Raw genomic sequence first — 137,254 nt, 5'->3', positions numbered from 1 at the left:
TGCAATGTAATTTTATTTTCTGCCTCTGGAAGTGCCCCTGCCTGTGCTGAGGGCTGGCAGAGATCAGCTCCCTGTTGTGCCTGTAGCACATAAATACCTGTTTTTCTGTCCCAGAAACAAGGTTTACAGCATGTCCTGGGTGTGAACCCGGTGGTATCCAATTGGGTTTGAAGGGCTGAATGGGGAAAGAGCTCACCATCTCCAGGTCATGATCCACCTCAACCTCCCCAGCAGCTCAGCAGCAATTCCTGCAGGAGTTTTTGGGCTGTTGTCACTCTGCTTTTGTCGCTCTCTTCTCCACTCCAGCCCAAGGCTGCAGTGAGCAGCCCCTGAGGACCATTCCCAGCCCCGGTGATGAGAAGGATGAGTTCAGAGTGTGCCCTGAGCAGCTCTATTTCCTTTTCTCTGCTTCCTTCCTGCATGGAATTACTCATTTCCTTGGCAGGAAAACTCATTACAGAAGGTGCTTTTCTGAGTTCAGCTGAGGTTATTATCTGCCCACTGACAGGGGTTACGAGGCACCCGTGGAGCTTCCTCTCCCCAGTGAGTTGTTCTCCTGTGCCACAGCTTGGAATAGGAAGAATAAAGACTGGTTGTTTGACACACCTTTTTATCCCTTTTTGGTTAAAAAAAAAAAATCCTTTGCTGCAAGCATCAAAGCCCGGGGAAGGCACAGACAGCCTCTCCACAGAACAAAAGGCAAGCAGCTGTGGGTGACACTTTCCTGCCTTGGAGGTCAATCCCAGTCCTGCCTGCCTCCACAAGGAGCTGCCTCTGATTCCCTTGATGGCAGGGCAATCATTTCCCCAAAATGCTCTGCTGGTTCTCCTGCCTATCACTAAAATCCAAAGCTGCTTTTCTGTGGGGAAGGAGGAGAGCACCTCCAAGGTCTAAATCAGAAGAGAATCAGGCACCAAGGCAGGGAATTGATCCCACAGCACAAGGAGAGTGCAGGGCTCTGCACAAGGTAGCATTTGGTTCTGCACATACGTTTGGTTCAATTCAAGAGGTTTTTCCTTGCTCTCAACACCTCAGAAGTAGTTCCCAGTTAAATGTTTCCCCAGCTGGACGTGGCTGCAGGGCTTAGGGAGTGACACAGCAGCTGCCTTCTGTGTCAGACAGAATCTGGAGGGAAATAGGGAATGTGGGGCCCACAGGGATAAAGCTGCCTCTGTCTTCTGCAACAACAGCATAAAATCATCTCATAGGCTGATATTTGCACATCCCCATCATGTGCAAACCTGAATACATCTCACAGCTTCCCCCACAGCTGGGGAGGACAAGCTCCCGTGCCTGTCTGGCAGGAAATTGCACTGGAAGAGAGCAGGAATCCAGCCACGGAATCCCAAAGCCTCAAGTTCTGGGTCTCCACTCCAGACCTGACCAGTGCCACCTCTTCCCTTGTGGCTGTGTGCCCCCTCCTCCGGGCTGACACTACAGAATCACCACCCTGAGCCCAGCTCACCCTCTGCATACAGGAGGGAGCTGCAGAGATCCCAAACCTCTCACAGGGGCAGCTCCAACTCAGCCAGTCTCAAAATAACAAACCCAGCTCCTGACAAACCTTCTCAAAGGAGTTTCCAGAGCTTCTGCCAGTGGCACAATTGGAAACATCAATTTGGCCTTGATTTTAAACATTTTGCAGCATTTGACAAGTGGATGAATGGCTGGGACACTGAATGTAGAAATTCTCCAGAAATGGAAAGCACTGCACGGTGCTTCCCAGGAAGCCAGAGCAGCATCCTTCTGATGCAAGGGAATAATAATAATAATAATAATAATAATAATAATAATAATAATAGTAGTAGTAGTAGTAGTAGTAACAGTAATAATAGTAATAATGTTATTATTATTATTACTGTTGGTATTTTATTTTTTATTTTTATTATTATTACACCAGGGCAAAAACCTAATAAAAACCCATGACAGTTATTTTTAAGCAGATTTTTAAAGCCACTTAAAGACATTTTTAGAGCATTTTCAGCAGGCACAGGACTTGAAATGAGCCAAAACCAAGGAAGTTGAGCCGAGTAGAGCAATACTTACTGTGCAGGCAGCCAGCATCCCCTGGGAGCTGGGACCATCCTGGGCAGCACCTGTAGGTGGTCTGGGACCTCAGCTGGTACACCTGCCTGTAGCCCGTGTAATACACAACCCTGAAACACAAAACCACAGCCAAAGTCAGCTCCTACAGGGCAGGGAAACCGGGCAGAACAGAATTAGTAGCCATGGGTGCAAATAAAATGAGGAATTGGGTTTGCAAACGTGCTGCCGTTGTTTTCCGCACAGCCTGTCAGTGATCGCTGATGCTAAGAAAATATTCCTAATTTACTCTAATTAGGAACACAAGAGACAACACCCAGGACTTCATAACACCCCAGATTATTTTTTTCTCCTTTTCTAGACTATTTACAGCTCTGAGCTCCTCCCTTACACTACTTGCTCACAAAGGAAATGTAAATTTTAAGAAAAAGGTATTTCTGCCTTAGTGAGCAGGAGCAGGTGTCTCTAAGGGGCTGGTGAGCTAAAAAATCAACATAATCCTGATGGCAACACCAAACTACTCCAAGAGTTGTATTGGGCACAGCAAGGCTCCACAGCTTGGCAGGGAACACTGAGGGTCCCTTTAACTACTCCCAGTAGCTCCCTCCAGGGTGGGAGCTGGGGGAGTAAAGCAGGGACTGATCTGAAGCGTAAATAAATAAAAGCGACACATTTTTTCCCCGGAAATTTGGTGTTGTGTGTTTGTGAGAATTGAAACACAGATAATACTTCTGAAGCCGATTTTCAAAAAGCTCTATTGGCAGGACATGAAACTGCTCCACCAAAGCAAATCAGGCAAACAACAACAAATATTTGGCACGGCAGATGTGTTGTGCATGTCCACTGAAAATATTTATCCTAACTCAGTCGACTTGTTTGATTTTGTCTGGATGTTCCTACAAAAAAAACCCCAAATAACAGAGAACCGTTAATCCCCGGGAAGGAAACCTTCAGCGACTCCTGCGTGCCAACCAGCACGTGGAAGCACAGCTGAGAAAAATAAAAGCAGATAGCAATTTTTTTTGTTGTTGTTTTCTATGAGCTGTTAACAAATTATGATGGAAATTGTTGTGTTCCAGAAGCAGCTGAGAAAGCGATTCACAGGCACCAGGCTCCAGCCCACCAGAACCCTCTTGGTACCAGGAGCACTCTCCAGCCCAGCCCAGAAGGAAGGAAAAGGGGAGATGGTGGATGCAGGGTGGTGTGAACGTGACAAAGAAGCTCAGGGATGGGGAGGAAAAGCTTGAAATAGTGATGTAGGACAGCTCAGGGCTCCTTGTGCCCAACAGTGCCCTGAGCAGCCTCAGTCCCACCCTCCTGGGCAGCTCTGTTGGACACTCCAGACCCTTCAGGAAGCTCTCAAGGACAGCCTCAGTGCCTCTGGGTATCTGGGTGCTGCAGACGAGAAAGAGCCACACAGGAGATACTTCATCTTCAGTGTTTCACTTTTCTTTTGTGTTTTAAGGAAACCCTGGCACAGAAAATGGGGAATGAGCCAGAACTAATGGAACCCAGGGAATCCTGCTGTGTCCTACTGCTGGAAAATCCCCTTCCAGCCCCTCTGGGACAGCACTGTGATTCCTTCAAGCTTGGTTATGGGGGGCTGAGCGAAGCTACCTGCTGTCATTACTCACTGGGAAGCTGCACAAACTCATCCCTTCACCAGGAGCCCAGAGCAGCGCAGCCTGAGGATGCTCCAGCTGAGCAGATGCTGCTTTTCCCAGTCACCTCCAGGAACTCAAAGGCACCGAGGCCAATTGCAGGTCAGATCCTGGAGCTGTGAATACACTTCCTGAGCCCCACACTGCCAGAGCCAGGTCCAACTGGAGCAGCTCCAGCATCCCTGCGAGTGCCGACACCGTGCGCTCCACTGCCTCGGCTGCCCGGCACAAGGGAACTTGGCAGGAGAGCTCCCAGCTCTTGGAAAAGCTTGCTGCAATGGGAACTCCCGGAAGTTTAGAGAGAGGAGATCTGGGACAAAACCTTGCCCAAGGAATGTTCTGCTGACAGTCCTTTCCCTGTCTGAATTTCACAACTTCTGGGGTGAAATCCCTCAGTGGCTTCCCCTCTGTGCTTCCATCGGGATCAGTTTTAGCACTGGGTTGTTCTGATATTTGTAATTAAGCAGAACAGAAAGTTATTTCATTTCAGTCCCTTGATTTGTGATGCCAAACCCATCCTTTAAGGAGCTGAAGGGACTGATGGGGCTGAAGAACTACCAGCCTTTGAAGTGGAAGCAGACAGGGCATCCAGCCTTTCAAAGTCTTCCCTGAAAACACAGCCAAGAGTCAGACTCTGTTTGCTCCTTTGTTACCAGGACAAAGATCTCATCACCAGGGTAATTACTGGCAATTACAGGTTAGGAGGAATTCCTAAAGTCAGGACTTAAAAGCTGTCCTGAGTCCAAGACGTTTCTTTGAAACGACAACTATCATTTTTATTCTGCAAAGGCTTGTAACTCCCTAATGAGGCCGGAAGAGCAGGTGGAGGGTGGAAGCAGCTTGGGCACATTGTACTTTGGCTGCTGCATAGGTAAGAAAAGTTAATTTTTGGTGCTGTACCACGTGTTCAGAGCCCTCCTTCCACAGGGCCTCCTGCCCGAGCTCCCATCTCTGGCCAGCTGGGAACTCAAGGGATGCTGTGATTAGGGGGACAAGCACTCAGGGTATGTTCCAACTCCGTGCTCACCTGTGCAAGCCCAACTCAAGCTCTTCTGACGTGGCCCTGAGCATGGTCCAGCTCAGGGAGTGAAAGGAGCATGGTCACCCTGCAGCGAATCCTGCTGACCACCACCCCAGCAGTTCCTGCCCTCACAGGTGGTCCTGCACCACCCAACCCCTGCACCACGGCCACATTTACTGTTATTTTAGCCAATAACCATGACTTGGGCCCAGCTCCTGCCATCAGCTCTGTCAGACGAGAGGCACTGAGGGGCTTTGAGGAGGAGACATCTAAAGATACAGGAATAGTGCACATGATGAGAATAAGTCATTCCATCAACATAGCTGGATCATAGGAAACAGATGTCATACATTGTCTGAAGATGGGAAACAGCCCACCACAAGGACAAAGCTTCTTCACAATGAGAACAATGGACAGACCTTCTCTTTGGGAATTCCTTCCCAGCTTAAAAACTCTGAGTGTCACAGAAATACCAAGCTGAGCAAGAAGCCCCTCCAGCAAAATGCCCAAAGGGTTTGCCAAGCTCTTGTGGTCTCCTGCTTCTAGCCAAGAAAAATATCCTGTGAAGTAGTTCTACTCCTTACTGGCAGTTTGTGGGGTCAGGGCCACATCTCTGCTCATGGGACGGTTCAGATCAACCTGTAAAAGAACTGCTCTGTCCCCTAATCACAAAATCATGGAATCATAGAGCCACAGAATCACAGAACAGTTTGTGTTGGAAGGCACCTTAAAGATCATCTAGCTTCAACCTCCTCCCACTAGCCAGGTAAATGCCAGGCACCAAGGCTTTCCTCCAAGGTGTTTTCTCCTCTTTCCCTTGAGAGCTGTGGTACATCCACATGAGCCCCAGCCATGCTGTCTCATCACTGAGACTCCTTGGAGGGCACCAAGGCGTCCCCCTGGCTGTTTCCCATTCCAGAGGAAAGCCAGGGGAGAAGGATGGGTGCACAGGTGGCTGTCCCCATCCCAAACTCACTTCCCAGCTGCTGAGGAGGAGTGGGAATCACTTTTCCTCCTATATTATTATTGCTGCTTTAATTGAAGGGATGGGACCACAGTCGAGCTAAGAATGATTTATTGCTCAGATAAACATCAGTCTCAGAGACCATGAGATTTCAAAGGAGCAAGCAGTCAGCCATAGCTCAAAGTAGTCACAAGTTCTTCCTTACAAGACAATATAGAACTTTTTAATCTAATGGACAGTTGCCACTAAGTTTATTTTGCTTTTTTAACTTATTTTTACTTATCTTATCTTACTTTATCTTATCTTTAGCTTATCTTTACTTACTTCTACTGCACTCTGGACACTTTTATCCAACGGGTTACTATTACACATACACACAGATGCTTCTATTATAACATCTAAACTCTCAGCTTACTCTATACAGTTACACCCCTACGTTATAAACCCTTCACCATCTTATCAATACAGTTTCTCTCTTACTTAAGGCATATTCTTACTTACAACTATAGAAACATAAGTTTATGATTCTTCTACCTAATGTCTGTGTACTTTATTTTTGCATCAATCCATGCTTCTTCCAAGGCTGCAAATCAAACTCTCCTGCATCTGTGGAAGTGTCTATCTTTTCTTTTCTCACAGAGATACTTTCTATAAAAGAAATACATATCACAGAGATACTTTCTATTAAAAAAAGTTAAAATTACTCATTTGGATGTGGTGAAGCTTAGAGGTCACAGCAGGCATCCGACTTCTCCAGGCTGCTCAATTCCAGCCCTGGCATGCTGAACTTTAGTAATGACACTGTTCTGAGTTTGTTCTATTTCTTTTTGAGTTGGTGTTGTAATGAGTAAGTTATCTATGTAGTGGAAAATTTTTGACTGTGGGTGTTTTTGCTGGGCTGGAGACAAAGCTCTGGTTATAAAATATTGACAAATAGTAGGTGAGTTTTTTATCTCTTGTGGTAAAATGGTTTAGTGATACCTTTGTAGTGGTTTTCGTGTATTGATGGTTGGAACTCAAAAAGGTAAATTGAGGACCCCCTTCTGGATGTAGTGGAATGTTGAAAAAACAATTTTTTAAGTTGATGATAATAAGAGGTTAATGCATTGGAATCATTCCCTCTTTCTTCACAGTGTTAAGAAAAAAAAATACAACTTTATAGTCTCATATTTCAGAAAGACTCTTCTAAGAAAAATCATTAATGTTTTGCAAATGTCTGTGGAAGTTTCCACCCTTCCATTTCTCACAAGGAGCAGCCCAAGGTGGAGGGAAGAGCACCTACCTGCGCTCGTAGCCCGTGCACCAGCGGCGGCCCCCGCAGTCCTGCTTCCACACCTTGGCAGCACGGGTCAGCGCCTGCACACACGGCTGCCGCAGTCCCACCACCCCCAGCTCCTGCTCGGCGCACACGTTGGGCCTGGAACAGAGAAATGCAGGGATTGAGGGAGCCAGGGGATCCAGAGGGATGCGGGGTGTGTCTCAGGTTTAGCTGGGTGTGTATTCCATTTCCATCTGTTAAAGGTGGGGCAGTTATCTTCTGTTCATTGGGCAGTTTTCTTTATCTCTTCCTCAACCAATCCCTCCAGATCTCTTCTGTTAATGGGCCATTAATTATTAATTAGCTTCTGTTCATGGGCCAGTGAGTGTTCCTGCATGGCTGAGAAAATTCCATCATCCCATGGGGAGATGCTCCGCCCAGGGGGAGGAGCCAAGCATTCTACCTGGATACAATCTGAGGCCTGGAGCACCACAGCAGCATTTCCCCACTGCATTCCCAGAGGAGCAGCTTTCTTCTCCACTGCATTCCCAGAGGAGCAGCTTTCTTCTCCACTGCATTCCCAGAGGAGCAGCTTTCTTCCCCACTGCATTCCCAGAGGAGCAGCTTTCTTCCCCACTGCATTCCCAGAGGAGCAGCTTTCTTCCCCACTGGATTCCCAGAGGAGCAGCTTTCTTCCCCACTGCATTCCCAGGGGAAGACCAGACCCATCTACACCAGCCCTGGAACTTCACAGGAAAACTCCCCCCTTGTCCAGGATCCCTGCCCCAGCAGAAGCACAGCTGGCACTGCAGGAGGGCTGAGCCACCATGGGATGGGACTGCTGCCACCACCCTGACCCACAGGCTGCCAGGGCATGTTCTGACTCTCAGTAGATTTTTTTCTTTGTTTGTACTACTGCAAACTAATTTTCCTAGTAAAGAACTGTTATTCCTGCTCCCATATCTTTGCCTGAGAGCCTTTTAATTTCAAAATTATAATAATTCAGAGGGAATGGGTTTACAATTTTCCATTTCAAGGAAGGCTCCTGCCTTCCTTAGCAGACACCTGTCTTTTCAAACCAAGACAGAGGGTCACAGCTGCGAGGGGTGCAGCACTCCCACTGCCTGGATTTCCTGCTGGCAGGGCAGGGAGGGCTTGGGCAACTCCCTGCATCCACCTCCTCAATGACTTAAATCACTGCAGGGAAAAGAAACGGTGCCAGGCCGACCAGCCACAGGGGCAGTTTCATGCTCATTCAGAGCTAAGAGCTGTGAAGCTAATTCCAATAAATCAAAGAAATGTACTTTGTTTCTTTTCTAATCCTAACTCTTTCTCCACGCACAAGTCAGTGGGTTTAACTAAGGATGAAGAGTGAAATATTTGTCCCTGACTCCATGAGCCACTTGGTATTTGGGGCTGCTTCTGCTGCTTCCAACAGGACCCAGAGTTTTCTTAGAGATACTTTCTATAAAAAAGGGGAAATAACTCATTTGGATGTGGTGAAGCTTAGAGGGCACAGCTGGCATCCGACTTTTCAATGCTGCTCAATTCCAACCCCAGCGTGCTGGCACAGGGCTCTGCTCCAGTGCCCCGTCCAAGAAGTCCTGAAAGTAACTGTCAGGGCAGGAACACAAAACCCTGACGTGGGGAGAAAAAGCCGCTTCTTCCAAAACCTTTATCTTCTAAAGGACATGCTTTTTTTAAAAGAATAAAACCCCTCGGGGAGGGCGGCTTGGAGTCTGCACCCCACACCACACCAGCTCCATGGACAAAGGGAATTACAGTGATCCCCTGGCTCTGAGAGACCATCTTCTGGCAGGAAGCCAAATTTGCAAGGAAGTTTTCCAGAGCAGCCAAATGATTAACACCAAACTGTAACTGTAAAATGTAATTAAAAAGAGCAGCCTACGTGCTGCAGGAGTAACAGCAGCGGGCGGGGAGGAACGTGGAATAAGAAAGATTCCTGAAGTGAAATAAAAGCAGCAGGTCTTGGAAGAAAGGGCAAAGTATTCACACAGGAATCATCTCTCCCATTCAGACAACAGTTTCAGCTAAACCAAGGAGTTCCCTCCTACAAGAAAAGACTATCCACATTTTCAATTTTCTATTCCCCTTTCTGCACATCTAATAGTAAATAAAGAAACCCACAACAGTTTGCTCCCCACTGCCCCTTCACTCTCTGCTCTTCGCTTCACCCTTGATTTGAAAACACTGCTTTTGGCTCCTGCTTTTCCATTCCCTGCCTGACAAAACCCCTCCGGAACTCTTTCTTCCTACTCACATGTGGGGCTGCAGTTTGCTCCCAGCAGCCAGCGGAGACATTCGCAGCGCCACGATGAGTGACAGTGCCACGGCAGGAAACTCCATCGCAGCCGCTCCTCTCCCTCCAGGTGCTTCCAGCGGTTATCCCGGGAATCCCACAGCCTCCTCCAGCACAGCTCCACTGTTCCTCCTCCCCACAGGCTCCTGCTGCCTCCTGCTCCCAACTTGCCAGTGTCTCTCCTTGCAGAGGATAAAGCTAGCGGAGCACAGGGGAGTCCTCACAGGGGGAGAGCGGATTTATCGTTCCTGGATGCTTCCTCCCTCTCTGGTTCCGCTCAGCGAGTTTCTTCACTCCACTGAAAATTAGAGTGCAGGTTGCAGCTGGATTTTTCCCCAAACCAAACCTGGCTTTTCATGCTCGTTTGCTCGAAGTGAAATGCACTGAAGTGACTTTTCCTTCTGGGATTTGCTTGCTGACAAAGCTCGAGGACCTGGGGGCTCACAAGACCTGGGTTATGCCCAGCAGCACAGCCCCATGTGGGCTGAGCTGCTCCGGAGCTGCCATCCCCTTCCCAAGGCACTTTGAAATCCAGCCCTTGGCAAGGGGAAGGAGAAGGAGGAAGGAGGGGTGTTCTTCTGGCAGGAGAATCTCACTTCCCAGGGGCTCTTCCCGAAGCAGGCAGGGTGATCCTTCACTCCATCCACAGAGGTGCAGGCATCCTCCTGCCGCAGCTCCGCACCTTCCTCCGGAGCGGGGCAAGAGGAACTCCGGCACACCCGCGCACCGGAGCAGCTTCCCTGCGGTTCAGGGGAGTAACAAAACTTCCTCCTGCCTTTCCCAGGTCCAGCTCCTTTCCCTCACATGCTCTCTTGCCTCTTTCCTCGCTGTCAGTCAGAAATCCCTCCCACGAGCTGTGCCCAGCCCCGAGCAGAGGAGGGGGAGGCCCTGCTCGCAGGGATGGGGCAGCGGTGCTTCGGGGCTGGTTCTCCACAGGCAGCTCTTCTGCACTGCCCAAGGCCAGCTGCAGACACACCACCCCAAATCCCTTTCCCAGAAGCTCGAAAAACATCCCACAGAGATTCAATCTTCCCCATGCACTCCAACAGATAACAAAATGGATTGCTTCCCAAGGAAATTCTGCTGGCAGGGACACCTCCAACTGCACACAGCAGCTGGCACAGTGGGATGGGGAGGAGGAGAGGAGGGATGCTGCACTAAACATCTCAAGCACCTGCCAGCAAACCCTTCCCAAGGGTCAGGAGGAAGCTGAGCAGCAGCTGGGCACCTCTGAGCTCCCCGGGGCCCTCCAGAGCTCACTTGGCCTGGGGCAGGTGCTGATTTCCATCAGAGAAGCAGGATAAGAAGGAGGAAGGCTGGGATAGTTTCATGGACATATTTTGTGGCTGAAGGACAACCATTAATCAAGACTAAAGTCCGCAAGGGCCATGCCCAAAAGCTGCTGGCTCTTGGAAAAAAACTGAAGCAGCTGCTCTTTACACCAGAACCCTCCCAAGGTCACAGCAGTGCCATAAATCCTCAAGTAAGAGAAAAGAGCAGGTGAGGGGGTTAATGCTTCCACTTAGCAGTAAAATATCAGCCAAGCCTAACGGATGGGAAGAAAACATCATTCATTCTTCCTTGATAAGAAAGGCAGCTACATAAAGATGTTCTATAACAACAGAGAGAGCTCCAGGATACAATAAATCCAAGTCTTTTTCTATCTGGGATTAAAAAGTTAGAACTTTTTACAGTAGGAAACAGGCTGCTCTCAGTTAGGCTTCCAGGGATTCCTCCCAGTGAGCAGGGACTGGGCAGAGCCGGGAGTCGGGCTCCCTCTCCAGGACACGGCTCGAGGCCAAGGATGGGGATTGATCGGTCCAGCCACAGCTCCCACGCTGCCTCAGGTGACAATCCTGGCTGTCACACAGGTGGGACACAACTCGCTGCAGGGTCCTGGCTGGCCTGGCCACTCTCCCAGCCACAGCCACCCCGGCCAGGCTGCCTGCAGGGAGAAGGGGAAGGTCCGATGGGAAAAGCTGCGCTTTGAGGAGTGACCCAGCACAGACTCAGCTCTGCAGTCCTTTTAAAGTCCCTTTAAAGCCAGTAGTGAGGTTTCCCACCTAAAAAGGCCCATGTGAGCAAGGGCTGTGGAGAGTGGGGGATTCATGGGACACACGTGAAAGACAGATATCTGAAACCCTACCCTGTCTGTGAAGTCAATTTAGTATGTTTTCAATTTTATATAATTTCCCAGCACAGCCACCCGCCGAGGATGTCATCCTCTGGCTCCATGAAAAACAGCCCTGAAAGTGGTCCAAGGTATGATACAGTTCTATAAATACTGATGATAATATCTGCAGTCATGCCAGAGACCACAGAAACTGAAACATTAACGTGCCATTCATTCCCCAGCATTATTTAATCTTCGCTATCAAGTGTGCTGGATGTGATATGGGCTCCAGGGCTCTCCATGCACAATCCTGTCCCTATCCCACACTCCTCTGGTACCTTCCTGAGCTCTGTCCTCATGATATTTAAGGATCTTGCACATCTGACCCAGATCTGCTTCACAGCAGCTCTGCCTGGCCTCTGTAGACCCACACAATCTTGTTCTTTTGTGGGTATATGAGTCTTGCCCAGACCACCTGGGCAGAGCAGAGCATCATTTTGGCTGAGCTCAGGGCCTCGCACTGTATATTGTATGATGTGTGTGGGTTCTTGTCTTGAAAATCCACAGCAGGGCTGAGACAGGGCCATACACTTCTGAGTGTGCAATGATGTTGGCACCTGGGACCTCATACAGCCCCGGGTGTGTGACAGCAATGACACCTGGTACCTGATATAGCTCAGGGCAGGGAATGGTGACAGCACCCACCAGCAGGTACAGCCCCAGGTTTGTGGTGGTGACAGTGCCACAAACCACCACCACTTGTGGGATCCAGTGGTGACTGTACCTGGTGCAGCCCCAGTGTGTGACAGTGATGGCATCTGGTACTAACACAGCTCTGAGCAGGCAATAGCGACAGCACCCAGCACCTGCTATAGCCCTGCTGTGTGATGGTGACCGCGACTGACACCTTGTACAACCCAGGTGTCCGATGGTCACAGCACCTGACACAGCCCTGGCCACTTCACAGTGATGGCACCTGGTACCTAATGAGCTGTGAGCAAGCGATGGTGACAGCACCCACCGCTTTGTACAGCCCCGGGTGTGCGATGGTGACAGCCCCAGGTGTGCGACGACGACAACACGCGATACCAGGGCCAGCGGAGCGGGAGCGCTGCCGTGTCCCTCATCCCGTATCTCGCCGGGTACCTGCCGAGCATCCCGGGCGGGGCTGCAGTGCCGCCTCCCGGCCCGGCGCCGAGCGAGAGGCGGCCCCGGCCGCTCCGCCCGCCCCGCTCCGCCCCGGAAGGCTCCGAGCGCCCGCCCGGCGCCGCCGCGATGCTGCAGCTGCGGGACGCGGACGAGTCCGGCCCGGCCGGCGGCCCCGGCAGCCCCGGCAGCCCCGGGGCCGCCACGCTGGTGCCGGGGGGGACCGGGCCGCCCTTCGAGCCGGCCGCGCCGCCGCCCCGGCAGACGCTGCGGCCGCTCAGTGTCCGCACCGCGGGCCGCGCCGGCCGCCTGCGCCAGTACTTCGTGTTCCGGGTGCGCGCCGGGAGGGGCGCGGGGGCGGCCGCGGCCCCCGCCCGCACGCCCTGACCTCTGCCTTCTCCCCCGCAGCCCGGCACCATCGAGCAGGCGGTGAGCGAGATCCGCGTGGTCGTGCTGCCCGCCGAGGACGGGGAGGTGCAGAGCGTGTGGCTGCTCACCGAGTGAGTTCCGCGGCGGGATGGGACGGGCGCTCCGGGCGAGGGAGGTGAGAGCCAGGGCAGCCTCGGCCCCGCGTTGTTGGATCAGAGCTGCACAGCCCACAGCGCTGTTCTGTGTTAAACCTGGTGAATATTATTTCGTGTACAAGGCCCGGAATTGCCTAGGCTGGCTGCAGCCATTATTGTTTCATTATTTCGTTATAAGCAGACCAACGCTCCCGAGTTAACCCCTTAGGAAATCCAGTCCCACAGAGAACCCACTCCTGCAGTAAAGCGTGGGCATAGCTTTAACAAACTGTCCCAAAGCCCCGTGTGTGCAGCTGGGCACAGACCCTCAGCCCCGCTGATACAAAGCAAAGTAACAGAAAATACAGCGTCGCCAAGACTCCAGATTTGTTCTCCTCAGCAGTTCTTTCTGCCAAGCTCTTGAGTGTTTCTAGCCAGGAGACAGAACCACTTAAAGCTCAGTCGTGATCTCTCCCCAGAATCGATCACTGGAACAACGAGAAGGAGCGCCTTGTCCTCATCACGGACTGGTCCCTCCTGGTCTGCAAGTACAACTTCATCAGTCTGCAGTGCCAGCATGTGACCAGGATCGCCCTCAGTGCCGTGGACACCATCTCTGTGGGGGAGTTTGTGTTCCCACCCAAATCTCTCAACAAGTAAGCAGCCACAGGCACCTGTTACTGGGAACAGATTGAGCTGTCAGCCTGACCACTGGAATGGTCTGAGAATTCTTCCTTTTGTTTGCTTAACTTTGCAAACAGTTCCCGAAGCTTTACTAGAAGACCTCAGGGTAGCTGCTGGTAGCTGGGGTGGTGAGTAGTTGTACAAACAGCAGGTTGCTCAAGGACTTTCAAGATAAGATGAGTAGATCTGGGAGCAGAAACTCATCACCATTACATAATGCAGTAAGTAGTAGTAACACCACCTTAGCATGAGTAGAAAGCTGTGAGTGGCATGTCCCCTGTACACAGGAGCTGTCACAGACTGAAGGATGGCCAGGGTGTCCCAGGTGCTTCACCTTCTTGCTCTTAGCTCATAAGAATGTCCCTTTGCACGTTCCAGGGGCTGAATTTCTTGCCTTCAGTAAAATTTACTATCACTTGTATTTCAAGTTAGCTTCTGGTTCCAAGTAGGTCTTTTCCAGACAGAACATTTTTAGTTAACCTTGCTCAGAGACAAGTTTTACCCTGTTCATTCTGCACTATCAGGAGAGAAGGTGTCGGTATCCGCATCCAGTGGGACAAGCAAAGCCGAGCCTCCTTCATCAACAGGTGGAACCCCTGGTCCACCAACATCCCCTACGTGACCTTCACCGAGCACCCCATGGCAGACGCTGACGAGAAGGTCTCGTCCCTGTGCCGGGTAAGGAGCTGCTCCAGGCAGCTCATTGAGCTCGTAGGGTTGACACAGCTTGGATTATTTTTAAGCAATACATCAATAATCAAACAAAATCAGTTACATCAGAGGTAGAACTTGGAGCTCCATCTCCCCAGTCTCCAAATTTTGACTTGCAAGGTGGCCCTACTGCCCACTTTTGCCAGCCACCCATAACTGGCTGAAACACAGAGGAAGCTAAAACTTCCAAAGGTGCACAGTCCTGTAAAACCCAAAACCAAATGGATCTTGGGCTGTTTCTGCTCTTACTTACCTGACAGGCTGATGGACTTTTCATCTAGGACTGCCAGCTAATTAACAGATGGTTTACTTGCTCACTGAAAACCTTCACCAAGGTGGTTCTCAGTTCTTTCTGTAACAGCTGCTTCCCTCTGAAGGTTTGCCTAAAATTAGAACACTATTAAGCATAACACATCAGTGAGCAGGGCAGAACCACAGTCAGAAATAAACACCTGGTCACTGATAAATCTTTCCCCTGTTTAAGTCACACATCAGCAGTGTCCTGTGTGAAATTAACTGAATCGCTGAGGTTAAATATCAGACTGTGACTATCAAAGCCCACAGAGCTGTGACAACTACAGCTTTAATGCTAATCCTTCACCATTCCCTATCAGCAGCTGCTTAACAGTTTGCAAAACAATGCAAAAGCAAGGTGATTTCTTTTCTTCCAGCTGGAAAACTTTCAAACACAGCTGATCCAGGCTGTGAAGAAAGCCCACAAGGAGGGCCCAGTGCCAGGAAGCACTAATGGGGTGTTGGTGCTGGAGCGGCCCATCCTCATCGAGACCTACCTGGGACTGATGTCCTTCATCAACAACGAGGCCAAGCTGGGCTACTCCATGACAAGAGGCAAAATTGGATTTTAAACCCCCCTGTGTATCAGCTATTGAAGGGCAAGTGAGTTGCTGGTGGTGCCCTGGGAGAGGGTGCTGAGGGCAGAGCACGTGATAAAGCAAAGTTGCCAGGGGAAGGAAAGGGAGGGGGGACGTTGTAGGACAGTTCCCAGGTTGTTTGGGGAACGCACAGGTTGGATTTGAAGCAGGGTGGTGTCAGTCTTGTATTTTGTACCTGATTTACAGCCCTCACTGGTCCTTATGCAGGCTGAATGAGCTGTGGTGTGTTCTGTGTCCCAGTGCCTGCTTTTCCCAGTCCATGAAGTGCCATTGGAACCTGCTGAAACCCCCAGTGCACAGCAGAACCTTTGTGCCACGGCCCTGCTGTGTCCCTGTGTACGGTGTCAAATCCTGCTGTGTGCTTGGGACTGCTTTGTGTTGCTTAAGAGGAATTGCTGTTCCAATCACCATGATTTCAGTGCTCTGATTAATGCCCGTTAGGAATTTTCAAAGCTGTCAGTCAGTCTTTAACAGTATTTGCTAGCTTTTGCTAAAGCTGCACTGTTCCACCTGCTCAGCAGCAGTTTGTGAACTCAATATGCATTTCTGAGCTTCTTGTAAAATCCCGCTAAGAACCTACTGGAACTTCCTCTCTACTTCTGTTTCTTTGCTGCAGCCACAGAATAAAGACTGTTATGAGAGAACGTTGCCAAAAGCCTCACAAACACATTTGCCTTCAAAGCTGTTCTTTGTAGAACTGAAAAGGAATTCTATTTTGGTTAGATTGATACTCTTAGCCATTTTTCTTAAATCCACTCTAGTTTGGGCCAGGACTTTTTAATGGAGACAGAGAAAACTTTCAGCACTGTGTGTCAGCCTTGCTTCATACATTCCTGCACTGAACCTCTCATCCAGGGATGAAATTCAGAAGCAACCCAAGAGATTACAGCTGTAATTGCTCAGGAGGTGACTCTAACAAGCTTCTTCCTTGTGCATGACCTTCTCTCCGTGCCCTTTCATCAGAGCATTTATCTGCTGGATGAACACTGTGCTGCAGTGGTGGGGTTTTTTGACCTTAAGGCTGGTGGGGTGTTTGTGAAACTCCTATTGCAGCTGGTTCTGACTCCAGCTTTCCAAGCTTCTCCATGCATTTTCTCAGTTCCCTGTTCAATTTTCATTAACCTTGCAGTAAAGTTAAAATTTCAACTCTTACTTGGTATTCGTTCTTCATTTTCTGGAGACTGAGGCTGTGAAATTAGGTAATAAAAGAAAAAACATCCAGGAAATTCCTAAACAAGAGGTTCCCTCCTTGGAAGGGCAGGGGAAAGGATATCCAACTGCTCCTTCCCTGCCAAGCCATCCACTCCTATTTGGCACCAGAGTTGGGACAAAAATTCCCATTTCAGTTACCTGTAATTCAGCATCTTGAAGTGTCAAATTGTGATCCCTCTGGCAAAGATTCCATGTAATAAATCCACAGTGGCCCAGGCACAGTTACTGTCGCCCAAAATTATTTGTGTGCAAGTAACAGTTTCCTTGTGCTGGGATAAATCAGTACATCATCACATCTGACTGATCACACTGAAACAGACTTGCAAGTGCAGAGGTGCAGCTCTATAGTTTGTAACTATCAAAATATTTATTGGAAATAGAAAATTTAAATAATAGCTATACATTATATATACACAGAGCTACAGTTTTAGAAAATAAGGGTTCAGAGTTGAAAAATATCAACTCCCTCAAGATTCAGGTTTTCTTGCAATAGACACTCATTCCTTACATTTCACTTGCTACATCACTTCATTCAACTGCAGTCACAGTATTTCACACACTGAGCTTGGAGCTCCTTCAAATAAATAACTTATAAATACAAACACTTCAGAGTGGGCAACGGGTTTTCACTCCTTTCCTCTTTCTTCCTCAGACCTGGGAGCAGTTTTAATGCATTTTAGTTACTTTATTTTACTTCTTCTCTTTCCAAGTAACACACACAGAAGTTGTCCTTACTCAGGAGCAGCATGGAGTCCCCACTGGAATGCCAGGAGAGAGACATGATCTGGAAGTCACCTGCAGGAAGAGATCAGAGTGTGTCAGCAAGGAGCTGGCAGCCCATCTTCCTGCGGGAGGAAAAGGCAGCTGGAGTCAGACACACAAATCCCTGCTGGCCTCGTGCTGTCCCTGAGACATTTCCTGTGTCTCACTATGAACTCCTCTTTTCCTGAGGGAGAAAACACCCGTTTTAAAGCAGCTCCAAGAACACACCTGAGCTACACTCGGATCAATTTATAAATGGAATAATATTTTTCACCGAGTCCGTATTCTTTGCTTCTTTTCTGTCAGGGTTGGGATTAAATCGTGAGATGGTATTTCTTGTTGGGACTCAGAGGTTTATTAGTTCTTATCTCTGTTACAGTCTCACAAACCCTGAGTTCTACAGCACTTCATTCTAACAAACTAAAAATGGAGCTGTATCTCTCTCTCCAGGGCCTTTTAAGGATAAACTGTCCAATTAAGCAATGACACCTAAATTATTTTTACCTTTAACCCACTAACCAACCACCCATGCCTGCAGTGTGGACTTTTTTATCAAATTACACAATACCACCCAAACCCATGGAGAAGAAAGAAAGAAAAGGAGAAGATGAGAAGGACCAGCCTCCACCCTAAAACTATCTTGTTTTATATATATTCCTATATTCTAAACCCTTAAACTCTATGTTTTCCACCCTGTGATAGCACACACTTCTATTCAAACTCCACAGCCACAATCCCAGTTCTATCATTCCATTTTGGAAGCCTTCTCCACGGCCTCACGTCAATGCAGTGTTCTCCTGGGGGTCAGTGCCTGGCAGCACAGAAAGTCTAAATTCCCAGCAACCAGGGTTCCAACAACTGAGCAGTTGCTGAGAGGTTGTGGCAGCTGCTGCTCACCTTCCCCAGGCACCTGCACGACGACAGAGCCAGCTGGGGACCACAGGTAAACTCTGCTGCTGCCCGTGCACACAGCCAGGCGGGGCTGGCAAGGGTCCCACTGGAAACACTGGATGGTGCACAGCTGCTCCAACACCACTGCCAGCTTCAGCTTCCTGATGTCCCAGATCCACACAGCATTGGGAATGTTATCTGCAGAGGAAGGAGCAGTTGTGTGATAGCTGGAGGATAAAAGGATCACGCGTGGTTTTTCTAAATGCACAGGAACAAGCAAATTCGTACGACACAAATCTTTAGGTACACCCCAGGGTTAGCACCACTTAAGTTTTGCCAAGCAGAGCCTTCAGGAAATAATGCAAAAAAAGGTAAAAGTGATCTAGTCCATCTCCCAGTCCTTCCCTGGCTTTTATCACATTAGTCTGTCTGATGGGTTTTGCACCTGACCCAGAGCTTTGGCATTCAGGCACAAACAGCCCCTCAGGACCAAAGGGAAAAATGGAACATTAATTCCATGACTTTCACTATTCAGGGAGTCAGATTTCCTCCTGCTGTAGATTGTGCAGAGATCTGCCTTTTAAGAGACCCAGGCTGTAAGTGGGAAGATTTGTTTCATTTTCAATACAGTGAGCTCACGCAAACTTGAAGAAATATAAAACCCCCCTATTTTCATTAAATACAGAGCCAAGGCTGAGTTCATGCCCTGATCAGCAGTTCTGGCAGCTCACAACAGTTAACACACACTAGAAGACAGGCTGGGATTCCTCTGTAGTTACATACCTCACAACAGAGCTGATTCTACAGGGCCATGACTCTTTTTATAGTACAAAGGATCATTTCTGCTAAGGAAAGCCCCCACATGCCCCACATGGTTTCCCCTCTAAGGCAGGGCAGTCGGAACTTACCATTTTTGGTTGCCAGGAAACAGTTATCTGCACTGAAGGCCAACATCCCAACTCCCACTTTGGGATTTGCCCTGTCAGCAACTGGTTTGATGTACTGCAAAGAAACTGGTACCTGGGAAATGTCATCTGGAATGGGAAATAAAAGCATTTCACTAAGTGAGCCTGGATGGACAATGCATTCACATCCAACCATTAAAATCCCTCATCTCTGAAGTGATAGGACCATATTTTACTCTTCTCCAAGATGTTCTAATCAAAATTTCAATTGCTTTAAGATACTACATCTTCACACAGCCACCCTACTCCTATTCCTGCCCTCCTACAGAAAAGGAAAGGCTAGAAATTCAGGCAAGACTGAGATGAAATCACGAAAATTAGGAGGGATTAATTTTTCTACCTTTTTTACCTTTTAACTAGTATTTCAAATACTGTCAACCAAAGTGATTTACAGTGCCACTGAGACTGATTTTTACTGCCCTACAGAACATCCAGAGGATCTGTTCCACCGTCCAGGGGGCAGAGTTCACCTACAATGTTTATTTAAAGACTTCCCAAGGCAAACTCAAGTGTCTGGTTTGAGTAAACTTTGGCTTACATTTACTCTGTGTGCTGAAGAGAGAACTAGCCAATGCTCTTGTTGGAGGGAAAGAAAGTCTCTCTGTGCCAACAGTTGGGGATTTCTCCACTTCTTTATACACAATCTACAAAGAAACAAGTGAGAGCTCTACAGAAGGGCCTTGGAGAGTTTGAACATGGGCTGTTACCAAATACCCACATCCCACTGGCTCATTGCACATTTAGTACATCTCAGTATCCCCTGGTTCATCAGCAGAGGAAAGGGCAGTAGGCAGATCTGGAATCCAGTATTCCCCGTGAATCATGGGCCATTTGGAACCATGATCAGGAAAAACACTCTGAAGAATAAGCTTGAGGAAGTGCACCTCTTTCATTATTTCTGACAGCAAATTAAGTCATCCCCATTACAGTGGGAACATGAATCTCCTTTTTACAACCAAAAACCTTTAATCTGATTCTGTCACAAACAAAGTGCAGTGCTACAGAAGGAAAATAGCAAAAATATTTTAGTGTGCCTGCAACATGCTCCCAAACACAAGCACCAGGATAAAACACAGCAACTGCAATTCCTGTCTGTGTAGTGGAGATTAACAGAGCTATTTCCATTTGTTTTCCATGACATATTTTACACCTAACTGGAAGTCAAGGCATTTTTCAGCCGTGAGAAGCTTTGCTGAGGTGCTTTAATGGCTCGTGCCTGGCTTCTGGTTAAGAGGCAGAGTCATGTGAATATTGTAGGCTTATAATCCACACACAAACTCTTCCAGGAAGTCTGTTCAGTCCCTCTGCAATGGCAAACAGCACCACACACTGTTCTTGTTAGCTCCAGGGATGAGATCAGCTCAGGATTTGGGAACAGCAGCTCTGCACCTGCTGCCAACAGCCCAGAATCTGTCAGACCTTGCAGGTACAGGTATAAAGGATAAAAATCAATGCTGACAGATGTTCCAGGAAATGCCCTTTAGGTGAGCTGGATGAGCCTGTCCACACAGGATGGAAAATCTGAACACAATCCAGTTCCAGCACTGTTTAAAGTTAGGAATTGTATAAAGCTGAGACAAATCTCTCCTGCTCAGTTTTCCAGTTCGCCATCGGCTGTACACCCAGTCTGTAAAGCAGCCACCACCTACACCCAAAATACATTGGCACATAAAAGGAGCATCTGAAAATCTATTACTGCTCAAGAGAGATGATCACAGACACATATTTCATCAAATTTGAAAGGATTCCCACATTTTTGTTACATTCCCAGGCTGCAATTTCCCAAGCCCTGGCAGAAAAAAAAAGAAAAATTCTCCAGAATGGAATGGATTCATCAGCATATTACAGATACAAACAGCAGCACCCAAGCTCTGCTAAGGTCTCCATGGATTTGGAATCCACACTTACAGTCTTTTTGCTGGCAATGGTTGCTGGATGCTCAAGCTCTGTGATCTTCTTCCACGTCACATGGTTCAGGATACGCACCTGGCAAGGGGGAGACTGTTAGGGCAAAGTTCTTGAAATGATTTAGATAAAAGAGGCAGGAAACACTTCTCACCTTTTCATCAAAGCTGCCAATGGCCAGGAACTGGCTGCTGGGACTCCAGGCGATTGATTTGATGCCCAGGGGCCACTCATAGGCGCGGTAGGAGGAGAGCAGCCTCCCATCGAGGGAGTACAGCAGCACCTTGTACTGAAACACAGCAGAGCCACTCTAATCCAGAAATGCTGCTAAAAACCACAGGCAGGCAAATCATCCTGCCAAACTCTGCCTGCTTAACATGCAGCAAGTTAAATACAAAGCCACAAATGGTCTCTTATCTATGAGTTAAGAGGCTTTGTTGCTGCATTTTTGGATGAGTACTTTCAGTAACTGCAAAATCACTGCGCAGTGCAATGTCAGTAAAGCTGTAGAAGACTCCTACACACTTCCATTATTCTTTCATTATTTCAATAGCAGCTTCTGCAATGTTTCTTTTTTTTTTTTTTGCAAGATAAATTAAAAATAATTTGCTATCATTGAAGATTTAAAGAACAGCGACATCCACTTGCAAGGACACCCATCCCCAATACAAGTGTCATATTTAACAAAAGCTGGACTCACACCCTTTTATGTTCAAAGGAAACATTTCAAACACTAATTATTTTAGTCACTGCTTTATAAATGATGGCCAAAGACCAGCTTGAGCTCTTCAAGAAAACAATCTGCTTTTCCTCTTACCTCCAGGCACGTGTCCCATGCTGCCAGCACACAGCCATTGGGAGCCCATTCAATCCCAAACAGATCCTGGGTTTCAGTGTCAAAATGCTGCCCACAAAAAAGAAACCACAAAGCCATTTGAAATATGTCAACAAATCCAGTTGCATCTAAGCTGACAGAATGTTCAGTTTTAACCTTTCAAGGGCTACCAGAAACACAAAAGAGCTTTTTGTACGCCAGAGTAGAAACAAAAATATATCCTCTTGTAAAACATGCTGCATTCAGTGGATCTTTAATCCCCTCCACCGAAAAGCTAAAAGTTTCTATACCTTCAAACGAACAGCATTTCATAAGAAAATTAAATTAGTTACACTGAATCAGTCAAAAATCCAAGAAGCCTAATTTCTTGTCTTAAAGCCCATTACAGGATCTGTACTGGGATCCCTTCCAGTAAGGATGGGACCTTACAGCTCATCTTATCCTATGGGCAGGGACACCTTCCACTATCCCAGATTGCTCCAAGCTCCATCCAACCTGGCCTTGGACACTTCCAGGAATGGGACAGCCACAGCTTCCACTACAAGGTTCATTAGGGAAGAGCTCAGGAACACGACAAACATTTAGGAATATTTCCAAAATTTTCTCTCAGCTTCTGGTGAGGCTCAGAATTCCCAAATTAGAGGTGGCACAAGATACTGACAAGTTCTTAGTGAGGTTTCATTGCTCAGATCCAGCCCGTGGCCAATACCACCCTCAATGGACTGATCCCATGTGTGAACAGTTTATATCACATGTCCCAGGTACTTGCTACTCTCACTGTTTCTGATGGAGTAGTGTGCATTATGTGCAGGTAACCTCCAGAGCAGAGTGGGAGCAGAGGCAGAGCTTACCCTGAGGAGCTGCCAGTTTCTGCACACGAAGATGCTGATGAAATCCTTGCAGTCGCGTCGCTCCGCCACGGCCATGTAGCGCCCATCCTTTGTGAAAGCCACCCCTGCCACGGGACAGATTAATTAAAACTGGCTTAAATAGAAATCAGCTCTTCTGCCTTGCTGTCTGATGAGTCTTCAGCGAGGCATAGTTACTCCCAATTCAAAGCAGAACTAAAAGAGGAGACAGAATCTTCTCACAGAAGGTCACATTAATCAAGGCAAAGCACAGTGAAGTTACTGATTCACTGTGTCAGCAATTTTTAATCTCAGAATGTACAATTTCTCAGGATGCAGAGCTCCAGCATGCTTCAAAACACATCTAACCACTGACAGTTGTTACATAAACCCAACAGATTTCAAATAACCACTTCATTTAGCCTGGCTAAATGGATCAGTTATGCAACCATCAGGTCTCCACCAACTCCCAGGCATTGCTCCCTATCCTCCTGGATTTTACATGGAATACATAATTGTCTTTGTCATCTCTGGGATACAAGCCTTGGGCAGGAAACTGCTTACCACAGCCATGTGGTCTGACAGCCCTGACACAAGCTTCCCTTTCCAGCCTTTCCACATGCAGAAGATGACAAATGTCACTTTGGATTAATGTTTTTCATCACGAGCACATCCAGCATAATTTAATGTCTTAAAGGATCCCTCAGAGGCAAACACAACACAGATGCACATGTGAAGAGCAAGCACATGGATCAGCTGGAATCCTTCACTCAGACACCACAACCTGGCTGCAGGTGCTGCTCAGAAGGGATGGGACCAGACCCTGTTCCCAAAAATGGGATTTGTGGTCACATTAAAGTCATTTTCCCTTTCTGCCACATTAAAGGACCATTCCCAGCTCGGTGTGTGACACTTACCTTGCTGGCATGCTTTGGGGTACTTGATGTAAGACACAGACTTGGTGCACAAGGACCACACCGTGATTCGCAGCTGGCACAGAGACAGGGAGCAGTTTTGGTTATTAAAAAAAAGAATTAATAGGAAAACATCAACCTAATTCAGCAACATAAAATGGATCAATGAACCTTCTGTGATTAATTAATTCTGCAGCTATTTTGTATAACACGATGACCTGGGAAGCAGCTATGAGGAATTCTTTCCCAATTTCTGGCAGCTAGCAGGGAATTTACCCCAAGCTTACATGAGTACTCTAGATGGGGATACAAAATTCACACCACTGATATGGAGAAAACCTCTTCACAAACACTGAAGTTCCTGACATTAGCACAAACATCTTCCAAATCCATTGCCCAGAGTCACTTTGCAGTTGGAAAAACAGATTCATCACAGAATCTGGAGGAGAGATGGGGAGTTTCCTGCCTTTATGAATGGATGATAAGTTACAGCCCCTTCAGAACACTGTATCCCTTGGGGAAAGCCTATCAAGTATGAACATTGAGCTGTATTTTACAACATTTAGAAACCCTCAGCTTTGATGGCTGGTTTGTGTTTTGCTCTTCCCTCCTCAGGCACACACAGGGAGGCACCCTTACAGAATTACCAAAAAATTCAGACACCCAAAACCTGCTATGCAAAGCAAGCTTTACACTGGTGTTTGGGGGATTTCTGGAGAACTGTGCCTCCACAAGCACCAAGGCAGACCCAGCCTCCCCACAGCTCCCCAAGGTCACAGCTGCACTCCAGGCTCTGCCTTGCCATCTGCACATTACCCAATTAAAAACAAATACTCCCTCTCCCTTAGCAACGGCAGCCCCAGACACATGGGCATTCACCGGGATGGCACGTGAACCTTTGCATTTAGAGCTGGAGCAAGGAATGTTTCCAGGGTCAAGTTTTTAACTTGTGTTTTCCTGCATTTTACTGCACCAAGGAAGAGCTACAGGTAGGACTTTTGCCAGTGAAGCACCTCTATCACAAAGGTGCCTTTCCCTGAACTACTGAACACCAAAATTAATTCTGATCCGTTATGTAATACACCGACATTGTGCCCATTTCCTCCTCCTCCTCCCACACCTCACACAGCCCAGCAGCACCCCAGCAGTCTCAGGAGGAAGGTTCTCCTACACCTTTTTGCAGGTTTGTCTTCAACACACCTTTTCCTTCTCTGAAGGACCTGGCACTGCTCAATGGTGACAAAGGATGCTGAGGGAGCAGCCTATGGATCTGCTTCACTGGTAATCTGCAGGATCTGTGTTGCAACAGAAGCTGGAGGTTTTTCCCTTGCTGACATGATCAGTTTTGGTGAGAAGCAGAATTCAAGGGATTTACAGGGTTCAAACCAAGCTTCAGAATCCCAATAAACACTGCCTCCCCATCAGAGATCCATGGAATCCCAAACAGACCCTTCTGCCTTACACATCAGGAAACTTCTGAGATTTGAAGAAGTAACACAGAAATCTTTTTCCATGGAATCACAGAATGATTTGGGCTGGAAGAGACCTTAAAGCTCATCTTGTTCCAGCCCCTGCCATAGACACAGACACATTCCAGTAGACCAACTTGCTCCAAGCCCTGTCCAACCTCACAGGGAAGGATTTCTTCCCAGTATCTCACCTAACCCTGCCCTCTGTCAGTGGCAAGCCATTCCCTCCTGTCCTGTCACTCCAGGCTCTTGGAAATTGTCTCTCTCCATCTTTCCTGTGAGTTCCCTTCAGGCACTGGAAGGCCACAATGAGGTCACACCCTCCTCTCCAGGTGAACAATCCCAACTCTCCCAGCCTTTTGTCCCAGCAGGGCTCCTCCATCCCTCTGATCATCCTGGGACCCCCTCTGGACTCTCTGCAGGAGCTCCAGGTCCTTCCTATGCTGGGACCCCAGGGCTGGAGGCAGCTCTGCAGGTGAGGCCTCACCTGGGCAGGGCAGAGGGGCAGAACCTCCTCCTCTAAATTCAGCAGCTCCTGGAGGAATCCATGAGATGAACATTAATCAACTTTTATCCCGGGGGCCTCTCACTTCCGGCCACCCAAAGCCAGCGCTGTCAGTCTGCTCCTCAGGCAAGATTTACTTTAAAAATACCAACACAATGCCTCCACACATTCCTCTGCAGCAACTGCAGCACTGAAATGCTGCTGGGGACTATTAATTGCAGCCCTAAATGCACTGGCTGCCCTGCCTCCCCTGAGCTAAACACACAGCACACATTCTCCGGCCACTTAATACAAGCTTAGCAGCTGCAGGCTTCGAATGCTGAGGGCTGGATCATCATTTTTCCTGACAAAGGCATCTGAGTGCTGCTACTCAGCCTCATGAACAGCTCCCCTGGCCCGCTGGGCATCAAACACACTTCCATCCTGGACCACACTGGCTGCTCCAAGCCTCAGGAGGCAACACCTTGCTGCTCGTGTTGAGCTCAAAAGCACACTAATCTCTGGAGATGGGACACAGCACATCCCGTGCCGAGTTCCCACTGTCACCCCTGCCCTGCCTGAGGCCCAGCCAGAGAAAAGGCAAGGCCATTTTTGTTCCAAAATATTTCTGCATCCATCTGTGCTCCATCATGGAGGCACAGAATAATTTAGGATGGAAAAGCCCCCAAAGACCACTGAGTCCAACTATTTCCTCAGCATTGACAAGGCCACCATTAGACCACGTCCCCAGGTGCCACATCTAAATGTCTTTTAAATCCCTCAAGGGATGGTGACTCCACCTGTCCCTAGAGGGGCCTGTCCCATTGCTTGACAACCTTTTCCATGAAGAAATTTTTCCTAATATCCAACTTAAACCTCCATGTGCTGTAAAAACAGCAGCTTTTGCAAGAGGGTCAAGCTTTGTAACTCCTCAAGGAGGACAGTAATTGTTTTCCAGTTCTTCACTGCTCAGCACGTGCTCCTGGCACTGGATCACAGTGCCATCACACCCTGATACTGCTGAGGGGGCACTGCCCTGCCCTGTGTGCCCCAAAACATGGACAGCAAATTGCCCCAGTGCCTCTGCAGCACTGGGGAGAGCCCACAGGGCACAGCCAGCACACATTTCATGGCACAGTCACACACACAAAAATACACCTGCAAAAACACAGACTACAACTAAATAAGATGTCTCTAAGCAAAAGCAAATAAGCAAAGCCCTTATCTTCACTCCATCTATCAGCCACAACACACCTTTAACATCTAACAAGATCATAGAATCACAGATCATCTTAAAGATCATCTTGTTTCAAATCCTCTATTCACAGATTCATTGAGGTTGGAAAGGATCATCAAGTCCAATCCAACCTGTGCCTGATCCCTACCTTGTCACCCAGCCCAGAGCACCAAGTGCCACCTCCAGGGATGGGGATTCCACCACCCATCTCCCTGGGCAGCACCTTCCAATGCCTGACCACCTTTTCCATGAAGAAATTCCTCCTGACCCTTCCCTAGCAGAGTTTGAGGCTGTGTCCTCTCATCCTGTTGTTCTTTGTCTGTTCAACTTCACTCTCCCCTGCAAAGGCTGCAGGCTCAGAGGGAAGCATACAGATATATCCTATAATTCCATTGTAACTTCTCATCCAACTCACACAACTGGATGGTTTGGTCTAGTGCTAGGAACATTCAAAACCAAATCATTTTGATTCTTGAAAGTAGGATCCTTTTCTGTTGTTCCATTTGTGCCCACTCAGACATTCCTACAGAGAAACTCACATTATGTGCTTAATGTATGGATTTCACACCCCCTTCCCTTTTACACTGTGTTTACAACTGAATTGTGACTGAAAGGGAAAACCTTCATATTCCCACCTGGAACATTCCACAATCTCATTTAAGTTGCCAACATAAATGAGATGAAGAAGATTAGAAGGATTATGTCACAGCTTGCAGACAGGATCAGGAGCAACAGAAACACCAAACACGGAGGGTGAGAAAAGAAACCAAACGCTTCAAAAATGACAGGAAATTTCCATTGCTGCCCGTTGCCTTTCTCAGGGAATCCATGGAGAAGAGACAATTGTTTTTATAGAAGGAGAAGAGCCCATGGTTATTTAAGTCTACAGCAAGCCCTTCTCCACTGCCCCTTTTGGGGGATACTTTCTCTTCAGCATAGATGACTCGATTGAGAGGAGTTGTCAAACTCAAATCCTCACGATAATGGTGTCTGAGAAGTTTTCAGCTGTTGTTTTGCAGTGGAAAAACAAACCAAAAGCAGAAGCATTTTTAAAATAGCCTAAAAACAGCTGAGAAATAAAAAGTATTTAGATGGTAACGTGATAAACAGTCTCCAGCACCAGGCCCAGGACCACGGCCCGATGTTGACAGCTCCAGGCAGGTGGAGGACTGGTGATTTTCAGCAGACAAAAACACACTTTTAAACAACCTACAGCTCAAATGACTGTCAACTCTTGTCCCAGACTTGACTGGGTCACTCGGCCCCCTTACATAGCAGTGTCTGTCAGCACCGGATTTCAGAAGATTATTCGGAGCACATTCCTCGCCAGGAAGCATTTTTCAGCCAATGCAGCCACGCACAGTTACTAAGGATCAGCTGGGATACACACAGAAACACACACTTTTCCCTGCTGCTGGAGTTCCAAAGAAGCTCCTAAATGCTTAAGGACTTGACATGGAATGAGACAAAGTACAAAGTATGTAGTTTATAAGCACAGCTCTTCAGAGAAACACTCCAGAACATCTTCACACTATTTATCCCAAAACATGAGCGCCATGAGGAAACAGAGAATCACGGAATCCCAGGATGGCTTGGGTTGGAAGGGACCTTAAAGCTCATCTTATCCCACCCCCTGCCATGGGCAGGGACACCTTCCACTAGACCAGGCTGCTCCAAGTCCTGCCCAACCTGGCTTTGAGCACTTTCAGAAATGTGAAGAGGATCCATTTGCTTTCCTTCAGATCCGTCACCTGCAGCTGTTGGTTAACCTGTGCCTGTAAATTCTGGTGGAACAATGGCACTGGAAGGAGTCACATGGGGTTCAACACCTTCCACAGGACACACTGATAATGTGCAACTGCCTCCCAGAGTGGATTTCAGTTGAGGAGGAATACTGACCACAAAGAAACCCTACAATTTAGCTGATGAATTCCAAGTGTCAAAGGATGGTGCCAGACTCCCTTTTTAGGTGCCAGTGATAGGATAAGGAGTAATGGCCATAAACAAAAACACAACAAGTTCCACCTCAGCATGAGGAAGAATTTCTTTCCATGGAGGGCGGCAGAGCACTGGAACATCTTCCCAGGGAGGGTATGGAATCTCCATTCCAAACCCACCTGGATTAATTTCTGTGTCACCTGCTCCAGATGACCCTGCCTTGGCAGGGGGGTTGGACTGGATGATCTCCAGAGGGCCCTCCCAACTCCAGCCATTCTGGGATTCTGTAATGATTTTTCTGAGGCACTGGTAAGTACAGGATGCTAGAAAGAAATTAGCACAACCATAACCTTTAAAAAACTCAGGGAATACGAAACTTCTTTGGGAGCTCTCAGTGGAGTCCACACATTGACTTGAGGAATAATGAGTGGTTACTTGGTGCTGTTTGGAAGTGACCAAAGCCCAGCTGAGCTCGCTGACAGGGAACCCCCAAACCCTCCAGGCAATCACTGGATTTGGTAACACACTGATATTAAATATCCTGAGCACTGCCCACGTCCATCCCCTCAGACTGTGGATTTAGCAGGGAGGGAGTAAACACAGCTCCAACCACGGCCTGGCCCTGGCAGCTGTCTGACAACAGCTAATTTAGCAACCTGTTTACAGCTGGAAAGGAAACTTATCCCAACACAGATGCCAACTTGGCAAAGCCTTAATGAAATCCTCTAAGGTCAAACCGAGTTCTGTTGGGAGGCAATAAATCCTCGCTGGTCCACCCCCACATGCACGTGCCACAAGATCTTCTCTGGGAGCCTCACACAGCCCCAGCCGGCAGTTCTGCCTCCTCTGCTGCTGTCTGACCAGCAGGGATGGCTGCACTGCCTCCAGGCTGGAATTCTGGGCTTGTTTTTAAGTTTTATTGCTGCTATCAGGGCAATTCACACCTGGGAAAACCAAGGCCTAAACTTATCACTCCTATCTAGAGGGATGGGGCAGTGGGTCTGTATACACACAGGCAGAGTCCACAGCCATATCCCACTAACACTGGGATTTGCCCAAAAAAGGGGGGGAATCTTGCACTGCAGCATGTAAATTTTGTGCTAACCAGTGTTACGATGACAAGATGCTGACATCTAAAACCTTTCCACAGGTTTGGAAAGAGTAAATACAAAAAGAAAGTGTCTCACATGCAGTTCTTGGCTATTTTCTAACCATTCATTGCTGTACTCAATAACAGGAATCATCAACTCTAATCCAAAAGGTGTAAAAGTCAGAATCCACAAGCCTTCCAACAAACCAACCAGCCACAAACCAATTTGGATTCTACATTAGTAGCATTCCCCAATATAGGTCTTAACAAGCATTAAAGGTGTTATAATTTTAATTTCACAAGTGGTTCCACCAGCAGTCTGGTTCCTGTGTGTCAAATCAAACAACCGGGAAAATATTTCCAGGATCTGGATCTAAATCTCATCTCACAGGTCAATAAGCCTATAAGTTTTAACTTTAAATCACTCTGAAACGTTTATAGTTTATGGTTTGGGCTTTTTTTTTTAAACTAGAAATCCTGAGCTTTTCTCACCATGCAAGCAACACACTGGATTTCTAAGACTGCTGTGATGAATGCTATCGAAATCAAAACCATCAGGATATGTTCCAAACCACACAACTTTACCTTCAAATTTAAGTGTCCATTTTCTACCTTATCACCAGAAGCAAGAGGACAAAATGTTAGTGGAACAACAAACGCCTAACCTGGAATTAACACGAGTTACACACAGGAGTACAGAGCTGCACCCGTGCTCTCCACCACCGCTGCAGCTTTAAGGGGCTTTGGGTTATTTTAGGAGGCAAAGGGCAGACAGCAACATCTGACACCGAGGGGAGCAACCCTGCCTCCACACTCACATGGAACTCGGTGGTGTTGAGGATGTGACGCCCGTCCGGACTCCAGCATGAAGCCACCAATCCCGCGGAGCCCTCGTCGATCTTACAGCGCCAGTCCGGCTGCTCCAGGGACCAGACCTGGGGCAGGGAGCAACCAGACAGAGCAGGAAGCATCAGCTCATCCACACCTCTGCTCAGGAGGACTCCCTGCAGCTGACAACAGGCTCCTGCAGCCCAGCTCAGGGAGCTCAGGAACACCCAACCACCCGCAGCCATGAAGGACTGGCGCTGGATCCCGCTGCAAAAGTGAGTCCCATACCTCTGGGTGGTCATGGAAATGGCAAAGGATGTGAGCTTTGGGTTTTTTTCTGTGACAAATACATTGAATATCCAACATTTAAACGAGTTTAGTCCATTTAACAAGCTTGCATGTTATTTATTTCCTACTGCATTAAGAAACTGGTGAGATAATCTCCAATTCTAATCTGTTTTGCTAGATATTTTTTATCCTAAATATTCTTTTTCAAACTAAGATGTTTGTCTTGGCTTTCAAAATCCTGGCATGCTGAGCTATCCTCAAACTGTGTTATCAATAACATCAGGTGCCTCAGCAAAGCCTCAGACTAGTGCTGGCTGTTAAGCTCTCACTCACATCACACCCAAATCCCAGCAGGAAACTGGGAAAGCCCTGTCCTGCTTTCATCCTCACCTGGACAATGCCCCGCTTGTACATGGCACACAGGATGAACAGAGAGTCTGAGGACCACTCAAGGTACTGGATCTGATCCAGGCAGGTGTAGAGCTGGAGGATCTGCAGGGAGCTCGCATCCCGAACCACCAAACGGTGCTGCACACACGAGGCCTGGGGGGGACAGGGACAGGGCTGAGCTGGGGCAGGATCCTGGATGGAGCACTGGGGCTGTCCCTGCCAGGCTCGCTGTGATGCCAGGTTTAGCTCAGAGAGGGTCAATGTTGTGTTTAAATTTAAAAAAAAAAAAAAAATCCTCCCTGTGGGTGTGGTGAGCCACTGCACAGGTTACCCAGAGAAGCTGTGGCTGCCCCATCCCTGGAATTGTCCAAAGTCAGGCTGGACAGGGCTTGGAGCAACCTGGGATAGTGGAAGGTGTCCCTGAGTGTGGCAGGGGCTTTGAACTAGATGAGCTTTAAAGTTCCTTACACTCCAAACCAGTCTAGGATTCTGTAATTCTATTCTACATGCACTGAGCTCCGCTGTGAACTGCACTGAGAACTAACCAGGGGAAAGGGGGTTTTAGAGTAGTAAATAGAATTCTCGATTCCACCACTGCTGGGTAAGTAACTCCAGTTTTTAAAATATTACTTTCTGCCTTCTAACTTTTTTTTTCATAGAATCCCTTAATGTTTGGATCGGGAGGGACCTTAAAGTTCATTCAGTTCCACCCTGCCATGGGCATGGACACCTTCCACTACCCCAGGCTGCTCCAAGCCCTGTCCTTGGGCACTTCCAGGGATCCAGGGGCAGCCACAGCTGCTCTGGGCACCCCGTGCCAGGGCCTGCCCACCCTCACAGAGAATTCCTTCCCAATAGCCCATCCAACCCTGCCCTTTGGCAGTTTGAAGCTGCTCTCCCTTGTCCCGCCTCTCCAAACCGTTGTAAAAAGTCCCCCTCCATCTTCCCTGCAGGCTCCCTCCAGGCACTACTTAGTTTAAAGTACTACTTAATTTAAAATAATTCATCTGACTGATTAAGATTAATTTAGCCTAACTCCGGTCTCCGGTATTGACCCTTACTGCCTCAAAGCCTCTCGGCAGCAGCCTCTGAGCTCAGGCCCGCAGGCTCCGGGGCTCCATCGCTGCCCCGGAGCGTCCGCCCTCAGCGCGGCCCGGCCCGGCCCGGCCCGGGGGCCCCGCGCAGCGGCCGCTCGGGGCCCGGCCAACAGCCCCGTCCCGGGGCCGCACGGCCCCGCTGACCGCGGCCGGCACTCACCAGGCATTTTCCGTCGGGGGAGAAGCGGCCCAGGAGCCCCGAGAGCTTGAACAGCTCCGAGAAGTTCATGGCGGGCGCGGCGCTGCCGGGATTCGAAGCCGCCCCGCTCCGCCCCGGGGCACGCCGGGAGTTGTGGTCCCGCGCCGGCCCGGCAGGGGGCGCCCGGCGGCGGGAAGCGCGCGGGAAGGCGCCGCGTGAGCCGCATTGGTATGCAAATGAGCCGCTAATGAGCCGGGTAATGACGCGGTTAATGAGCTGAGGGGCGAGTTCTCCCTCCTCTCCCTAACCTCAGCGAACCCTCCCTTATCTGGCGCCTTTCCGCGGGCAGCGTCCCGCGCCCGGAATAGCCCTGACTAATTAACCGGACCTTCTGGCTAATTAATCAGTCCTTCGGGCTAATCACTACTGCCGGCTAATTACCGACAGCAATGGGAGCACAGGTGGGATGTCGCGCCAGGCTTCCCAGACAGGACAGAGGAACTAATAATTGGAATAGAGATACCCCAGCAGAAAGGATGTGATCTGACTGGAATCAATCAATCAATCAATCGATGTAGGTGTGAAAAACACCAAGCACTTGTTTTTTAAAATCTTAAAAGTTTATTAGTAATAAAATAGTTATAAAAAGTAGTAATAAAATTAGAGTAATAAAAATTTGGACAATGAGGATTAGGACACTACGAGACAATAAAAAGCAAAGAATTATGGACATCCGGATGTTTTTGGGCACTGAGCTGCCAAAACCATGCCTTGCGAACAAAGAAATAACCCTTAAAGGCAACAGCCTGTTGCATATTCATATATCTCATACATGATGTATAAATTCCTTGCAAATTAAAATTTTCCTGGTTTTTGTCAACTTCTTCCCCTTAATCCTGGTGGTTTCATAAAGACAGAGAGAAGGAGGAAGAATGTTTGTCTTTTCCGATAAGGAGGCTGTAACTCTTTATGGGTCTTGTAGCTGTTATCTCTGTGCGAAGAGTTTCTTGAATATCTTATCCCATTCTTGAGCTAGTAAAAAATGTCTTACATCACAGAGTTTCTATTTTAACAATAACTTGTGACCTAAAACTATATTTAACACACTACTTAAAAAGGATTAATACAGTATTACAAAATAACCCTCCGTAATACATATAGTAGTCAATTTAATATTTGCAAACAGCCAATCATAAAATATGTATTTTTCACAGTAGGCACACGAGGGGAGGGGCAGATCCCAGATAACCCCTCTCAGGGAGCATACTCCTCTGGGAAACAGCCTCCTCGCAGTGCAGCCGGCCCAGGGAGCAGAAGGGCCAAGGGGGAAGGGTGACAGGGATGCCTGTGTTCCCAAAGCCCTGCCAGTGTCCCCAGAGCTCTCCGGTGCCGCTCCTCTGCATCCCCTTCCCCGCTGAACAGCCAGGGGGATGCACAACTGCCTCCCTTTGTCCCCACGGGCTGTATCCCCGCGGTTTTTGGGTGGCAGCAGCCTGGCTTCTTCACATACGTGTGAGGAAGGGCTTTACTCACATCACGCACAGGGACTCTACTGCTACCAACATGTTATAAACGCCAATCACTTGGTTTTTAAAAATTTAAAAGTTTAATAATAATAAAATGGTTATAAAAATAGTAATACAATTAGAGTAATGAAAATTTAGAGTTAGGACAATTACAAGACAATAAAAAGCAAAGAATTACGGACGTCCGGATGCTCTCGCGCACTTAAGCCCGATAAGCATGCCTTGTGAACAAAGGAATAATCTTTAAAAGCAACAGCCTGTTGCATATTCATACATCTCATACATGATGCATAAATTCCTTGCAAATTAAGAACTTTTCTGGTTTTTGTCAACTTCTTCCCCTTAATCCTGGTGGTTCCATAAAGACGGAGAGAAGGTGGAAGGATGTTTGTCTTTTCCGATAAGGAGGCAGTAATTCTTTATGGGCCCCCATCACTGCCATCTCTGTATGAAGAGCTTCTTCATTATCTCATCTCTTGCTTGAGCTAGTAAAAAAAAAAAACCCACATACATAGGCTCTATTTTAACTACAAGACTACATTTACCATACCATTAAAATGTTAATACAGCACTTCTAATCAATATAACATAATACATATAGTATTCAATTTAATATTTGCGAAAAGCCAATCATAAAACATGCATTTTTCACACAACACAACAGATAAATCTGTTGCAAATCTCTGCAAGACTGGTATTCAGTTGGACAAACTCAGACAGAGACTGCCTTGGAGTCAACAAACACACTCTTTTTTTTGTTTTTGTTTTTCTTTCATACTGATTACTTTAAAATCTGCAGTCATCCCAGCATTACATGAAGTCCCCAAATGTCCCAGTGACAGCACGGCCCGGTGGGACCCCCCCACCCTGTTTGGGGGCCACAGTCACCATCAAAAATAAACCTCACGACCAGAGGCTCTGGGGATTGGAGTCGTGATTTCCTTACGGATTATTTGGGTTCCCAAAGCTGGCTCCAGCCCCACCAATGTGTTTTTTGGGGGGTGAACGCATCAGTTTTCTGCCTCCACAGCAGAGGGACAGATGTGACAGCTGCTCTGCTGTCACCATCACCCCCCCGCCCCGTGATGTGGGGGTGCCTGTGGGCAGGGGGTGTCCTTTGGTCCCCGAGTGGGGCCAGGGGAGCTGAGCACAAGCAGTGATTGCCCGAGGATGAGCCCACTGCCCGCCTGGGTGACCCAGGGCAAGTGAGCAGCAAGGGACACGGGAGTTTGTGAGGGGGGTGTCAGTGTGACAGGGTGTCTGTGAGTCCATAATTAGCCTCGTGGGTGATGGTTTTTAATCAGAAATGTTCAGTCTTCACCCAGTGCCCCTCTCCGTGTGCCTTGGCAAGGCGCTGCTCCCCGGGGGAAGCAGTGCAAGGAGCCAGAGCCCTTCCCGATCCCCCCGGGAGAGATGATCTGGTCCCTTGGCTGAATGCAAACACAAAACCGGCTCAGTCCGCCCATCTGATGAGGGGAAAAACCTCCCTGATCTACGCTGACTGTCCTTTGCTGGATGTCCCAGCCCTGGAAGTGCCCAAGGCCAGGTTGGACGGGGTTTGGAGCAGCCTGGGATAGTGAAAAGTGTCCCTGCCCATGGCAGGGGTGGAACGAGACAATCTTTAAGCGTCCCTCCGACCCAAACCATTCCCTGATTCTGTGGCTGATTAAAGCCCAGCGCTGCTGCCAGGTGGCCACCACTGTCGCAGCCCCCACAGCCAACTTGCCCCGGCGCCACATTGGCGCCGGTGACCAGCTCTAATTCCCTGGCACGCTTGGCTGAGCACTCCCCACCCCCTTGCAACTGCCTCCTACTCCAGGAAGGAGCGCAGGAGCTTTTGCCTCACTTTTCACACAGCTTTCAGCAGCTCCAATGTCATTGCCTTGGCGACCGGGACGCTACTCCAGTGTAGTGCAGTAAATAACGTAGATCCTCAATCCCAGGCCACTCCTGTCTGCAGGAGACCTCCGGGGGAACTCAAAACTCAGGTAGGAGGGGAAAAAAAAAAAACTACAAAAGGAAACCCCTTGCTCTGGGTGTGGGTGAGTTTCTCGATAACGCGGCTGGAGGATGATTTGCGGCCGCTTCGCTTCGTGGGCTTGTGACACAATATTGAAGTGACTTGGAAGGTTTGCTCCCAAGTGGCTTAACTCTGGAGTGAGAGCACTTTTGGAGGAGCCTTGAATGGGAGAAGCAGCAGAGGAGATGGATGCTGGTGGGATGCAGGGGCTGGCTGGCTGCCCCAGATCCCTGTGCAGGCAGGGAGGGGGAGCAGCGGCCTCAGCCTCCTGCCCCATCACGAGCTGCTCTCAGAGAGGATTTCTCTCCAACCTGCCTCCCCCTCGGAAGAAAATTGTTGATAAGCTGCTGGACCCCACAGAGGGGTGCTGAGATTTGAAGCGTGCTGCAGGAAAGCTCGCTCGCTCTCCATTGCTTTTACAAACCTCCTTTTGCAGGTGTGAATTTAACAGTCCGGGACAAATGAATGATAGCACAGGGCAGTGTTGGGCTGGCAGCATTCTTTTCAAACATTAAGCTGTTTGCTGTGGGCTGGATGAGCCTGATGGGTCTCGTTGTGAGAAGGAGAGAAAGTCCAGGGCCAGTTCCCAAGTCATGGAGCAGCTCCGTGTGAGAGGTGGAAATGGCTCTCAGAAGTCCTGCTCTCCCAGAGAGTCCTTAGGAATTAGTCATAGCCCTGTTACATCGGGTTTGTGCATTTATCGACCCTTCAGGTGGCTGCAAAACGCTGTCCTGTTTCCTTCTGGGCTGTTGGAGTGGTGGGATAGCAGTGAATCACCAAATGATAACAAAATACTGAGTATTTCTGGTGCTAAACCCGAGCCCTAAAGTTGGTAGTGAGCTCAAAGATGCTCCTTCCAGAGAGTGCAGAAACTCAGTGAGCAAACTCAGCCAGTTCCCAGCAAGGCTGAGATCCCACGGTGCCCTTCACCGTCCTCATTATGAGTTTACAATCATTCTAACAATTTATTAGACCTTATTAATCATCCTAATATTTATTAGAATTTATATTTTAGTTATTATGTGACCTCTGTGGTCACAACACGTGAGTGGGGCACGGTTGGATAGACTGAGGTTCATCTGCTCTGCTCCTCCAGGAGCTGTTCTCCCTTTTTGGGGTGGCTGTAGGGACCTTGGTCCGTGCTTTTTTTTCTCCCTCTGTCTCTGGGGCTGGGTTTTCCGCAGCACCGTGGAAAACTGAGTACGTGGAGCTTTTCCATACTAATCTTTGGGAATTATTTCAGCGGCTGTTCCCAGGGAAGCTTCACGGGCAGAGGGAAGCGGAGCCCGGGCGGCCCCGCCGCTCCCGTGTCCCGGGGGTGGCAGCCCCGCCGTGGGCTGAGCACGGGGAGCAGAGGTGGGGGATCGCCTGCTGGCAGGTTTTCTCCCCCCGCTGCCGGGCTCTTTTCCCGTGTGCAGTCTCCCTGCAATGCCCTGACTAGCAACAGAGGGAAGCAGCAATCCAGGGAACGCCGGAGCCGGCTCGGAGTGCAGCTCTCCCAATGAACGCCGGCAAATCCCACCGGCAGCCCTGGATCCCAGCGCCAAACCCCTGGTTTGCACATTTTGGGGTTGTTTTTTTTTTTTTTTTTTTCCCTCAGAAACCTGCAAGAAATCCAGTGCAGATCCCCCCTGAGCTGTGCCAGCCGTGCCAAGTATCCCCCAGTGCCTCCATGCCACATCGAGGCAGAAGGGATGGAGAATTCCTTGCTGCACCCTTTCCCTGGGAGAGGACATCACCACTTTAATAAGCAGTTTGGGGTCCCTGCAGGTGATAATCCTCCTGGGGGAGTCTGGCTGGAGAACTCTTGCTGGAGGAAGGATAAAACCCCTGTGGTGTGGGGAGCTGGGGGCAGCAGGGAGCTGAGCTGGGCTGTGGCTGGTCCTGAACTCAGCCCCAGGTGCCATTTGCTCAGCCTTGGGCACAGGAATTGCATCCAAGCCACCAGGAGTGCTTCCAGAGCAGTGCAGAATTAGGCTCTAAGGCTCTTCCCAATTTACCTTTGATTTTGATGTTGCACAAAGCTCCCACTGCTTCCCACAGGGTGACTTTTCCTTCTGCAGGACCTCACCACCACGGTGCTTTCCCAGCTTCCCAAATGTGAACGCCTCCAGCATTTTCTGAAACGGGGCTCTACGTGGCACCTCCTTTCAGAGGGAATTAGATCAGCACCAGACTGATTTTGGGGAACACTTCTTTGTAGGTAAATTGGTTGGTAAATTCTTTACCAACCCAGGTGCTTGGTGCTGGGCTGTCACTCTTGCTGCAGAGGTGTTTTCCCAGGATGAGCAGGGACCAGAGCAGCAGGGATGTGCTTTCACAGCACCCACCCCCCCTAGCTTCCCCTGGTACTCCTCGGTTCAGAGCTCAAACATGAGAGGATGCTGGCCTGGCTTTGCACACCCACGCTGTGCTTTGAAAGGGTGAAAGGGAACTTCCAAAACGCCCTTAAAATAGTCAGATTTCTTTCCTTTTGAAAACGAGAGCAGCCACGTGGTTAGAGCTGGTGTCACCCGTGATGATCACACAGCCGGGGCGGTGCAGAGGTGCTTTCTCCTCGGGAGGAAAAGGCCTGGCTACTTCCTGAAGCTGCTCTGGGCCAGGGAAAGCAGCATGGAAGAAGGGTAAGGGCGCCAGCAGTCCTATTCTGCCACCTGCATCTGTTCTAGGCTTTTCTTCCTCTCAGAGCTGCCCGTGGGTCCTTTCGTGTCTCTTTGTGTCACACGTGGGATGAGGAGGGACGGGAGGACATCAGACTCTACTGTTAGCTGTCCCTGACATGGGACCCGTGGGGGACGAGCCCTCCTGTGCCCTCCTGTGCCCTCCTGTGCCATGGGAATTCCTCCAGGCAGGGTGGCTGCGGATGCTGTGTTTTGTAGAGCGCAGCTCACGGGATCTACTGATGGGGAAAGCTTCCCTGCTTTCATTTTAACTCCTCCCTGCAGCCACCCGGTGTCCAGCTGAGTCAGAGGGGCCCGGGCCACCCGAGCATCCCTGGCTCAGAGCAGCTGCCCTCCCTCCCGCCCAAAAGGCAGGAAGTGTCGGGTTTTCACTATGACATGTCGCAGCTGAGATGGGATGCTCACACCAGCGTGGGTAAAAAGGACAGCCAGATGTGCCTGGGGGTGCCAGCCAGGGCAGGGAAGAGCTCCTGCTGCTTGCAGGGAGAGGGTGAGGGAGGAGGATGATGGTTGCCCATAGGGGAAGGCAGCACGAGGCTCAAGATGGCTCCGTGAAACTTCCGCCTCCAGCTGCTGGGTCTGAGGGGCTCTGGGCACGCAGGGAGAGCTGGGCTGGGCTGCTTTCCTTCAAGAATCCTCCTGCAGGGACAAGGGGAACGGGCTGGACTGAGCGTGGCTCTGGTTAGGACTGTGCAGCAGCATCCAGGAGGCTTTGGCTGAAAATCGGGTTCATTCCGCTGAGCTTGGGACATCCCTGCCTGCTGCCCTGGCCTGCACTGCTGGGGTTGTGGGCACTGCCCCCACCGTGGGCCACGGGGGCGTCCAGGGCTGTGGTCCCTCATGATGGGCTCTGGAGGGCTCTGGTCCTCAGTGTCCCCCACATGATGGTGCTGGGGGTCTCTGGTCCTCAGTGTCCCTCATGATGAGCTCTGGTCCTGTGTGTCCTCCCCATGATGGTTCTGGGGGACTCTGGTCCTCAGTGTCCCCCCAGTATTGGTTCCAGGGGGCTCTGGTTCTGTGGGTCCCTCACAGTGGCCCCTTGGGGTCTCTGGTCCTGTGTGTCCCCATGATGCTTCTGGGGGGCTCTGGTCCTGTGTGTCCCTCACAAGGGACCCTGGAGTCCTGTGGGCTCTGGGGCTCTCTGGTCCCTGCTGTGCTGCTGGGAGGGAGTTGGGATTGAGGGATTCCTTGTACAGCTGCTTTGCTGGAGTGAGATGGCACAGCACAGCACAGCACAGCATGGCACAGCACAGCACGGCACAGCACGGCACAGCATGGCACAGCACAGCAGGGCACAGCACAGTACAGCACAGCACAGCACAGCACAGCAGGGCACAGCACGGCACGGCACAGCACAGCACAGCAGGGCACAGTACAGCACAGCACAGCACAGCACGGCACGGCACGGCACGGCACAGCACGGCACAGCACAGCACAGCACAGCATGGCACAGTACGGCACAGCACAGCACAGCACAGCACGGCACAGCACAGCATGGCACAGCACAGCACAGCACGGCACAGCACAGCACAGCACAGCACAGCACAGCACAGCATGGCACAGTACGGCACAGCACAGCACAGCACAGCACGGCACAGCACAGCACGGCACAGCACAGCACGGCACAGCAGGGCACAGCACAGCACAGTACAGCACAGCATGGCACGGCACAGCACAGCACAGCACAGCACAGCACAGCAGGGCACAGCAGGGCACAGCACAGCAGGGCACAGCACAGCACAGCACAGCACAGCACAACGCAGCACAGCACAGCACAGCACAGCACAGCACAGCATGGCATGGCACAGCACAGCACAGCACAGCACAGCACAGCACGGCACAGCAGGGCACAGCACAGCACAGTACAGCACAGCATGGCACGGCACAGCACAGCACAGCACAGCACAGCACAGCAGGGCACAGCAGGGCACAGCACAGCAGGGCACAGCACAGCACAGCACAGCACAGCACAACGCAGCACAGCACAGCACAGCACAGCACAGCACAGCATGGCATGGCACAGCACAGCACAGCACGGCACAGCACAGCACAGCACGGCACAGCACAGCACAGCAGGGCACAGCATGGCACAGCACAGCACAGCACAGCACAGCACGGCACAGCACAGCACAGCACGGCACGGCACAGCACAGCACAGCACAGCACGGCACAGCACAGCACAGCACGGCACAGCACAGCACAGCAGGGCACAGCACAGCACAGCACAGCACGGCACAGCACAGCACAGCAGGGCACAGCACAGCACAGCACGGCACAGCACGGCACAGCACAGCACAGCACAGCACGGCACAGCACGGCACAGCACAGCACAGCACGCTGGCAGTGCTAACCCTGCTGTTTCTTTTTGCCCCCAGAGTGATTTATCCTCTGTCGGACTCCCCCACTGTGAAGATGTCCCAGTCATCCCCAGCTGATGAAGGCGCCACGTTCGAGCACCTCTGGAGCACGCTGTAAGTGGGGTGTGGTCATTCCCCATGGGGGGTGTTCAGAGGCAGCAGTGGCTCTTTGACAGAGACAGATTTCCTTTTGCATCCTCTACTTTCCACAGAAGCCTTTGCCTCCTGGCAGATTTTGCTCTCTGGTTTCAGACTCTGCTCAGGACATTCCGTTTGCCATGTCTGTCTCATGGGTAGCTCCCTCCTGGCTGCAGTGCTCCAGGGCAGCATGGAGACAGTGTCAGGGCCAGAGCAGAACTCCCCTCAAGCTGGGACCCTTAATTCCAAAATTAAACATCTTCCAGCCCCGCCAAGATGTTTGCAAGTCTTCTGGCCTTTGAGCCTCATGCTCTAATCCAGCAAGGGAGAAGGATTGTGCTTCATTTAATCTTCTTCCTCCCTTGGTCCTCTCACGTAAAGACATCCCAAGGTGACAGATATGCTGGAGTAGCTGGGTGGATGCAGAATTTCCTACATCTACTGCTCTGCCAGGTGGAAATAAAAGCAGAGGATGGAGGGAGAAGTTGGGAAAGGGACAAGGTTTGAGGGGACTGCAAGTTGCTGGGGGGGTGGTGGTGGCACAGGCTGAGTTGGAGAGCTGGGAGATGACTGTGCCCTCACCTTCTGCTCAGGGAACCAGACAGCACCTACTTCGACCTCCCTCCAGCCAACCCCAGCAGCAACAATGAGGTCTCCAGCCACACGGAGGTCACAATGGACGTGTTCCAGATGAGAGGCATGACTGACTCGGTGATGGTGAGTGTGCTTAGACAGCAGGGATGGGGACCTGAACCGGGCACACACTTGATTTCCCTGCAGGGGTGGGCTCGGGGCTCTGGGGGAGGCACTGGGGTGTTTGCTGGTTCATAAACCAACCTTGCTGGCACTGGTGCAGGGCTAATCAATGGCACAAGGGTCAGTAAACCCGGCTATTTGTTGTTAGATAGCATCAGTGCAGGCAGCAGCAGGGCCCCGGAGCTCTAGGGGAGTACAGGACAGCAGCAGTGTCATTCGCTCGGGGACAAACGCTGTGGAGTAAAAGCCATTTGTGACCTGCTGCGGAGGCAGAGCTGCTAGAGGGGCACGCTGTGCTCGCAGCTCTGCTCCCACCACAGCCCCAGGTCCGTGGCACTGCCCTTCCTGCCAGAAGCCTTTGCTTCTGTCTGAGACAAAGTCTTGGAAAAGCATCGCAGGCATACGAGACATCCCGGCCGCTTGTGCGTGTTCAGCGGAGCCCGGGAGCATCCCTGAGGCTGCCCCGGCTGTTGGCTGCATTTCCCTGCAAGGAGACGCTGTTTCCCTCTGGAAAATCGCTGTTTCCTTCCAGAAAGTCGCTGTTTCCCTCCAGAAAGTCACCGTTTCCCTCGCCGACAGCTTGCCTCCCCTCCCCCAGCCTCTTTTCCCTCGCTTTCCGCTCGCTTTCCCTCCTTTCCCCGGCCTTTCACAGCGGGCAGGAGCTGAGCAGAGTGCTGCTAATTGTGGCTGTGCCCCTCGCTGAGCGAGCCCTCGCCTTTCTCCTCGCTCCTGCTGTAACCAAAGCCGAGCCCGGCGGGGTTGGAGCAGCCTGGGGTGCAGGACAAGAAGTGCTCTGCTAAGGGGATGCCAGCAGCCTGAGGGGAAGGCAAGAGAAGGGATAGGCTGTGGAGGGACCGCTCAGTCCATGCTGATTCCCGCTGTCCTTGGCACATATTGGTGCCAGAGTGGTGCTGATGCTTGGTGGCACTAAGCAAGTTACCCCAACGCTCTGTCAGGCATCTATCCCTGACTATTCCTGTCTATCCCTCTAGATATCCATCCATCCATCCATCCATCCATCCATCCATCCATCCTCACCCATGCGTGTCTATCCATCCAAATAAAGACAACTCCATATCTCCCAGACACGGAGCTCTTGCAGAGTCACTGCCCTGCCTGGTCAGTGTGAGGCTGGGCACCTCAGTGTGCTGGGGACAGGTGCCAGCCCAGCAGATCTCCAGCCCCGTGTGGCTGGAAGCACCTTTTGGGAGCGGGATCCGAGCAGGTTTGGTGGTGGAGCTGGACCCCTGCTCTCCCTGCATTGGCAGTGGTTGGTATCGCCCAGTCCATCACTGGGCAAGCTGGGGCCTGCCCTGTGCTTTAATGAATAGTCATGAGGGACAGAAGGGGTGGGCCCCGTTTTGTTGTTGGATGCAGCGAGTTGACAGAACTAAGGGAGATGAAAAAAGCAAGAAAGCCAACAGACGGCGGCACACGGGTGGCCAGCGCAGCATCCCTGGCGCTGCCCGCCCGGCCCCGCTCCCGCGCTCCTTCCTCCCACCCCGGCCGCCGCCCCGACCCCATGACTCCCAGGGCAGGAGGCTTCCCCGTGCTCCGTGAACCCCGAGACAACTAAAATGCTCTACATCAGCGACCCGATGCAGCATTACACCACGGTAGGTGCTGCTTGCTACGGACGGGCTTTGCTTTGATGCTCTTCTTAGAATTATCCTCCACTTCTGGGGCACCTGCTCTGGCTCTGCCTGCCCAGCCTGGGTGCTGCTGCCCAGGATGCTCCAGGGGTTGTCCCAGTGCATGCCTGTCCCTGTCCTGCAGCTGCTGGAGGACCTGGAGCTGGTCCAGCCCTGCTCGTGTTGGTGCAGGATGCTGCAGCCTCGGCAGTCACTGCTCCTCTTGCTTTGCCCCATCTGCTGCTTGCAGAGCCCAAGGTGTGATTTAAAGCTCAGGTGCCGGGAGTGCAGGGTCCCTTAGTTGTGTGTGCACAGGTGGGAAGGGTGTCAGCCAGAGCATCCATCCAAGGAACACATGGAGGTGCTGGACACCAGCAGCACCACTTTGTCATCCCAGCTGAGCCCACACCACACACCTGCCTCCCCAGGCAGGCTTCCCCTCCCTGGTGGGAATCTCTAGGAGGGCAGGGTAGGTGAAGCTGTACCTGTGCTGCAGGTAATACATTTCCAGCCCTGTCCTCAAGCGCTGAGGTTGTTTCCTTAGGGAAAAGGGGTTTGTGTCTGTCCCTGGCATTCGGAGCCGTCCAGCACAGGCACAGAGGGAGTTGGAGATAGAAGGAAATCCCTTCATTCCTGATTTTACCTTAAGTGTGTCGGTACCAAGCCCGTGTGTCCCATTGTTGGGGCTGTTCCATGGGAGGTCGTTGCTGCAGTTGTGTGAATAATTATCCCTGTGGGTGTATGTACATATTTACACACACATACACAAACACCCCTGCCTTCAATTAGTCTATTAGGGGAATGTTTCCACAATTTCAGCAATTTTGAACAGCAAGTCTGTGTTTTTGCCCATGCACCTGACTCTGGTTCTCTGTGCCAGCAGATTCCCAAATTCTGGGCACTCAGGGTGCTGCCTCTTGCTTTGTGCTCAGGCAGCCCCGCTCGGAGCAGCCAGTCTGGCTGGCAGAGGTGATACCCTGGGTCTCATATCTCACCATTCTTCCTGAGGGAAGGTTTTCTCCCACATGGAGCTCAGGATGCTCCATTCTGTAGTGGGTCCCCATTCACTTGCCCATTCACAGCTACAGGCTTCAGCCATGAACGGTCCTGTCTCAGCATGGGAACAAAACAGCTCAGCCCTGATACTCCTGGGTCAGCTGGGCTGTGAGCAGCCCCATCCAGCAGCAATCCCTTTTCCCTTGCTGCTGTTCTCCTGGTTGATCCCTCAGCTTTGCCTGTGCCACCTCCCAGGCTCTGCCCTGCCCGCAGTCCCTGCAGCAGCTGCATTTCCCAGATGGATGGCAAGAGCTTTCCTAATGTGCCTGTTTTGCCAGAGTTTCTCATAAGTTTTTCACCAGGTAAAGCCTGGATTAAGGAAAGCTTGACTTGTCTTTGGCTGGGCTATTTATAGAGCGGTGAGGAGGAATAGAGGGATTTGGGCACATATTTTAGGGGAGAAAATGGCTGGATGCGTAAAAGCAAGCCAGATCTTGTTCAGCATTCCTCCAGTTAGTCACAGGCTCCAACGACCTTGTGAGAGATGCAGGCAACAGGAGAACTTCCCTGGAGAAGGATGATTGCCTTTAAACCATTCCACATCGAAGAGGGTTGGGTGAGGTTGGGATCCCAAGTTAAAACACGTTTTCTGATTCCTGAGCCGTGAGCCTTGCAGCCCTTTGGAGAAGGCTGAACCTGCTGGCTGTGCCCACGGCTGCTTCCACAGCTTTTGGCTTCCCAGAGCTGCCCCAATGGGTGCTGGGGACAGGGACAGTCCCTGCCAGGCATGAGGGCAACCCAGGGGGGCTCTGTCCCAGTGCTGGTAGCCAGGATGGCACACGGCAATGCACCCAACACTGAGCATGGTCACCAGCACTGCCTCTGGGGCTGCAGGGTGAGAGCAACCCCTGAGCAATTTGGGAATTGCAGATTTCTGGGAGAAAAACCCATCCCACTTGCTCTGAGAAACAGTTGTATTTGAATCTGATTTTCTAATGAAATAGTAAGATCACTTTAGCTGCACGGCTCTTGGGAATGTCGCTGTGCTTGGGCTGTGCCTGTGGGCAAAGGAGCTGCCGGCTCTTATTGGAAGAACCTGACAGTAATTGGTCAGAGGAGGAATAAGGAAAAAAATGTAAAAAAGTAATGATTTGGTCCAACAGGACTGGAATAAGAGCCAGGACCTGCCTAAGTGGGTCCATTTGCCCTGTGACTTTGCTGCAGCGCTCTGCATTGCAGCCGTGTGCTTTGTAGGTTTGAGGTTTCCCCCAAATTAGAGCTGCATCAGGCACTGGGAGCAGATATCCCGCTGGGAAACCAGCTACCAACCAGCTCGGGGCTGGCTGGCTCGGGGAAGCCCGGGAGTGGTGTGGGGTGTGTGTCCGTGACCAGGGAACACAGGAGGGACAGGCCAGAAAAGAGGCTGGAAAACGGGACGGCCGCTCGGAATCGCCGTCGCGATGTCGCGATGTCATCGCCAGCGAGTGCTGCTCACCTTGGCAGGGTGGCTTCACCGTGCTGTGACACTCTGGCTGCTGGAAGGGACAGCGGGGAGCAGAGCCCTGCGTGCAGGACAGGGCTGTCACTGCCCACCTACAGCGGAGCATTCCCCACACCTGAGCAAACCCCACAACATCCCTGCCCTCTCCCCACTGTCAGAAGCGTGGCTTTCCCGAGGCAGGTGCTCTAGAAATCCGGGATTGCGGCACCTCGCTGCCTCCAGCGAGGATGGAGCAGCTCGAGGGGGGTGATTTAAGTACACGGATTTCATCCCTCACACAAGTGGTGACCTGTCAGAAAACCCGAGCCACCCAGACCAGCTCTTTTGACTCCCCTCCCGCACGCTGGCCCTTTAAGGAGGCTGTAACAGGACACCCCAGCCCTGGAGAAAGGTGGCTGAGGTTTCCCTGTCTCTAAACTGGCTGGTGTTTTCTTTTTTCCCTCCTCCCCTTTTCCCTTCCTCCAGTCCCAGTTCAATTTGCTGAACAACAGCATGGATCAGAGCATCGGCAGCAGAGCAGCCTCCACCAGCCCCTACAGCTCCGAGCACACCTCCAATGTCCCAACGCATTCGCCCTACTCGCAGCCCAGCTCTACCTTCGACGCCATGTCCCCGGCCCCCGTCATCCCCTCCAACACCGACTACCCTGGTCCCCACCACTTCGAGGTGACCTTCCAGCAATCCAGCACCGCCAAGTCAGCCACCTGGACAGTAAGTTGCATTCTTCTACCTTGGCTGGGTAGATGCTCAGCATGGCCGAGCGCGTCCTCACCGCCAGCACCCAAGGCGGCGGCGGTGGGGAGGCTGGCACGGGGCAGCTGCGGGATGCAGCCACCACTGATGGTGACTTCGCTGGCACAGGTGGTGGCCCTGGGAAGGAAAGCGTGCTGGAAACATCCGTGCTGGCTTTCCAGGGGGTTTCTCCCAAAGGGGTGTGAAGCACAGCGGCTGGATGTCACTTCTCTCGTGGCGATTCCCTAAATTGTGGATAAATGTCCTCTGAAAAGAAATGTCCTGGGGAAGTACCTGCCTTGTTCTCACGGTGCTTCCCGGCATATTTGCCAGCGGGTGCTGTCAGAGGCGAGGCCGTGGGCGAGAGGGACCTTTGCCGGCACCGTTCCCAGCTGTGCTGTAAATGTCATTTACAGTCCTTCTCCCTCCCGTATTATAGGGGTAACTTAATCCCTACAAGTCACAGCAAATAACAGAGCAGGGTTTTAAGCGCAGTAGGTTTTGATGCACAGAGGGATGGCTGCACAGTCCCTGCTGTCCGCTCGGGAGCCGGGATGCAGGTTTGGTCCACGGCTGCTCCCACTGCCCTCCTGCTGCCCGGCACGGGAGAGCTCTGCGAGCAGGGACCCAGGGGCCGGGCAGAGCACACGGGAGCTGCTTTTTTTTTTTGTGGCAAAAGGTCCCAAATTGGCAGCCCGGCTGCTGGCTCAGCGCGGCGTTTTTAAGGAGAACCAGCACTTGTGGCCAGTGGCACGAGTGTCAATTCCACAGCGGGTACCTCTGGAGTACCCGGGAGAGCAGCTCTCCACGCTTGAGCCGGGCGGGTTTTCTCCTCTGGGAAGCACTGGCAGAGCAGAAGGTTGGGATGGGACGACTGACACCCCGCAGGAGCAGCAGAGTTTCCTCCGGGGCTGCGGTTTGACATTGTCATGGAACGGGCAGAGCAGCCCAGCGATATTTAAGCCCCGGGTGTGATAATGATCTTTGTTTTCGGAAGGTGATGTGTTTAATTGCCAAGACAGTCCCTCCTGCGGGAGACAGAAAGCATCCTCGGATGCTGTCGTGCAGGGACACCCCGGGCAGCGGCCGGCTGGATGCTCCCGGTTATCCTGGGGAGGATGCGGGACAGGACGGGCTGTGGCAGCAGCCGCAGCGCTGGGGCTGTGTCCTGCCGAAGCCAATGAGTGCGTGGAGTGGGAAAGCAGCAGCGAGCCGGCAGCGATCGGGCGTTTGAAAGCAGCCGAATTCCCGGCTGGTGCAGTCCAGCAGCTTCCCCGCGGGCGGTGGCTGCTGCTTCACACGGAGCGCGGACTCGGGACAGCGCCGTGGTTAAGCGCCCTGCCCTCGCAGGGGTGGTTAAGTCTCCACTCTTTCCACTGTCTTTCCTTGCGGCATTTCATTAGGAAGTGAGTGAAGCGGAGGTGCTCGGACAGGATGTGATTCCAGCCCACTTCTATCCCTGCTGGGGGATAACTGCTGTCAGCCACAGGTAAAGCTGCACAGGGACCGGAGGCATTCCCGTGCCCTAAAGCATCCGGATGGAAACCGAAACAAGGCACTGCAGCGTGTCTTGTCCCGGCACGTAGGGATGGGGGCCAGAACATGTCCGATGCTCGCTTGCCACTGTCCCCATCTAGGAGTGCTGTGGGATGCCTTTGGGGTGGAGCGGACACAGCGCAGCAGGGCTCCCCTCCTTAAAGCCATCCCATTCCCCGGGATCTTTCCACAGTTCTAACTAAAGGGAGCTCAGGCTGTCTCGCATCACTCTGTGCTGACTGTTCTCCTGTAGCTGTGTCCCACTGGGAGCTCGGCTCACCAGGACAGGATGTGGCTGTTTTTCCCAAGCCTTTGTGGGAGTTCAGGGTAGGCAGTGCAACACGAAGCCCTCCCAGCCTTGGGGGAGCAGCTGGACCCGGGAGCTGCCCGGAGAACGGGCTCATTCCAGGGGTGGCTGGGAGCATCTTTGGAGGATGCATCCACCAGCCACGGCTGCAAGGAGAGGTCCTGGGGAGGGTCCAGAGTGAGGATTTGAATGCCTGAAGTGGCTTTAACACTTGGGAAGACAGTCAGAGGTGTGTGGCCCTCTGAGCCACAATGCTGCAGTGGCTGCATCCCCCAGAGCAGGTTGGCTGCAGGGCCAATGCCCACCTGCACTGGAGCTGAGCCCTGTGGAGAGCAGCAGTGGGTTGGCGGCACCTGGCACCCTGGAGAGCACAGGGGATGTTTCATTTGAAGCAGTGATTCCTGCAGGATTGCCCAGGTGGGTGCAGCATATCCAGCTTGCCAAGGTGCCACATGAGGAATGGTCCTGCTGCGGTGACAGCTGGTGTCCTCCTGGCTGGGGCTGTCACAGGCATGGTCAGTGCTGGAAGATGAGGCCACTGCCTTCCTCCAACTCACTGTGAGCTCTGCAGTGCCACTGCCACGCCTGAGAGTTCGTCCTGGTTTAACAGGGAAAGGAGGTCAGCAAAACAAATGTGTTCTGTGTTGTCCGTGAGCTCAGAAATAACTGTGTGATCCTCCACAGGAGCTGGGAATAGACACCTAAGGTAAGGAAAAGCCATTGGGAAAGGCAGATACTTGGGAAGGGAAGGTGAATGTCTGGTGAGTAGGGCTGGGGACAGAAAGGGACATCTGACAGAGCAGTGATGGCCACACCAAGCACAGCAGCACCAACCATCCTGGTGCTCTGCATGACACGCGTGCTTTGGGGCAGCACTTGGGAAGAACCAACCCTGCCTGTTCCTTCTGGGGAAGCCTCATGGCTTTTGGATACGCTGAGCTTTGCTACACCCAATAATTCCTGCCAGGATGGTTGATCCATTTCCACCAAGCACTGACCACAAGCTCAGCAGAGCCAACATGCTGGGCAGCATTTTGGAGCAGTGAGGGGTCTGCTGCACTGGAAGGAGTCTCAGCTGAAGGTCTCCTGCAATCTGGGGTTGAATCATGGAGGATCTGGCCACAGAGGAAGGGACAGCTGGTGAGCAGGCAATGCCAAAACAAATGGCTGGTGTGAGTCATCTTGTCAAAAGATTTGGCATCATTTTTTGATATAGTCACGAGCTTTGGTTGATGGAAGCGTGTAGCCCAATGGCCTCCTGGTTTTGAGGGGTTTTGACTTGAATCCCTCTGGGAGATGTGGCATTACCATTCTCCCTCACTGAGGAGAGGAGGCTCCTAAGGACCAGGTGAGCTGGCCCCTCTAGAGTGCTGGACAAACACTTGCTCTGCAGGACTGGGCAAATCAGTGTCACCTGGGCAGGGATGTTCCCAAGCCCTGTCCACACACGGTGCTCCTGCCCACACTTCAAACCCTCTATTGACAAAACAGACATGGCCTGGGAGGGAGATGTGAAGAAAATGAACAGTTTGGAATGGATGCTCTGTAAAGCAATACCACAGAAACGTTCTGCATGGAAGCTCCCCCCAAGAAGAGCGAGGGGGCTCGATCGTGGTGTGCCCAGGAGATGATTCCTGATAGCAGCCAGCTCTTTAATCTAATAGCAAAAGACATAATGAGATCCAGCACTTGGAAGCTGAAGCCAGGCAAATTCAGACTAGAAACAAGGAGGTATATTTTTTTTTTTAGCAGTGAGGATAATTAACCATAGGAACAATTTACCAAAGAATGTGGTGGATTCTCCCAACTCCTGAAGGATTCAAATGAGGAGTCTGCATATCTCTCCAGAGATAAGATGTGCTTTAACAGACACCCTTGACTCAATGCAGGAGGAGGAGGAAGGGGTCTGAGGGTAGCAGTGTGGGCAATGGAACCAGAATGTCATCAGCTGCTCTCTCTTGCTTCAAAATGCTGATTTTCTGATTTTAGAAAAGAGGTGAATGCAAAAGGGTGAAGCCTTGGGACTGACATTACCCATCTCTGTCCTTGCAGAGGGACTTTGAGCAGCGGTGGGTGACACTGGTGTCCCGACCCCCGGGCTGAGCTCTGACCAGCTCCGGACGGCAGCAGCCGCACCAGCCCATACTGTGGGAAGCCCTCCAGGCTGCTGCCACCTCCCTTTTCATTTTTAATGGCCTTCTTATCGCAGAGAGCAACGGCCAGATGCCGAAAATAAGGTTTTCCCTGCGGGTTGGAAGCCCCCCTCCGGCAGGCTGAGCACCGGGAGCTGCGGCACGGCAAGACGGGGCACGCCGGCATCCTGCCCGGCCGCCGGCGGCACCGCGGCTCCGCTGCCCGGAGCTGCCCGGACACGCTGCAGCCGCAGCCCATCGCGGCGGTTTTCTCGCCGCAGCCCCTCGCCACGCCAGCCAGCTGGTAACTGACGGATAATTAGGATTTTTCTCAAGTCGGGCTGGCGGCGGAGCGGGGCTCCCTCCGCGCCGGACGCTGTCACATGTGCCAGAGCTGCAGAGGCGTTAATGGGGTCTTTGGCCTCCCGCGGCCAAAGGGACTGCAAAGGGACGTGGGGGCTCGAGCCCACGGTGTGGGGCAGCTGCCTGGGCTCACACGGAGCCCCTGGAGCCGGGGGGAGATGGACAAACCCCCGAGCAGGCAGGCAGGGGGGTCTCTGACACAGGCATGGAGGGTCTGAACCACACCCAGGGTCTTGTTGCTGTTTCGGGGAGCAAAGAGCCTGCGAGGGAAAGGCTGGACAGGAGGAGAGCTGCTCCTGCTCCCATGGATGGCTGTCCAGCAGTCACCCACTGCATCCTGTGCTCTGCATCCCAGTGCTCGGCCAGTGGGAGATGGCAGCGTGGAACTGGTTCCGCTTGCTTGATAGATCTTGCATCAGGAGCATGAGCACTGGGGAGCTGAAATGCTTTTTCTGGGCCTGACTGAATGAGGAGGATGGGAGTAACTGGTGTGCTGGGAGGCAGGTTCTCCCTTGCTGGTTGCTGTTTGTTGTTTTTTGGGGTAGAGGCAGATATGAAGAGGAGGGAAAATTCTTCAGGAACATCTCTGTACCACAAACCCCCTCTGCAAACTCTCTCTGGCACCTTCCCATATCCCAGAGAGGTTGCTGTCCAACAGCCATAGCCTGGAGATGATTTGGGCAGAAACAGCTGAGGACACCCTGAGTAGCTGTGCAGATAAGCATGGATATTTTGGTGTGCCAGAAGTAGGAAAGCAACCTCAGCACCAGCCTGCTCCAGAGCCCATGGAAGCCAACCACTGGAGGCTTTCCACCAGCTCTCTCAGGGTGTGTATGAGGCTCCAGGAGCTCCAGACACAATGGAATTAAGAAAAAAGGCAAAGGAATTCGGTGTGTGATGTTCCAACACGACCCTGCTATCAGTTCCACTATCTTGAACGTGTCTGGTATGCACAGGTCAAGGGAATGGCTTCCTGGCAATGCTGCTCCATTGGGAAGGCAAAGCTCCCAAGCAGGAGAGGTGGGAGAGGGTTGGGAGCCCTGATCTCTGGTGCATGGGAGGGGGAAAGGATGCTGGTGTGCCCTTGGCAAACCCACACGCTGCCCATGCCCACTCCAGGCAGTGGCTGAGACAGAGCAGAGGAGCAGCCCCTTCTGCATGGCACAGCCCTCCTGGGATGCTCCAGAGCCAGTGGTTTCCCCCTAACTCCTGCTCTTGCTGTGCTGGTTTTCACATTTCCTTCCCAGCAGCAATTCCCAAGGCCAACTCAGCCTCCTCTTCCCTTCCCTGTCCTCCCAGCCTGCTCCCTGCATCCTTGGCAGTGTGAAGTAACCTTCTTGCTGGATTTGTGGCTTCCTTTTTTGGGTGGGAGGGAGCTCTGGGCTGGCTTGGTCAGGGGATCTGAGTATCCACCACACAGAGGGAGTCAGACCTACCAGAAGAGATTAAACCCTCAGAGTGCTAGTGTTGGATCAGTAGTGAGTGAGAGAGATCCCAGCTGGAAGTTATTTTAAGGATGTGCTCACTGGGGAAGGCAGGGAGAGGAGTCCTTTGGGGATGAACCAAGGAATTTTAATTAGCAGTAATGGCATGCTAATTAGGTAGAAGAACACAGGCTGGAGCACAGGGAGCCTCCCTGTGCTGCTCTGCTGCAGGTCCCAGAGACCTCAGTGGTCTGTAGGGCTGGGGGACCTGTGGGGGACAGAGGTCCCCTGCAGCTAATGATGGCTGGGGTGATCAGGGGGCTCTGCTGAGTGCCTTGAGACCCCCTGTCCTGGGCACAGCTGGTGGTGGCTTGGTGTCACCCCAAGGCATTACTGTCATGGTACTGGGACCACAGGCAGGTGGGTGTTGGGGCATCCCTTATGGCCATCACCCCAGCCCATCACTGCTGTGGTGCAGGGACTGGAGGCACAGGGAGCTGAGTGTTGGGGATCCCTTCTGGCCATCACCCATACTCATCATTATTGTGGCACAGGGAATGGAGACATGGGGAGATGGGTTTTGGGCCATCCCTTATGGCCATCACCCCAGTCCATCACTGCTGTGGTGCAGGGACTGGAGGCACAGGGCACCAGGGTACCTCCTACAGCCATCCCCAGGGCAATATCCCCCCAGTCCAGCCCACCTGTGTGCTGGACAGGTACCTCAGGCCCCGCTGGACACTTCCCTCTCCTCTCAGACACCAGAAGTACTCAAACCTGGCTCGTAGTAAATGAGCAACAAAGTAGCTTGGGGAGGAATTTCCAGCTCAGTGAGGAGTTTACAGGCCGGTGATTAAAAAATAGTTATTAAAAAAAAATTAGACAGAGAAAAAAAAATTAGCTGTGCCGCCGGCACGTCTTCCAGGATCTGTCGTAACAGATTCGTCCGAGCCGGTTAACGGTATTTGCGGTTTGCAAGATGCTACATGTCTGGGGAAGATGACAGACACGTTATTATCACCTCTCGCCTGCGATCTGCCCCAACCTGTCCCAGGATGCAGCTCCGCAGCTGCTTGCCGGGGAGTGCAAGGAAATTAGCAGCCGGAGGCAGCACTTTTCTTCTCTCTCCCTTGCCAGGCCAGTGGCTTTATTGGGGATCCATTGACTGCAGTCCTGGACACGTCTTGAGTAAAGCTAATGAGAAGCCTGGAATGTAGGAGAAGAGGAGGAGGAGGAGGTGGCTGGTAGGGAGGAGGGTGGGGAGGATTTGTGGAAAAAGCAATTGTTGAGCAAATCATTTCCTTCTAGAGGGAAAGGAGGCTTTGGCTGCGCCTTCCCCAACAGGCAAGTCTAGACGCTTAGGTGTCAACAGTTGAAGATAAATAAGATTTTATCAGCTCCAAATCTGTTGGGACACATCCTCCTAGCGGTTCTGCTGCCCAGGGACGGCCAGGCAAGATGGACTTCGCCAGGAAGTCTTTCCAGCAGAGGATTCAGGTTATTTTTTGTGTGAGGCTGTCAGCATCCATAGGGAAAACCACCTCTCCCAGCTCATTTCCTGTGTGGGGAGGAGGCCCTGGGGCCGAGTGGTGGTGGCCTCTGGAGTCATCTCCTGGTCCTCTCTCAGGGTGGGCAGTGATGGATGCTGAGGCTCCACTCAACACTGCATCCACAAGCCATTGTGGGCATTCCCTCAGTGGAATCTTGTGGTGTTCAGAACATTTCCTTGGGGCAGCAGCACCAGGATAACCAGGATAACCATGGTGAAGCCTCACAGTGGCCAGTGGCACCATGGGGTGACTGGTTTATGTCCTGTTCCATCTGGCAATGGTGCAGCATGGTCTCATCTCACCCAAAAAGCAGATGCATTTCAAACACATCCAAAGGGCCTTTGTGGTACCAAGCTCTTGGGGAAACAGATCTTAGAGCTGATAGCCTAGTAGGAGTTAAATAATTTGGCTTTTCCATTTTTTTGGCTTATTCCTAGTACTCTGGACAAACAGCAGTAGCAGGGAAGGGACAGAGACAGAGCTGGCATCACAGTATCAGCCCAGAAGTTGAGGGAAACACTGGAAGCTGCAGGAAATCCCAAAGGAATAGAGGTTCTGTGTGTTTCCACGGGCTCCGGGGGAGACTGTCAGTGGTGCTGCTGCTCCTCACTGTTCAAGCAACCCAGCATCCACAAGCCACAGAAACCATTTGTGTTCCTCAAACACATGGTAACACTCAGTAACAGACAGATGACCTGAGTCCTAATGTAACCGTGGAGACAGGCACCAGTGGTCCCCAGGGTAGGGCAGGGTGTGGAGACACACACAGGAGATGCCCAGGGAAGAACATACCCTGGCTTCTTTTTAGGTGGGAAAGGAATCCTGGAGCTGAGGTCTGGACCTGCCATGAAGGGGTTCAGGTGCCCCAAAATGTTGTTTCTATGCCTGGCAGCAAGCTGGCCACAGCTCAAGTGACCTGAGCTTTGGCTGTGACCCAGCTGCCACATGTGGCCAGTCCTGAGAGGTCAGTTTGACTAAACACTGCAGAATGGGAAGGATGTGGGGTGAACAGACTGAGGTTCCCCCCGTGCAGGTGGCAGGAACACAGCCATGGCACACAGAAAGCCAAGCAGCAGTGCCCGTTTGAGATTAAATCCCAGCATTTTGATATCTGGATTCTGCTCTGCCACTGCCTCATGTCACACTTGAGGAGCACATGGTGCCTGTGGTCCTTGCAGGGTGCTGTGCAGGGTACGGCTGTGCTGGGAGGTACCAGGACCTTAGGTGATGCAGCACAGCCCGCAGAGATGTGCATGGGGCCGATAATTATCAAGTACAGATAATGGAGGAGAGAGGTGTCTGCCCAGGGACACTCTACATAGTGCAGGTTTTGCTCTCCCCTACAGAGAGTGTGCATTGCCAAGCTGGGGATGCAGCTCAGCTGGGGATGCAGAACCTCCTGGATCCCAAAACCACAATGCTGGTTGTCCTGGTGGCCATGAGCAGCCTGGGTCTGTGGGGCCAGGAGCATTCAGCCCTGGCTACGGCTGGAGATGTGGCACAGGACAGCTCCACAGGGAAAGGAATCTGGATCACGGCCACCCAGGGCACAGCCTGGACTTTTCTTGCCCAGAATTATCAGCAGGGAGTTCCTTAAAAGAATAGTTTTTTTTATTGTGGAGGGACCTTTGAAGGCGATCCCGGAGCTGTTGGGACACGATAAGGTTATCAGCAGAGGCAAGTCTGCACGGAGCAGCCGCCTTCCCCCTTCGGGGCATCACTCTGCTATTTAACAGAGATTTATCCATGTCATAACATGGTATAATGAGAGAATTTGTTACCAAAGAACTTGCCATAATGCACCTCTGCTCTTCCAGAGCAGTTATAGTTCCCAGGCATGTTGAGGGCTGCCCGGGAATGTCTACATGAAAAGATCCTTTGACAGGAGTTGTCAGTATTTTAACACCTGGCAAGGAAGAGCCCCCTCCAAATAACCCTTGTTTTGCCATGGTGGCTCTTCTAAACGAGGGTGTTAAACCCCATCGTGGTGGGTGAGTGTGTCCCGTGAGCTGTAGCCACATGGGAGTTTCCAGCCAGGCAGAGCAGAGTCACCACATTGTGAGTGGAGCCCACGCTTCCAGCTCAGGCCTGATCCCTGAGAATCCCTGCTGGGGATGCAGGGTCACACCCTGAAAGCTAACCTGGCCATGGAGTCAAGGTGTAGTCAGCATCATCCGGTATGAGTGCAAAATTTGGGATTTCAGTAGGGGTTTCCAAGCATCCTCACTTGTTGGGAGAGTCCTAGTGCCTACAAAAATAAGGATTAATTCTTGCTGTCAGGTTCAAGTGCTTGTTACGCCTCTCCAGTGACCACAGCATCTTCCTGCTCCCCCCAGCACTGAGCAGGTTCTGATTTTGGGACACCTAGGACACCCCATGGAGCCTCCAGAAACTGGTACCTGCAGCTGGCCACCACCAGTGCAGTACTGGAGGAGCTGCAGGAGCTGCTGCTGTTTGCCTTGGTGGATCCTCTGCCCTTTATGTCTTCCCAGAACTTCAACAGACACCACCTAAAGGAGACAAACCTGGCAATGGTTCCTGTTGTTTGTCCTGTCCCAGTCCTGGTGGTGGGAGCTCAGCCACGGGTGGATCTACTCCTGCAGCCAGGGCAGCTGATCTGGGAGACACAAATCCTTCCTGCTTGATCACAGCTGCACTGGGACATGCTCACAGCCAGGAAAAGTGGGGACTGAGCCATCACTGTCAGCCCCTGAACACCCTCCAGCCCTGTGCTAAGCCTGTTTTGGGCAGCCCCAGCTCAGGAACTGCCCAACATGGGGAGAGCAGAGCCTCCTCTCGGCACACCTGTATTTGGATGGCTCAGGACAAGCTTTAACATCCCCACAAATGCTCTGCACGGTGGTATTTTTTTGGCACCAGGCGCTGTGTTGTGGGGATGAGATAAAATACCTGGAGCAGGAACATGCCCTGCCATGCAGGGACGGGCTGCTCCGAGCACAGGGGTGGGCTGGTGTATAGCAAACACATTCCTTGCGAGATGGAAAACAGCATGGCACGGCTGAGGTGGAAGGGAATTGCACATCCCCACACCTGGACAGTTCCTGGAAGGTGAAGGACAGGCTCTCCTTCCCCAGCCCTGCTCTGGAGGGACACACACTGCAGGCCTTGGAGCTTCTCCCATCCAACGGCCTTGTGAGACAAGTCTGCCACCAGCAAAACTCACTGTGCCCTCACGGGGAGGAATTTGGTGGCCACAGACCACTTTCTACTCAGGAGTGACTGCTGGCACTGCCTCCAGCTGCCACCGAGCCTCCTCCTCCCACAGCCAACCTGGGCAGTGGTCCCCATCATGTCCCTACCCTGTCCCCTCCATGAACCACTGGTGCTGCAAAGGATTGAGTCAGGACCAGGACAAACCCATCTGTGTCAGAACTAAGCTCCCAGGTCCTGCCTAATCAGCTGTGACACCGCTAATGGCACCAAGCATGATTTCCTCAGGCTGTGGTGTGTCAGTGCCCTGAGTGCTCCGTCTGTGAGAACAGACTCAGGAATGTTTCCAAAATGGGCTGAGTGATGCACAAATGAGGGTTTTGCTGATTTTCAGTGAGATCCCCTCTGTCTCAGTGCAGTGGTGCCCTGCACTGTCAGAGCCCTTGCCCATCTGGGAAACCCTTGCCTGCCCCAAGAGGTGGCTGTATCTGGTTTATGTGGAAAGCAGATACCACATAGTGTGGGTGAAATTGTCAGATTCCAACATTTCCAGGGCAAAGGGAAGAGAAGGAAGCCGTGCCTTTACACCAGAGCAGCAGAGGAAGCTGAGGCTGTTCGGGGGATCACCCTCCACCCCACCAGAGATGCTCACCTGAGGGATGTCTCCTGTTTTCCAGTACTCCCCGCTGCTGAAGAAGCTCTACTGTCAGATCGCCAAGACATGCCCCATCCAGATCAAGGTGTCCACCTCACCGCCCCCGGGCACCATCATCCGGGCTATGCCCGTCTACAAGAAGGCAGAGCACGTCACAGAGGTGGTGAAACGCTGCCCCAACCACGAGCTCGGCCGCGACTTCAATGACGGTGAGGGCTCCGAGCTGTCGCCACGGCCTGGGGCATGTCCCTGGTGTCACAGCTCAGGTGTGCACGGGAGGAGCGCCCTGGGCAGCCATGGCTCTAACTGCAGGTTTGCCTTGCAGGCCAGTCAGCCCCTGCCAGCCACCTCATCCGGGTGGAAGGCAACAACCTGTCCCAGTACATGGATGACCCAGTGACAGGGCGGCAGAGCGTGATGGTGCCCTACGAGCCCCCGCAGGTACCCGGCTGCTCGCGGCGGGGAGAAGGACCAGCCCCTGCCTCCCTGGTTTGGGCTGCTTGGCCCAATGTCCTCCTTGCCCTGACACATCTAAGACCACTCTGTGCTCGTCCCCGGCACTGGTGGCACCTACACTCCAGAACCTGCAGCTCCCAGCCCTGGGAAGCATCCCAGAGCAGCCTGGTCTTGGGAAGTGGGGTGTAACAGGATACCCCCTCCACTCCTCCCCTGGGTGCCCCCACAGTCCTTGTACAGTCCCCTCTTTCCAGCTGGGACCATCCCCACACTATCCCAAATGTTCCCCTGCTCATCCTGCCAAAGCACCAGCCCCGTGCCAGAGGGTCCAGCCTTGATTCTTCACTCCCTGGGATCCCAGCCTGCCTCCCCTCCTCTTCTTCACTCCCGGGGATCCCAGCCTGCCTCCCCCCATCACTCCCCACTCAGCACCTGCTCTCCCCTCCTGGGCAGGTGGGGACCGAGTTCACCACCATCCTGTACAACTTCATGTGCAACAGCAGCTGCGTGGGAGGGATGAACAGAAGGCCCATCCTCATCATCATCACCCTGGAGACGAGAGAGTGAGTGGCTGCGGCAGCAGGGATGGGCATCCCTCCCACTGCGGGAGGGCTGGGGAAGGAACCCTCCCCTGCAGGGAACATCCCAGGGAACGGGATGGGGCAGCCCCAGCTCGTTGCACAGCAATGCTCCCCTCTGCCAGCTTAGAGAAGGGCTGGCACAGAGGGACCGGGCACCCAGCCCAGCAGCTGGAGCCTTCCTCTGCCCCAGGAGCGCCTCTCCCCCAGGAGCCAGCTGCTCAGGGGCCCCGTTGCTCGCTGAGGGTCGCTGATCTGGTTTCTGCCCAGACCGAGTCCCAGTGCCCTTCCCAGGGGGAAGCAGGGCCACTGATTGCGCTGTTCTCCCAGTGGCCAGGTCCTGGGGAGGAGATCCTTCGAGGGGCGGATCTGTGCCTGTCCCGGCAGGGACCGCAAAGCCGACGAGGATCATTTCCGAGAGCAGCAAGCCCTGAACGAGAGCACGGCCAAGAACGGCAACGCCAACAAGCGCAGTGAGTCCCTTGACAGGGGTGGGGAGCTCCCTGCCCTCCAGAAGTCTGGGCTCAAATCCACACTCGGGGATGATACTTTGGCCTTTCTCCACTAAATCTCATAAATCGGACCCCACCCTGCTCCTCGCAGAGCCAAAGATGCCTGTGCATGGCTCTCATGGCTGGATATACTTATTCATTATTGACAATAACAAAGGGACACTGCCATGCCAGGGCCCAGGGGAATTCTTTTAGCATCCTGCACAGCTTGAGGTGCTCCCTGCCATGTTCTGTCTTCCACGACTCTAGCAATTCTCTTCCCCTCTCCTCTCCAGCCTTCAAGCAGAGCCCCCAGGGCATCCCAGCGCTGGGCACTGGCATTAAGAAACGGAGGCACGGGGAGGAGGAGATGTACTACGTGCCTGTAAGTGTGGGTGAGCTGCAATGGGGTCAGAAATCTGCTTGGGACAGCGGTGGCATCGTCCCCTCTGCCAGAAGCACCTTGGGGAGGGAATGTCAGGCAGGTTGGGGCTGCTCGGGTTCCTGTAGGACAGCAGGGGCCTTGGGAATAGGAGCAAAAGCATCCATGGACACACACGTTCAAGGGACTGTGGCATCCCAAACAGTCCCTGGCCACAGTGACAGTCGGTCTGGGTGGAAAAAAGGGAGCATGAGGAATTGGCCAGGTGGGACAGGAATAAAGCAAAGTCCTGGTCATGTTCCCTCCTCCAGGTGCGAGGCCGGGAGAACTTTGAGATCCTGATGAAGATAAAGGAGAGCCTGGAGCTGGTGGAGCTGGTCCCGCAGCAGCTGGTGGATTCCTACCGGCAGCAGCAGCAGCAGCTCCTGCAGAGGCAGTGAGTCCTGCCCCAGCCCCCGAGACCCTCACAGGCCCCAAGACCCTCACAGCCTCCGAGACTTTCACAGCCTCCGAGACCCTCACAGCCCCTGAGACCCTCACAGCCCCTGAGACCTTCACAGCCTCCGAGACCCTCACAGCCCCTGAGACCTTCACAGCCTCCGAGACCCTCACAGCCCCTGAGACCTTCACAGCCTCCGAGACCCTCACAGCCCCTGAGACCTTCACAGCCTCCGAGACCCTCACAGCCCCTGAGACCCTCACAGCTCCTGAGACCTTCACAGCCTCTGAGACCATCAGAGCACATGAGACCCCAAAGTCCCAGACACCCTCACAGCCCCAAAGACTCCCCTAATCCCAGAGACCCTCACAGTCCCTGAGAACCCCCCAGTCCTCCAGGCCCCTGCAGCCTCCTGAGATCCCCACCGTTCTGAGACCTCCACCATCACTGAGGCCTCCAGGGTCCCTAAGATCCCCACAGTCCCCCAGAGCCCTGAAGCTCCTCAAGACTCCTGCAGCTCCTGAGACCCCCACAGTTCCTGAGACTGCCACAGCCCCTAATGCCCCTACAGCCCCCCAGACCCCTGCAGCCCCTTGAGACCCCCCACAGCCCATGAGCACCCTTGCTAGGGAGGCTGGATAGGCTGGGAGGGAGCTCCAGGCCAGAGCAGGGCAGCTCCATCCTACTCACCCCAGTCTGACCAGTGTGTTCCCTCCGCAAACAGGAGCCAGCTGCAGACACCTTCCTCCTACGGCCCTGTCCTTTCCCCCATGAATAAAGTCCACGGTGGAGGAATCAACAAGCTGCCCTCTGTGAACCAGCTGGTGGGGCAGCCTGCCCAGCATGGCTCCAGTTCTGCACCCGGCCTGGGCCCCATGGGTACGTCCTCTGTCAGCAGGCCGAGCACAGGGCTCTCCCTGCCCAGGAGTGAGGGTTATCAGGTCTGGGTGGTGTCTAATGGGTGCATTTGTTGCCACTGCCCAGGACCCGGAATGCTGAACAGCCACCCCATGCAGACCAATGGAGAAATGAATGGGGGCCACTCATCCCAATCCATGGTGTCTGGGTCTCACTGCACCCCCCCGCCACCCTACAACGCCGACCCCAGCCTCGTCAGGTAGGGAAGGCACCTGGTGTCCTGTCTGTCTTGTCCTCTGTTCCTTGCTGTGTCCCTCATTCTAACCTTCCCATCTGTCTGGCAACTGGTCAACTGGCCACTGGCCCCAACTGAGAAATCACTGCTGTTCCTCTCACCTCAGCAACCAAAGCCCAGCTACCAATCAGTCAGAAACCCTTACTGCCCTCATACAGCTCCCTGGGAATCCATCCCTGATCAATTAGAAATTAAGTACATCCTAAAGAGGGTCTTGTCCTTCCTGTCCAATGACATGTAGCTTTATGAGCTTTCCTCTTCCCCTTCCAGCAACACCTGGAAATGGGTCCATGTGGCTTATTTCAATCCGAAATGCATTAACAGCTCTGCGGGTTTTAAATTAAATTAATTCATTTTAATTAATTAATTAAATCAAAACTTCTGCAGGTTTTGGCCTTTAAAAATGTTTTGACAGACCTTGGGCCAGCATCCACACAGGGCAGGGCCCAGGGCATGCCCTGATCCCCTTCCCCAGTAACTTGAGCTCCCTCATATTATGAGTTCCTGAGCCAAAATCTCAGACAATCAGGAGAAAAACATCTGTAGTTTTAGGAATGAAGACAACCCCACATTGTGCTTTGACCTTAGTGCCAGTGGGGCACCCATGGTGCTCTCCACATCCCCCACCTGACATGGTCTATCCCACAGAGTGGGACACAGCTATTGTTCATGAGAACTTAATGCCACTTTATTTTCCAAACTCTCTCTGCAGTTTTTTAACAGGATTGGGGTGTCCAAACTGCATCGACTATTTCACCTCACAAGGGTTACAGAATATTTACCACCTGCAGAACCTATCCATAGAGGTAAATGCTTTGGGGAGATCTGTTCTTACCACTTGTTTCCCACAGCTGTTGGTCTGAAAAGCAAAACCAAAAGTGTTTTGGAGGAAGGGAAACCTGTGCCCCAACCCCTCACACAGAATGTGTTCCCAGGATTGATGCCTGTCATTCCTGTCCCCTTGATGATCCTTTGGAGACAGAGCTATTGCTCAGTAAAAATCACAACCAGTACCAAAAAACCACAATCAGTCTCAACTGCTTCCTCCAGACTCTCAGAAACAACAGAGATCAAAGATCCCCGGGCCAGAGCTCAGGGAGATTTTCCACCTAACACAGAGAACACAGCTGAGGTGCTCAGTGGAAGATCCCATATCCCACGGAGCCAGCAGGGACACCTCACTGCAGCTCAGGGAGGTTTAATCTAGTCTCACCTCTTCCCCTGCTAAGCTTTAGAATGAAGAAGGCTGAAGTCTAGAATGAAATAGCCCAGGTCAGGCAAAAGCTGTCAGGAAAAGCATGGAGGGGATGCTGGAAATACCTGTGTGTGCCCAGAGCATCAGCCTCTGCTGCTGCCACACTCTGGTGCTGGTACCAGGGGTGGAGCCGGAGCTGTTCCCCAGCCCATCAGAGGAACAAAAAAAAAGAAAAACAAAAAACAATCCTGAGTCCTTTGAGCCATGGAAAACCCTGTAAATCCCCGAGTTGGTGTTTTGACTGAGACAGAGCTCCTGCCTGACCCTGTTTTGACCTCGTTTTGCCCCAGGCAGGTGTAGCAGTGTCTCTACCTGGCAGCTACAACACCCCGGCGGGAGAGATGATGATTTGTCACTGGTGGCTGGGGCCAGTTGTGTAACCTGAGCCTGGTTTTGGACCATTTGCTGAACTAACTCCATAACCGCCTGTCAGCTGTCCACAGGAACATTTAGGAATGGCCAAAACTTGTGTCAGGGCAGAGCTGTGTGTCTGAGTCGGCGTTTGTAGCTACTAATTGCATACTTGCTGTCTGCTCCGGTTAACGCTCCCGTGAGTCTCTGTGTTGGCATTAACATGGATCCCTGGCAGCTCCCCCCTGTGCTGGTGTGTGTCCTGGCACACATCCCCAGTCTGAGGTCACCCACCTCAGTGCTCGAGGCTGGTGCTGCTCCAGCCTCCTGGGCCAGGACCAGAGCAGAGGCCATCCCAAGTGCACAGCCACAAGGATGCTCCACACGCTGCTCTACAACTTGTGCTCAAGGGGAATGATCCCTTCCTCCCCTCCCATTTCCACATCAGTTTGATGTGAACCCTTCCCAAAACAACAACAAAAAGTCTCCAACCTGCAAAGCTGCGGTTGAGTAACTGGGTTACAAACAAGAAATAACCCAGGGGATGATGCACCCATGGCCATGGCGGGAGGTCCAGCTCTGCTCTGTTGGGCATTGCACCCACGTGTCTCCCCAAAAGCATAACCTGGGGCTCTGTCCTGCTGGTACAGTCCCATCTCTGCCAGCCGTGCCTTAGCGGTGTTGTCCTTGCAGGATCTCGCGGCACTGAAGATCCCGGAGCAGTACCGGATGATCATCTGGCGGGGCCTGCAGGAGCTCAAGCAGAGCCACGACTACGGGGCGCAGCAGCTGATCCGCTCCAGCAGCAACGCCTCCACCATCTCCATCGGCAGCTCGGGCGAGCTGCAGCGGCAGCGGGTGATGGAGGCCGTGCACTTCCGCGTGCGCCACACCATCACCATCCCCAACCGCGGCGCGGCCGACGACTGGGCCGACTTCGGCTTCGACCTCCCGGACTGCAAATCCCGCAAACAGTCCATAAAGGAGGAGTTCACGGAGGGAGAGATCAACTGAGGGGCTCCAGAGGTGGCAGTGAGACGCCGGCGGGGTGACAAACCCCCCCCTCAAAATGTATTTGCAGCCTTGGGCACCTGGAGAAGTTTAATTTTGTTATCCAGGGGAACTGCAGGCCCTGAGCCAGGCAGGAGGTGCCTGCCTGGGGAGGAAACTGGAAGTGAGGAGGAGGAGGAGGAAGGAAAGGAGGAAGGCAGCCGAGCCAGCTCAGCAGCCAGAGCGGGATTTCTACCTGCCCATGGCACAGGAGGCACTGTGTGATTTGTGTTTTCCTGGAGCATCCCTGCATCCAGCGGTGTAAGGACAGCACATTTTTCTCATCCCTGCTCACCATCCGTGTTCTCCGTAGTGTCCCAGACTGAGAGGGCTTTGTCACTGCAACAGGCTCAGCCCTGAGCTGTGCAGGCATTGCCAGGGACTGGTGTGAAGCCACGTCCTGCATTTCCATGGACTGCCAAACACACCCCTTCCCTCAGCCCTCTGTAGAGCCAGAAAGACCCTGTTTGTCCATTACCAACGTGTCCTTGTACTTAAAGGTTGGTGTATATAAACAGAATGTACATACAGTAAACTCGTTGTGCTGTAAGGAGAGAGAAAGATTTATTTTCATGTAAGCTATAAAAATTGATACTGACTCCTGAGACACCACAGTGTCAAGTAAATTAATTCCATGTTGTAGCATGCAAACATGCAGAGAATCCTGTCTCCAGCCTTATATATTCAAAACTCAGTTTTTTGTATCTCCTCTGAATCTCTTGCATGCAGTTGTGGAGGAGGGAGTGATTGTCCTGGGAAGTCAGAGGTCTGGATAATCCTTCCCTGCTCCCTTGGGGAGTTTTGTTGACAGGTCAGACCTGACAAGCTGGAATGTCATGGTGTAAATTCCATCTCTTTGGAGCATGGCATGGACTGGCTGCCCAGTTCTCTTCTGTTCCTCATCATTTTCTCCAGCTGCAATTTCTCTGTTGATTCAGATGGGGAAAAAAGCCTTCACAGAAAGCAAGGACACAAATAGGTGTGTTCCCTCCCTGAATGTTTATTCCCTACACATTTGGGAAGGTAATGTCCCAGAACAGGTCTTGAAAAGGCACTGGAAGTCACAGAAGCTGTCGCTGTGGGAGGGAGGGCAGGGAGCTTCTGCATCTGCCCCCTCAGCCCTGGGTCACTCGAGATTTTGGACAGCCTGAGAGAATCTGCACAGAGATGATGCTGCCCAGCACATTCCCACTGCTGCACTCTCCCTCTGGAAGCCTCCAAAGGCAGCCCTGCACCTGCTTCCCATCACCCCCAGGCTGGGCAAGGGGCTGGATACCCTTCCTAAAGCCCTGGAGCCTCTAATCAAGAGCAGAAGAGCTCAAGTCCCACCAGGGCTCACATGAGATGTGACTTCTCCTCCAGGCAGGCAGTGGCTGTTCCCTCTCCAAAGGGGACAGGAGTGTGACCACTGGATGTGCTGCACTCACAGCCCTGGGCCTGGGATGCTCCTCCAAGGCCCTGTCTGGGTGTCCCACAGCAGCTCTGAGCCTTCAGCACACAGAGGTTGTTGCCTCTTGTCCCTCCTCTTCCTCGGGTACTGGTGAGCTGCAGGTGCAGTCACCATCCCTGGGGCCATCCCACCTCTCACACCACAGGGACTGGGAACCTTTGGGGTTGGGAACTCCCCTGGCATGGCTGACAGTGAATCTGTGTCCCCAGGAAATGGCTCAGTAAAGCACTTTAATGCTTTAAATCTTTTGCAACAACCACTCACATTTCCAGCGTTCCCGGGGCTGTTCCCGGCAGTATTAATGGATCACTCCATGGTAGGAATTGTATTTTTTATAATGTTATCTTTGGAAAATGTGTTATTTTTATAGCTGTGGTTTCTCTTTTGTTTTGTTTTGGGTTGTTTTTTTGTTGTTGAGTTTTTTTTTTTGTTTTGTTTTCTGGGTTTTTTTTTTTTTTTTGCAACACAATAAAAGCACACGTGGGAATTCTTGCATCTGGAAATTAAAACTGGAAGAAAGTACCCTCTTAACCCAGAGTAAACCTTCAACTGTAGAACCTCAAAAGGCCTGAAGCTACTGAAACAAAAAAGAAACCCACTATGGTGTACTAATCTGCTACAGCGAGTACAGAGAGGCAAAAACCAGCTTCTGGACACAAAACTTTTTTTCTCAATAAATGGCTAAAAAATAGTGAATGAAATGGAGAACAAGCATTAAGACACAGTTTTTCTGAGCTTGAAAAATTACACTGTTAAAAACAATTTCCCAAAAAGAACACAAATTTCACCACTCTTTCTAGTTTTAGTAGTATATATTCCACAGGTAGGAATTGGAAATTGATTGAACTAAAGGTTCTTGCAAGCTTATAAACTAATGCCTTGAAATGGAAGAAGTCAAGAATGTTGTTTTAATTCAATAAAAATACAAAAAAAAAAGTTTCAAAAGATCTTGAAAACTGGCATGTGACAGCCAAACAGGAACAGTCAGAGCCACACACCTGCTGCACACATGACAAAGGTCCAAAGCTCCTGACAGAGACACTGACTGGCCTGTGGCTCTGCCTTCTGTTGGGGTCTGTGTCCCAAACAGGATCATGGAATCCCAGATTGGTTTGTTTGGAAGGAACCTTAAAGCTCATCCCATCCCACCCCCTGCCCTGGGCAGGGTCACCTTCCACTATCCCAGGTTGCTCCAAGCCCTGTCCAACCTGGCCTTGAACACTTCCAGGGATGGGGCAGCCATAGCTTCTCTGGGAAATCCATTCCAGCCCCTCACCACCCTCAAAGGGAAGAATTTCTTCCATATATCCAATCTAAGCCTACTCACAGACAGATGCTCCTGTGTTTTTTTGAGCATTACATCACCTTCCTTGTGGCACTGCTGGGTAGGCTCCAACTTGTGACTTCTCCTCCAGGCAGGCAGCGCCTGTTCCCTCTCCAAGGGGAGACTTCTCCCTCATCTCAGCTATTGGTGGTCCTACACCACCCTGCCTGGCCTAAGGAGAATTACTCTTCTCCCAGGAAAACAGAGCTCCGTGGCCAGCAGCACCCTCCAGGACGAAAAGCCACCTGGATGAAACCACACTAAATTTCTTGCAGGCTCTGGCTGACATGGTAGGAACCCTGCACTGCCCCAGCACCAAATGCTCCTGGTTCAGAAGTGCCTCTGTCTGCTGGGCACTCCCAGTGGGAACACCAAAACCACCATCCAGGTTTCTGTTGGGGCCACTGGGTGGGAGTGGCTGTCACACGAGCTCAGCCTTGACTCCAGCCGGGTCCGTGGTACCGCTGTGCAAGTCCACGGCAGATCTGTTCCTCCAGGACTGCTCGGCTGCTGCAGCCACCTGGATCGTCCAGAGGAACTGCTCCTTGGTGACCATGGGGGGCTCCTGGCCTGTGGGACAGGAACAAAGCACTGGATGAAGCCTGTGGGGTCCCCTGTGAGCAAAGATCCCACCACAGCAGTTTCCAGCACTGCGGCCGCAGGGCTTAAAACATTTCAGCCCATTCCTCGTGCCCTGTCAATGCAGCCACAAGAACTGAAATACTGTTGAACAAAAATAGCTTGGACTAGGTGATCTTCAAAGCCTTTTCCTACCCAAGCCACTCCCTGATTCTGTGATTTTTATCCCTTCTGGGCAGCCAGGACTCCAGCTGAGGATCTCTTGGCTGTCACAAACAGCTGCTTTCATCACAAAGGACAGTAAGGTCCAAGGCAATTTCCCCTTCCAACTCTCATTTCTTCCCAGCACAGAGTTTCAGATCATCATCCCCCACCATGACCTGACACAGTGCATCCCCCAAAAAAGCCAATCCAAAGCAACAACAGCCATCAGTTTAAGCCTTGTCCCACCTTTCAGGGTTCTCAGGAAGTGCCGGAAGAGCTCCCTGTATGCATCTCTATAGCGCTCAGCTTGGGTTTGAGGACAGATGGACACAGAAGTCCCATGCTCTGTGATGCCCAGGGGATTCTGGTTGTCCACCCTTAACGTTCCTTGAGACCCGTGGACCTGAAGGAAGGAGCACAACAGAAAAGAAAGAACATTTTTAAATTATCATACTTTCAATCTCACACACCTGGCCAGGTTAGAGAAGCCCTGGCTTGTAAAAACAAGACAAAAGTAGGTTCTGAAATGAGGAGTCACACCTGCCCCAGCCCTGGTATGGCTCAGACACAACAGAAACACCATGGATCTGCTGTACTACAGTGGCTTCCACTTGAGTGATACCTCACCTGAGCAAAGCCCCTTTTATAAGTGCTTAACAGAAATTCCTCCCCAAGACCAGCCCTGATAGCTGCAATTATTCATTACTGTAGGAATTTACACTTTTCTTCTCCTTTCATATGCTGGACTCCTGCTAAGCTGAGAACACCCTGGAAAGGACAAAGGAAATCTGCTCAATTTCAGCCTCAGGAGAGCTGACACCAGTTCCTGCTCTGGTCTGATTCATGCAGTTCATACCACCACATAATGCACGGGACAGAGTGAAAATGTGGGTGAGAAAAGAGAAAGTGGATTGTAGATTGAAAAAGGACAAGAAGCCACTGCTGCTGAGGCAACAGCCCAACAAACACATGTGGCACTTAAAGCTCTGCTCTGGGTGACAAGGTGGGGATTGGTGACAGGTTGGATTCTATGAGCCTGGAGGTCTTTTCCAACCTCAATGATTCTGTAACAGAGGGGTTTTGGGAAATGTCCTGCAGGTACACCCAGAGGAGAAAAATTGTGCTGGGCTGTGGAGTCACAACAGACTTGACTGAGCAGCAGGACCTCACCTCCAGCCGCTGGTCACAGCTCCTGGTGCAGTGCTGGCTGACGTCCAGAGTGACAATGGCTCCGCTGGGGAACTTCATGCTGATGGTGACCGTGTCCACCTCCCTCAGGCAGCCCATGTCTGGGGACAAAGCAGGCCTGGCTCACCCCAGGAACAGCAACCAGCACATTCTACAGCTGCAAACTGCTGTTCTTCCTTCGTGAGGCGACACTGGCTTCCTGACGCCTTCCCACAGGACACACTGGTGACAGCACTCCAGCTGCTCCACCAGCATTCCTGATGGAACACAGGCAGTTCTTCAGGAACAGTCCAACTCCACCTTCCCAGCCTGCAGCTCCCTGACGAGGGCACCCACTTGTGCTTCCAGGATTAGGCAACTTCCAGCACATTGCTGGAGCGAGGCAGAAGGTACAGAACCCTCCTCGAGGGCTCTTGTCTGCTGCATTTCAATGTGTGCCATGGAAAAGAGCATTGGATCCTGCCCCTCCTCACCCCAGCCAGCCAAGCTTGGAAGCTGCTGCAATTACTTTAATTAAAACTCTGCATTTCCATTTCAAAAATGGCAGCTTCCACCTTTTATAGTTCATTTAAATGAGTGTGGTAACCCAAAGTGTGCACATCAGCCCAACATGACCCAGAGCAAACACACAGCTTTGTGCTGGGATCCACAGGGAAGGGCCAGAGAAAGCAGAGAATGAACATTTCATTGATGTTCTTGTGAGCTCAAGCCTTAGCTCAGTATTTTCTGCACTCTGGTTCCAAACTTGGCGTCCTGCAGAGTCATGTTCAATGATAACTCCACTGCAACTGCTTCACATCATGAGATTCACCAGATTCAGAGATCTTCACCAAATACCCTCAAGGAACCTGCCTTCTGTTCCACCAGCCTGTTTGTTCAGCTGCTCCATGATGGAACAATTATCATGGCTATTATGATCTTGCTCCTTCTTTCTTCCCAGTTTTAACCCTGAAGTCCAGGGGTACCAAATAAACCATCAAAAGACACATTCTTACCTGCACAGAAGGCATGGCCCAGGGAAAATATTGTATCTGGCACACTCTCTCCCAACAACAAACTGATAAGATCTATGTCGTGCACGGCAGCGTTGTAAAAAATTCCACCTGGAAGAACCAAAACTGGGCATTAATGTCTCTGTATTGAAACCCATAGCCAATTTACATTTCTGAATGGCACAGAGATGGTATAAAAAGCCCCCACAGTGAAGAAATTAAAGGGACAAAAAAATGCACAAAAATGAAGTTTGGTAAAGAAAACACTCCTCCCCAAGGATCTTAAGGCTATACAAATTCAGGGGAATTCCTACAGAACACAGAGACATTTCCAGGACAGGTTTTGGATCAGCCCGGTCTGGTTAAGGTGTCTCTGCCCATGGCAGGGGGTGGAACAGATGAGCTTAAATATCCTTTCCCACCCAAACCATTCCATGACTCTGAGTGAAGCCCAGACTCTTCAGGAAGCTGCTGGGTACCTGAGGCTCTCAGCAGGCTCAGAGAGGCTGCAGGATAGAGGCTGCTGATGGTCGATATCCGGTGGATCCTGCCCAGCACCCGGCTGTCCCGCACCTTCTTGCACAGGAACTGCAGGGCTGGGTCAAAGCGCCTTCCAAGGGAAACAAGGAATGAGGTGAAACCAAGCTGATTTGAGGACAAAGGCAAGAAAGCCTGAGGAATCAGCGCTTCTTCCAGACATGTGATTTTATCAAGAATAAATCACAGGAAAACTGCTGGTCTTACTTGTAGAACCCACACACGAGTGGCCTCCCACAGCTGTCGGCCTCATCAAAACAGGCTTCTGCTGTCTGTCTGTCCAAGCTGGGCAGCCCCTCGCAGAACACACCTTTACCTGTGCAAAACAGGACACACACGGGGCTCAGGGGAGACACAGCTGCACAAAACACCTTGATCTTGCAGTAACATACACAGCTCGTTACATTTGTGGTTTTGATGGCATTTATCCCCTTCTGCCTGCCTGCTGTGGTTTCAGCTGTCCCAGACCCCAGGAGTGGGACTGTTTTGGTGACAGCTTTCCTGTGAGTCCTGGTGGGATTTTAGGATGAGACACTGCCCAGTCATACCAGGACCAGCATAGCAGAAACCCCACTGGTGTCCAGCCATTAAATTAACATCAGCAGGGATCTCAGTCACTTTAATTATACAATTTGAGAGCCTGTACAGCTCCAGGGCTGCTGCTGAAACACAAACACACTCACAAGTGCACATCAATGGGCACAGGGAAAAGCTGAATGTGCAGCTGCTCCTCTCACCTGCTCGTAAGGCATCTCTTACCATCTCAGGGGTTTTGTCAGGTGGGGAACAAATAATGGCTCCAGAGACTCTGCAGGAATCAAGAGAGATCTTCAGTAAGGACAAGGTTTTCACTAGATCAAACGATGCTCAAAAGCTCTATTTGGTTACAGTTAAAAAACCTAAAACCACATTGCTCTGGAAGAGCCAGCTGGGTTATAGAAGGAACTCAGTGCTTGCTTCAAAGATGAAATATAGAGTGACATACATAGGTTAAAATCACAAGTGATACAAAGGAATTGCACTGCTTTCCCTGCATCTTCAAGGAGAAAGTATTTTAAGTTTCCTTTAAAAAGGAATTTTAAAAGATATTCCTTTGAAAAGGTGTTATTCCTTTTAAAAGGTATTTTAAAGGTTTCCTTTAAAAAGGATGTAAATCCTGTCAGTTCACACACACAGAGAAATCCAAAGTATTTGTGTGGTAGAGCTGCCAATTGATGCATCTTAACTACCTGTGATGCTTTACTTTCTAGTATCAAATCTGCCTTTCCTAAAAGCTCTGCCTTTTGCTCCTGCAGTATTTTAGACCTGACAGCAACAGCACTTTAGTGATGTTACAGTTGTTCAGTTCAACTGTGAAGCAAAATGCCACAATCCTCCCTATTTAGACCAACCCTCACTTATCTCAGGGTTCCAAGAGCCACCAAACTGAGCTGACTGCTCTGAGACAGGGAAACTGGCAGGCAGCAGGGAAGGTGTCATTTATTATTGGTCTGTAGGAATAGAGGAAAACAGGCTTTTTTTTTATTTCTTAACCAAACTGCCTGTAACTGAACACCTCCAAGTTTCCATTAATCTGTGTATGTAACTCCAGTTAAGCTTCTCAGAGACTCTGGAAGGACCCGTGGGTAGGTGACAAAAGAGCCCCTCACTCCCACATGGATGGCCAGAGGCACAGTCTGGGGCTGCTACAGTTTCCCAGAGGGGAAGGCAAGGTTTGGCTGGAAACCCCCACCCTGAGCAGAGCCACACCCGGGAGCTGGTGGCCATCAGTACCGCGGATCACCGAGGGCAATGGTGGCATCCTGCCGCCGCAGCACCCTGGTGCCAGCCGGGACCTCAGCGCCGAAGGCACGTTCCACCTCCTCCAGCTGATCCTCCACCACGTACAGCAGGCAGCAGCCTGCTTCCTCCAGCAGGCTTTGCAACAAGGCTTTGCTCACGAGCCCCGCGCCGAAGAGCACGAGGCCGACGCCGCTGCCACCATGACATGAGGGGGGTGTCGGGCTGTTGGAGGCATCAGGTGTGGGCCCACTTTGGCCAAGAGGTGCAGTCCTGGTGTGGAAGGTGGCCGGCAGTGAGGGGTGGCTGGAGATGGAGGGTGTTGGGTCGTCCCTGTGTGTGGCGGGGATGGGGTGGTGGGGAAACAGCAGCTTGTGGTAGGAGGGCGGGGAGGGGGACCATGCTGTAGCCAGTGCTGGATCCAGTGGCGATGAGGAAAGAGGGATGGGAGAGCAAGGAGGGCACGTCGAGTGGCAGGGGCAGGCTCAGGCTCACACTGGAGTCAGGACCTGCAGAGCTGAGGAGACAGAGACCAGAGGATCAGAGAATATCCTGAGCTGGAAGGGACCCACAAGGATCATGGAATCCAACTCTTGAGAACACCCTGCATAAGAACACCCCAAGAATGCCACCATATGTCTGAGGACGTTGTCCTGAGTGGGGTCAGCTGAGACAGATAATTAAAAAATCATTAAGACCAAGCTCATCAGGGCAAACCTTTGACTGAACACCTCCTTGTTAATTAAACCACAGCATTAAGTGCCACCCGCAGCTCGCTCAGCCACTCCTCATAGGACTGACTCCCCAGCCCCTTGCCCAGCTCCATGCCCTTCTGTGAACACACTGAGCCTCTTTTGTAGTGAGGGACAGAACTAGACACGGCACTCAAAGGGCCTCAGCAGTGCCCAGCACAGGGGGACGGGCACTGGTCCAGCTGGGTACGCTGTTCTGGGGTCGGGTGAGACTGAGACGGGGCGGGTGAGGCAGCGAAAGGCGGCATGAGCCCGAGATGGGGCGGGTGAGGCAGCGAAAGGCGGCATGAGCCCGAGATGGGGCGGGTGAGGCAGCGAAAGGCGGCATGAGCCCGAGATGGGGCGGGTGAGGCAGCGAAAGGCGGCATGAGCCCGAGCAGCGGTGGGTGCCTCACCGGAGCCCCGGGGCGCGCAGCCCGAGCTGCCGGAGCAGGCGGCGGTTGCGGCAGTGGCGGCCCGAGCTGAGGTGCTCCAGGATGCGGTCGCGGCGCACCCTGAGGGGCAGCTGGCACGGCGTGCAGAACAGCGTCTCCACGGCGCCGGCCGGGCCCGGCGCGCTCGGCCCCGCCGGCTCCCGCCGCACCGACAGCTCCGAGAACTCGGCCGCGTAGTCGTGCAGCGTCTTCCTCCTCCGCCCCATGGCCCGGCCCCGCTGACTCGGAAGCGGAAAGCCCGCCCGCATCACGCCGTTGCCCGGCAGCGGCCCCGCTCCGAGCCCCCGCGGCGCCGGGAGAGGCCCCGGCCCGGCCCCAGCCCCAGCCCATGGAAGCAGATGGTTTGCAGGGACCAGCGCTCACCGAAACCATGGGACAGCTCCGGCAGGAGCTGCGGAAAGCCAAGGATGACCACAACATGGCCATAGGTACCGCGGGAGGTGCCCAGAGCACACCTTTACCTGCCTAGGTCTCATACAATTCGGCTCCTTTCACCTTGGAAACATTACAGGGTGTCGCTCACAGGCTGAAAGTGTTTTGAACAAAACATTTTTTTTCTCTCCTTGGAAGTGAAGAACACGAGAAAACCCAGCAGAGAAAGCGCTGAGCACGGCAGCCAAGCGGGGCTCGAAGTGCCCACAGTGCCCACCACTCTCACTCCTCAGAGCAGTGCCCACCTCAGAGTCGGGTTGTTTAATACACATGGAATAACAGAATGGTTTGGGTTGGAGGGACCTTAAAAATCACTCAGTCCCACCCTGTGCCATGGGTAGGGACACCTTCCACTATCCCAGGATGCTCCAAGCCCCATCCAACCTGGCCTTGGATGCTTCCAGGGATGGGGCAGCCACAGCTTCTCTGGAAAACCTGTGCCAGGGCCTCCCCACCCTCACAGGGAAGGATTTTTTCCATATATCCAATCTAACCCTGCTCTCTATCCGTGTGAAGCCATTCCCCCTTGTCCTGTCTCTCCAGGCCCTTGTAAACATTCTCTCTCTTTCTTGTCAGCTCCTTGTGGAACTGGAAGGCCACAATTAGGTCACCCTGAAGTGAAACCACCTTTTCTTCTCCAGGCTGTACAAACCCACATCCCAGCAAAGCACCACAAACCACATTATCACCCAGAATCACTGGGGCTGCAGCATTAATGTGACCCGAGCCTGTTCCCAGACTCTTCCCACAATGGCTTTGCTTATGCTCACATGACAAAAGCAGCCACAAAGCATTCAGCAGGGATTTGCTTTGCTAACAGAGTACTCTCCCACTTTACAGGTGCCATCTCTTCCTTGCAAAGACAGATGGAGATCCAAGAATCCGAGCTTCGGAGAATCAGATCTGAAAAGGAATTGCTCCAGAAGCAGCTCAGAGAACGAGAAGTCCAGCTCCAAGCTGTGTCTGACAAGGTACGGCCCAAGAGCATGGTGGCCATGGCTAGCAGGAGACACGCCAGCTGGGAATTGGGGATTTTTGCTACATGTCCCTCTCTCATAGGCAGGAGTGACACATGTAGCTGTGAAACTGAAGTGTAAAATATTCTCCTTTCAGTTTTGCAGCCTGACAGAAGAACAGAGGCAGGAAGAAGTGGTAGCGATGATGGCGGAGGAGAACAGCAACCTTCAACAGGTGAATTTGTGCAAAGCCTCTACAGAAAAGTCTGGTGTTTGCTGCTTCACTGGGCTGGTTTTAGGGCTGGTGGAGTTTGGCATATAAAACCCCTACTCAATCCAAGTAGTTTTAGAGAAAACACCAAATATTAACAGCTACCAGTGCTGGTGAGGTTGTTAGTCCATAGATTCTGCCCAGGAAGCATTTGGACCAAATAGTGGGAAAATGAGGCCAAACTTGCTCACTTTCTTCTCCCCAGTGACAGCTGGATTTCTGTATCTGCTCAGGTTGTTACAGAACAGGAATCCCAGCTGGCTGAGCAGAACAAGCTCGTTAGTGAGTTACAGGGGACAATCAGCCAGCTGCAGGCTGAGGTTGTGACCACCCGCCTCCACCTCCTGAAGCAGAAACAGGCCCAGAAGGAGATCCAGGACCAGGCTGAGGCACTGCAGCACACGGAGCTGCAAACCAGAGTGGCACTGGAGCTCATCAGCAGCAAGGTAAGCATGGCCTCTTTCACCTTAGAGCCCTGTCTCCCTCTTGGGACACACTTGGGAATCTCAAACCATTTGCTCCCTACCGGTGGAGCAGGCAGCTCTTGTGGCACTTATAAAGAAAACAGACTTCAAATACCAGAAACCCTTGAGAAACATGAGTTCAGATCAGTTACATCACCAGATTTCTAACATCCTTCCAGACCCAAGGTAACAAGAACCACCCTAAAGTCATCTCCTGCAGGCAGATGTGCCTGGTGCCAGGGGAAGAGCCCACCTAGACCCACATAATTACCACAGCACTTTCAGTGAAGCCCAAACCGCCTGTCATTTCACATAAACACTTTCCACATCATCATTCACCAGTCCTTTGCCCAAGCCTGACAGCACAGTCTCTGTAAATCCATGCAAATGCCAAGGAATTGCACATAAAGACTGAACACACCTGCTCTCCTCTTTTATCCAAAGTTTGAAAGGTTTCGAAACAAAATAATCCAGGCTACGTTCCGCGTGGAAGGCAGCCAGGAGCCCCAGGCTGAGCTCACGGACGATGAGGTGCTGGAGGCAATGCAGGTATGTGGCTCTCCCAGACAGCTTCCAGCAGCCAGGAAGGGACTGCTGAGGTAAGAGAACACTTTGCAGTGCTGCTCCCAGCCCCCCCACCCCTTCACATATCGCTGATTTTCAGAAAATCATTAACGAGCGGACAGAGTTCCAGCAGATGCTGAAGAACAAGGGCAGCAAGATGTCACTGCTCAGCAGCAGCGACAGCCACACGGCATCGCCAGCAAGGAGAAGGAAATCCTCCAGGATGGAAAGGCTCTGAAGGCTGAGCCAGAACCCATCACCAGCCTCAGGCTCTGTGCTCAGAGCTGGTGCTTTACAAGAAATTAAACTCATTTTACCGACACCAAGTTCTGTGGGAGTATCTGATTCAATTGTTTCAGCCAACTCGGAGCACAAGTCACTGGAAGTCCTTGGTCTGCAGTAACACTTGATTTCCCAGAGAAGCCTGAAGCACAAGGATGGCTTGGCTACGAGCAGCTGGGAAGTGTATAATTCCCATTTTTGACTTGGGAAGTTTCTGAGTGACATGACTGGACATCCCCCAGTGCCAAAATGAGGGACAGTGCCAGGGCTGCAAAAGCTGTTTTATTTTTCCATTCCATGTGCAAGTCCCAACATGGGGATGTATTTGACATAGCAGCAGCTCAGTTAGAGCTCTGAGATATAATTTTTACCAGAGCAGAGTCAATCTGAGGGTCACCCTGACTTAGGGAAAGGTGTGAGTTCACCCCAGTGCTCACCCACACATATAGGTCTCCCAGAGACTGCCAAACAAGAACTGCTCCAGCTGTCTGTATTTTGGAAGGTAAAAATATGTGGGTGGGGCAGAAAGCTCCAGGAAGGCCTCTCTGGGCATCAGTGCCTGTACTCTGGGGGGACAGGGAGTTCAGTGTCAGCTGGAGGCAGCTCTGAATGGACCTGAACCTCCTCAGCAAGAACAAAGCCAGTGCTCAACCACAGTAACTCTCTGGTCACACACAAGGTCACCACAATTCCCACAGGGATGGAGGATGGCCCTGAAATGCACCGGGACACACAAACCCTGCAGCTGACTAAACAAATCCCTTAGAAATGGAAGCTGTGCTCATGCCTGAACACAGAAACCGTCACTTTAAAATGCATCCCTCAAGTTCTGACAGCAATTAAATGCTTCTGACAGCAACTAAATGTTCACAGTTACTCCAGATAAAATTCTGCAGAACAAGATGTCAGCAATGTGCTTTGGCATTCTGACTCCAGGTTGTACCCAGCAGAGGACCTCAGTTCCACACTGTCATTTCTCTGCTGCTATAATAATGATCCAGATAAAACACCAGGAGGAAAAAGTGATCTTGCAGAAAAATGTGACTGTGCTTGTTTTAAACATCATAATGATTTTCTCTACTGCATTCTGCCTTCAGTCCATGTTTGAAGATACTGCTCTTTTGCACAGGCCTAACACTGTGCAAGGATGAAAGATCCCAATTCTCCTTGCTGTAGCTCATCAAACTCTGAAGCCATTGCCTTCCCAGGAGGACACTCCACATCTTTTCTTTAAAATCCCAAACCATCTCACTGTGCACCAGTTGCGTTGTTGAATATATGGAAAAAAAACCAAAATAAAGGAAATGGAATCCTCTCTCAGCTCAGGCAGCTGCTAACGGATCACAGTCAGCAGAGAGGAAACTGTGGCCAGGTCCGTTTTTGAAGGATAAAGTACTTTCAAGTTCCCATCTGTGTCCACCACTCGCACCTGCTCCACCACCAAGGGCAGGTTCAAATTCCCTGGTCCACAGAGAGCATCCAATTCCATATCTGAACCAGAGCCTTCCTTGTTCTCCAAGGCAGATCTGTTCAGCTCTGCAATTTTCTGTTAAAAGCAAAATACAGAGAATAATATCAATTCTGTGGCAGAGAATGAAGAGAGGGAGCAACAATACTACTAAAATACAAATCAGCTTCTGTGTTCTTCTCAATGTATGTGAGCAATGACACAGTTGATAGGAGCCCCTCCCAAGAACAGAAGAATATTTTCCTAAACTCCCTACCAGGATAAGAGTGTCCATCACATCTTTGCAGATCTGTAAACTGGTGTCACTCGTCACTTCCAGAAACAGGTCCCGGGTCTCTTTTCTAATCTGTAAAGGTTTCAGAGATGAAGCAAGTCAGGAGTCAGAGCAGCTTACCCACAGCCCTCTGGACACACCCCAGCACACAGAGCTGAAGGCGTTCACTCTGTTTAATCAGGGGCAAACCTCTGCTGTTCTTTACAAATCAAAAACCGTATTATTGCCCTCTGACAAAGCCTTTGCACAAGCAGGCTGGTGCTTTGGAACAGATTTACAGAGGTGAAACTGTAACTCCCAGATCCCTCTCAGTCTGACAGTGGAGCCCATATAAACTGTAAGAATTTATACTTGGACTACAAGCACAAGTTTCACAGAACTGTGTATGTCTTTGAGTTAAACATCTCTCAATAGAAAGAAACACTGCTTAATTATTAATGTATTTCCATGAATAGGATGTACCTTTGTTTTCTCGCTATTGGTTATTGGTGGGAAGGAAATCACAGCACCTTCAGCATCCACCAGGCATGGGTAGTTGTCTTTGCCATCCAGCAGCTGCAGGTACCTACCACGAGAAACAAAGCAGCAAGAAGTGAACGACTGAGAGAGCAGCTGAACACAATGGCAGGAAATAGTGACAAAAATGAATTAGTGTGTGATCTCTGCACGAGCAGTGAACAGCACAGGGCAGGGCCACACACTGCTTTACAGCCCATCTGCTGTACTATGTCAAGTTTACCTCGTCCCTGCTTCCCTTAGCTCACAGCATGTGCACCACACACCCTTCAATCCTCTCTGCTTCCCTTCTATCTGCTGCTCTGAACAGATCCGTCACATCCCCAGTGCAGTCACCTAAGTGTGAGAAAACCACAACAAGGTACTGACTTGTGCAGCCCAGAGACGTTCTGACGCTTCTTCTGCTTCCGCTGCTCCTCGGCCTCCAGCTGCAGCTGGCGGAGAAGGTCCTTTGCCTTGATCTCCTTCCGACCCAAGGGCATGATCTGCACCACACAGGAAAACAAAACATTTTAATTCAATTGCACTCAAACACCAGGGTTACAACACTCCCCTGTAAGCAAGTCAAAAACTAAACAATATTTCTGCAGGTTGGCATGCCTTTTTCAGCATGGAAATACTTTCCATTTCACATAGACTGCTGTAATGCCCACTTGAAAAACAGGCTCAGTTGCCAGTACTAAACCAGGCATCTGATCCAGCAGGACAGCAAGGAAATCAGTACAACATCTAAAGTAAGGTTCCTGGAGTTTGTTTTCTAGGCTCTATGGGGTAAGAAAGAACCCTTAAGCCCTACCTTGAGCTCATCAGGAGGCTGAACATCATATGTCAGAGGAGCTTTGACCAGCTGCAAGTCGTGGGTGGCAATGGTGGCCACTGTGCGCTTCTCACAGATGTCCTCGTGCAGCTTGGTCTGAAACATAAAGGACTTGCCATCAAAATAGATCAAAAAGGCAATGTGATTTATCCCTCCTATGTGCAGATTCTTCTATATTTAATGCAGCACTACCAGCCAGGTGACTAAAACAGAGCCCTTCCCTTCACCTGTATCTCTGCTACAGCCCAAAGCCTGACAACAGGTGACACGTTTCTCTACAGGGAAATCAAATGTTAAGTCAGAAAGCAATCCCAAATACTCAAGACTTGTAACCTGAAAGCAGCTCCCACCTGCCACCTAAGGGACAGGTGAGCAGCTGGCCCAAGGCAGGATACCTCAGTTAGAAAACTGGGTGTGTGACATGGTTTTAACAGATCAGGGAAGCTGGAGCCAATCCAGGGGATCTCTACACATGGACATGGGGCTATTTTTAGCTTTTAACAGGTTCCACAGCACTAACAAGCTGCTGTTACAGTCACAACACAAATGTGAGTGCCTCCATTGCCCTCATGGCAATACCTGAGCTCTGCTGGGCCCTTCCCAAAAACCAGTTCTGCTGATTTCAGACTGACTGGGCATGTGCTGCTGGCAGGGACCACTCACTCTGTACCCTCACACCTGCTGGGTGAGGAGCTCACCTTAAATTTCCAAAACTCATCTGCTGGAAGGGGCCTAGAACAGTCTATTTCCAACTCTGCCAGTAATATTCCCATTCCAAATGAATACCACGCGGCTGCAGCTGTTACCTGTATGGTCAGGAACCTCTTGAGAGCATTTCCCGGCTTTAAGTTCACTCCTTTCAGCACACAGCACACGATGAAGGCTCGCACATCTTTGACACCCGGGCTCACTTTGACCACCAAAGGCGCTGGGTTCTCAGAGACGTGCAGAACCTTCACCAGCAGCTTGCTCGCCTCTTCCACCTCATCCTGCTCCCCATCCCCACTGTCCTTCTTCTGCTGCTTCTCCCTCTTCTTCTTCCTGACATCCTCTCTGGCACTCTCGGCCTTCCCCTTCCCACGGCCCCCGGCCCGTAGGTACTCCAGAATGGCCTTCGTCTGGCACCCGTTGACCATCTTCTCCAGCCGCTTGTCCCTCAGCTGGTTGCCCCTGAAGTTGGCCTCCTTCAGGCGGGGGCAGTCGGCCAGCGCGGCGGGCAGCTCCCGCAGCTGGTTGTTGGCCACGTCCAGGCTCTGGAGGAGACAGAGATGGGGCGGTCAGGGCTGCGCGACGGGGACCCGGGCGGGGCGGCGGGGTCGGCTCCCACCTTGAGCGCCGGCAGCGCCGCGATGTCCGCGCCCAGCTCGGCCACCTCGTTGTCGGCCGCGTCCAGCCGGCTGAGCAGCGGGAAGGGCGCGGGCGGCCCCTCGGGGGGCAGGAGCCCGCCGGGCAGCGCCCGCAGCCGGTTCCCGGACAGCAGCAGCTCCTGCAGCTGCGGCGCGGCGCGGGCGAGCCCCGGGCCCAGCTCCCGCAGCCGGTTCGCGCTCAGGTTGAGGCTGCGCAGCTGCGGGAAGGCCGGGGCCGCGTCCCCCGCGCCGCCCCCCGTCCCGCCGAGCGCGGCGGGCAGCGCCTCCAGCCCGTTCCCGGACAGGTCGAGCAGGCGGAGCGCGGGCAGGGGCCCGCCCAGCCCCGCGCCCAGCCCGGCCGGGCCCAGCGCGTTGCGGCTCAGCACCAGCGTGTGGAGCGCGGGCAGCGCGGCCGCCACGCCCGGGCCGAGCTCCCGCAGCGCCGCGCAGCCGCTCAGCTCCAGCGACTGCAGCAGCGGCAGCGCCAGCAGCGCCTCCGGCAGCCGCCCGCCGCCCGCCGCCACCCGCTCGGCCACCGCCGCGCCCGCCAGCGACAGCTCCCGCCGCCGCTCCCGCGCCGCTGCCTCCAGCTCCGGCCACGGCTCCGCCGCCGCCGCCGCCATCGCGCCGAGAGCCCCGCCCGGAGCCGCCGCCGCCGTCCAAGGGCCGCCCCCGGCACGGTCCCGCCCTCGGGGAGGGTCCGGCCGCGACCTGAACCCGCGGCGGGAACGCAGCTGCGGGAGCGCGGCGGCACGGTCCCGCCGGGATGGTATCGCTGCTCCTGGGTGCAGTGATGCCTTAAACAAGGGCAAAACACGGCGCCGCATCGCTGCTGAGCCGCGGGTCCGCCCCAGCGGTGCCGCACAGGTCCAGGCACAGCTTACACAGCTGGAGCTCACATACTGGTACAAGTCACACAGGTCCAGTTACAGCAAACACATGTACAGCTCACACAGGTCCAGTTACAGCACACACATGTACAGCTCACACAGGTCCAGTTACAGCACACACATGTACAGCTCACACAGGTCCAGTTACAGCACACACATGTACAGCTCACACGCATACAGCACACATGGTACAAGTCACACAGGTCCAGTTACAGCACACACGTGTACAGGTCCAGATACAGCTCACACACAGACAGCACACACTTGTACAGGTCACACAGGCAGGGCTCACACGGGTACAGCACTCACAGGTACCCACAGGTGCTGCAGAACCACAGCCTCACCCCACTCTGTACCCATTTCCATTGTAGCAGGTGGAAATGCAGACATACCCTCCAGACTGGCTAAAGTAATTTATTAAATATGTGCAATAAAAAGAATTTACATTCAACACATATGACTCCTTTTCTTGAGAAAATCTCCCAGATTTCAATATGTGATTTGCTCATCCAGCACTTAGGAACATGCAATCACTATAAATTGTTCTCTTGGGGTAGTGGAACACCAAGAGGTCTTTTGGGAGGAGATCAACTCCTGCACTCATGGACAGGGGCTGCTCTGGAATAACCTCTGCAGTGACACATGAAAACACCTCAGCTGACACTCAGGCACAGCTCAAATGGACAGAGATCACACAGAAACCATCCCTGAGCTCAGGACCACACTCTTTCCTTGCTTTACTACTGAGGCCCCGTTGTTGCCAAATCCAGGTTCCAGTCCAGCACTTTGCAGACCTTCTTTCACCGCCCAGACCCACACCTGTGCAATTGGTTTTCTCTGGAATATTTTGCTCAAGACTTGGTGGCACAGCACCAGACCTCATGGTGTTTTTCAGTCCAGTGTTTATTTTGCCCCTGCAGCAAACCCAGCTTGTTAATTAAAGAGCAGCCCCAGTAAATCCACCTTTAAACATGACACTGGTGGTACTACTGTACTCCAAAAAGGTCCTTTCACATTCTAAAAAATTGCTATTTTTATCACCACTAAGTTCTTCATTGTATCACAGAGTAGTTTTCATCCTTACACCTCTGAGCAAGATCAATGGTTATTTTGAGATATTTATTATTTATTCAGCATACAGAATCAGGCTCTCATATAGGAACCCATGTCACTAAAGAGGAAATAAAAATACCTATATATATGTCCCTAATGTGGGTGTAAATATTGAGATATGTATTTGGAAGAGTCGGAGAAACAATTTATACAAAGAATTTTGAAATCCAAGCACACTGATCTACCTGGAAAATCCGTAAGCTGGTAGGCAGGTTGCAGGCAAACTAGAAAAACAGTATTACAAAATCAGCTCTATATACAAAACAACACCACAAAGTCACTCCATGGGAGCAAAAACCCCCAAATTTCCCCTCATATTATCATGACCATTTGTTCCCCTGCCCATGGTACCAATTCCACACTGGAAAGCAACAGCTGGAATGTTACAGGTAGAGATGCGAGAATGGCTGCTTTGGTACAAAGCTTCATGCCTTGGGTCTTAATAGACTTTGTCTTTCTGAAGCTGTTCAAACAACGTGCTCCAGTCTGTGGCTGGTTATTTTAAACAATATCTAACTACAGGAGCTCAGTATTTGAGCTGAAAGTGCACTAAAGCAGGCAAAAAGGTCTAAATTCACTAATTCAAGCTCTTCAGGGCCCAACCAAGATTATTTTTTCATTTCAAACTAAACCCTCCAAGTCTGTATCTCCAAGAAATGGCCCCTTTCTTGGGGATACAGACTTGGAGGGTTTAGTTTAACCCTCCTGCCAAGTGGGCTTCTAAGGCACTTGGGGCACAGTGAGAGAGGCCACAATGTCCTGTCACCTCCTGCACAGTGGCACAACACAGGAAAGCATCCAGCCAGCCCTCTGGCTTTTCCATTTGGTGAAAATTCCTGAGGTTGAGCAGTGCTTTGGGTACAGCTCTGCTGCCTTTAGAACCCTAAATCTGACACACACACAAGGCCAGGCTTCCCCCACGTGTGGCTCCTGCTCCTCGAGCACCTCGGGGGACCCAGGGAAGAGACTTCTCTCCCCTGACATAATTAATGTCTTTGAACCCATTAAATTACAGACATGGGATTGGAAAGGAGAGCACAGTTATCTGTCAAAATAATGGTTTTGTCCCAGAACATTTGGTATTTCCAGCGTGAGCATTTCTAGCAAAGCAAAGCCCAGTGCTGCAGTGACAGCAACACCACGGGGATCACACCAGGCACTGCTCAAGGCTAAAAACAACCCACACAAAAGATTATACAAATTGGCCACAATTTTTAAGTAGCTCTGAACAGCCATGTGCCCAGTTATTCAGACAAAGGAAGAAATACTTGTCCTCTCATCGCTTTGAGTATGTTTTGCCAAGGCTTTTATTTGGGCCCCCTCGAGTTCTGATCTTGCTTCCTATTGAAGGAGGTTGAAACCTTGCTCCTGAAGGACCTGGTCTCCTTAAATAGTGGCCAACAACTTTGGCTGCAAAGAGAAAAATAGAGATCATTATTGCAAGCACATCTAGTCCCAGGAGTGATTTTAATCCACAGTTTTGATTCCCAAGATCTGTTAAGTCTGAATGACTGAAGCAACCAGCAGCTGGCAGGCACTGAGCCTCAGCATGCTCCACACCAGCAGTGCTCAGACTGAATGGTCAGGGCTCCTTTCCTACCTCTAGGGAATAGCTCTGGAATCAGAGCTTATCCAGGCAGGATTTGCTTCTGTTTCCAAATTCTAAGCAGCAACAAACCAACAACTGACTAGCTGAGGATGGACAGACAGGACTGTGGATCCAGTTTAACACCAGAAAGTGCTGAGTTTAACCTCTATGATTCGCTTAGGTCAGCTGGAATGGGCAATTCCACAGCTCCTTCCAGGAACCTGGAACAGTGACATGCAGATATGAGCAAAGCACAGCTGAGAGCAGGTGAACTCTGAACATGCAGTTGACTAAAAAACTCGAAAGAGCCTAAAGGAAGAAAGGTTTAAATGTTACAGGTCAAAAGTTCTGGTGCTGCAGGCAGTTTGTTTAACTTCTGTGTTCTGGAAATAAAAGGATTTTCCATGTTCTTCATAAAGGCAACTGTTGAAAAAAACACCTCCTGACATCATCAATGTCTCTTTGATGGTGAAAAAGCTGCACAATGATAAATCTGTCAGGTTCCTGAGTCAGGACTGGAAAGGAAAAGCAGTGCACAGCACTCACTGTTCAGCTCACCCTGTAATTAGGATCAGATTAGCAACCTTTGACCAGACACTAAAAGCTAAATCAAGCTCTGGTTCCCTGTGTCAGCATTCAGGAGCTTTCCAGAACACTGTTCAGCTGATTGTTCTATTCATGGTCATCCTGCTCTGCAGAAAAAATCCCTGAACTGATCAACTTATCAAATCTGCCAATTTTCCCCACCAGCTGAGCTCATGTCCTTTGAACACGACTGTTATTGCATGATTTTGGGAATTTGCTCCCCAAGCACACTGCTCCAGCACAAGAACTATCACTTAGCTCAACCAAATGCAAACCACGAGTTGCACAGACCCAGCTCTCGGGGATATAACACTTTTCTTAAGCAAAGGCAACACAGTAAAAAGTACAAACACTATTATCATTAACTGATGTCTTACCAGGCTGCACGAGAATGGTTTTGTTCAGGGGGGATATCCTCCGCTGGTTCATTTTGCAGCCATCTCTGCTCATCAGGTGAGATCTCCAGGCCTGAAGTCAATTACAAAGCAATGACAGCACAACTCCAGCAGAATTAGCCAATGTCACAAGGGCAAAATTATAATTGTGTACAGACTTTGTATAAACAGCACTTTTAACTGCTTTTTTCAAAGTAGGAGCACCTTGCTATGAAATAGAAATTAGTATCTTCATTATTTTAATATATCTTTAAAGGTCCATCACATTAAAACAACCCCATAACAACATCTGCCCAATGTGAAGGGTGGCCTCACCTCTTCTCCAGGAGGAAAGTTCTCATGGCACAAAGGGCAGTGGTTTGCCACATTTTCTGGTTTGGCAGCTGAAATTGTTTGAAAAAGAATGTAAGAATTGCAAAGAGAGGCTAATTTCAGACACAAGAAGAATCTCATAGCAAGTAGCATAAAACTACCCCATGTTTAACCCACTTTCTGCCCCCTTACCATTAACTGCTCCCAAAGAAGTCCTGTGTTTAATCATCTTTATCAAAACAAGATCAAAAGGAATCTCAGAACCCAGAATCGCATGGATTGGAAGGAACCCTAAAGATCATCCCATTCTCCCTTGTCCTGTCACTCCAGGCCCTTCTAAAGCCCTTCAGCTCCTACAGGAAGGCCACAATTCGGTTACTCCAAAGCCTCTTCTTCTCCAGGCAATCCCAATTCTCTCAGCCTTTCCCCACAGCAGAGGTGACCCATCCCTCTGAACAACTTGGTGCGTCCTCTGAACTCACTCCAACAGGGCCACGTCCCTTCTGTGCTGGGATAATGCTTAATCTACAGGGATATGGAAGAGACTTTCCAGTCTTCTCATTCACCCTCCCAACACACATTCACAGAGGCCAAGCACCAGAAAACTCAGGCATTTATCTCCAATCTTTTCCCTCCTGAGGATTTACTTACATCCCTAAATCCAAAACACAAGCAGCCTGACTTGCCAAAGATCCCTGGTGTTTGAAAGTCTGAACCTCTGGTGTTCCACCTTCCTGTCTGGAGCTACTCACGATTGCAAATCCTGCTCTTTGTGTGTCTGGGCAGCTCATCCCTGGGCACGGCCTCTCTGCAGCGTGGGCACCTCCCAAAGCTGTCCCTTTTGTCACAGTCAGCCAGCAGGTGCTCTGTCAGGCTGGCAATCTCCAGCATCTGCAACACAGCCAGAAAGGTTTGTGCTGAGCAAACACAGATGGGATTGAGCAGTTCAGCCTCACCTTCCAAAATGACAACGGGAAAATTCAATTTCAGTCCGCTTATTAACTCATTTTCTCTTGCTGCTCTTTTCTAAAAGCACTACCCAAATCACACGGGTGTGTTCAGAATTCACCTGCCCAAGTGTTAAATATCTTGCAGTGCCTCTAAACCAGATAACAACAGTCCATGTCTTAGTAGCTCTGGGAAGTTCAGTCTGACCTGTCTGCAGTGCTCACATCGGGTTAACATGGGGCAGTGCTTCCAGTAATGCAGATCCAACCCTTCCTCAGTGAAGGACTCGCTCCTTTCACCACAAAAAATACACAAGCTGGGAAAAAAATACAAATATCAGTGACATCAGAGAGAAACAGATGAGCCCTGTTCCTTCTGTTCCAAGCCGTTCTCAAACACACTCAGTATCTTGAAGAGTTTCTTTTCCCTCTGTAAAGCTGAGCTTAGGGTGGGGCACATACTGGCTTGTAATTTAGGGTAAATACAACTATAGAGCATTTTTTTTTCTTAGAGAATGATTAATTCTACAGAAGTTCTGAGAGCACCTCATCAAAACTGGCTTTCCTGGCTCTAGAATTTCCAAGGACTTCTTCTATGCCCTCCCCCTAAAACACCCAGCCAAGCCCCACCATATTTTTCCCTTATTTCACACTGCAATCTGAACATTAAACTGTGGCTATTTCTTATCTCACAAGCAAATACTCAGAAAAAAAAGTACAAAGTCACACTATCCAAGAACTTCAAAAAAAAAAAAAGCACCTAGGATTGTCTGGTGATAATTCCAAATCTGTTAGAAGAGATTTTAGTCTTTATTGTTTCACTGCTGAAGGTATTAGCTTTGATCTACTGGAAAAATGTTATTACTGTTAGGAGCTCACAGGTGACACCAAGAGCTTAAGGTGATTAGAGGCTCATCTCACTTACTTATCCAGGTAATTTGCAACAGAGGAAAGCTCCTCCTGAATCTTTGCTGCTGCAGCTTCATATACCTGGTAACCTGTAAGGAGAGAACTATTAAACCAAGATCACATTTTAATTCATGTACATTTCTTAACTCGTATTTGAAACTACCTACCTCGATTCTCTGTCTTCTGAAAATCAGATTCTTTCTCCTATCAAACAAAGAAATTTAACTCAGAAATTTGCCTTCCAGAGAGAAAGGGAACACACTATATTCTGATTTCTGTCTAGAATTTAAAATTTAGAAGCAGAGCCAATGCACTACAACATTTGTGCTTCTGGTTCTAGGGCAAATCTCTTGTATTAAGGTATTATATTATAAAGGTACCATTGTTATATTATAAAGGTATTATCTAATATATATTAAAAAGATATTCTATATTGTTGTATTATAAAGGTATTATACCTTTATTATTATAAAGGTATTATTATTGTATTATAAAGGTATATTATAATAAAGAATTCAATTTTTTCACTATATTAGGAGAAACAACACCCCAGATTTTAAGCTGGACTGCTGAGGAGAAAAGTCACCCAGGGTATGTCTAGAGTTTCTTACTCTTTTTAATAAGACAACACCAATGCTCATTATCTAAGTCCACAATATCCAAGGAGCAAAGGATTAAAACAACCTTAAACTGAAACATGCTCACCTCTTTAGCTTCAAGCTCTGCTTGTAACTCTAACTTCAGAGCTGCTGGGTGGCCTTTTAGAACTTTCATTTCTTCCTTTGTCTGTTTCTCTGCTTCTGTTGCTGCTTTTCTATGTGCCTGGCAGGAAATATTCTGTCAGTTCCGAAAGCTTTGGAACCATCCCTCATACACAAGAGACTACTGCAAAACACATCAGCACAGGACTCATGGTCGATGCAGGACAGGAAATGTCCTGCTTGGTTAAGTGATGGGTTGCGGCAGAGCCCTCTTTCAGCCCCCCCCAAACTGTTCTGCTAGCTCAGCCTTGGGGACTTCAGAGGAGCAGTGCCACAGAAACCAGGAGAGAGAGGCTCGTTTTCCAGGTGTTTATTCTCTGGTGGTATGCAGGAAAAGAGACCGAACAATGGCGGGAAGGTTTTTTATCTAGGTCTGGGTCTAGGGGGGCTGGAGCTATCTGGCACTCAGCCAATGGGGTCTAGCCAAGGTTAAGGTTCATTCGGACATTCCTATCTGTGGGGCCCAGCTGCAGGGCACCCACTGAACTGCAACAATGGGTGTGATACAGTGACACCTCCCTCTTCCCAAATTCCTCTGCACTACCCGAAAGGAACACTTGGCACAGCCTTTGAGCTTACTGTTCCCAAGGACTGACAGCAGAAAATAGCTTTTGTGCATTTTCCAAACTGCTTGTCCATCTCAGTATTCCTTCTTGGCTTTACTCCCAGGAGTGAATACAGGGAATACACTCAGCTATCCACGCTAAGGAACATTAACCACACCCCTGAAGTGAGACAGAAACCCATGGGGGAGTCTTGTCTTCCCCCACAGGAGGAATAAACTCTGTGGTGCAATGCCCTTGGGAAGCGGCTGGGGGGAGGGAGTTCATGGGATACTACACTCTTCTACCCATGCACTGTCCAATCCAGCCATGAAATCAGGATAGCACTCAGCCAAACGCCCTGTCTGAAGTGGCCCTGTACGTTCTGCCTCATTACATACCCTCACTTCAGTTTCAGAAGATTTCCCATCGATTTTGGCAAACCCCTCAAAGAGAGTTTTGTAGCGCACGGTCCTGCGGGCGCCGGCGTCGTCCAGAGGGAGAGAATCCAGCACGGCTGCCCTGTGCTCCCTGTACATGGCAAAGATGATCCGCAGCACCACCTCACGCACCTCGTGAGCCCTGTGCTCCAGAGCTCCCGTGGCAAACTGGAATAATGATAAAAAAAGTATTTCTCTCTTTTCTCACATTATTGATTTATTAGTCCAAGACTCCCCTGCAGCAGGAGAAATCTTCCTACAAGACAGGTTTTTGCAAGCACTTTTTAACTCATTGGTTCTTTTTTCCAGATATTAACATCTTGCTTCATAGAATCCCAGAATGGTTTGGGTTGAAAGGGATCTTAAAGCTGATCTCATTCCACCCCATACCATGGGCAGGGACACTTCCTACTGGACCAGGTTGCTCCATCCATGCCCTATCCAACCTGGACTAAAATTACCAGCACTGTTGATCAGGGGAATATACCTCTCCAGGAATTCTCAAGCACTCAAAAAAGCCAGGCAAGGCCCAAGAAAACCTTCAGAAAATCCTCCATGTGCTGTAACCTCGACCTCTTACCTTCATGACGTTGTTGACGGTAAACCCGGAGTTTTCAGTCCCCATGGCTCCCAAGAGAGATTCCACCAGTTCCACGTGACGCATTGCCAAGTGCGTTGGGGAGTTTGGTTTTAATGTTTTAACCAGGTGCACTGGAATTATCTGGAGAGGTTTTACTTCAGGGCACAGTGCCATTTCCTAGAGACACACAGAGTCACTGAGCACACAGATGCTGGGTAAGGACAATTACCTGTGTCTGCAAAGCAGAGTTTTCTCATCCCTGTAGGTCACTTGCAGCAAAGAACACAAGAGTCACACCTGCAGCAGCAGGTACCCCCAGGTGCTCCAGGTGACCCTGATTTGGGAGGGGGTTGGACTGGATGATCTCAAGAGCCCTTCCAACCCCAGCTATTCTGTGATAAGTTGTGATAAGATTCTGTGATAAGCTGTTAACACTTGACAGCAGCCAACCCTGGTCTCGCAGTCCATTCTGATCAGGTGTTTCTCACCTATGAGCTCCCTAATTTGAAGGGAAACGCCCACCTGGATGAAGGTTGAAGCCAGAAGACGAAGACGGGATGAAGAGTCTCCTGTTCTAGAAAGCAAATGTGGCAGGGTTGTTTCCACACAATGAGAAGTTTCTAGCTTTCCTAGTTTGTGTTTAGGTATATATTGGATGATGATCATTTTTAGAAGTTTCAGGGAAGCCTGAAAAACCTACGTTAAAAAGGAAAAAGGAAACACTGAGCAAAATTACCACAGAGACCTCTGTTTTCAGACAATACAGTAAGATCTGTTCTTAATCTGGAATTACAGTAACACCCTTAATGGAAGCTACTTCAGACAACCGTTTTGCAGAAAAACTGTTGCTAAGATATAGGTGAAAGGTTTAGAAATTGTTTCATAGAGAGTAGCAATTTAATTTTCTTCTTTTCTTCTTATTTAAGGTTTATTTGATGCCCAAATGTCCTTCAGCTAAGCACAGTACTTTGAGTTGGAAATTAGAAGTTACTTCATTGCTGTATTTCAGATTTAACAAAGGAAAAGGATCAACCTCACTGCACATTTACTGCATCAGCTCATGGCTAAGCCCAGGGCAGTTTTCTCCATCTGTTCAATGCCAGACATTGCCCAGTTGTTTCGGGAGTTTTGAGGGGCTTTGTTTTGGTTTTGGATTTATTCAACAGTAGCTTTATAAACTATTTGTTCAAAGTATCCTCACCCCACGGTTCTGCAATTTTGGCTGCCAGTTCTTCACTGGAGCATCAAACTTATCCCAACTTACTGAAGACACGGTGTCTTTGATGGCCCTCCTCACAAGGAAAACAGCAGCCCTCAGCATGTTCCTTAAATCCTCCTTTGGAGTGTCCACTGACACTTCCATCAGCTTCTTGTACACAGTCAGTAAAGCATCCTCTCGACATGACCACGTTCTGGAATAAGCTCCTGAAACCTGAGAACAGAATAATCTATCTCTTATAAGGTCCCTACAGATATTTCAATACATATTTAACATCTTTATAGAGAACCAGCCTCAAAAGAATGTATGAACTGAAGCATGAAGTCCCCAGGTGCTCCCCACAGGAATCTGGCTTTATTAAAAGCACACATTTTGAAATGAGATGAGTGAAATGGGATTAACAGGTCAGGCTCATGGAGCCCTTCCAGGCACAGTGAGGGTTTCTCTCCCTGCAAAAAAGACAGTGGCGAGTTATGGGTGTTCTGGGTCCACACCCTAAAGCAGTCTGCTGGATCCTGTCTGTTTATCAGCACATCAAGTAATCAACCATCAAAGCTACAGATTGGCAGAAATGCTGTAAACAGGCATCCATAAAGCCAAGGTCAAATTTTAAGCTCAGATTTCAATATAGCAGCTCTGAGCACACAAAAATCCTTTCAACACAGAGCACAATAACCCACGGGTTTGTTTTACTGGGTTTTGGGTTTGTTTTACTGGTTTTTACCAAAGTCTCTCCAAAAACTTCCACAACAGGGCTGGCTTCCTTCAGTGCCTTCTCCGTGAGTTGTTCAGGCTCCCCAGTATTGCCAGTCCTTGCAGTATTACCCACATCCTCTTCAGTCACCTCTGGCTCAACGTAGGCAACAGTTTCATCCACCTGCTTGCAGATGGCTGGGAGAGGTCTCTCATCATAAGGTAAAATTTCAACCTAGCAGAAAAGATAAAATTTGCTGTTCTGGAAATGACTCAGATGTGAAGTGGTTTTATCACTAATTGGATTCATCTCAGTGCAATTTTCTCACATCAAAGCAGCATCACACCCCAGTTAACCATGAGAATAACCACATTATTTGGAAGGTTGGACATCAGATTGTTTGCTTTGACAGGTTTCTGTAGTAACAGAGGGAACACTACTCACATTTTCCTTGGAAAATGCTTCCTTGGAGGTTGTGGGCTGAGTCTGATGAGAAAGAGGGGACTGGTAGGGAACAACAGGCTCAGAAGAAGTGGGATCCACCAACTGCTCTTCCAGCACAGGCTCTGCCCTCAGGGGCTCTCCTTGGGGTGGGTCTGCAGGCTCAGGAAGGGAGCTCTGGGGGCTCTCAGTGCCACTCACAGATCCCAAAGCCAATTCGGGTGGCTTTTGGATCTGAGAAAGGGAAGAAGATTTTTACAGCAATGTGCTAAAATCAGTCAGTACAGCTACAACTCTGTCAACGGGCTTCTGGTGATTTCAAGTAAACATTGAACCTGGCTCACAGGTGTGTCATCATTTCCACTGGATGTAGCTTTATGAAACAGTCAGAAAATAATTCTGTGTGGGTGCATGTGTGGAGAGATTATAAAACTTCCTCTTCTGAGCACATTACATAACTGTATGGATATAAAAAAATCACATGGATTCTGTATGGTTAGCCTTGATACCACCCTAAGCCTCCTCTACCCCTCCAAAATATGAGAAAGTACCTTATTCATCTGCATCAGCCAGTCTTGAAATTATGCAAAACATTCAGGATTCTAATGCCATTTTCTTGGGACCTCAACAGTTCAATGGAATTTATGGAGAACTAAGCATATTCATAAAACACCACACTGAATCTTAGGTTGGAGAAATCCACAATCCAAAGAGAAAACTGAAAAGCTTTAGTAAATCTCAGAATTTCCATTAACCTGTGAATGAAGTTTGGTTGCTCTGCCATTTCTATTTAGAACACTCTCCTGAGTTTGGACTAACAGCACCCACCAGCAGCTGTGCATCCAGGAGATCGTGCAGCTCCAGCTGCTGGTACACCTTCAGCCTGTACTCATCCATCTGCTCCTTCTTTTTCTTGGCAAGGTCATAATCCTCCTTCTCTACCGCGTAACGCTTCTCCACCTCGTACCGGCCCAGTCGCTCACCCACCTAGGATTGGTACAAATCATCTTGAAATCATCTTACTGAACACTTCTTGGAATCACTTTACTGAGCACTTCTTGGAATCACCCTACTCTACTTGTTTCATTGCTTCCAGCCAAATTATTCAATCAAGCTATCTGATTTGAAAATTATTCTTTTGGGAAACAGATCAAAAATCATTACGATTCCACACAAACAGCAAGGCCCTGAGGGGCCACTGGAGCTCTGCTCCACTTAGGTGTCAAAGATCTTCCAACAACACCTTCTGCAAGTCTGCAATGGCCTGTTTGAGCTTCTTGGCCTGGTCGTAGTACTCGAGATGCACAGCTTCCCTCTTCTTCTCATCCAGCCTCCGGATTATCTGAGCCACTTCTGGGTCCTGGTACATGTCAAAGGCCAAATCGTCCAGAGGTGAAATGGAGTCACGTTTCCTGAAGGCACAAAATAAATGAAGTAAACCACAATAAGGCAGGCTTCTCTTTTCATTAGCAAGGAATTAACAAAACACAGAGATCAACAACTGCTTTACAGCAAGCAGAGGTTTTGCCAGGGTATTTGCAAAGAACAAACTTACCCAAGGTAAGTTCCATCTAAGGCAGGGTCATCCAATTTAATTCCCAAGTAGTGATCTATCAGCTTCTCTCTGGAAGGCTTTGGAAGGGTGGAAAAAATAAATCTTAATGCACATTCACCAACATCAGGTGTGTGTTCAAGACAGAATTCTGACTTGCCACAACCAACATCAGCTCTGCAACATAGAGCACTTATGTTTTGGGGCATATTGAAGCAAGAGAACCTGAAGATGCTGAAAGTGAAAATGTCCCAACTAATTATATTTTAATTTTTGTATTCCCATATTTGGGTCAACTTTCTTGCTTTAAGAGAACATTAAAAATAAACTAATGCAACACAGCTCTGCTGAAGAACTGGCACAAGAAAGGCTCATCCCATTACTCCAGGAACCTGTACTTGAAGAAATGGAGCATCAGTAAAAGGACAGGGATGCTTTGAACTTACACTGCTCATGCTGTCAATGCCATAGTCTGCTGGATCCCCAATGATGTTCACAGCTACCAGGGCAACCTGCAGAAATTCACAGAAAATGGAAATTTATAAGCTCATTCCTCTTTTCTTGGAACAAAAAGCCAGGCCTGTGGTCAGGAGGGTGATATGGAAGCAGAGAGAAGCACTGAGTGCTAAATGTGCCTCCTGCTCCATTGAAAATGTATCACCAAATCCACAACCCCCTTGTCTGAAACGAGTCCCAGCAGAACTGAGGCAAGTGTTTGTGTGTCTGCACCAAGGTGGCTGTGCAACATCTTCACTTAATGCCACAACAGGTCCAAAACACTCAGAGTGGCTTTGTGACCCCAAAGCTGTTCTCAGAGGGAGTTCCTTGTCCTCAACGCAGACCCTGCTGTGTGGGCTAAACCTCAGCACAAACAAGAGTGACAGAATGTGCCCTTGACTCATTTGTTCTGGATGAGGTGCATCCACCTGATCCCAACTCACTTCTAATCTGTTATTTGTGTTTTTTGCTTTAAAACAAACTAAAACACAGGAGCTTTCAACCAACATTTTTTGCTTCTACAAATCAAGGGAGCAAATTTCTGTGTACTGCTCTTTACTATGGAAGTGTCACCTAGGTTAGCAGGTAAGGACTTCTAACTCACCTGCCCATACAAGTTGTATTTGTTGACATAATTTTTATGGAAAACCAGCTTCAGGTACTGGCCAACTGCATCCAAGTATACAGATTTCAACTCTCGAGCTCTGAAATCAGTCTTCTCATTGTCTGAGAGAAGGACATAACTGGGAAGGAAAACGTAACACATGAGTAGAGGATACATCCAAACACACAGGTGGATTTCTGACCCTCAGGATTAAAATTCCCTCATAACTGAAACAATTGTGAAAGCTCCCCCATAACCTCATAACTGAAATAACTGTGTGCTGTCACTTGGCAAGGCACTTCACTGGCATCTCCAGCTTTGTCACAGATCTACACAAGTCCAGGATCTCTCAGCTGCTCATACAACATGACCACATCTCACACAACCCACGCTGAATATTACTATCCCCTGAAGCTTTTCCGATTAAGACAATAAACTGATCCAGAACTTTCTGTCTCACCCAAGTCTCTGAAACCTCTCTGACTGATACGGAGCAAAATATTCAGGCAGGCTTTCACTGATGTAGAACTCAATTTTGCTTGCTATCATGTACTGGTGAGCAAGCAGCTGCAGCTTCCGGATCCGACACCTCTCCACCAGCTGCAGGGTGATTTCCTGGGGGTACTGACAGAGCCTGAAAGAGACATAGTTTCTGAATTCAATCATCATTTTAAAGCAGACTTCACTTCCAACTTGAGCAACATTTAATTATGGAGCTTTCAAGTTGCTAATTGTAAGCCAATATTATAAATATTGTAAGAATCCCAAGAGTAAAGTGGAAACACTTTTCCCTTCCCTTTACTGCATGCCTATCTTCAGGTGCCCCACATATGTTTAGGATATGTGCTGAGTCAAATGGATTTTACATACTAAATTTTTCATACTAGCTTGCACGCTCCTAGACTGCCAAGAACAAAAACAGTTCCCATTTTCATTTTCCAGGACTTTATTTAAATACAATGCAGTCCCTTTAAGTGTTAACCAAGGTGCTTTTTCCCCCTGAGGATGAGGGTTCCATGGGATTAAAGTAACTTTTTTTGATTTATCTGTTTGGTTTGGGGTACTGTAAACTGCTCTGACCACGCACGGCACATCTGCCACTCATTTTAAACTTGGTGCTTCAGAAATTCAGTGCTCCAAGACCATCCCCTCACAGTACCTGGGCGAGCGCCACCCGTTCACTGTCGGTGCATGAACCATCAGCTCCCGGGCACTGAACCCATCCTCGTGTCCCGACGAACTGACCACCGTGAAACCAATCTTGTGCGGCATCCTGGGGAGATGAGCTCGTCACAGCCACAGCCTTCAAGCTTCAACTCATCCCTGGAAAGGTGACAAAGACCCACTGAGGCACTACAGTCAAAGAACTGCATCCTGAGGTCAGTCGAGTCAGTAGATAATGAGTGCAAATATATATTCCCTTTAATTAACATCAGCACCATAAATGTTGTTTTGGCGCGGGTTTGATTAGTGCTGAGCAAAACGAGGATTTCGATCACTTGCAGAGCAATCTACCAATAAATTAAAGCTGCTAATCCTTGAAACTAAGAGTTCCAAATGCATACAGGAGCAACCTGTACCAAACCTGTAGCTGCTCCATGCTCTGGGCGTTGGAGTCAGACGAACAAAAAGCAAAGCACAAGGTCAGTTTGGCCTCTTTGGGAAAGCCACGCAACCCACCGGGGCTACTGCCGTGGACACAAGCACCGGGAGCACCGCTGCCCACCCCGGGCCGTGCTATGGCACCAACACCGGCCCCATCCCTCCCTCCCTCCCCTCGCCGGCCCCAACCCCGCGGGAGGCGCAGGCCCGGAAGGGTCACGGCCGCACCGTTCCGGGAGGACAGCCAGGACGGGCGGCGGGCAAAGCACGCGGGGGCCTGGCGGGACCTGCGGGGGTGCCCGGCGCGGCGGGAGAGCGGGGCGCGGGGGGAGCACCGCGCCGGGCCGGGCCGGGCCGGGCCGCACCTGGCTCAGCGCGGCCCCACCGCCGCTCTCATGGCAACGCGGCCCCGCCGCGCAGGCGCGACCGCCCCGCCGGCCCCGGGGCGCCTGCGCGGGGCGGCCCCGGCAGCGGCCCCGGCCCCGGCCCCGGGCGGGGAGCGGCACCGGCCCGGCCCGGCCATGGCGGAACCCCTGCGGCCCTTCCGCCTGCGCGGGTGCGGCGGCCCGCAGAAGTTCGGGGTGGCGGCCGGGAGCCTGCGTGGGTTGCTGAGGAAGGGCTGCCGGCTGCTGCAGGTGCGGGGCGGACCGGCCCGGGCTGCGGGCGGGGGGCTGCCGGAGGGACGGGACGATACCAGGCTGGGATGCCGCTTACAGATGCGGGGCGGATCTGGCGATGCTGGACGGGACCCGGACTACCGGGTGCCGCGGCTGGAGCTGCCCGCTGCAGCCGCTGCTGTCGGGGCCGCCCGGAGCCGGGGTCCCGCCCCGGGCTCACCCGCCCGTGGGGCAGCTTCCCTTGGCAGGCAGCCGCCTCTGCCTCTACGAGGACGGCACGGAGCTGACCGAGAGCTACTTCCGAGCGCTGCCGCCGCAGACGGAGCTGGTGCTGCTGGGCCCCGGGGAGAGCTGGCGGGGCTGTGAGTGCGGGGCCGGGCGGGGGGCGCGGGGGCAGCGGCGGCCCCGGGGGCTCAGCCGGTGCCGCCTCACCTGCCCCAGGTGCCAGCGACATCGAGCGGCTCCTGGCCGCGTTCTGCAGCCAGCAGGGCGCTGTGGTGGAGGCTGCGCGGAGGCTGCTGACGGACGAGCGGGCTCCCCACAGGCAGAAGCTGCTGGCGGATCTCATCCACAACCTGAGCGAAAACATCCTGGCCGAGGACAAGGAAGACGACAAGAAATGGTTTGAAGGTGCGTTTGTTGCCATAGGAAGCTGCTACGGGACTCCCAGGTCTTGCTCTGCTCTGAAAAGTCACTTCTGTCAGTTTTGTTGCTCTTAAAGTAAAGTTTGGGAGCTCTTCTGGCTGATGGGATTGGGGACTTGGTCAGGGCTTTAGTTATCCCTTCCATTAGCACGTGTCTTTAGGTTTCTTTAAAGTACATGCACATTTACTATCAGATAACAGTTTTTAAAAATGGTGTTCCCTATTGCTTTAATAAAGAGAGCTCTGAAATGCATTTCCCCCATTAATATAAATCTGCATTTTTGATGTTTTAATGTTTTGCTAATAGTGTATGGATAACTTGCACATCTCTGCCAGCTAACCGTGCTTTATGTTCTCTTTACACTCTGCAAGTCTCCCTTCCCATTCCCAAGCCATTACTGCAGCTCTTCCCCAACAATTCTGTTTTCCTTCCACAATCTCTTGGTGTTCCACAAACACAAAGTAACAAGAAACATACAACAATACCAGCTACTTTTCTCTCAGCAGATGCTCTACAGCATCCTTTTAAGTGCTTAAGAGCAGAGTAGTCCTGAACCAGTAAAATAAAAAAGGGTAATTAAAAAAACCTGTGCAACATGAATTAGTGGAAAGCCGGCATGAACTCCCAGCTGGGCAGGAGCTGTGCTGAGGTACAAAATAATCTCATTCCCTCCAGGGCTGGAGTCTCGGTTCAAGAACAAATCCAGCTACCTGCGGCATAGCTGTGAGAGCAGAATGCGGGGCTACATGAGAGAGGTAAAAGTTTCTCTTGAAGTAACTTTTGTCAAGCTATAACAGTAATTCTGTGGCTGCAGGAATATAAAGTACTTCTAAGGTGTAACGTGATTGTAGAAAAGAGCCTCAGGCTGCCACAGGAACTGAGGAGTGATTGCTGGGTTTTCTCCCCTCTAGGTTAGTGGTTTTATTTCAAACGTTCATCCTGCAGCACGAGATGCCTACAGAGGGATAATCGACCTGATGGCAGATAAGCTGAAATCTGTGAAGTACAACGGGTGCTACTTTGACAGAAGGGAGGAGGAGGAGGCAGCACGCCTGTGCACTGCAGAGGGGTGGTTCTCCTGTCAGGTACCTGCAGCCTTCCTGAAGAATCATGGATGGGTTTGAGTGGGAAGGGACCTTAAAGATCATCTCATTCCACCCCTGCCACGGGTGGGACACTTTCCACTAGCTCAGTTTGCTCCCAGCCCCATCCTACCTGGCCTTAGACACTTCCAGGGATCCAGGGGCAGCCACAGCTTCTCTGGGCAACCTGTGCCAGGGCCTCCCCACCCTCACAGGGAAGGATTTCTTCTGTATACCTGACTTAAACTTCCCCTTTTTTCAGTTTGATCCCATTCCCCCCTCAACATCAGAGGAAGGAAACAGCTTCCTGGGTGCAGTGTCAGGCTGGGGGGGATATGGGGTGCAGGATCTCTCTGGTTCACTCACATGTGGCAGGACCACGCTGGGGTGACAAGTGTGACACCTTTCACAGGGACCTTTTGACAGAGATGACTGCCCATGTAAGCATTCCATCAACCCCTACAGCAACAAGGAAAGCAGGATCCTCTTCAGCACCTGGAATCTTGATCACATGTATGTACAAAGTGTTAATCCAGACCTACCTGCTTTGTGACCTTCAGCTTCACCAGAAAGGTTCAGCCTTAGTCCCTTCCCCCTGCTGTGCAGTCAGCTCTGCTGTGAATATGTGGTGAGAAAAGGTGCTGGGATGCTGCAGCTGCTGTGAGAACAAACCCCTGAAGACAGATGAAATGCTGCCTCTCATTAGCTGCTTTGCTTCTGTGCAGATTTTCTGTGTATGGAAGCAAACCCCTCCTCACTGCACTATCCGTGTTAATTCTCCTCTCCAGCAAAACCCCCTCTGAACCATTTCAAATGCTGGTGTGAAGCAAACAAGATTTGCTAAACTAATTTCCTTGGGGGAAAAAAAATCATATGCCTAGTTATGGAGAAAGAATTCCAGTTCTGCCTGGCTCTGAAAGGAAGATGGAGGCTTGATTATTCTGAAAAAAAAACTCCTGATGGCAATATTGTCTTCTCTTTTGTGTCCCCAAGAATTGAAAAGAAACGTGCTGTTGTCCCAGAACTGGCAGAAGCTGTCAAAACACGAGACGGGAGAGAAGTGAACTGGGAATACTTCTATCAGCTGCTGTTTACCCTGGATAATTTAAAACTTGTACATATTGCTTGCCATAAGAAAACCAATCATAACCTCAGCTGTGACAAAACCAGAATTTACAGAAAGAGGAAGCAAACCCATGAGATTTCCTAGTGCTATCTCTGGAAGGGACCTGCTGCTTTTTTCAATCATGTCAGTCTGTTGTTTTTAAATAGCTCCAATTTCTTGAATAAGAACAATTTGAGAATCCCTAGCACAAGACTGGCTGAGTAACCCAACCAGAGCCTCACAAAGCACACTCCAATATCCCATTTAATTATCCTCTCCTGCCTTCCCATTCCCTACAAGCTTCCCTCAGCTCAAATCCAGTGTGATAAAGGTACAAAATGAGCCAGAGGCTGACTGATTCTACCCTGTCATCTCTGGCCAGCATTGGCTCAAAACTCACAGTATACGGAAATGAAACTTGGACAAAACATTTTCTTCTACAAATCAACCTGCAGGGGCTCATAGACTCCTATCCCTCTGGAGATAAGCCAAACAAAGAAGGATTTAGGATCATGTTTTATTTGTGCCTTTTGCAGGTAGCTTCAGGAATGCCAAAGGTTCAGCAGCAGAGCTGCCACCTCACCTGTGCCAAACTCCTGCCCTCATCCCCACCTGCCCCTTTGCCATTGCTTCAGACATGCATCTCCTAGAAATAAGAGCAAGGTCATGGCTGCTTTTTTTTTTCTTTTTTTTTGCTTTTCCCACCTTTATTTGCCATCTTCCCTGCTGATTTCCCTCTCTTTCTAACACTTTCTGCCTCCAGCTTGAGCTTGCGTGACACACCACCAGTAAGGACAGCTATAATGATCATGTTTACAGTAATGTTTACTCACTGCCTTGGAGAATATTGCTTTGGGTAAAACATTTCCTACCTCAGGAAACAAATCAGGAATAGTTCAATTTCTTACTTGAATTTTTTTTTTTTATAAAAGCTGATAGCAACTGAACTTTTGGGATTGTCAATGTAAATCATGTGAACATTTTAAATAAAAAATGCCCCCACATTTGTGTCTGTGTGAGTGCATGAAGCTGCACGAGACATTAATCAGGTGTGACAGAGCCTGAAGGGAAATGTGTTTATGAACTGAGCACCAGTTACTTACTGCTCTGTAAATAACTAGGAAAAGCTCCATCTTCCCTCATATTGTTGGTCCTGGACCAGTTAGTCCACATGAAATTGTGTGGAAATGATATTTCTGCCTGAGCCCCAAATTACTGGGTCTTGGAAGCTTTGCTACATAGAGCATTGATTTACTTTAAACAACAAACTGAGTCCCCTCCCAAACACTGCAATCCGAAAAGCAAGGAGGTGTATTTTTAACACAGGATTTTAAATTCCACTGCATGCAATTCTTCCAGCTTCCCTTCCTGCACTGTTTGACACTGGGGAGGGCAGCACTGGCAGGATTCTGGTGACAAACCTAGTGTCACCTGTGTGGCACATGTCCCCCAAACTGAAAATGCATTTTGCAAGTGAAATGACTGTCTGTGTGTGAAACTGTGTTTGCTAGAAAGAGCCAGCAGCAAACAGCACTGAAGGAATGCTGGGAGGAGCTGCTGCAATACAGAGCTGGACTGGAACTATGAATATGCAATTAAAATATCTGGATTTTTCTGTGTTACAGAATTAGAGTGAAAAGGAGCCAAGAAATATCTTTGACAGAAACAATGCATCAGCTGGAGTGGAAATGGGAATGCATTGCCATGCCATGCATATGCAATTTGTTTGCCTTACATCTTTTGAATGTTTAACAAGCTCTAGCTGTAGAAATTAATATTTATTTAAACCATCTGCTGATAACATTGTCTATTTTTAGAAACATAGAAGGAGCTATAACAATAAATATCTAGGAGCTTATTGCATAATCACACTTTCAAAGAAATATTCCCACAAACACTGGGTGAATTAACAGTTCCTGGAGTTGGCTGAGGTTGCTCCTTTTGTTTTTTTAAACATGCAGAGGTGGTTGCCCCACAGCCTTAGCAATCTTCCTCTGTCCATCAAATCCAAGGGATGGTATTCGTTGTGTATCACCACCAAAGCATTTGTTTCTAAAATCCCTGCTGGAAACCAGTTGGAAATGGAGAAAGGACAACACTTAGAGCAGCAGGTGGAGGGAGGAGGCAGCACCACGGGGTGGGTGTTTGGGGAGCTGACGTGCAATGAAAACGTGCTGAACTTGCAGAGATGAGCACACTGAATCCATTCTGACATCCTGCATTTCATTTTGCCAGCAGAACTACATTTCAGAGGTTTAATTGGTCTTGGGTAAGGTGTAAACAACCCACACAAGGAAGACCCTTGACCTTCTTTGTACCAGGGAGTCAGTTTGCTCTCCTTTATTACCTGGATTGCAGAATTAAAAGAAAGAAAACCTTGTTCCAGCATCCTTTTCTTGACTATTTTGAAAAAAAAAAGGAGTGAAACCAAATACCTTCTCAAGATAGGGGGCTCAAATTTACAAAAAAGCCATAAGAACTTCTATATTCCCTGGATTTTTTTCTTAAATAACAGTGCTAAAGTGCTAAATTATACTTTATTTCCAAATCACTGAAAATTCAGTATTTGCCCCAGATAATCACTGGAATACTGTATCTGCCAATTCCAGCAAAACAAACTCTCCCAGTTCTCTCCCTGAGAAAAGGCAAACAGACACCTCATGTTACTGACACAGCCACTGCCATGTGGTCACAGAGAGAAAGAAGGGTTTAATTTGTTTACAGTTTGTTGTTAGACATTATCCTCCTCCTCCTCTTCATCATCTTCCTTTGCAATGAAATGGAGCTTCCTGGCTTCTCGCCTGCTCCTCGTCACGCTCGGGAGCACAACTGCTGGGAGATGCTGGAGGGAAAAGATCAAATCAACAAGGAAAGTCTGTGGAGGCAGAACTCCTACCTCCACCAGCTCCCATCCTCCCTCAGCTGACACAGGAACCAACCCTCAGCTTGGGAGCAGCAGCACAGAGCTAAAGCTGTGGGGCTTTGGGGGGAGTCTGTCCAAACCAGACCCATGGGCAGAATCAGGGCTGGCATTCCTTCCACTAGTGTGAGGAGGATTGGCACAGGGTGAAGGGCTCCCTAAACAAATCCTCACTGCTCCCTAAATACCACAAGAAACACCTAAAAGATGGCAACATCACTTGCCCCAAAATTATGCTTATTAAAGGGATTTAAGTGCAAAGCTCTGGCTCTTGGGTCAGTTCAAAAGCTGAGGTAGACAGAAACCAGTTTCCATTCCAAACAATCCCAATGCACCAGGGCAGGAACTGGGTGATTTCTAAGATCCTCCCAACCCAAGCTGTTCTATGATTCTGTTAAGAACCAAAGACCAACAAAAATGTATTTTGCCAACAATTTTATCTCCATAATGTCATTATCAGTAAAACTATCTCATGGAATTGGAATAAAAAGGAAGAAGGATTTTACACCTGAAATAAATTAAGCTGGGCGAGTAATTTCATCTCTGATGGAGAGTTTTACCTGGGGTATAGGGCCCAAAAATACTGCTCAAATTCACCAAGAGGCAAATTTTAAGCAGACCAGGGCTGAGTCTAAAGCAGGAAGAGACTCATCATCTCACCAGTTCAACATCTCCGAAGAACCGGTGCACTGGCATGGGCTGGTTGCTGTCCTCATCCGAGAGGCCGCTGCTGTGCTCCAGGAACATCGGCCTCCGCGGGCGATCCGTGTCCTCCGAGGTGGCCCCGTCAAAGCTCCCACAGCTGCTCTCCTCTTCACTGAACACGTGATAGTGGTGCAGATATCCACCCATTTTTAATGGAGCACCGCCGGAATTCACTGCGTGCGGCTCCAGAGAAACACCATGCTCCTTCTCCTGCTTCCCTTCAGCAGTCTCTGGAATGCTTTCATCTTTTTCCTGTTGGATTATACTGCTGTCTCTTGGATCTTCTGAACCTCCATCCCCATCAGATGTTTTAGGTGCTCCCCCCAGTGCAGCAAGGTTTCCACTTTCACATGTGAGTCCCTCTAGTTCTGATTTTAGATTGCTTTCTTCATATTTCATCCTCTTTGCAGGTTGTCCTTCAGCAGCTTCACGTGATGAACACTTTTAGAAAAAAAAAGACAAGATTGTAAAGCTCACTTGAAATAAAGAAGAATAAAATCACCTCATCTCTTTAGTTGCAAAGCTGGCTTTGGAACAGAAGGGCTCCATTACACAAGTGGCATTTTGATCCAAACCTTCTAAGAAAAGTAATTAGTAGAAAGTGCACGTGAAGAGAGGAAAAGAGAAGCACACAGCTGGCATAAACCACAATGTACAGTCCAGCAAGAGAAAAACACTTTGCTCAGAGAATAAACTAGCATCGTAAGAGGTCAATCACCATGTTCTTATTTTCTTAAGGATGATGCTAATAGGAATTACTATGCCAGGCCTGTCATCACCCGGCACGGCAAGCGCCTAAATCTGCTCTGTATTTCTGCACTGCCACAAACAACGTCGTGGGAGGAGCGGGAACGGCGATAAATTTCCTTCAATTCTCCTGATAATTCCCACATGGTGATGCTCAGATTGGAGCTGTTAATAATCACCTGCGATCCCCCCGGGGGCCGCGCGGCCTTTCCCTCCCCCACCATCCCACCCGGCCCCGTCCCTCCTACCGGGCTCGCCGTGTCGGCTGTTTCCCCCGCGGGCTGTGCGGGGTCGGTTGCCGGGGCCGCCTCCGCGGAGCGCCGGGCCCGGTGCCGTGGCCGTGGCCGTGGCCGGGCCGGGCGAGCGGGGCCGCGGGTGCCCGAGCGCCGCCGGCCCCGCGCCGCGCCGCCCGCCGCCATCTTGGGCCGCGCGCGGGCCCGCGCTCGCCATCTTGTGGAGCTCCGTTCAGGAACCGCGGGCTCCGGGCACCGGGCTCCGGGCAGAGGGCTCCGCACAAAGGGCAAAGGGCTCCGGGCACCGGGCAGAGGGCTCCGAGCACCGGCAAAGAGCTCCGGGCAAAGGGCTCCGGACACCGGACAGAGGGCTCCGAGCACCGGCAAAGAGCTCCAGGCAAAGGGCAGAGGGCTCCGGACACCGGGCAGAGGGCTCCGAGCACCGGCAAAGAGCTCCGGGCAAAGGGCACCGGACACCGGGCAGAGGGCTCCGAGCACCAGGCACCCGGCAAAGGGCAGAGGGCTCCGGACACCGGACAGAGGGCTCCGAGCACCGGCAAAGAGCTCCAGGCAAAGGGCAGAGGGCTCCGGACACCGGGCAGAGGGCTCCGAGCACCGGCAAAGAGCTCCGGGCAAAGGGCACCGGACACCGGGCAGAGGGCTCCGAGCACCAGGCACCCGGCAAAGGGCAGAGGGCTCCGGACACCGGGCAGAGGGCTCCGAGCACCGGCAAAGAGCTCCGGGCAAAGGGCACCGGACACCGGGCAGAGGGCTCCGAGCACCAGGCACCCGGCAAAGGGCAGAGGGCTCCGGACACCGGGCAAAGGGCTCCAGGCAAAGGGCAGAGGGCTCCGGACACCGGGCAGAGGGCTCCAGGCAAAGGGCAGAGGGCTCCGGACACCGGGCAGAGGGCTCTGGACACCGGGCAGAGGGCTCCGGGCAAAGGGCAGCCTCATCCCGGCCAGTGAGGGCGGGGAGCCCACGGCCCTCACACGCCGCAGCCCCTCACACACAGCAGCCCCTAGCGTGGACCACAGACAGCATCGCCTTAGCGGAGGCTTTGGCAAAGTGAGGACAAAGCATCTCGTCACAGGTCGCGCAATGGGGTGGGTTGGAAGCGACCTTGAAGATCAGCCAGTCCCACCCCCTGCCATGGGCAGGGACACCTTCCACTATCACAAGCTGCTCCAAGACCCGTCCTTGAGCCTTGAGCACTTCCAGGGATGGGGCAGCCGCAGCTTCTCTGGGCAACCTGTGCCGAGGCCTCCCCACCCTGACAGCCAAGAATTTCTTCTCAATATCCAATCTAAACCTACTCTCTCTCAGTTTAAACACATTCCTCCTTGTCCTGTTGCTACATGCTTTGGTAAATAGTCTTGCCACATCTTTCCTATAAGTTCCTTCAAGCATCGGAAGGCTGCAATTGCAGTTTCTGAAGGGATCTTACTGACCTCCCTCCCAGCTGCTGCTTGGGGAAAAACCCAGCCCCATCCTGCCTGGGAGCTATGTAGCTTATAAACATTTGAAATAGTTTGCTTCCCATTGTGTCTCACTCTGGAGCAGCGCTTACTCTCATTCAAGACGTGGTCGAAGAGTTATTATTCAGATGCTCTTCTTTCTGCTTTCCACAGCCCTCAGGGAACAAATTATGTCAGTAACTCAAATCCCTCTTTAACTTCAAGGACTCTGAGGGTAGCAGATGAATTTCTGTGTAGTAAAGCACCCAGATTTAAATACATAATTATCCTGTCTGATGTTCCTGGGGAGGTGCTGCGGGGAGCGATGGCAGGTACCGGTGCCCTGACGGCCACGTCCCCACGATGGGGCCCGTGGGCTCCATCCATCACATTAAACACAGCTCCTTCTCCAGTTAATTCAGTGCTTTGGGGATGCTGTGGGGATTTTTATCATTCTGTCCATCTGAGGGCACAGGAGCTTGTTTCTTTATAGCAGCCTTTAATGTTCTTGCTCATTGCAGAGTTGTCTCAGTGGTACCTGTGCTCCTCCATCCAACTTGGCTGATTAAATGCTTGTCCGTTCAGCCTGGCCTTAAAAAACAGAAGCAACAATTTAAATTGCAGAAATGAGTAGCAAGACTGTACCTATGGGGATATTCAAGAAATAATTTTTTTCTCAAAAGTATAAAATCCCCCCGTTAAACCTTGCAGGTTTGGAGACTTGCCTGCACGTTGTTGTGCAATTTCCCTCTGTGCTCAGAGTCCATCTATGCTTTGTTCTCCGGGTGAGATAATTCATATTCTTCTCCAAAACCTCCTTGACTTGCTCCACTCTCTCACAGTGTTGTTGCTTGCAGCCATGGAATACAGATGATTGTTTTTATTAGGCAGTGAAAACTTATACTGTCTTGTAAACAGCCGCAGACTAAAACTGGCTAAAAAGCAGCATTTCTGCAGCTGGAAAACGTGGTTCTTGTTTTAATTTCCACAACAAACTAAAAATAGTAAGGAAAATTTAATTCTAATAAATACTTTTCACAACACTGTATGTTCCTTGGGTTTTATGCCGCTTTGGAAAGCTGATGTGACTGAGCACTGAGAAGGGGGTGGCAAAGCCCTGAGCAGGCCTTTGGTGACCTGGTGTGGGGTGAGGTACACAGCTACAAGCACATGAGGCTCTGTGGGGTGGCCTTGGACACAGGGTGCAAGAGGCACCGCAGCTTAGATGGAGCTGGGATGTCACACTTGCCCTATCCCCGCTTTAACCATGTTATTTTGGGGGCAGGTAGTGACAATTTCACAGCTTCAGATGTTGCTGCATATTCTGAAATATGGCCGAGATTAAAACTGTCACACAGCGCAGGAAGCACCCAGGAGAGACTGTGGATGCCTCTGAGATCCATCCCCATCTCAGCAGCAGTGACTCCCAAGTGACTTGAAAGGCAACAGGGGAACCGCCAACAGCCCTCTGAGAGAATCAGAGCAGCACAAGCTATTTACATTAAACCCACATTTCCACATAAAAGGGGGCTTATTCTCAATATTAAAAAAAAATGGGTTATGTTAGAATCTGTTGTCTAAGCAGGCAGGGAAGAAAAAATGAAAAGAGGGTTTTGTGAGCTCCAACATTCCTGTGAAAACTGGCGGCTCTGCAGCAGCAGCTGATGAGCTTATGGAGCAGGAAGGGAGAGCCAGGCTGTGAAACTTGATGTGCAAATGAGCTTCTTGCAGCACTTGTCTCTGCGCCTGTCACTTGCACCAGTGTCCCTGTCTGTTATAATCCTCCCAGTTCATTTGGCTAAACATGACTGACATGCCAGGGACAGCAGCCAAAAAAAATGTTGCCTGTAAACATGCTGGCTGTTAACTGTTGAATGTGAGGTCTGTCATCCTGAACAGCCATCCATCAGGAGTGCTGGCTGGCCTTTTCCTGCCACGGAAAAGGTGGGTTGGGTTCAAGTGGCTGAATTTTTCTGGGGAGAAAGCAGGAGGAGCATCCACTTCCCAATAACCAGGACCAGGAGCCATGCTCCCTGCTGCATCCTTCTGGCTGCTTCCTCTGCCTCCTCAGCAGGAAGAGTTGGTCTTGTGTTGAAGATTTGAAGAAAAAATGTTTAGCTGCTGTTGCCTTCCATCACATGGTGTTGTCGTGCCAGCTCAGGTAATGTTGGTGAGCCTTGAGGCTGAATGGGGCTTTGAGTAACCTGGTCTAAGGAAGGCGTCCCTGCCCATGGCAGGGAGTTAGAACTGGATGATCTTCAAGGTCCCTTCTAAGCCAAAACATTCTGTGATTCCATTATTCTATGGACTGCCAGTTTTGGGCTCCCAGAGGCACTGTGTACTGGGAAATCCTCTGGGTGTTGATACCCCATCTAGAACTGAAATTCTCCAGCCCTCCGATGCAGCTGCCCTGAGCACTGCTGACCTGAGGACCTTTGCACTACTCACATGGAATAAACTCCTCATTTCCATCACAGAGGAGTACTCACATCAGGAGCTGGTGAGCCTTGACACAGAAATCACAGGCAATTTACGGTACATAATGAAACTTTATGCTTGCCATGTGAGAAATCTCTTTGAGTCTTATTTTGGATTTCTAGCAAGTGTTTTATCAAGGACCAAACATGGAAAGGCAGTATCTGAAGAAATTAATTAACACGACAGAGCTGTACGTGGGCTTTGTGAGAAAGAGCAACAAAGAGGAAACCTGTGACATTTGTTAATGACAAACCATAAGGAACATCGGAGAACAGCGAGTGCAGAGAACCCAACCCAGGCTGGGGGGTTGCAGTACCTCTCTGAGGGACTGTTTGGCGCTGGGCTTCCTGGGATGGGCACAGCTGGAGCCCTGCCAGGACTCTGCCCCAAACCCTTGCCTGGAGCCCTGCTGCTCATGGTCTTGTCCCCCTGTTGCTGATGCACTTTTCGTAACCATCTCTAGTGTTTACCTGGCAAATTCTTCCCAAAGCACCTCCATGCCCAGAGAATTCCACCTGTCCCAGGTCTCCTGCCTTCCCCAAGCCCCTCTTGCTCCTGGCATATTGATTTTTCACAAACCACAAGTAAATCTCTCCCAGCACAAAGCGTCTCACTGGGTCCAAATCCTTACCTTTGCTCCAGGAGACTGATTACATGGATTTTAATGATTTGCCGGCAACTTGGCCTGGCTGGTAAAAAGCGTCAGCTACAGAAACCTTTTCCTGGCTCAGTTTAACGGCTGCAGTAACTGTAGCCGTGGGAACAGGGCTCCCGCCCCTCCGCTTCCCGCTTTGTCACGTCGCTTTGCTACAGGCTTTAATTAGGGTTTCATTAGGGTTTCATTCCCATCCAACTTCCCGGCCGGGGCAGCAGCTCGGGCTCAGCCGCCGCCCGACGCTGGGGGTCAGTGTGAGACCGGCGGTGCGGCCGCGCCGCCCGTGGACTCGGGGACACGGGGGACATGGGGGACACGGGGGGACACGCAGGGTGGGCGACACGGGGAGATACGGGGGGACGTGGCGAGATAAAGGACGTGGGAGGGACAAGGAGTTCTCTGCGTTCTCGTGGGAGAGGCTCAGCCCCCACCAAGCCTGTCTGCCCTCCTGCGAGGAGCCCAAACCAGGGAGACAAAGGATGGCTGGGGTTGCATGGACGTTAAGGCTTACCCCGTTCCTACCCCTTGCCATGAGCAGGGACACCTTCCACTATCCCAGCTTGCTCCAAGCCCTGTCCAACCTGGCCTTGGACACTTCCAGAGCTGGGGCAGTCACAGCTTCTCTCAGAAACCTGTGCCAGAACCTCACCACCCTCACAGGGAAGAATTTCTCCCTAAAATCAAATCTCTATTTCCCCTCTTTTAGTTTAAAGCCATGCCCCCTCTTCCTGTAACTCCATGCCCTTGTCCATTGTCCTCTCCAGGTCTTCTGGAGCCCCTTTAGGTGATGCAAGGGGTTGTAAGTTCTCCCCAGAATCTCCTGTTCTCCAGGCTGGATACCCCCAGTTCTCCCAGCCTGTCTCCATGGGACAGATGCCCAGATTTTGCCTGGTTGCTTTGCTATGCACCCCAGGGAGCTGAAGCAGTTGTGTTCTGCAGCTCTGAGTGTGCTGCTCCCAGCTGGAACAGGGCATCTCAGGAACAAAGAGCTTCTCCTTGTTTCCTCCAGCCCCCCTTGCCTGCAGGTAGCTGAGCCTGGTCCTGGCATTGCCACCCTGCCCAGCTGTCAGAGGGACAGGCTGGGAACACCACACTCAGCAAGGCTGAACTTCATCCAAAAGCTGAGCCCAGGCTGCTCTCAGCATAATTTGCTTAGATAGATTTAAAATAATAATATTTTTAAAATGCCCTTCCTCTGTCCTACATGCCAGTGAACATCAAGCTCACCGAGCCCCAGCCTGATTTTCCACCAGTGACAGGTAACATTTTGGTGAGCGTTGTACATTATTTAACACATATCTTTGGGGAGATAAAAATTCTTTGAGTGAATGCAAGTGTCTTCTCTACACACCTGACAAGGATGGAAGTCGCTGTTTTACACAAGGCTCATTAAATATAAACCCACCATGTTGATTTCAGCATCTTAAATTACTTAAGCCAATGTAATGGGATAAATATTTGATGGTGAATTTTATTAAATTTCCACCACTATTATGTTACTGCTAAAAATATAAAGATTTCTTTAAAGCCTGCTCGGTGGTCTCCAAAGGCATATGATTGGAAATCTGACTCAAAACCTGCCTGCAGGGACTGCTTTGGGGATGGGAATGAATTATCTCCTTCCCTCTGTCCTCTGCAGGTAACAGCAGATTCTTCCTGCTCCCGCCAGGATTAGTCAGTCCCTGAAAATAGCGACAGTATCCCAGGCCAGGCCCAGAGCTGTGGAGGGCACACAGCCGAGGCTGTGCCCACCAAGGGTGGCTCTGCACGGGATAACCCTTGGGAGCAGTGAAGGAGGGCAGGGAGTGTCCCACAGGAGGGTGACTGCGGGGTGGCTGCTTGTCATCGTGTTTGTCTCTTCTCCCAGCTTCTGCACTTTGCAGCTCTGCTTGGAAGGCAGAACAGAACAGAAGTATCGTGGTGTGGTGGGAAATCACCTGAGAAATGAGCACCTGCACAAGCTCTATGTGTGCCCCAAATCTGGAGGGGCCAGGGCACTGTCCCTGCAGAGCTGGTGGTGTGGTGTGGGCAGGGGTCACCTCGGTGAGCACTCACAGCCGCTCTGCTATCCATGAAGAAAGGGAAATCCACCGAGGGACTGAAAAGAGGACATCACCAGGATGTTTTTAAACTCTGATTTGACAAAATCCTACCAGATTTTCTCTCATTAGCACTCGCGTCTGAACGCGGCTTGAGGTGAGACCTACCTTTCAGCAGAGCTGTGGTCCACACCAGAGCCCCATCCAAAAGTGCTGCCCCGTGAATCAGTAACACATCTCGAGTCAGAGCGCAGCAAGTTGTGCAGTCCTGAGTCTATAAATATTTCTTTTTGCCTTTGAAAGGATTGCTGCACAGTGGCACTTTCTCTCCCTGTCACATAATTAACTCTTGCTCACTTTCTGTCGCTTGTCTTGCCATAATTCAATATGTAAAATTTAAAACCCCTCAACAGTTTAATTCTTGGCATTTAAGAGTTGCCAATTTCTGGGCAGAGGAAATCTCCCAGGACAGAGCTGGTCCAAGCAAAGACACATGCCCATGGATGAGCACCTGAGATGGAGAAGGCAGCTGGGCCAGGTGGCATTTTCTTAGCAGAGCAAAAACCATCAGCATTTTCCTGGAGATGTGTCTCTTTCCCTGATATCCTACAGGAGGGGGAGTTTAAGCCACTGCAGGAATCTCATCACAGTTCAGTAGCTCCCTGAATTAAAAAAGGATAATTACAGCTGAAGCACCCTGGAGCTGGGCCATGGAAAAGGCTATTGAGGTCAGTCTCTTGTCCACTCTCACGACTTCTTTCAGAACCAGAGCAAACTCTGTGCCAAAACATCCCCACTTGGATTTATTTCTTTTCACCACTGGTTCCCAGTGCCAGAGGTTACGTGTAAAGAGCTGTAACTGCACCTCAGAGAGGACCTTCTACCAGTGGGGATCCTCAGACAGCATCTGTCTTCAAAAGAGCAGGAAAAAACAATCAGAGGAGACATGTTCTGTTCATGCAACAGCAAGCAATATTGTTCCACTGGTAGGAATCACACTAGGACAGCGGCTCCAGTGGCCCGGTGTGGCGCACTCTTACGCATTCCTTCCGACTGGGGACTGCAGTGCAACAGGAGCGATTCCGTTATCAGCCCTGGGAGGCTCCGGTAATGAACCCACATCCTCATTACAATCTGCTTAAGCACTTCCTACATCAGGTATTGCCTCCATCAAGCATCGCTGCTGATCTCCTGTGTCCTGACTCTTTTGAAGCAGGTTTTCCAGGAGCAGCTCCATTACACCATGCCATAGCTCTGAGTCATCTCCCACCTCTCCACAGGGCCGGCTGTGTGCCTTTGTCATCCACATCCTGCACAGAAGATGTCACACAACTGTCCAGACACCATCCCAGTGTGTAATAGCTGCTCTTCAGAGACAGATTAATCATGTAAGCAGAGAAAGACTTCAGCTGGGCACTCCTGCTCAAGCAGCACATTTCTAGGGCTCTTTTCTGCATACACTGATAGTGCTTAATGCTTAACACAGAGTCAGAATTAAAAACCACCCAGGAAGAGGGTTTAGGGCTCGGAGCATTCTAATAACTCTGTCACAGAGCCAGAAACTTGACTGCCACATCTTCCTGTCCCTTTCTGTACTTCTTCCTGGGGCAGAGGGGTGACTGGTGTAATACCAATCCTCCCAGGTTCCAGTAGAAATGCCTTGGTTTCTTCTTACCATTGTCTTGAGTTATTTTCTTCACTACATGACCCTTGCTGGTTATTCTTTTCAGCTAAAAATACCTGCTCCTCACATGTCCGTCTGGTGGGCAGGAGCTGCCGCTGGAGTGCCGGGGATGTTGACACTTTGATTTGATCCGAGGACACACGGATAGAAAGCCACCAGTGAAGAGAAGAATAAATCTGTACGTTCTTTGCTGTCACTTCAACTAGAAAGCAAAGCTGGCAGCTCTCGCTCTTCAGGGAATCTGAGATTATTTGGACAAAGGTTTCCCCGTGGGTGGCACACTCACAGGAACAAAGGAGCAGGGTTCACAGGAGGAACAAGTGTCCTGCAGCCAACGTGATCAAAAGCAAGCCCCGGAACCCTGTGTACACCAGGTTGGTCAGGAGAGATTGAACAACAATCAGGTGCACAAGAAACCCATTCAGAGAGAGGGTTCTGAGGGAATTGAAACAAGCATTGGCCCTGCTTCGTCTGCACACAATAGCACTGTTTAAGGAGAAACTCCTACACTGAGTGGCTGTGCTTTTGTTATCCTGCTTAATAGGAAAAGAAGTAGACCAAGTTCCTAGGCAGTGCCCAGGAAGGTGATGGGTAACTTACCTGTGCACTACTAGCACAGTTTCCATGCCCACCCATATGCCCAGGTTTGTCACTGTTTGTCTGTGTCCTGCCAAAACTCAGCCACGTCACCAGAGACTTCTGCTCTCGTGCTTAACTTGGTGCATTTTGGTATCAGAAATGTTTAAGGATAGATTTTAATGGAGGGAGAGAAAGCACTAACCCCTGCTCCGGCCTGCTTGGAGCATTCTGCACTGCTCCAGGGGCCAGAGACAGCAGCACTGTCAACTGTGCACCTCATTGTCCCACCTCCCAGACCTCGTGTCCCACCTGCAGATTGCTCATTCTACCTTCCAGACACTGTCAGGCTCTTCTCCACCTGCATCAGAGCCAACAGAGCTGCTCTGGCCCTGGAAGTGAGCCTGGCCCTGAGCCAGCCAGCATCCATGGCAGGGTGATCCTCTCTGTAATGGATTTCTTCCAGCAAGGGAAAGCAGTGCAGTGCCCCTTGTTGCTCACACACAGCTGAACACCAGCTTCTCCTCCCCTCTAAGCTCTCCAGAGACAAACTGCTCCAGCCAAGAAGGCAGCAGGCTGGAGCAGCCCCTGGATCTTGCTGTTCCCTGGGTACAGCATTGTTTTTACCACTGCTGATGTTCCTGCTGTGTTGCCAAGGTCGAGCTTCCCCACATGCCCTGCGGCGATCTCTGCATTTGCAGCTCCGCGGGTCTCAGGGCTTCGTGCTTTGGTCACACTCCTGCACGGGGAACAGGCACATCCCTCGGTTTTGTCTCCACGCTCAGTAGCCACAGAAGGAAAAAATCCTGAAGAAGTGCCTAGGTTGCATCTTTGGGTAGCAGAACTGTACAGGTGTGCACTTCCAGAAGTACTGCAGACAAGAGTTTATTAGATTCCACTAGCATGGCAACTGCTGCACTACAGATGCCGGAGTCTTTGGAAGGAAGCCAACCACCAGTTTCTCAAGGAATATTTTATCACCATTGGGCTGTGCTGAGTGAGGATTCTTCTCCTCAAGCAGGGAGAGCTGGGGGGGGAGAAGGAGAGGGTCCACCACAGTCAAGTTGAAGCAATTCTTTCTTCTGTAGTTTAATCCTCTTCCCTCCCCTTGATACTCAGTTTATTTAATTGTGGAGACAAGATGCATTGCTTTCCTGAGGGATTGTGGGAGAATATTTGTAATCCAAGGGCTGTAATTGAACTTGGTAATAATAATTATACTTCTCTTCATTAATATGTCTTAAAGCTCATTACAAACTATTTTCGTGCCAGCATCTTTGCCAAATCCCTACAGGGTTAGAGATAACTTCTTATTCCAGTAAAGCAGCAACTTTAAGGACTCTCACAGGGCAGCAGCAACAAACAAACCCCTAAGCTCACTTTTGAAGCCAGGGAAGTGTGATCCCAAGGGATGTGAGGAACTGTCCAACACCATACAGCTGGTCAGGGGCTGGCCTAGGATGGGGAATCCCCAGGCTTGGTGCCATTCAGCCTGCAGCAGCTTTACCTCTCCCCAGTGGGGATGGAGCACCTGTCCTCTGAGGAAAGGCTGAGAGAATTGGGATTGTTCAGCCTGGAAAAGGCTTTGGGATGACCTAATTGTGGCTTTCCAGTACCTGAAGGGAGCTGACAAGAAAGATGGAGAGAGACTATTTACAAGGGCCCAGAGTGACAGGACAAGGGGGGGAATGGCTTCACATTGATAGAGAGAAGAGTTAGATGGGATAATTGGAAAAAGTTCTTCCCTGTGGGGGTGGTGAGGCCCTGGCACAAATTTTCCTGAGAAGCTGTGGCTGCCCCATGATCCCTGGAAGTGTCCAGTGCCAGGTTGGATGGGGCTTGGAGCAACGTGGTCTAGAGGGTGTTGTCCCTGCCCACATCAGGGTGTTGGAACAAGATGATCTTCCAACCCAAGCCATCCTGGGATTCTGGGATTCATCTGAACTGGGCTCGGTTGGGCTCTGAGAACGCTGTTCCAAGCCCAATAGTCAGTAATGGCACAAAAAGCACTGCTTGAATCTGCCTGTCCAGAAAAGGGGAGCCACTCCTGAGCCATGAGGCTTTCCTGAACTGTTCTGCCTGGCTGGAGTGCCTGCAGAGCTGCGCCCACCACGGGGATCCAGCCGTGCTCTGACAGGCAGTGCCTGACACGGGGTGCCTGTGTCATTGTATGCCCCAAGGAGTGGATCTAAAAGCGGATGCTTTTCAGTACAAGAATGTCTATTCCAGATCACAAGTCTGCAATTAAAATGAAAAATTCAAACTCATTTTACTTAGACAAGAGATATGAGGGACACAGTGCATTAAGTTGTGTTCCAAACTCTCAAATCTCATTATCACTGTAGTGATGTCCCAGTGCAAATCCCAGTGTGCAGAGGGCAAAACGCTCCCTAGGTTTAAGATAGCATTCTGCCCCTCTCCAAGGAGGGGACGTGGCTCTTTCAGGAATGCTGCTCGTTCAATATTTAAGCTCAGTCTGTGCGACACGCGAGGTACGTTAGCATTCATTATCCTGTTTGTGCCAGCATCTCTGCCGAGTCCCCGGTGCACTGGGGAGAACCATTTTCCTGCTACAGCAGCAGCACCAAGGTGTGCTGTGGCAATTACTGGGGAATATAAATTTTCAGCTCTCCTGAAATCGCAGCAGTCCTATTAAAGCAGCCCACTGGCTATGTGCTAAATTTGCCCAGACAGCGGCGGGGCCAGACAATGATGGCCTGTGGAGATCCTCCGGAATAGGCCGTGTGCTGCTGGGTTGGCTGTGGATGAAATGCACTCCTCTGTCACCAACTCTCCAGCTCAGAGCAGTCACAAGAGGAGAAAAAAAAAAAAAAAAGAAAAAGGAGCAGAACAAGCGACAGCAGCACAATAGGCTTTCTTTGAAGCAATTCTTCCAGGTATGTGTGCACTTGCTCCCTGGATCTGCAAGTATTTGTCAAATAAATTCAATTAATTTTCTCAAACAACCGTTTCTGCTTTTCATTGGAATCTCGCCCATCCAGCTCACCCATGACATTTGAAGTTCCCATTCCCCAGAGCCACAATAGCCAGGAGGAGCAGAGCTGCAGTGTCCCAGGGGGCTGCTGGTCACCCAGCTGAGCATAGTAGGAGACAGTTCTGCCACTTTCCCTCTGCAGAGCCCTCACTCCATGAGCAAGGAAAGCTCTGAGCTGGATCATCGGCTTCAGGTAGAATTTGCAGAGACAGAAGAAAAACAGATGACAACGGAGGAAGTTTGGAGGTTTAAATGGCAGGCACAGACACCTGGAGAATCCTGCCTTGGAGCAGAATGGAGCAGAGGTCATGTCCATAGCTGTCCTGGCTGGGGGGAATCATCCCCTCCTCCCCATCACTCTGTGGCTGCACATCCCTGAGCTCAGACAGACCCAGCCTCACCGGGAATGTCAGAGAGCCCCGGCAGCAGCCGGCATGGCTGAGGGCAGCAGAGCACAGAGAGCAGCAACTTGGAAATCATCTCTGCCTGTCTCAAAGCTGCCTCTGTGCTGTGAGAGCAGCTCCATGCGGGAGCCAGACAGCTGGGATCAGACAGGCACCGCACCGCCAGGCTGCTGCTTGTCAGCTCCTGCCGAGGCATGCGGGGGAGCACACGCCGCACGCCTCCGCTCCCGCCCGAGAATCCTCCTCTGCGGCTGGAACCGCGCAAGGGCTCGTCTGAGGGATGGACTCACCCTCCTCCTCCTCCCCTGCCCCTGTCCTGACGGGAGGGAGGGTGGAAGCCCTCACAGAACGGCTGCGAACACACCACGCCTGTTCCCACATCTTCCTCCCGAGCCCTTTGCTTCTGAGAAGATTTTTGCCTCTGAGTTTCTCATCTCCTTCCAAAACATGACACATCCCTTAAACTGACTTGAATGTAAACGATGCAAATGCAGGGAGAAAGTAATTAGTCTCTGGAGGCTACAACTGGGCTTTAAGCAATGAAATCATTGGAAATGGGTTCTATTTCACCTCACTGAGAAAGGAAGAAATCCCTCAAGTGTTGGTTTGGGGAGGGATGGGTTGCAGCCCATCGCTGCTGAAAGCTGCCACCCTTCTCTTTCTAGAACTGCCTTTGATTTAACCTGCCTGTAAGGCTTCATTCCCCAAAGCAGGACGGGAGGAGGCTCAGGCAGCAGCCCCCAGTGACACATACTGTTCCCATCTCCATCTGCTCAGCCCATGCAAACACACCACCCCTAAAAACCCCCAAATGCTCATCCCCTGTGCCCTGACGTTCACCCCGTGGGTTCTGCCTCCCTGCAGCACCAGCTTGCCAAAACCCACTCCTACTCTTGGCCACAGAGGCCTGAAAGTCATTCCTAGCCTGGCCCAGGAGCTGCAGCTGCAATCGACTGGCTGGGCTCATATGTTCCAAATCACCCTAATGGCACTTCAGAAATGCAAATAAAAGTGAGATTATGATATTTTACGTAAATAAGCAATGTGGCAATCCCAGCCTGGCTTGGCCTGCCAGGCAAATTCACTGGAGAGATACTAACATTGAAATATGTGAGCGTGTTTGCATGGAACATTTATTGTATAACTCTGGGCTCCAATAAAGCCTTGTATAAATTATTCATTTTGGAATCGAGATGAAATGCCAAAACCCACCCACCAAGGGACTGCTTTTATTACTACCAGAGATCTAGTCTTAGTTAGCAGCTAAGCTGTTAACAGAGCTCACAAGGTAATTCCAAATGGGGAATAACCCCTTGCCTTCGTGTCACCACTGTGCTGAGGGCAGCGCCTGGGCACCCACACACGCTGCTTTAGGGTGGAAAACCACATCCTGAAGAGTGTAAACTTCATCCCACCGTGCTCGTCTGGGAAGCTGGATGTGGAAACCCAGGGCAAAGGGAATATTTCTCTGTCTGCCCCCCCCCTTCCCTGAGGGGTTCTGGCTCTCAGGGAAACGCTGACTTTGACCCTCATTCATGGAGAAATCCTCCAAAGCCTCAAAATAAACTAGAGACCACAGAAGTGTGAAATAGATTATAGAGAGTAGTATAGTATGTCACTTGGGTGAGAAATTTAGGTTTTAGGATTTTTAGTATGTTGTAGATGGGGACAAGATGGAGGTCATAGGGTGTTGTCTTGTGTTCCTTTTTCTTCCTTCTTCTTCCTTCTTCTTAGTGGGTTTAGGTGGTATCTTGTAATTGGGTAGAAAAATCCGCATTGTGGGTCTTTAGGGGTCAGTTATTGGGTTAGAAGGGAAAATAATCTGGGTGTCACGTCTTAATTGGGCAACTTAGTTTTTGATTAGGTTTAAAAGGCTTTGTAACACGAGATTGATAGACATTTTTGTGCTGTTTTCCTGCATGCAAGGTCTGGTGCAGACAGGGTGCTGAAGTTTTGATAAGATAGCAATAAAACAAGAAGCTGAAGACCGAAAAAGTCTTGTGCATCTCCTTTTCCTGACACAAAATTGCTCCAGGAGGCTTTCGCCTGTCAGGGGAGGCCCAAACCAACAAAGCCATACTGGGAGGGCAAAGAAGTATTTGCAGAGCTCAGACAGGAGCCCGGCGTGCTTGGAGCCGCGGCTGCGGGCGCCGCTGGAGCGCAGCCCGCGGGTGTGCCCACGGAGCGCAGCGGGCACCGCGGGCTGGCTCCGGGCAGGGAAGTGTGACTGCGGGGCACACGCAGCGCCAACACCTCCTGTACCAGGACACGAAATCCCGGGTAGCAGTTGCCATGGCAACTCCTCTTCTTAAACACTGCTGTTAAACTGTTGCATCCAGGCCTTCGCCAGCGCCCTGCGAGCTTCATCATGGGGGCTACAGTAATGACAGCATCCTGTCCTGGTCCTGGTCCTGGTCCTGGTCCTGGTCCTGGTCCTGTCCTGGTCCTGATCCTGGTCCTGCTCTGGTCCTGCTGCTACTCTTGCTCCTGATCCTGGTCCTGCTCCTGCTCCTGATCCTGATCCTGGTCCTGCTCCTGATCCTGATCCTGCTCCTGCTCCTGCTCCTGCTCCTGCTCCTGCTCCTGCTTCTGATCCTGATCCTGATCCTGCCCTGCAGCATGGGCTTGTGCTGCTCACGCCATGCTGAGGCATCACCACAGGTCGCTGTTCTTTCCAGAGCTGAAGGCTGACATTAAGGAGCCCGTTACCAATTTTCTGTTGAAAATTACTTTTTTCTGTCTGAAATACCTGCATTGCCCAAGGTCCCCAGGTGTACCTGCAATTAGTCTTCAACTCACCCCTTCCTCCCACCTCATGCCTCCCCCTTTGCAGTTGCCAGGAGGCAAAACAAAGTGATGGATCATGGATATCAGTTTGGGGACTACTGACTTCCCCAGTTTGAATGGGGAGGGCTGTAGGGACATTTTTTGAGCTGCATGTAGCCTGTCCAGCCTCACCTCCAGGATTCTTCTTCAGCCTCCACACAGCCACTATTTCCAGCTGGGGCAAAGACTCGATGGTCTTGGAGGCTTTTTCCAAAATAAATTATTTTGTGAGTCTGTGATTCTGCACTGACTGTGCTGTCAGCACTGGACATCCCAGCCAGGGAATCAGAAACCCATGGGTGCCTTTGCAGACCCAAGGCACCCAGCCCTGCTGGCACATGACATTGTGGGAGCACATCTGGGGATGGCAGCAGTAGCGTTCTGTTCCAGCAGCAGCAGCCCAGCACTTGCACAATCCCAGACATCCACAGTCCCAGGCATCCCATGCAGCCACATTAAGTTCTCCTTCCCTAATGTAACTTTTTTATATCAGCAGCTGTCTCAGCCTCCAGCAGAGTTTTATGGATCATAAGAAAGGCTAAGTGGAAGTTTTCCTTTTTTTATATTTTTTTGGAAGCAGATCAAACATTCCAAATCGAATGGCTATGGCTTGGTGTGGTCTGGAGCAGGGAGCAGTGACAGGTGGAGGGGAGCTGCTGGTTCCCTGGGAAGGGACACTTGTCCCACAACGGTGCCTTGGCCCTGCACCACCCCCAATCACACCACTTTTGGCCTTAAAGCAGGGATGGGAGATGGGAGCCACAGAAGGGCAACAGTGACATGGTGATCTTGTGCACCAGCCTGCTCCTGGCTTGTTTTGGCTGCAGGGTGGGGAATACTCTTAACTGCAGGGAATGCTAATAAGGGGGTTTTTGTGTGAGAGAGAAATAGAGGTGAAACCACCTATCACAACTGTGAATAATGGAATTAGGAGAGTAATAATTACCCATGCATGAGATTCCAGGCAGAACAATCATCACAAGTGCCGTATCACCGACTGTCTGGGTCTCCACAGACATCTCCCACCTCTGGTTTGTATCACACTGCACAGCTCTGGGCAGCTGTGATACCCCACCACAGCTGCCAGCCCTGGGACTGACCAGAGCTGTCAGGACCAGGCGAGCCCTGGGAGAGCATTTTCTTGCTTGGGGAATCAGCCAAGTGATTTCTATCCCTCGTAACCCCACGTTCAGAAGGTGAAGACAAACACACCCTTATCTGCAGTTGGACCTCAGTGGTGGAAGACTCCGTGGGTGGGTTAGGAAATATGTCCTGAGAGTGTAGCCCAGGCACTGGGACTTTAAACAAAACTTCATTCTGGATAAGTCTGGAAAAAGCATCTTGGGCTTCAGAGGCCAAGTGGTGACATCTCATTGTGCAGGAGAGATGAGACAGTTCCAGATGGTGACGTCTTTAGCGGGGATTTTATCTCCTCGCCCACAGAAGTGTGATTTGGGAGGCTCCGTGTTTTGGCAATGAGATGATCAAGTGGCTCTGAGGACCTGAAGCCAGCGGTGTCACAGCCTCTTCACTAAGTTGATGTTTAAAGCCTGTGCTGGAACACTCCTTGCACAAGTTCCCGAGGCTGCCTCTCCTCAGCATCAGCTGGTGCTTGCAGGGAGGAGCCAGCCAGATTTTGGCTGCCAGCAGGGCTGGGGCTGCCGCCCACCTCCCTGGGTGTGCAAGGGAAAGGCAAATGGGATCAGGACCTGCCCTTCCTTTGGGGATGGGCAATCATCCCTCACGTGCAGGTGCAGGGGGCTGAGCTGTGCCCCCAGTTTGTGGAGTGCATCCATCTGATCTTAGTGGGGGGCTCATTGCACCACTCGGTGCTACTTGGGGGAGTTTGCCGTGGCTTCCCAGCTGGATCATGCCTGGCAAGTGCAGCTCAGAGGGGCCATGTGCCAGGCCCCTTCCCACCTGCCCCAGCCACTGGAGGAGAGTCTCATCCTGTGCCAGCATCTTCCCACGCAGCATTGCGTGGCACACTGAGGAGATTCACCCTGCAGAAATCCAAACAATGAGGAAAAGTGTCAATAAACATATATTTTTTACAGTCCATTATCTTACCCTTGCCAGCTTTTAGCCTGTTATTGCACCAAGCCATTAAATCCCCTCCATGAGGGCAACATGCCATTTGTGTAATGGGACCATTAATGCCTCCCCTCCCCACCACAGCACTGCTCCAGGAGAGGCATTAATATCCACATTCACAAAACCAATCCCTTAGTTCCAGGTTATTTGCCCTTAATGCAATGATATTGCTAAAATCCCCCCTAAAATTAGCCCAGGTGGTTTTAACAAAACCAATAAAGCACATTAATTAATAATCCCGGTGTTGAATACATGAATACAAACAGGTCGTTCTAGCTGCCTGTGAGCTCTTTCAGGAGCAGAAGGGCTTGTGATTTCTTGACGGTGGTCACCAGAGGACAGGAATAATTTGCAGTCGAGTGGCTCAAGTGGCTTGATGGAGTCACAGCTGACTTGCCTTTAGAGCAGGGCCCCATTTGTTGCTGTGAGACTGGCGCCGTGCTCTGTGTTCACTGGTATTTCCATTTACTGCCCTTCCCTGGTCTATCCTTGAAAAATAATTAAACAGCATTTCCAGTTCAATTCTGTTTGGCTCTATTAGTGATACAATCTAAGGTGCAGAATTAAAATAACAAAGGCGAGCAGTACTGTGTTCCTGAAGCCTGCAGCCCCTCTCCAGGGTGTAGACCCATCCTGAGGCTCCCTGCTGTCCCTGTCCCTGCCGAGGCCAGCTCGCAGCGATGGGGATGGGCTACCAGTGGAGCAGAGCCTGGCTCTGCCAGCTCAGCCCCCGGCTCCCCTCCGTGCTCTACAGAGTGTCCTTGTTCCCCAGCCCACAGCTCCACTCGGAGCACACAGCTGAGCCATCTCTGCTCTTTTCCTGCTTCTGACGTAGCGGCTGAGGCTGCTGGCAGAGTTTGCCAGCCGAGGAGAACGTGAGAAACAGCGTGCTGTGATTATTATCCACCCCCTTCTGAAAGCCTTGTCATTAGCAGGGTGACACAGGGACAGCCACTGAGGTGCTGTGGACTGTGGGCATGCAGAGAGCAGGGAGGACCATCCAAGGCCAAAAACAACTTGGGGAAACCCTGTTTTGAGCATGTCTGGCTCTGGAAGTAGACCAGAGCACAGTGCAGCACGGGGCTGGAAGCAGAGTGGAGTGACCCAGACGACGTCCCTGAGAGCAGCGGGAGGAGCCGCCAGTGCCAGGCCTGGACACGCCAGCTCCAGCAATGTGACCATGGCACTAACTCACAGTTATAAATGTTTGGGTGCTGCTAAGATATGTATCAACAGCAGCAATTAATCCCCTGCTTTGTTTGCTGACCTGCTGCATGGGAAGGGTCACACTCAATTCAGCTACTGAAATATGCCGTTATTGTTGGAGGCAGCGAATTCCCTTCATGTCTCTTGCCAGCTTTTAGATTTCATTCTTCTAAATCCTGGCACTGAAAAGCACCACCCCAGGCAGAACTGGAGGCTCATGCTGGTAGAGACGGGAGCACTGGAGAGGAGCTCCCAGGGGATGTGCTCAGGACAGCCAGGGGAGCTGGCTCTGCTTCCCTGCCAGCCCAATGCCCGCAGCGCCCCTCTGCCAGTGAGAATCAACATTTCGTGGGCTTTACCCTCCTCCACCTTCTCCTCCTCCTTTTCCTCCTCCTCCTTCTCCACACAGCCCCAGCTCCCGCTGAAGCAGCTTTTGGAAGGCTGTGGCAAGGACATGCCTGCCAGCAGGTAGGGCCCCCACCCCAGCAAGGGGACTTGGCCTCATCCTCACAGCTTTCCTTGCCTGCAAGTGCAATCCAAGGAGAAATGAGTGCTGAACTCACATCCTAGTCATGCCACCTGCTTGGCTGCTGCTTTCAAGGTGCCAAACGTGTCCTGGGAGCACAAACCCACCCCGTGTGACTGGACCCAGCTCTACTCTGGCTTTTCCTTCCAGCACTGTCCTTATGCATTTTCTGTTAGGATTTGATTCCTACTCTCCTTTCAGAAAAAGATCAAACAAGTCCTTATGTCTCCCTTGGCTGCTTCCTTTGCGGATGTTTAAGTTATTACCCTGGGTTTGAAGTTTGATTAAAAGGAAAGCAAGGAACCCTGGTATGGGGAGTCCAGGCTAAAGCTACTGTGGGTTGGAAGCACAAGACCTCAAAGACCCCGACTTGCCCAGCACCAGCACCTCCTGCCCCACACAGGATCCTCCATCCTGCTCAGCCCATTGTGCAGGGGAAAACAGTGCCTGTGGCCACCTCTCTCTGCTCTGATATTTTATTTTTTCTGAGCAGTCATTGGCACCTTTCATCCCCTGCCCAACACCCCAGTGCAGCCAAGCTCAAAAAGAGCCATTCAGGAGCACAGCCGTCTGCAGCTTGGGAGCCATCTGCCTCCGGATTGCACGGCAGCAAGAGCTTTACATTAGATAACACCCGTGTGTTAAACCTTCATCCCTCACCGGCTGCTGGTGCTTAAACAGCGCAGCTGAAACGCGCTGGAATTCGCAGGATTATTATGTACATGCCGTCATCTCGAACAATGGACATGAATTTGTGACAGATGATGTGGGGACGAACTCAGAGCAGGAATTGTCTCCCCGAAGACAATGCCCTTGATGGATAATAGCGGAGCCACCTCCGAACAATTGGGGGCTGATTTTTATTTTGGCTTGAACTCCGCTTTCTCAGCGCAGGTGTCCAATTTGTCCCTGCCTGTATAAATCCCACCAGTTAAATGACTCAGCTGTTGGCACAAATCAACCTGGGAGATGTTTCCCTGGCTGGGTTTGTACCTCAGGAAGGCAGGAATACCATGCCTGTAAAAAAAACAGTCAACTTTGATATCCTCATGCCCTAAAGGAGATTTACTGGGATGAGTGAGGTTAAACCAGCAGTGGTTTCTGACCCACTGGCTCAGGCTTCCCAATGCCACAAAGATCCATCTGATGCCCAAACCCTGCCCCAGGTACCAGCGCAGACAGAGGCTGGGATTTATGGCTGGGGCTGGCAGTGGGTTAAGCACCATAATCTGAGTGAGCATTTCTGTAACCTTCTGACAAGGGTAATAAACCGGAATGAGATGCGCATTGTTCCCAGGAATTTATCAAACTGAGATTGTCTTTCCCCTTTGGGAAAGGTCACAATGTGCCTCATTTTATAGAGAACAAAAGACCAAGGGTGGCTGCCCTGGGGTGCGAGAGAGTGTTTGTTTGGAAAACCTTTAGGTGAAAGGAAATTCATGGTAAAATGATGGAGAGCGAGGCTGGGCCTCAGCCTTACAGTGAGCCTGCTCCCATCCCATTTTACCTTGGCAGCCTTATGAATCCCACGGTTTTCCACATACAGCAGGCATGGATTGCCCTCACTGGGGCTGGGCTGTTCTGGGCAGGTTGGTGTGGGGAAAGCAAGGTGAGGCCAACACGTGCAAGCCCACCCTTTGCAGAGAAAATCTCTGTAATGCAGTGTTTGTGTGTGGTGCTGCTCTCACAGAAGCTGTGATTAACACTTCCTGCCCAGCCATGCGCCAGTCAGTCCCCAAAGGTGGGAAAACTGAGAAAACTTGAAGAAACTTCAGAGCACACAAAGGAAATAATATTTTGGGTTTTTTGGGGGTTTTTTTGGGGTTTTTTTTTTGGGTTTTTTTTTTGGGTTTTTTTTTTGTTTTTGTTTTTTTTGTTTTTTTTTTTTTTTTTTTTTTTTTTTTTTTCCTGGAGCAAGTTAATTTGTGAGTGTTCCCACCTCATTTCTCCCCCTAGCCAGCCTGAGGTTCCCAGGTCCCCTCAGACTCCCAAATTCTCAAGCTGCCTTTCCCCTTCTCTCACCCTCCCCGAGCTGCTGAAGCCCCATATGCCTCAGCAGCTCAATCTGGAACTGCAGGAGCTTTGAGCTGTGGGTCCTTGCAGAGATTCTGATCATTTCTCATCGTTTGAGGCTGAGAAGTAGAGCCTGAATTGTATAAAGTAATTAAATAAAGCCATCGGTCCTCCCTCTGAAGTGGCTGTGCCAGCAGTTTCATTATGGTTTGTTCTCTTTGGAATGTGACCTGGACAGCTCTTTTACCACCCTAAGGTTTCACTTCAAGGATCTTAAAAGGAAATCAATTACTTTTAGAAATATACATATTTTATGAAGCTGCTTCTTTTTTGTAATGATGGAATAAAGGAAAATCCGGCCACTTGGCTCTTCAGTGACAGGTGGGAAATGCAGCAATCCCACCTCGGAGCCTGCAGTACCTGAGTCACCTGCTCCAGGCATCTTAGCAAGGAGTCTGCAATGGAATATCCTCTGTTAAATTATTCACCTCAGAGCTGCTCAGGTGATCAGACTCTGAGTGAAGTCTTCCATGCCCTGGCTCTGCCAGGGGAGAGTCAGCAGCTCCCTCCTGCCTCAGTGGTCCTGGTACATGGGCAGATGATGGCCTAGGCAAAAGTGGCCAAACAGCTTTGGGACATCCTTGCTGGTGGGTGAGGGTGTGCTCCAGGGAGCAGAGGTGTGTCCCATCAGCTCCACACAGAATTTCTGTACCCCAGGTGGTGTGAAGGGCTGTGGGGATGCACGTGGCAGCAGTGCTTCCAGTGCCTGGTGGGAGACTACAGGAAAGACAGAGAGACACTATTTACAGGAGCCTGGAGTCACAGGACTAGAGGGAACAGCTTCAAACTGAAGGAGGGGAAGAAATGGATGAATTCTTCCCTGTGAGGGTGGGGAGGCCCTGGCACAGATTGCCCAGAGAAGCTGTGGCTTCCCCAGCCCTGGAAGTGTCCAAGGCCAGGATGAACAGGGCTTGGAGCAGCTTGGTTGAGTGGAAGGTGTCCCTGCCCATGTCGGGTGGGATGGATGATCTTTAAGGTCCATTCCAACCCAAACCATCCTGGAATTTCATTAATCTATCAAAGGGCAGGTCCAGGGATGCTTCAAGGATGCCATAAGAGCCACATGTGTGCTTGAACTTCCAACCCCATGGGATGGGGGAGCCCCTTGGGCAGGCTCCATGTGGGACAGAGCACCCAGCCCTGCTCCCTTCCTCAGCCTGGGACCCCAGTGTGGCTGGAAAATGCAGGCATTTAAATCTTGAAATTGTTATTGTTTCTATCAAAGGAGTGAATTCCCAGCTGCTTCAGGTTGCTCTTACATAATTTAGGCCAATCAGCGCTTCCTCACGCAACATGGGCTTAACTTCGACGAGCCCTAAGGCAGTGCATTTATATTCTGTTCTGCTGCTGTGAAATGAATGGTGTGACAGTGACAAGAGGAAGAGGGAGCTTTAAAGAGAGAGAAGAAGCCAAAGAGAAAGAAAGATAGTTGAAAGAAACAGAAAGACAGGGAGAGGAGAAGATACAGAACAGCAAAGTGGTTTATAATGGAAGGACCGTAATTTATTTTGACACTAATCATGTATTATTCATTCAGAACAAAAATAAACCTTATTAACCAGGAAAAACAGATCTCCCATCTCCAGCCCACGTTGTGACGAGCGAGTTGCGGCGGTGAGGATCCTGACAGCCGCCTGGCTCCGTGCCGCGTCCTGTGCCGCGCGTGCCGGTCCTCGGCGGCACCGCAGCGCCCGCGGGCACAGCACGAGGAGCTGCTGCCCTCGGTCCCCCAGGGAAGAGACAGCTTTGGCTGCCAGGGAGTCCACATAATGCACTCACATTGTTTCCATCCCCAGACGTTGTCCCTTGTCTCCGAGGCGCTTGACATCCTTTCCAGGCTATAAATAACTGGCTTGCCGCGCGGCACCGCGGTGATGGGCCCGGCGGTGGCAGCGCTCCGAAGCCCAGAGGAAAATGAGTTTGTCCCCATGAGGCCGTGCTCAGCACAAGGGCACGGTCACAGCCGGTGGGAACACCGAGCTGGACACGCTTCTGGCAGAGGGTGCCGAGGAGCTGGGACACGTCAGCGCTGCACAGCCCGTGCCACACAGAGCAGGAGCTGTCCACAGCGCCTCACATTTCTCTATCTAACCCATCCCGGTGCTACCACTCACTGACCATGCTCTCTACTCCCTTCCATGCCTGGCCACAGCACAACAAAAGCAGCTCATCCTCTCCCAGCCTAAAACCAACCTGCTCCAGCTGCTGGCAAGATTTAGGAAGGATTTTAAAGCGTTATTACTGACTTATGAGGCTTTAAATAATATTGGGCTCTGCATATCATTCAAATCTACTGTCTTAACAACCCCGATCGGGTTTTAGGGGCTGAGCCTGGAGATGGATGGGGCTGTCCCCACCGTTGCTCAGCCATGAGTGGTTTGCCACCTCAGCGTTTGTGCTCCAGGGGTTTTAAGCCACTCTTAATTCACACTTTGGAGCTTCTCTTTGAACATGAAAAGCAGTCATGTTTCAGCAGCACTTCCCTCTGCTGGCATAAGAAGTGTCCTGGGCAGAGGAAGGGAGTGCCACACCATACCCAAGCACCCTGAGGTGCTGTTAGCACCCAGAGAATGCCAAGCCCATCTGGGCTGGGTGAGTTTTATGCACCTGGTTCCCCCCTCTGCAAGAGTGGTGGGTCTGGGAATGACTCTCACAGTGAGATTTTTAAGGAATGGAATAGGAATGTTGCCTGTTGGTGACATGCTGAGGTCAGCCCTTCCCTGGTGTCACCAGCATCCTGCCTTTGCAGTGCCCATCCCAGCTCCTCTCCTGATGCTGCAGCCAGGTTTTGTGCTCACCCCTCACCTCCACATGCTCCAGATCACCAGCTGAATTTATTTACTCATTACAACACAGAAAAATTAGAAGGGGCTCCTTGTGACCCTTAACAGGAGTGAGGGTGGCGGGAGCTGATGGAGCCAAGGTTGGAGCAGGAAGCCACAGGACAATGTGCTTTGGAAAGCCGCAAATTATAAACTAGGGTATTCAGTCTCTAGAAAGCTCAAGGCTTTAATTCTCTAGCCAGGCCTTCAGGGAAAAGAATTAGAACAATAATTATCAATTTGTTCTTTGTGTCCAAGGGCAAATTCAGCACTTAGAGGACAGAGTCGCTGCTGGCTTCTTTATCCCTGCTCTTTGTAATCCTGATTAGCAGAATGTACTTTAGACTTTGAAATGAATGATTCCCCCTCTCTGGCCAGCAGGCCTACTTCCTTGGAAAACATCCTACATCTGGGAAGCCTTGGGCCATGCTCTGGCTTTATCTGGGTGAGCTGGCAAAGGTGCCCAGGGGCTCCCCCCACATTCCCCCTCCTGCATCTGGAAAGCAGCTTTGCCCAGAGCCTGCTGTCACCTGGTGCTGTCTATGGGGTTTTAGGGACTGGAGGGCGTAGGGTGGCAGAGCAGGGAAGTCCTCAGGCACCCACCCATCCACCCACGCACTCCTGCCTGCCCCTAAAACCCACCTTTCTCTCTGGGGTTCCCATCACAGCCTGTTCCCTGCACTCCCTCTCATTATTGATTCCATCCCCTGTTAATATCCCCTGTCATAAGCCACCTCGACAATAATGAGGCATTTTATGGTGATCTATGGGAATTTCCAGAAACCACATTCTTTATTTATTCAGTGGTATAATGGTAATTCAATATTGTAGCAAGGCAAATTAAGGTTTTTTTTTTTTTTTTTTTTTTTTTAAACTCCTGGGATGGAAGATATGACTTTCTAAAAGAGAACTGCTCCTGAGCAAAGGGGTGAGAGGAGTTTTGGCCATCCTGGCTTTAATTTACAGATAATGGACATTTTTTACAGTCTTTATTTGAATACATCAGTTCCTGCTTGACCTGTCTGAACAATTCTTGATGAGTCTTGAACCTCGTTCATAAAGGGAGCTTATCCTTCAGCTCGAGGAGACGATGAAGCATTAACAAGAAATATAAAATGTAATTTGGCCTCTTCACGACCAGAATAATTCTTGGTCAGGGCTGAGTGTGCAGGCAGGAGCATGGCAGGGAGCTGCTCTGCCCAGCGTGGGGACATCGCCAGTGCCACCCAACCTGTCCCCTCCTGCCTTGGGCTGGTGTGCAGGTAAACATGGGCTCTGCTTGTTTCTTCCTTTTGGGCTGTTTTTAGAAGTACAGGAAGGATGATGATGCCAAAGACAGCATGGAAAGGCTCCTGGAATGAGCTACATGATTAAAAATGCCCGATGTAATTCAGATTGATAACTGCATAAAAGTCGTGGGGTTTCCCTTCCGTAATCGAGTCACACCTCCAGCACTGAAGGCAAAATTATGGTAATCACCACCAGTGCTGGGTGATGGATGCAAACTCCTGGTGTCAGTGCCAGTGCTTGGGGACATTAATTAGGGATCCTGATTTCTGCTCCTGCTCTCCTTCTCATCCAGTTCTGAGTGCCAGGGGAGAGCCTGGGCCTTGGCTTTGCCCTTGGTGAGCTCCTGACTGCTCCTTGCTGCCCTTGTCCCTGTGGGCATCCCCAGCACTGCCAGCCCTTTCTCCCTGTCATTTCCCGAGACATTCCTTTCCCTGCTGGATCTGCAGGCACCTTCACACTGACAGGTCCATGGCACTGTGCAGGGGTCCAGCCTTGATGCAGAAATAACACCAGGACTGGAGCCTGCAGCCAGAGGGGACGTGGTTCAGCCCCTCCACTGGGAACTGGGTGAGAAGCTGGAGCCAGAGCTGAAGGATTCTCCCAAGGAGACATTCCTGAAGGATTCTCCCAAGAAGCTGCAGCAGCTTGACCTCAGTTTTCCCTCTCCCCCATGTGATGCCTGGATATACAATGTGGACCTGCACAAACACACAGCGTCCCCTGGCCAGGGAACGCAGCCCTGGCACTCTTTTATTTTGACATCAGATAACCTTGATAAATTCTCTTATTAAATTTAATATCTTTGATCAATCACAGTAAAACTTGAGGAGATGAATTATTAAAATGAAGGATTGGTTTCTAGGGTTTATGGTTATTGTGCTACCTAAATTAAACATGTAGGTGCTGTTATTTAAAAGAAAAATACTCTCCTGTCCCTAAAGCCATGTGTATCACCTCAGCTTGGCCAGAGATCTCTGATAAGCAGTAACCACATCACCCTCCTTGCACAGACAAATTACACAGTGCCCTGCTTTCCTGAGCCGTGAACAGCAGCCAGTGTCACCTGTGTAGTGGTGACACCAGCTCAAGGTGCTCTGAACCTTCCCCCATTTAATCCCCAGAGCTGAGGGCATCACCCCTCCTGCTGCTGCTGCTGCTCACACCCAAGAGCTGCACGATCCCAAAGCCCACTGGATGTTCCCACTCCAGGATAAGCACACAGCCACCACCTCTGTTCTCACCCATCTCAGGGCTCCTGAGACACATCCTGCAGAAGTTTGCCTGGTTCTGGAGGTGGTCCATGCTCACCAGGCTGCTCCATGAATGGTAGAACATTGATGCTTGAGCGACCTTTCTTTGGGGGGTGCTGAGCACTGGCAAGGTCGGTGCATGGCCGAGGAAGGACAAGGAAAGCTGCTCTCAGTCCAAGATCTTCACCTTGCCTGCATTCCCCAGGTGATCCCTCCTCCTGCCCATATCCAAGGGCCATTTTTCAGAGCTGGTCTCTGTTTGCTGGCTGCTCCAGCCTCCGGCTTCCGCTCTCCCTGCGTGGCTGGACAAGGTGTCATTACAGTGATTGAAACACAGCTCAATTTCCTGCAGGGCCTGTCTGTGCTCCACGCTCACGCTTCCATTTCCCAGCTACGTGTCTCCGTCTATTCTTGGCTGTTATTTTAATTTGATAACATTCTGTATTTTTTAAACTTAATTGTACAGGATGTAATGAAAGCGGTGAACACGTCAGCACCAAAGGGGAAGGCACAGGGGTGGGATTTGGATGGTAAGGTGCCATGCGGCACTATCGGGATGTGACAGCACCTGCAGGGCTCTCCAGCATGGCCAAGGGAAGCGTTGGATCCACAGGATCACAGCTTAAAACCTGACAGCTGAGCACCTGCAGAAAGGCTCAGGACAGAGTAAGCAACTCCTCCACCCATGAGACCTTGAAATGAGATTTCATCTTCTCCAGACTTATTTCAGTGCCTGGAAATCCAGGGCAAAAACTTTTTGTGGTTTTTGTGTGTATGTATGTGAAAAGACACAGAAAGACATATATTTTGGGGTCAGCAAGGAAAAAAAGAAGTCAGGGATCTGTGGGAGTGGTGTGCCGCTAGCTCTGGTGGGTGAATGCCAGCCCCGGTCTCCTGCTTTACCTGCAGCTGCCGTGAGTAAGTAACTTTGGCCATCACCAGTGACCTCCCAGACGTGTCTTTGCTGCACCACACCAGCAGTGCTGGGGCTGGTGGGGCACCCAGAGAGGCTTGGAGGCCATGGAAACATCAGGAGATGGGGCAAGGCCAGCATGCCCCACAGCTCAGCTCTGTCCATGTCCATCCATCTGTCCACCCCCTCATCCCACACCTGCACAACCTCCCTCCTGAACTCGGGGAGCTCAAGGATCCAGCTTCTTAGGCTTGAAAGCTGGCAGCTTTACATGTTTTTGTTTTTTTTTTCCCTCAAGATTGCAGGGAAAACCAATTAGAAAGGATAAAATCAAATGTTTTTTAAAAGAATGGGTTATTAGGCACATGCAGTGCTGCCTTGTCGGGATGAGCTGCAAGGGACCAGCGGGGTTCAGGGTGGATTATGTGTTTAGAGGAATAAAGAGCAAATCCACAGCTACAGCTCTGCCTGAGGGAAAACCTACAAGGGTATTGGTATGTGAGGGAAGAAGCTGAGGTCCAGGCAGGAATTCGTAATTACCTGATGCCTCCTTCCCTGAAACTTTGCTACGCCATCAGTTACGGGTTATTTTGGGAGAGAAGAGACTGCGATGATGGGCACGCTCCTGCCTCGGCCACACAGCAGAGAGGCCAGGCAGGCACATCTCAGGGTGGGAGAGCTGTTCCCAGCACCTTTTCAGCTCAGGAAATGTGGGCAGTGTCACAAGGAGTAATGACCAGCCCAGCTGCCAGAGCAGGAGTGCAGCAAGCCACTGTGTTTCAGGTGACTTAATCAAGGTGAACCTCTACATTTCTCACCTGCCATGAATTTTCTCTGTGTCCTTAAAACCAGCTTTAACCACCAGGCTGCAGATATTTTCTTTCCTACTGCTTCCTCTGTGTTGGTTCTTTCCATGGCAGCGTGTCAGCGCCCCTGCTCACTGCTCCTCAGCAGTGATGGATGAGCGAGCCCCCAGCTGCCGGCAGAGCTGCCGAGCCAGACGGGCTCAGCACGGGCTGTCCTGTGGCACCAGCCTCGCTGCAGCTCTGCTGGACACAGGAGATGGACTTTCACAGGCATATTTTGGGTAGGGCTAGCAGGGCATCCAGCTGTGCAGCACAGCTGACAAGGGCAGAGCTGCAGATGAGAGCAGCCACCAGCAGCAGCAGCTCCTCCCCTGGGCTGTGACACTCCAGGAGAAGGTCTTCTCCTCCTGGTGTGAGACCTCCCAGATGTGATACTTGGGCCACAGCATGGAGGAAGCCACAGCCGTGGTCAGCATCACCCTCAGAGTGCCCAGGTGCTCCTGCTGGGAGGAGGCAGGGCAGGAGTCCTTGCAAAGGTCTGCCACATTCTCCCTGGTGGCTTTGGACAGACACCCAGGCCCCCAAACCTCAGGTCACCTCCCAGCAGGTGGGATGGGACCAGCCAGGCCCCAGGAAATATTACTCTTATATTGACTCCTCCATTCCTTTGGCACATGGAATTAATTTTGTATTGGTTTGGACCGCGGTGGGTTTATCCTACAGGAAGAGCCAGCCCTTGCCAACCCTCAGCAGTTTAATAGCTAAAGCGTTTGATTAAAAAATTTAATAGCCCTGGAATGATGGAACAGCTTCTGTCCACAATGTATTAAGCTTCTGGCATTCAGATTTATACACAGTGTAAACTCCCTTTATATGAAAACATTTGTTTCCTTTCCCACATCCACAGCAGAGCTGCCCCTTCTCCTACTTCATTTCCAGCCACTTGTTTAATTGCACAGTTTTGGGAAGCTGCCACATATGGGGAGGCGGATTCCAGCGACCATGATTCGGAGGAGCAGAAGGAAACGCCAGTGCTGGCAGCTGCAGCCAGCCCAGTTGGTGCCTGTGTGCTGTGTCTGCTCCAAGGAACCCCAAAATGAGCAGCCTTCCTGCGGAGAAGCCACGGTGGAGCCTTGTACCTTCATGAATTTCTTGTTGAGGCCAGCTTAATGCTCATGTCCAGGCTGGGCTGAGCGACACTCCTGGTGGCCTCTGCCATCCTATTGAGTTACACATCCATACTCCTCTCTCAGGAGCACTTTGTAGGAGCCCAGATAAACTCTTGCCACTAGCAGACCCCATAAATCCTCGTTACCATTTGCTCCAACCGATCTGCCCAATGTTTCTCCTGTCCCCAACAGCTCCCAAAGCCACCATAACTCTTCTCCAGGTCAAGCAGTTCATGGCAGATGGATATATCCAATTTACATTTGCTGCCTCAGCCACATGTTTTTAGGCAAACCTTGTCCCTTCATACTGAAGGAGCAGCTTGGGCCGGGCAGGCAAAGCCAAATGCCAGGGCCACATGTCTGGGAGAGGCAAAACCCAGCCAGGCTCAGCTGGGACAGACCCAAGGGCAAGAGGAAGGGGACAGTTCAGGGAATCAATGCTGGCTTCTTCTCCCAGGAAGGACATTTTGTCAACCAGCATCTCTGAGAACCGAGCCCACGGCCAGGAGGGCACCAGCAGAGCCTCCTCCGCTCATCTTCTGGAGAAACTGGCATTTAATTTCCCATCACTTCTAATCCTCTTACTCCCGTGGACTTTGCGAGGGTGGATTTTGAGCTGTTCCGAGCTATATCATAATGTCAGGCAGATCCACAGGCTTTAGGCTCTGCTGAAGGGCTTAATAGAGATTTTTGTCACCCTGGAGAAGCTTGGGAGAAAGGAAAATTTCCCCCCACAAGTGCAGCCACTGGGGTTGGGGGCCTGGTGGTGGCTGGAACTGGGGGAGCACAGAGGGGCCCAGCCTGGGACAAGGAACTCTAAATATCCCCATGTACAGACTCTACAGTGAAAGGAAATTGCCGATTATCTTTGGCGACACTTTATTAGTGAAGAACAGTTTGTTCTTTACACTCCTCTGCCTGTCTGCCTTTTTTAGATGAGAAACTACATGAAATATGCTGTAAAATACCTAATATGCCTTTTTGGGGTAATAATTCAAAGTCCGTGTTCATAAATTCACTTTTTTGTTAAAAAAAGAAGGGGAGAAAATAGAAGCAGGAGATCCTGGGTAATTTATAACCCTTGCTCTGTGCTATTGCTCCCCAGCCACCAGGATGCTGCTGCTCAGGGATTTGGATCCTGCACGGAGCCAGCACTCTGTTTGCAGCCCTTCATTTCAGCTGTTCAGGCTACATTAGGTTTTTCAAAGCCGAAGAGCAATTTGGAAAACACATAAAGCCACTTCCGAGAGCTGGAGGGAAGTATCATATCCCTGGGATGGAACAGCACTGATACCTGTTTTGATAGACTGGCCAATTAAGAATTGCCAGCAGAGCTGGGGAATTTGCATTGGAATGTCATTTCAGTGGTGATGAATTGGAGCTCCATACCTACGCTCTACCTGGTGGATGATCTCGTTTCATTTCTAGTGAGGCTCTGTCACTGTGCCTACACTCATGGCATTACTCACTCCAGGACAGAGAACACACTCGTTTCTCCCCAGAGAATCAGCCAAGGGGGGCTGCAGCCAGGGACCCCCAAAGAGGCTGTTTCAGGTCTGAACTCAGGAGATGCCCAGGGCAAAGGCAGCTGCAGCACTGGGCTCTTCCTTCCCAAGGCAAACAGCGGGGCAGCTCTTTGTTTGCTCTCCCTCCTACTCGCAGGAATGAGTTATTATCCCTGCAATCATATTCTTAAGGTTAAGAACAAATATATGTAAGAACCTCGTGGAAAATTGGTCCACTTTGGAGTTGACAGAGGAGCACAATACTTCAAGCTGTCCTAACAGCTTCTCTGCTCAACGGAAACATTTTTCATTTCATTAGTGCCAAGTGCCCTCGTCATGCTGAGATTTGAAGATGAGTTTCTGTGTGAAATATGAGGAGTCTCCACTTGAGGCCACGTGGAGAGGGCTTGGTGCTCTCTCTGAAGGGCTGAGGAATTCTCATGCTCCCAGGGAGGCCAAAGCAGGCACATGGGCAGCAGCAAAGCCACAGCATCCCAGCCAAGAGGGTTCCCTCCTAATAAATCCCTAACAAACCCAGATTAGGATTTATGGTGCCTCATAGACAGTTCTTCAATACTCAAACCATGACCTCAGTGCTGGCTTTGAGCTACAGTTCAATTTTTGCCTGTTGTGATTTGAGACTCAGCGGGTGATTAATCACCGGCCTGGAACATCCAGGGCTGCACAAACAGGGATGTGGAGGAGAATTAGGGAAGGGTGTTTGGGTGCACAGCTCAGCATCTCGAGCACCTGGAGCTGTTGCATCCCAAACCCCGCCAGCACATCCCAGACCTGCAGAAGTGCTCCCTTCCCTCTGGGGAAGGCCAGGATTTGGTTCCAAGCAGGGTGTGAGGACCTTCAGGTCTAATAACAGCTTCAGGCAATCCCTGCTCCTTGTGAGAGACCCCAGGGTCAGCATCACTGGCACTGTGATGCCTCTCACCAGCCCAGGGGAGAGATGCAGGAGATGTCAGTGGGGTGACTTTGGAGACATCAGGAGCTGGGGATAAGGATGTCAAGGGGCAGCAGTACTGGGGCTCTGTAGAACGAGCAGTAGCTCCCACTTAGCTTTTATTAGCCAGATACATCATGTGCCAAGCACGCAGGAGGAAAATCAATGGCAAGAACTGAAGTTGTGGACACTGATCTGGCAGCTGGAGCTGCTTCCCAACGCCTTCTGTAGCCAGTTCTCAGGGGCCTTGTGCAGACAGGCCGTGGATCTTCCCAGCAGAAGCTCTGACTGATGAAAAGTATAGATTTACAGGGATTTGTGGACACTTTGGGGCAGAGAGCAAAGCCTTTTCTCGCAGAGAAGCAACCGTGGATAGACCCAGCTGCATTCCCACCCCCAGAACAGAGTTCACTCGTGCTGCTGCACCTCCCTTTTGGGATACCAGTAACTACATGAGAGCCTGATTTCTTCCTCCCATCTCCGTCTAAACCTGACATCTTTTATAAAAATTTAAATCCCAACCAAAGGTAACACTCAGACAAGGACAGAGCCCAGACGTGGCTCAGTCTTGACGACTTTATTAAAGTTTTAATATTCCTTTCACCTCCAGCTAATCTGGCAGTTGTGACTGGGACAAGGAGAAGAAAATCAGGCTGAGGAAATTATGAGCGCCGTGCCTGGAGCTGTGTTCCAGTGAGGGCTCCACTCCCTGGCTTGGCTGCTCCCGTGCCCCCACTTTCTGCCACATTTGGCGTCTTTTGGGAGAGAGGGCATCCTGTGGAGCCCATCTCTGGCTGCCAGTGTTAATAACACCCTTACAAAAATGGTTCAGCCGGGATGGATGGATTTGCTGGAAACGCCCGCACCTCCTGCAGCTCCTGCAAGGACATATTTTAAAATGGAAATGAAACGCTGAGTGAAACCTGATTTGCTTAAAAT

At 50.8% G+C, this 137,254-nt stretch overlaps 9 protein-coding genes and 2 long non-coding RNA genes across 15 annotated transcripts; 4 read left to right on the top strand and 7 right to left on the bottom strand.

Moving 5' to 3' along the window:
• Nucleotides 1-12,621: 12,621 nt before the first annotated feature.
• TPRG1L (tumor protein p63 regulated 1 like) lies at nt 12,622-15,403 on the top strand. The gene is made up of 5 exons (XM_068171640.1): nt 12,622-12,859; nt 12,935-13,026; nt 13,509-13,685; nt 14,238-14,391; nt 15,096-15,403. Exons 1-5 carry the CDS (start codon nt 12,656-12,658, stop codon nt 15,288-15,290), a joined length of 822 nt encoding a protein of 273 aa, XP_068027741.1. The 5' UTR covers nt 12,622-12,655; the 3' UTR covers nt 15,291-15,403.
• A 1,469-nt stretch (nt 15,404-16,872) lies between these two features.
• On the bottom strand, nt 16,873-32,742 carry WRAP73 (WD repeat containing, antisense to TP73). 2 transcript variants are annotated; one of them, XM_068171635.1, is made up of 12 exons: nt 32,631-32,742; nt 31,374-31,526; nt 30,686-30,802; nt 23,653-23,725; nt 22,739-22,842; nt 21,870-21,956; nt 21,207-21,341; nt 21,056-21,133; nt 19,686-19,791; nt 19,091-19,216; nt 18,189-18,380; nt 16,873-17,324 (listed from the first exon to the last, which is right to left on the bottom strand). In XM_068171635.1, exons 1-12 carry the CDS (start codon nt 32,697-32,699, stop codon nt 17,215-17,217), a joined length of 1,350 nt encoding a protein of 449 aa, XP_068027736.1. In that variant the 5' UTR covers nt 32,700-32,742; the 3' UTR covers nt 16,873-17,214. The 2 variants fall into 2 exon arrangements, with proteins under 2 accessions (XP_068027736.1, XP_068027737.1); XM_068171636.1 differs by lacking the exon at nt 30,686-30,802.
• A 5,909-nt stretch (nt 32,743-38,651) lies between these two features.
• On the top strand, nt 38,652-64,808 carry TP73 (tumor protein p73). Of its 3 annotated transcripts, none has more exons than XM_068171634.1 (14): nt 38,652-38,779; nt 41,212-41,307; nt 41,925-42,048; nt 46,681-46,926; nt 58,108-58,294; nt 58,411-58,526; nt 58,995-59,104; nt 59,450-59,592; nt 59,907-60,001; nt 60,304-60,428; nt 61,156-61,310; nt 61,416-61,548; nt 62,297-62,390; nt 63,884-64,808. In XM_068171634.1, exons 1-14 carry the CDS (start codon nt 38,769-38,771, stop codon nt 64,202-64,204), a joined length of 1,956 nt encoding a protein of 651 aa, XP_068027735.1. In that variant the 5' UTR covers nt 38,652-38,768; the 3' UTR covers nt 64,205-64,808. The 3 variants fall into 3 exon arrangements, with proteins under 3 accessions (XP_068027735.1, XP_068027733.1, XP_068027734.1); XM_068171632.1 differs by having other exon boundaries at nt 38,674-38,779; nt 59,907-59,995; XM_068171633.1 differs by lacking the exon at nt 62,297-62,390 and having other exon boundaries at nt 38,674-38,779; nt 63,884-64,030.
• Nucleotides 55,741-59,266, bottom strand: LOC137461867 (uncharacterized). Its single transcript, XR_010993514.1, has 3 exons — nt 58,974-59,266; nt 58,083-58,217; nt 55,741-56,507 (listed from the first exon to the last, which is right to left on the bottom strand). It is a non-coding gene; the product is annotated as an uncharacterized lncRNA (long non-coding RNA).
• Nucleotides 64,809-66,400: 1,592 nt separating the features above from the next.
• Nucleotides 66,401-73,727, bottom strand: LOC137461838 (myo-inositol 2-dehydrogenase-like). The gene is made up of 10 exons (XM_068171617.1): nt 73,441-73,727; nt 72,866-72,897; nt 72,288-72,777; nt 71,252-71,322; nt 70,722-70,830; nt 70,457-70,587; nt 69,981-70,088; nt 68,968-69,086; nt 68,044-68,200; nt 66,401-67,584 (listed from the first exon to the last, which is right to left on the bottom strand). The coding sequence occupies exons 1-10, from the start codon at nt 73,725-73,727 to the stop codon at nt 67,436-67,438; spliced, it is 1,653 nt and encodes a 550-aa protein (XP_068027718.1). The 3' UTR covers nt 66,401-67,435.
• LOC137461869 (uncharacterized) lies at nt 66,401-109,856 on the bottom strand. The gene is made up of 2 exons (XR_010993516.1): nt 109,730-109,856; nt 66,401-66,842 (listed from the first exon to the last, which is right to left on the bottom strand). It is a non-coding gene; the product is annotated as an uncharacterized lncRNA (long non-coding RNA).
• CCDC27 (coiled-coil domain containing 27) lies at nt 73,752-77,234 on the top strand. The gene is made up of 6 exons (XM_068171642.1): nt 73,752-73,907; nt 74,752-74,882; nt 75,025-75,102; nt 75,372-75,584; nt 76,047-76,151; nt 76,267-77,234. The coding sequence occupies exons 1-6, from the start codon at nt 73,808-73,810 to the stop codon at nt 76,402-76,404; spliced, it is 765 nt and encodes a 254-aa protein (XP_068027743.1). The 5' UTR covers nt 73,752-73,807; the 3' UTR covers nt 76,405-77,234.
• On the bottom strand, nt 76,712-81,495 carry LRRC47 (leucine rich repeat containing 47). The gene is made up of 7 exons (XM_068171637.1): nt 80,851-81,495; nt 80,330-80,776; nt 79,503-79,619; nt 79,076-79,191; nt 78,653-78,755; nt 78,173-78,262; nt 76,712-77,994 (listed from the first exon to the last, which is right to left on the bottom strand). Exons 1-7 carry the CDS (start codon nt 81,490-81,492, stop codon nt 77,782-77,784), a joined length of 1,728 nt encoding a protein of 575 aa, XP_068027738.1. The 5' UTR covers nt 81,493-81,495; the 3' UTR covers nt 76,712-77,781.
• CEP104 (centrosomal protein 104) lies at nt 82,159-96,980 on the bottom strand. Of its 2 annotated transcripts, none has more exons than XM_068171631.1 (22): nt 96,907-96,980; nt 96,099-96,262; nt 95,400-95,573; nt 94,940-95,078; nt 94,284-94,349; nt 93,841-93,917; nt 93,529-93,697; nt 93,114-93,272; nt 92,289-92,519; nt 91,875-92,078; nt 91,196-91,363; nt 90,454-90,627; nt 89,932-90,108; nt 89,294-89,519; nt 88,314-88,405; nt 87,776-87,812; nt 87,625-87,697; nt 86,908-87,016; nt 86,505-86,643; nt 85,756-85,823; nt 85,423-85,513; nt 82,159-84,282 (listed from the first exon to the last, which is right to left on the bottom strand). In XM_068171631.1, the coding sequence occupies exons 2-22, from the start codon at nt 96,209-96,211 to the stop codon at nt 84,149-84,151; spliced, it is 2,820 nt and encodes a 939-aa protein (XP_068027732.1). In that variant the 5' UTR covers nt 96,212-96,262; nt 96,907-96,980; the 3' UTR covers nt 82,159-84,148. The 2 variants fall into 2 exon arrangements, with proteins under 2 accessions (XP_068027732.1, XP_068027731.1); XM_068171630.1 differs by having other exon boundaries at nt 88,314-88,430; nt 89,313-89,519.
• Nucleotides 97,063-100,992, top strand: DFFB (DNA fragmentation factor subunit beta). The gene is made up of 7 exons (XM_068171639.1): nt 97,063-97,176; nt 97,394-97,520; nt 97,600-97,788; nt 98,479-98,558; nt 98,715-98,888; nt 99,298-99,398; nt 99,879-100,992. The coding sequence occupies exons 1-7, from the start codon at nt 97,063-97,065 to the stop codon at nt 100,093-100,095; spliced, it is 1,002 nt and encodes a 333-aa protein (XP_068027740.1). The 3' UTR covers nt 100,096-100,992.
• On the bottom strand, nt 101,750-104,806 carry C23H1orf174 (chromosome 23 C1orf174 homolog). Its single transcript, XM_068171641.1, has 3 exons — nt 104,611-104,806; nt 103,571-104,056; nt 101,750-102,832 (listed from the first exon to the last, which is right to left on the bottom strand). The coding sequence occupies exons 1-3, from the start codon at nt 104,779-104,781 to the stop codon at nt 102,722-102,724; spliced, it is 768 nt and encodes a 255-aa protein (XP_068027742.1). The 5' UTR covers nt 104,782-104,806; the 3' UTR covers nt 101,750-102,721.
• Nucleotides 109,857-137,254: the final 27,398 nt, after the last annotated feature.

This window comes from Anomalospiza imberbis, chromosome 23, assembly GCF_031753505.1.
Source record: "Anomalospiza imberbis isolate Cuckoo-Finch-1a 21T00152 chromosome 23, ASM3175350v1, whole genome shotgun sequence".
Classification (NCBI taxonomy): Eukaryota; Metazoa; Chordata; class Aves; order Passeriformes; family Viduidae; genus Anomalospiza; species Anomalospiza imberbis.
Note: the sequence above shows the minus strand (reverse complement) of the source record. Positions and strands in the feature narration are given on the sequence as shown.

Excerpts from the sequence above, each read along its gene's own strand:
- TPRG1L (XM_068171640.1), top strand. The coding sequence starts at position 12,656 with ATGCTGCAGCTGCGGGACGCGGACGAGTCCGGCCCGGCCGGCGGCCCC. Across the intron at positions 12,860-12,934 it reads GCCAGTACTTCGTGTTCCGG|CCCGGCACCATCGAGCAGGC; the intron begins GTGCGCGCCGGG and ends TCTCCCCCGCAG. Across the intron at positions 13,027-13,508 it reads AGCGTGTGGCTGCTCACCGA|AATCGATCACTGGAACAACG; the intron begins GTGAGTTCCGCG and ends ATCTCTCCCCAG.
- WRAP73 (XM_068171635.1), bottom strand. The coding sequence starts at position 32,699 with ATGAACTTCTCGGAGCTGTTCAAGCTCTCGGGGCTCCTGGGCCGCTTC. Across the intron at positions 21,134-21,206 it reads TTGGCAGCTTTGATGAAAAG|GTGCGTATCCTGAACCATGT; the intron begins GTGAGAAGTGTT and ends CCCCCTTGCCAG. Across the intron at positions 18,381-19,090 it reads TTTCCTGGCAACCAAAAATG|ATAACATTCCCAATGCTGTG; the intron begins GTAAGTTCCGAC and ends CTTCCTCTGCAG.
- TP73 (XM_068171634.1), top strand. Across the intron at positions 46,927-58,107 it reads CCAAGTCAGCCACCTGGACA|TACTCCCCGCTGCTGAAGAA; the intron begins GTAAGTTGCATT and ends CCTGTTTTCCAG. Across the intron at positions 58,527-58,994 it reads TGCCCTACGAGCCCCCGCAG|GTGGGGACCGAGTTCACCAC; the intron begins GTACCCGGCTGC and ends CCTCCTGGGCAG.
- LOC137461838 (XM_068171617.1), bottom strand. The coding sequence starts at position 73,727 with ATGCGGGCGGGCTTTCCGCTTCCGAGTCAGCGGGGCCGGGCCATGGGG. Across the intron at positions 70,831-71,251 it reads AAGAGATGCCTTACGAGCAG|GTAAAGGTGTGTTCTGCGAG; the intron begins GTGAGAGGAGCA and ends TGTTTTGCACAG. Across the intron at positions 68,201-68,967 it reads GCTGTGACCAGCGGCTGGAG|GTCCACGGGTCTCAAGGAAC; the intron begins GTGAGGTCCTGC and ends TCCTTCCTTCAG.
- CCDC27 (XM_068171642.1), top strand. The coding sequence starts at position 73,808 with ATGGAAGCAGATGGTTTGCAGGGACCAGCGCTCACCGAAACCATGGGA. Across the intron at positions 75,103-75,371 it reads AGAACAGCAACCTTCAACAG|GTTGTTACAGAACAGGAATC; the intron begins GTGAATTTGTGC and ends GTATCTGCTCAG. Across the intron at positions 75,585-76,046 it reads TGGAGCTCATCAGCAGCAAG|TTTGAAAGGTTTCGAAACAA; the intron begins GTAAGCATGGCC and ends TTTTATCCAAAG.
- LRRC47 (XM_068171637.1), bottom strand. The coding sequence starts at position 81,492 with ATGGCGGCGGCGGCGGCGGAGCCGTGGCCGGAGCTGGAGGCAGCGGCG. Across the intron at positions 80,777-80,850 it reads CGGCGCTGCCGGCGCTCAAG|AGCCTGGACGTGGCCAACAA; the intron begins GTGGGAGCCGAC and ends TGTCTCCTCCAG. Across the intron at positions 78,756-79,075 it reads AACGTCTCTGGGCTGCACAA|GTACCTGCAGCTGCTGGATG; the intron begins GTCAGTACCTTG and ends TTCTCGTGGTAG.
- CEP104 (XM_068171630.1), bottom strand. The coding sequence starts at position 96,211 with ATGCCGCACAAGATTGGTTTCACGGTGGTCAGTTCGTCGGGACACGAG. Across the intron at positions 93,918-94,283 it reads GCATTGACAGCATGAGCAGT|CCTTCCAGAGAGAAGCTGAT; the intron begins GTAAGTTCAAAG and ends ACCCTTCCAAAG. Across the intron at positions 90,109-90,453 it reads TGGCTTCAACCTTCATCCAG|GAAATGGCACTGTGCCCTGA; the intron begins GTGGGCGTTTCC and ends GTGTGTCTCTAG.
- DFFB (XM_068171639.1), top strand. The coding sequence starts at position 97,063 with ATGGCGGAACCCCTGCGGCCCTTCCGCCTGCGCGGGTGCGGCGGCCCG. Across the intron at positions 97,521-97,599 it reads CGGGGAGAGCTGGCGGGGCT|GTGCCAGCGACATCGAGCGG; the intron begins GTGAGTGCGGGG and ends CACCTGCCCCAG. Across the intron at positions 98,889-99,297 it reads AGGGGTGGTTCTCCTGTCAG|GGACCTTTTGACAGAGATGA; the intron begins GTACCTGCAGCC and ends CACCTTTCACAG.
- C23H1orf174 (XM_068171641.1), bottom strand. The coding sequence starts at position 104,781 with ATGGCGGCGGGCGGCGCGGCGCGGGGCCGGCGGCGCTCGGGCACCCGC. Across the intron at positions 104,057-104,610 it reads CAGCCGACACGGCGAGCCCG|TGTTCATCACGTGAAGCTGC; the intron begins GTAGGAGGGACG and ends TTTTTCTAAAAG. Across the intron at positions 102,833-103,570 it reads TCTTCGGAGATGTTGAACTG|CATCTCCCAGCAGTTGTGCT; the intron begins GTGAGATGATGA and ends TTTTCCCTCCAG.